General features: G+C 31.0%; 7 protein-coding genes, 1 long non-coding RNA gene and 1 pseudogene across 13 annotated transcripts; 1 reads left to right on the top strand and 8 right to left on the bottom strand.

Moving 5' to 3' along the window:
* Positions 1–8622: 8622 nt before the first annotated feature.
* Positions 8623–9575, bottom strand: LOC114420322 (annotated as a pseudogene).
* A 3190-nt stretch (positions 9576–12765) lies between these two features.
* Positions 12766–17597, bottom strand: LOC114419660 (peptidyl-prolyl cis-trans isomerase CYP40-like). Of its 2 annotated transcripts, none has more exons than XM_028385404.1 (9): positions 17126–17597; positions 15203–15703; positions 14903–14990; positions 14725–14777; positions 14444–14548; positions 14229–14304; positions 13806–13843; positions 13351–13411; positions 12766–13093 (listed from the first exon to the last, which is right to left on the bottom strand). In XM_028385404.1, the coding sequence occupies exons 1-8, from the start codon at positions 17294–17296 to the stop codon at positions 13358–13360; spliced, it is 1086 nt and encodes a 361-aa protein (XP_028241205.1). In that variant the 5' UTR covers positions 17297–17597; the 3' UTR covers positions 12766–13093; positions 13351–13357. The 2 variants fall into 2 exon arrangements, with proteins under 2 accessions (XP_028241205.1, XP_028241204.1); XM_028385403.1 differs by having other exon boundaries at positions 13347–13411; positions 17126–17596.
* A 14587-nt stretch (positions 17598–32184) lies between these two features.
* Positions 32185–32583, bottom strand: LOC114420685. Its single transcript, XM_028386516.1, has one exon. It carries the CDS (start codon positions 32581–32583, stop codon positions 32185–32187), a length of 399 nt encoding a protein of 132 aa, XP_028242317.1.
* Positions 32584–41009: 8426 nt separating this feature from the next.
* Positions 41010–43832, bottom strand: LOC114419659 (peroxidase 10-like). Its single transcript, XM_028385402.1, has 4 exons — positions 43526–43832; positions 42347–42538; positions 42047–42212; positions 41010–41732 (listed from the first exon to the last, which is right to left on the bottom strand). The coding sequence occupies exons 1-4, from the start codon at positions 43769–43771 to the stop codon at positions 41320–41322; spliced, it is 1017 nt and encodes a 338-aa protein (XP_028241203.1). The 5' UTR covers positions 43772–43832; the 3' UTR covers positions 41010–41319.
* Positions 43833–49370: 5538 nt separating this feature from the next.
* Positions 49371–55015, bottom strand: LOC114419658. Of its 2 annotated transcripts, XR_003668273.1 has the most exons (3): positions 54644–55015; positions 52148–52598; positions 49371–49975 (listed from the first exon to the last, which is right to left on the bottom strand). It is a non-coding gene; the product is annotated as an uncharacterized LOC114419658 (long non-coding RNA). The 2 variants fall into 2 exon arrangements; XR_003668272.1 differs by lacking the exon at positions 49371–49975 and having other exon boundaries at positions 52083–52598.
* Positions 55016–60047: 5032 nt separating this feature from the next.
* Positions 60048–65656, bottom strand: LOC114417771 (la-related protein 6C-like). Its single transcript, XM_028382837.1, is given in 9 exon segments — positions 60048–60588; positions 62834–62965; positions 63070–63138; positions 63438–63666; positions 63773–63852; positions 63967–64038; positions 64114–64208; positions 64304–64385; positions 65208–65656. Coding segments are annotated over 9 exon segments (1302 nt in total). The 5' UTR covers positions 65514–65656; the 3' UTR covers positions 60048–60351.
* Positions 65657–84202: 18546 nt separating this feature from the next.
* Positions 84203–87045, bottom strand: LOC114419657 (transcription factor HHO2-like). 2 transcript variants are annotated; one of them, XM_028385399.1, is made up of 5 exons: positions 86639–87045; positions 86219–86499; positions 85472–85868; positions 84956–85032; positions 84203–84803 (listed from the first exon to the last, which is right to left on the bottom strand). In XM_028385399.1, the coding sequence occupies exons 1-5, from the start codon at positions 86844–86846 to the stop codon at positions 84525–84527; spliced, it is 1242 nt and encodes a 413-aa protein (XP_028241200.1). In that variant the 5' UTR covers positions 86847–87045; the 3' UTR covers positions 84203–84524. The 2 variants fall into 2 exon arrangements, with proteins under 2 accessions (XP_028241200.1, XP_028241202.1); XM_028385401.1 differs by having other exon boundaries at positions 84956–85029.
* Positions 87046–104363: 17318 nt separating this feature from the next.
* Positions 104364–108692, top strand: LOC114419656 (serine/threonine-protein kinase SRK2E-like). 2 transcript variants are annotated; one of them, XM_028385397.1, is made up of 9 exons: positions 104364–104895; positions 105611–105688; positions 105769–105870; positions 105951–106004; positions 106115–106207; positions 106439–106531; positions 107633–107737; positions 107819–107917; positions 108190–108692. In XM_028385397.1, exons 1-9 carry the CDS (start codon positions 104734–104736, stop codon positions 108466–108468), a joined length of 1065 nt encoding a protein of 354 aa, XP_028241198.1. In that variant the 5' UTR covers positions 104364–104733; the 3' UTR covers positions 108469–108692. The 2 variants fall into 2 exon arrangements, with proteins under 2 accessions (XP_028241198.1, XP_028241199.1); XM_028385398.1 differs by having other exon boundaries at positions 104367–104895; positions 105614–105688.
* A 3476-nt stretch (positions 108693–112168) lies between these two features.
* On the bottom strand, positions 112169–126738 carry LOC114419655 (kinesin-like protein KIN-12D). Of its 2 annotated transcripts, none has more exons than XM_028385395.1 (38): positions 126341–126738; positions 125623–126247; positions 125358–125513; positions 125187–125270; positions 124496–124615; positions 124298–124411; positions 124125–124217; positions 123832–123992; positions 123653–123727; positions 123470–123557; positions 123329–123387; positions 123171–123234; positions 123014–123079; positions 122742–122936; positions 122151–122255; positions 121829–122064; positions 121680–121749; positions 121527–121589; positions 121203–121247; positions 121041–121120; positions 120880–120928; positions 118962–120617; positions 118405–118848; positions 116074–118206; positions 115424–115531; positions 115221–115342; positions 115000–115087; positions 114833–114907; positions 114431–114688; positions 114246–114344; positions 113909–113983; positions 113782–113834; positions 113530–113641; positions 113320–113430; positions 112969–113139; positions 112810–112875; positions 112583–112702; positions 112169–112494 (listed from the first exon to the last, which is right to left on the bottom strand). In XM_028385395.1, exons 2-38 carry the CDS (start codon positions 126244–126246, stop codon positions 112354–112356), a joined length of 8379 nt encoding a protein of 2792 aa, XP_028241196.1. In that variant the 5' UTR covers position 126247; positions 126341–126738; the 3' UTR covers positions 112169–112353. The 2 variants fall into 2 exon arrangements, with proteins under 2 accessions (XP_028241196.1, XP_028241197.1); XM_028385396.1 differs by having other exon boundaries at positions 118405–118845.
* Positions 126739–144179: the final 17441 nt, after the last annotated feature.

Below are 144179 nucleotides of genomic sequence, written 5' to 3'. Positions count from 1 at the left end.
TATTATTAATTTATTTTTTGTGTTTTTATTCCATATTATTAATATTATAAAATATAAATAAAAAATAATTAACATTACAATAAAAAATTAAAATAATAATTATTTTGACAGAAATTAATTTTTTTATACGAAAATTATTATGTGACGGAGAGAATATACTATGTAAAAAGTTTCATTTGTTAACACTGCAGAAACATTAAAAAGAAACTTCAACATTTAATCATCCTATATATCCCTATAACATTATTTTGTCAAAATGCATCACTCAATTAGTATCTTGATAAAGTATAAATATAACAGAATTAACGATAAAACTTGCTTTATTTGTTGGGGTGTATAATGGGGGGGAAAGTATAATAAATGAAGCAGTAGCTAGCTTGTTTTTGTATACATTAATAGTATTCTCATGGCCATGGCCAGAAGAGACGAAGCATTGGCATCACAGAAAATTTCATCTGTCCATTGTTGCAATGGAAACCATTTCTCTTACCGCAGGCAAAGAAATAAATAAGGCTGCCACTTATTCAACACGAAATGAAAGCCCTCTCTCCACCTTGTGTGGGATTCGCCACCATCTTAGCACTCTTCACATCACAATTCAAAAAACTCCTGAAGTTTGGAAAGATGTGCACGCGTTTGGAGCATCATACTTGAACACTATATACCACAAACAAATAAAGTTGATAAAATGAAGGAAATGAGTAAACTGAAATTTGATGTGCTTTGGTGTGAGCAAGGGTGGTTTATATAGTGTAGAGGCCTTAGGTTGACTATGACTAAGGAGGTGGAACATTGAAAAATGAGGTGACTGGGAGTTGCTATTGGCACTACCCATGTGAGTGGTTTTTCGTGTTATTCCAAAATTACTCTTCCCACATAAACACAATTTTGTTATACATTTCTACAATAGAATTGTGTTTTTGTTACATTAAAGGAGGTGGAAAAAAATAACAAAAATATAATTTTATTGTATGTTGTACAATAACAACTTGGGTGGGTGGCATTGCATGAAGGAGAGGAGAAAATCTGAGGGGAAGGGGAGGAGGTGGGGGGTGGCTCGAGAGAGAAGTCAAAGGAGAAGGAAAGGAGTCGTAGGGATATGGGCAAAAGAGGGATTCCACAGGTGTTAGTAATGCCAATAATAGTATTGGGAGTAGGAATAGTAGTTTAGTGGTGCGAATCTGCCAAATTAATTAACCTTTTGGTCCAAATGAATATGGATTGGTAGGAACTACTGTGAATCTCGATTGTATAATTGAACAGTGTGTTAAAATGTTTTCCCAAGCACCAAGGTATGTCCTCCACTTAACATCATTTCGGATATTTTCCTTCAAAGTCAAGTGGATTTGGGGCGATACCCAGTGATTAAAAGGGTTAATCCATAGGATCAAGGGATTTAGGTACCTTAAGTTTAGTTTACATAACGTAATTTTAGACAGTATAATTATAATTTAATGCAACTAAATTCTATAAAACTTTACTAATTGATCAATCAATATTTTCATTTGTAAATAAATTATTTACGGACAAAACTTTATAAGAATTGAATTAACATGTAAATTTTAGAATTTAAATAAATTCACCCAACAGGCAAACAATTTAATTAATTATAATATTGTACTAATTATTTAAATACAATACTACACAACTCAATCACATACAGGCAGCCAATACAAGAATGCAATTGCAGAGAATTTTATATATATGATCTTGTAAAGTACTCTATTTAATCATTACTAAGAAATAGTCATTTTATCTCTTTTTCATTCTTTTCTTTAATTACTCTATCGATTATGAATCACAGAATCACAATTAATTATTTAAGACACGTCTCTTCTATTTAAGACAAATTAAGCTCAACTAAATTAAAATTAAATCACTCAAATACTTACTTATTGGGTTGTAATTTTTTTGAGTTGTTAGAGTTTGAACCAAATACATTTCATTTTATTTATTAATTATTATAATTTTTTTGGGTTAATTAAGTTTGTAGTCACTAAAATTTTGAGAAATTTGATTTTTAGTCCTTGAATTAAAGTTTGATGGGTCAAGATTTCTCAACTTTTTTCGATTAAGATTTTTAATCCCTAAATTTTTATTTGACGGGTCAAGGTTTTTAAATTTTTAGACATTTTAGTTTTTAGTTTCAAAAAAATTAAACATATTCTTTTTATTTAATGAGATTCCAGGAACTAAAAATCAAATTTTAAAAAAATAGGGACAATTTTTTTTTACATATGGGAGTAACATTTTTTTATCCTACACAATCAAATTTAAGTAAAGAGAGGGTGTTAGGGTTATTTTGAAAAAATATAATAATTTCCTTTGCATCCTTTTGGATTTAGTTTTTTTTTTAAAAAAAAAAAACAATTAGATTATTGAATCCATTGAGAACAAGTATAATTTTAATATCTTCAAGATACATAATTTACAATTCTCCACCCGCACAACGCGTATGTTAATATCTAGTTGTAATAAGTCTTATACCTTTACTTAAAAAATGTATATATCTCACCACTGGAGATAATTTTGAATTAAGGGGAGCAATTTGCACATTTCTATACCAAATCTATCAAAATTAGTAATTTCTAATAAATTTTAATTAATTATCGAAATAGTCTTCAAAAGAAAATGTCAGTAAAAATATCGCTAACGTTTTTTTTAACATTTATAAAATGTTTAGCAAGTTAGTACTCTAAAAATTTTCATTAAAAATATTACTATAATAATGTAGATATAATTCAAGCATTTGTAATTCAAATATCAATTATAATTTAACCATGCAACTTAAAATCCAGAATATCCTAAAGAACATCAAATGTTACTAGCTAGGTGTCTTTTTTTTCTTTTTTTTTAATGCAGTACTAGCTAGCTGTGTGAAATAAATAAAGAAAAATACTTAGCTGAAATATTCAAAAAGTTTATATGTTTTGTACAAAGGATATATCATTAAAAAGAATCACACTCAAGCCTAAAGGGTATATTTATCATAATATCATTTATCAAGTCGCCTTTGCAAACGAGACTCTATATATCAGACACAAATTTCAAGTAAGCATGAAGTTAATTTAAGATGCATGTTTAAAATGCCAAAATTTTAGTATTAATTTGGAGAGGTTAATTTCCTAAAAGTTCACTATTTGACTTTTTTTAAGTGATATGACATGATTAAGAAATAAAAAGAGAAAAAAATAAAGTAATGAAGAGGTGAAGGTACGTGCAAGTGCAACTACGTAAATCATTGTTGTTGTTTATTATGCTTATGCAAGTACTCATTAAGTGGAATGATACGCTTTTATGAACCTCTAAACTAATGACGATGGAGATTGAATTGGCTCACCAATATTTTTCTGGAACGGTACCTTCTCCATTGTCTCACAAGCTAGGAGTAGTGGCACCTGATATCCATACCGATGATCCTTTTTTTACCTCATATATGTTGATTTGTTTTAGGTGCATAACCTGAATTGATAATAGGTTATTTAAGCAGCACTAACTATAACGTATGTAAATTTAATAATAAAGTGTTGGTGACTTGACATAGTACCCCATCCATGAGTTAAGAAAATTGCAAATTTCAACGACAAAATGTTAGAGGCTAGAAAGTGGATTAAGGTTTCCTTATTGAGTAGCCTAGCATTTACACGCTTAATTACCTAATGGGGTGTTATTTGAAATTGATCCAATAAACCAAAATGAGCTTGCAGGAGCCAAACATGAGAGAGAAACTCAGGGCCTCTTCTGAGTTGATGGGCATGCATATCTACTCTACATTGAGCACCAGCATAGCTCATAATCTCAATCCACAACTTTTGAACGAACTCCCACGTTGGAAGTCTATCTTCTGCATCAATGAGTTGTTTTGTGACTGCACAAGCACGAAATAGAACAGATGCACTTTGCATCTGAGTCTTCATCATCATCATCTTCTGATGTAGCTGTGTCTTGTTGAAGCAACTTCCTACAAGTTTCAGCTAAACTATCTTGTTGTGGAACAACTTTGATTTGTTCAAAAAATTTCATGGCTTCAACTACTGTGTAACGAAGAGTTATCAGCCCTGCTCCTACTGGCAACATGTGACTTTTCTTAACCAAGATGTAAACATATAATCAGACATCTCTTTGCACTTCTTCCTTGTTGTATCTAATTCAGAAGAACTCGGTTGGTTCTCACAGTAATAATAAAACAGATCTGTAGCTAGGTGATAAGTAATAATGGTTCTGTGAAATTCTATTTCACTTGTGAAAAATTGATCACCTTTCCTCAATAAAAAGATATCTATATCCAGGGACAACGCCTAAAGGATTTGACATCCCAACTTCCTCTGATTTATCCCGCAAGCATGTTAAGATCGTAGATCTTAAATCATTGGAGGTTAAGCAATGGCTAAACACTTGGGAGTTCTTCTAACTAGTTCAATGGGAAGAAATTACCCTTTATCTTAATTTTTTTGTTGCAAAACAAAATGAACAAGTTGGTCTGTCCCAAAGAAATTGGAATCTCTCCACCCTTTATAAATACTGCCAAACAGTCTACACATTCATGGAGCTTACAAAAAGATCCTAGACCCTTAATTGCAAAGTAGTGCGATGTCCATCTAGAGAAGGAAACCGATACAAATGCATGTATTGGAGCTATCATTGCTCCAACCAACAATTATGAATGTGTTATGACACTTAATGACAAATGACGGAAGAGTGAATGTGCTGCGATCAGGTGCCGGAGTGTGTGATGAAGTTTCATTTCTATCATTCTGTGCAGTACTCAGTTTGTGCCACAAATTGGAAGGAGGCTTATGGACTGACAATATTAGTTGCTGGATCAGTAGCTTTGGTCTTCCGCAGGACTATGACCAAATCACACAAGTGAATCTAACATCACACTTTAATCCAAAATTTTAAGGTTCAAATTTATGGATCTTAATTATCCTCACTAATATAATGCTTAACTTTTTCATTCCTATTTAATGTAAGATTTCACCTCACACTTATATTTTAATACTACTTATACTATATTTTTGTAATATCAAAGGAATAAAAACTAGTCATTTGATGCTTACAATGCCTTTAGTTTTGAGAAGTCAAAATGGTTGAAAATGGTCCAATATTTTAAAGTTTTTCCTCATTTTACCACAAAGAAAAGCAGGAGAGGGTACTTCTTTCAGCTTTTAAACATCTCAATCAAGTATGTACTTACATTTCTCTTTTAAAATATTCGAGCTTCACTTTTTAAATTTGATTTTTTTTTTTTTTTACTTCTGCTGAAATTAGAGTAGGATAAACAAGTCTTGGATCAAATCTCAGCAAATGTATTTGCTTTCCCGGGTAATCTTGGACTAAACTTGCATATTTATATATACTAGTTGAATATCTGTAGCCTTGTTACTGAAGATAATTGATAGGATATATTTACACAGACAAACACCCTGTTAAATTAATAAAACACAAAACTCTAATCATAATCTAAAGAAAAATAAGAAAGAACAAAGAAAACTTCCTTAATCAGAATAATAGAGAATCATTAGCTCAATGCATTCTAAGTAAAGACTGTAATTGGGACTTCCCTTCTCAGACAGACCACAGTCTCCCACCTCTAACCCTTTAACTTCTATTTGATGTTGATTGTTGTGATTTTTGAATCATACAAGTTCCCCATAGATGACAAAATTGATGAAAGGCATGGGAGGAACACTGAAATATAAGATTAAGAAGTAATCAACATTGTCTGATTATTTTGTTCTTTCTTAAATCCTTTTTAATGTTATATTTTGACAATTTTCATAGAGATAGTAGACAGGAATTGAGATTAGATTCGTATTTTTGTTATTTCAAATCATCTGAGGAGTGATTGTTAAGTTGGTTCGTGAATATTTATTTAGTATTAATAGGAAGAGCCTAAATCCTTATAAATTTTAGATAGATCCTCATAGAGGAAGTGACTTCAATGTCTTGGTGAACTTAATACTTATTACCTGTCCCAACCTGCTAGTCGTGGCTTAAGGCCTATATGCCCGGGGACTTGCTGGTCAACTGGTGCTATGCTTCAGCAGTGCCATGGATCTACTATATGAAGCACTCTACCATCTTCAGACCCGCCACCACTTCCTCCTAAATTGATATCGGAAAATCAGCTTTACACACATTGACACGCAATCTTTTGGTGTTTTACTTACAATTTTCTAAACCATAATATTTATTATTTGAGTAAATATGCATCTACTAATGCAATTTTGATTCAATGCTCATGTTTTGAAGCATCTCAAGCATGTGATTGAAACGCTGTGAATTTGTCTCTTCTATTTTTTTTTTAATTTCTTTTGGGTAGCCATATCTTGCTTGAATTAATCTATGAACCCTAGTGATCTGGTGCTTGAATTATTTCTAAAGTATTTCACTGTCATTTGTCAACAGACTAATTGATTCACATTGATATGTACCGCCGCATGAGCCAGATAAAAGAGATTCTTTCATTCCATGTCACAGATATATGGTTTACTTTAAATAATTTGCTTGCATTAGCATATTGTAATAGCATGCCATTGTAGTAATACATATGAAGATAGGAGGGAGTAGTGGCACCTAATACCTGTGCATACTTTTAATTTATACTAACAGGGGATAAAACAATCTTTCTTGAACTTCTTCAACGATGATTTATTTTAGGTGCATAACGTGAATTCAGAAAAGATTATTTAAGCACAAACTCTGACGTATGTAAATAAAGTGTTGTCGACTCGACATAGTACCCAAGTCCAAAACATTCTATTAATATGTTACAAATAACAACAACCACTACTATAAAAGTAGCTTATTACGTCAGCAATTCAACGACGGTTTCAAATAAACGTCGTAGAAGCTCAACCGGTTTCAAAGATTATTTATGCCTAGATGGTGGATTAAGGTTTTGCTTTTTCAGTAGCCCAACATTTACACACTCACCTGTGGAGGTGTTATTTTAAATTGGTCCAACAAACCAAAATGAGCTTTGAAGGAGCCAAACATGAGAGAGAAATGAGTCTCTAAGTTTGTGAGCATTCATACCTGCTCTATATTGAGCACTAGCGTAGGTCAGAATATCAACCCACAATTCTTCAATGAACTCCTACATTTCAAATGGTGGTTGGTTGACTTTAATAAGTTGAGATTGTGATTGTTTCCTTATCTTCATGAAAAAGTTAAATCCCCTAACGACTTTTGATATTTATCTTTTCGCATAAATTGCCCGGTAAGCAATTTCAGTTATTTTCCATTAATTTGTATTTCGTCCCTGACTCTAGAAGAATATGATTTTAATTTATTATCTTTTAATTTATTTGCAGTATTTACCTCTCCGCTTCTATCAAATTTCATTATCAAAGGGTGCTTAAATTATTCAATTATGTGATTTTAAAGGTTAAAATGGATTTGCAAATTTAAGCAATCTATGATGTTTCCTTTGATCTCAACTTTAGAATATTTGATTGTGTTTTTTCCCAAGTTTCCTGTAATCAAAGTTCAAGATTAATTTTTTTTTCTTTATATTACTAAGAGTTTTACAACAGGATGCAATAAGTAATCATACAGGTGTTATAAGCCAGTTTTAGTAACAAACTACAAATGCAGTCCACAAAATTGAGTTACATTTAGAGAGCTTTGGATGCAATGAATCTATAATTTTAAAATATTACAAAAGTGCATACAAATATATTGATTGCATTATACTGTGGGTGTAAAATGAAAAAAATATGCATTTGATATTTTATGTATTTTGGGGGTCATTTTTTTATGGTGTTGATAAGAATAGTGATTGGAAAATAAAATTAAAAAAAAATTGATTTGTTGTTGGGAACATGTACATACACAATTGTGTTTTTTGTAGCCTTTTATGCCTTTTGTATAATATAGTATGTTGACTCTGTTCATATTTTAATTTCACTTAATGATATATTATGTTAAATAATTAATTGTGATTACAAAAGAAATATTAAAAAAAATTAATCCGTGCATCACACAACCTAACTAGTTTACTTAAAAAAAGTTAAGTGTCTACAGTGATTCCAGTATTTTATTTAATATCCATTTTTTGTTTTTAAATCAGTGTGGGACTATCATTAATAAATCTTCTAATTCATAGTGAGATGTATATGACCACACTATGATTTTGTGACTATTTCGTATGTGTGTCCGTAAGATTTACTTAAAATTTTGACTTTAGTTGTATTTAATTAGTAATTTTTGACAGTTTATAATAGTAATAAAATTTATAAAATTACTATAAGAAAATAGGAGCTGAAGATGGAACGTGCTGAAGGTCATAGCAGAGACAAATCTAACCAAAATTGACGATATATATATATATATATATATATATATATCCGATATGATAGTGTTAGGGAACCAATAGTGGCTGAACATTGTAAAACAAAAAAATAGACAATTATTTTAGATGTTTTAGTATAAATATGTGAAAAAACATTTGAAAGAACCTCAGACCAATCAATCACTGAAGTTATTTTCGCAGCCAAAAGACAAGAAAGGAAAACCGTAGCAATCTTTAGCCACCGCATATGCCTTTTCAAGAGCTAGCTACTCCTTATTATTAAACATCTTGTAGTTGTATTGCATGCATATTAATTAATTTTCTCATGGCCATGGCCAGAAGGGACGAAGCATTGGAATAACAGCGAACTTCATCTGTCCATTGTTGCAATGAAATCCATTTCTCTCACCACAAGCAAAGTAGTATGGCTGCCACTTCTTCAACACGAACTTGAAGCCCTCTTCAGCACCTTGCTTAGGGTTCGCCAGCATCTTTGCCTTCTTAACATCACAATTCAAGAAGCTCCAAAAATTCGCTAACAAGTACACACTGTGTGGAAAACTAGTCGCATTTGGAGCATCATACTTGAAAACTACACAAAATTATTTGGAGATAGAGATATATAATATTAATATAAGATGTTTGAAATAAGAGTAATTAAATATAAATAGTACATGCACTGCTACATTATTAATCAATCAGATTTTTTTAACTTTTATAATAATTATTTAGAATGTATTTGAAAACACGTCTAAATCACATTCAACGGAAAAATTTGCTTTCCAAGACAAACACCAAAGCAACGTAGGGGAAGCTTTTCTGTTATCACAAATTAATTGCTTTGGATTTAACTCCTTCGCAAATACAACACAACTTCTAATTGATTCAAAATGTAAATATCAATATTGCACAAAAATTAAATTCTTGAAATTTAGTCTTAAGGAGTGTAGATCAATTAAGTGAGTAAGGTATAAAAGTTATTGTAAATTTATTGACATTAAAATTAAAAATATATATATTATAATTTAGGTTGTTTGAGTGAAGAAGTACAAGGTTACCTAGGGTATCGTTGAAATAGAAAGGGCCATTATTGATGGCCCAATTGGTGTAGTTATAGCCAAAGTGCCAATGCTCAGAACCACCAACTATGATTTCCCTTGGACCACCAATCAGTGTAGTTAAAACCAAAAGACCAGTCCTTGTTGGCCATACTCACTTCAAATATTGAAGCTGTTATAGCCAGTAAGATGAGGCACTGAGCAAAATTGGTGGCCATGGTGTAGTCCCTGTCTCTCATGCAGATTTAGCAAGGGAGTGTGTTAATTGTGATATGGTTGGTGTTGTTGGTCGGAGTTTAAGGGCGTTTATATGGGATTATAGGGTGAGTGAAGGATAACTAAGTGCTAATCATGGAATGTGTGTAGTGGTGCAGAATGACCAAATTAACTTTTGATTCGTTTGATATGCGTGTGTTGAATTCGGAATCAAGTTCAATATGTAGTGTTGCATTTTTTAAATTTTTTCCAATTTCCTGCCATCAACTTCTCCCACAATATTTGGTCTCTTTCACATCTTACGTCCCTTGCATCGATTCATTAATTGGAATTTATAACTTTAATTTTTTGAGGGTAAAAAAAGAGTTCATGAACTTGTGATTTTGATAATCTGAAATTAATAAACTGAATTATGTTGAGAAATGCTCTTGACTTTGCTATAATTGGGATGAAAAACAAATCATACCAGGATCTATCTTCCTAATGGTATCACTAATCGTGAGTTCAAATTTTCATTTTCATTTGATTTCTGAACCAAAGAAGAAATTTATATTACTATCGTGAGTTTAACTCTTTAATATGATTTCTTTATTGCTACACAAAAAAGAAGAAAGAAGTAAGCATATTATCTATTTGCAATTTTATAGGTGTACTCCCTGTCAACTCAATTTTATTTGCAAATATTTATGCCCGAGCCTTCATATGATAGCATTTACCACTGAAATGTAAGTACTTAGGTTTTCATTTTTATTTAAAACCTGAGTTGATTTGTCTTTCGGAATGGGCATCCTAATATAGGGAGTGTCATTTCAAAATTATAAGTAATTGTTTTGGTGTGTATGTCTATATATATATATATATTGGAGAGTAGTGGGTTCAAATATAATAAACTAGAGGGGAGGTCAAACACGAAAATTTAAGATATTTAGAAGTAACTTATCAAATTTAGGAGGTGCATGTGCATACCCTAAATTATATATAAATCCATTAATGACATCTTCATAAATTAACACAAGTGTTTTATTTTCATTCACACGGTTTTTTAAAAAAAAATTATAAGATCATTCATCTCAAATTAATTCAAATCAAATACGTATTGTGAAGTTCTTAAGTGATAGATTATTGAAAAATAAATGCATCTTATCACTATAGGTAATATCAATAATCTTTAATTATATAATGTCTTACATATACAATTCTGGATCTCTCTCATTTTGATATAATTCGCCAGGGGTGTTTCAGGATAGAAAAAATAATTATACAAAAAAAATTGTAGAACATTGTTACTAAAGAATTGTATAATTATTATATTTGAAAAGTCAGTGTTTCTTCTTATTATTGCAGATTTAACCGAGTCTAGTGGGTCGGAAATTTTGTCTACAAATCCATAAATATTTCGTGTTTTGTGATCATGACAACTAGGTGGCGTGGCCTTAGATAGCTTTACCATGATAACATTTTTTTCGTATTAAAAGTTAAAATTATTGTAAGTTACTATGTCACAAAATTTGTCTTCAATATATATTTTTCTACATTACCACAACGCAACGTTTAACATATACAAATCTCCATTCAACTCCAATACTTGGGACTAATTAAGTGGCTTTCTTCTTCACTGTATGTAGATCCGCGCAATAAATTAGTTCAATTTTTTCTTTTGGACCTGTGGTTGGATTAAAGAGCATGACTTTTTCAATTAAATTTGAAGAGGATTCGTATGTAAACTACAAAGAGTTACTCGTTGACACGAAATTTGCATATTAAACATATTGTGAAAATCTGTCTATAAAAGTTATACTGTATTATGCAAAATCTAAGAAGAATATCTATAGAGTACAAAAAAAAACAAATTACAAAGAAGAATTCTCAGTGAATTCTTATCTTTCACAACTCAGTTTTCTAAAACAATTGAATTCCCTTTTTTTTATTTCTTATTGCTTGAACCGGCACCTATTTACATTAGGGTGTTATCTAAATTAATACTGGTAACTGAGAAAGGTTATCAAAAGCCATACATTCCTAAATGGTTTACAGCAACTTACCAAATATTGTAATGCAGTTCAATCTACATCGTAATAAAACATAATAGTGCTTATTATATTTTGTCTTTATGGCAATTATGCAATTTTAATCTTTCAATTTTACAAATTAAGTCCTTCATTTTTCTCTCGTTTACAATTAAGTTTCTCCATGTTAATTTCATCCACTATTTAATAGAATTAAGCTTATGTCACAAACTAGGTTTTTGAAAATTCACCAAAAAAATAACTAGGTATTTCAAAATAATCATTCATAAGATATTTATTAGAAGCATGAACAATATCATATTGACATATTGAAATTAAACAGCACGTGTAAATATTACATTATAAAAATTGATCAAGTTAAACCATAAAAAAAAATGACTACATACACGTGGATTAAAATATAATTAAATACTTTAAAACATAAACATGTCAGTTAAATTTATCTAAAACAAAAATTTAAAGATGATATTATAAATTTTCTTGGTAAAACATTTTCAAGCTAAAGCATGATATAAATGGATAAATTAAATTTTTAGTCCCTCAACTTTTTTTAATTTCAACTTTTTTTTAAAACTTTTAATCATTTATTAATTTTTCGTAAACATTTTTAGTCTCTCTAAATTTGTTTTCTTATTTTTAGTCTTTCATTTATTTTTATTATTCAAAATTAATCTTAAATATAAAATAAACAAGGGACTAAAAATGGATAAAAGAGTGACTGATTTTTGTGCAATATAAAAAATGAGAGATTATAAATGGACAAATTTTTGGAGGGACTAAAATTATTTATAAAAAAATTAATGAAAGATTAAAAATAATAAAAAAAAATTGATGGACTGAAACTTGGAATCTAAAAATTGAGGAAATAAAAACTTAATTAACCCTATATAAAATTCATTCTAAAGCAATCAATAGTTATAAATTTTTTATTAATTTTTTGTTACTAATACTCTTACAATTTAGCTTAATAACTTATGTCCATTTATAAATAAATTATTTTCTCATGACAAACATGATTTTATTTTATATTTATTTTTTATAATAATATTTCTTTAGTAAATTTTAAAAAAATTATGTATTTTATATTTTAATTTAATTTTTCCAGTCGTATACTAGTTTCAGCTCAAAACTGAAAACAGCAAGTAGCTGTATGGTTTGGAAGTTCTAACCAAAAAATGCGCTACATTATACTTTTTGAGTGTAAAAGTTCCCAGCAAGTAACAATATATCAAAATCACATACAGTACTGCCTGGTCCATCATCTAAATTGCATTTCAATGTCACCGCCCAAGAAAATGATCAGAGTTTCACTGTAAAAAAAAAGGTTGACAAAATTGTTGGCTAAAAATTTCATATGTAATGTAACAATACCAATCCTTATCCACTTATTTCATGTGAGCCCCACTTCGAATACTTTTAGTAACAACAATAAGTTCAAGCCTGAACCTTTTACCATATGCATATGCTGCAACAATCTAGTTGTTTACATAAACCTGAAATGACAGGGTATGGGGTTAATAACTGCTCCTTTGAACTAAATGATTAAATAATTGATATATCTATGATTATGCATCAGCAATTGTGACAGCATAACTAAAACATGGAAAACTTTTATTGTTGCACATGAATTTCTATTTAGATCCAAGATGGTGGTCATGCAAATGTGGCTGTTTTCAACTTTTCATGGTGATTGATATACCTACACATTCATTACTTTATCTGTTTAGCAGAGAGATGGAGACATACCCACCAGAGTGTTATTGGAACATCTTGCTATATGCTTTTTTCTCTTGATCACGCCTATCAGCTATCTGCAACAAACATATTTAGATTCCCAACAAGTATATAATGCTTCAATGCTTGTTCAATTTAGATAGATATATGGCAGTTTGTTACAGATTAAAAAAAAAGTGATTTTGATGTAAAACAACTTAGTGATTAATTTTAAGATTTTTTTTATAAAAAAAGGCTAAATTTTTGTTTGTTTATGATCATAAAAATCACTTTTTCAAAAGATGTAGCTGATTTTACAAGAAGCTATTCAAAACAACTTCTGATTTTATTAGATTTCATAGTCTTTTTGGCTTCTGATTATTTTGAAAAGTTGAAACAAACGTATGGAAAATTGAACAAAAAATATTACATTTTAATGAGAAGCGATTCTTTAAAAAAAAAAAAAAACTGTAACAATTGGATCCTACTCACCATCTTCCTAGCAGCAGCAAGTTCCTTTTTTATTCCAGCTGAAAATAGCGAGATATCAATTAAGCCACAGGAAACTTTTTATTACAGAAGTAGCAGAACTGCACTATAAAATTTAGTGAAAATGGCCATATACAAACACATTATTATCAGTTCTTTGCCAAATAGCCCTTAAGTTAATTTTATCTTCAAATTTTCTTCCTCTATATTCCCCATCTTCTCTCATCATCTGGATATTAATTTACAGCTTGTATCATTAAAAAGGTTAAATCCATATTTTAAATTTAAGAAAATGTGAAACTGACTCTCAATAATGCATCAATACCTTAACTAAAATAATGGAGAAATTCAAATATTTCTCGGCAATTATAACACAGAAAAGTACATGACAAAGGCCTGACCCAAAATTGTATGTTCGTAACTAACCATCATTTGGCTCCAAGGTCAGTGCCTTCTTAAAGCTTTCAACTGCAGCATCAATGTCATGGAGTGCCATGTATGCCTGGTAAATTCGAAATAACTTAGTTACCAGAGTTAAAAGCAGGAAGCATTAAATACCATAATAACAGATAGACAGATACAATAAAGGATAACAAAAGCTCCAAACATTTGACAGAAAGGTCTTCAATTCCAATACCAACCTGTCCTTGGCGGAACAAAGCTTTAGCATTGTCATCTCCCTCACGCATTGCAAATTCTGTATCCAGTAATGCTCCTTTAATATCCCCTAATTTCAATTTAGAAGCCTTGAAATAATGACATAACACAAACAATTAGGTGGGAAACAGAAATTTTCAGTTAATAATGAAGATTGGCAACAGAACTCAAATGAATATAATAGTAAAGTACCATAAAGGTAATATAAGTGCAATTTAAAGTTATCTGCAGCTGTGTACATCAAACATAGTAACTTCCTACTTACAGAGCTGTTTGTAAAAATCTGGGACTTCGTTTTTCTCAAACTTGAACTTATCTCTGCAAAGGCATAATATACCATAATACATTATTATGATCATAGTAGGAGTGTACAGTGTGCAGTTGGGGCATAACCACTGCATTGCACAATTAAGTGAAACAAATAGTAGCGAAAGACAGCATACCTTCATCAATGCCTTCCTTCTCCCAACAAATATCCAGGTAGCGTAAAGCCTTCCGATACTTCCTTAGAGCCATTTTATAGTCTTGTTTCTGTCACGCAAAAAAAAAAGATTATTTTCTTGCTACGAAGAGTTACAGGAGAAGAGGGATCAATACCACAAAAATGAGCACTAAACAACTATTAACAGACAACAAAAATATTCATCCATATCTCAGAAAAATCAATATATCTCTATTCAGGTTAGGGTATGAAAATACATCAGAATAATAATCTGAGATGGACCATGGGATAGCACCAATACCCTGTAATACTCATTGCCAAAAGCTTTAATCGAGTCAACAGATTTCATCCACCACTCAAGTTCATTAGGGCTCTCATCAAGGTCTGCTGGCCAATCAGGATAGGTGTCTCCATCTTTGAAAAAGTTAGATATCCCATCATCTTCTCCTTCAGGAATTTCTCCACAGTCCACAACTTTAACATCAAGAGTGGGACGATCATCGTCTCCAGTCGCAACATGCTCAACTGATCGGACCACTCCCATTCCTTTAACTACTTTCCCAAATACAACATGCTTACCATCTAGGTGAGAAGTTCGGGTAGTGCTGATAAAAAACTGAGACCCATTTGTATTAGGACCAGAGTTTGCCATTGATAACATCCCTTTCCTTTCATGCTTCAACTCGAAATTTTCATCTTCAAACTTAAGTCCGTATATAGATTCTCCTCCAGTACCATCTCCAGCAGATATATCACCTCCTTGAATCATGAAGCCTTTAATAACACGATGAAAGCAAGATCCCTGATAATATAACACAAATTTATTAATTGACCTGAAACTAATATCACTGATTTATTTTTTAGGAGACAATATCTTGTGGAAGAAGCATTATAAGACAGTACTTATATGGGGAACAGACTTGGTGTCTAATCTCTATATCGCAATAAATCATCTAAGGAAGTTAATAAGAAGAACTGCTTTGTCCTTTTACTTTATTATAATTTATATTTTATACTGCCTCACCAATATGCCCCAGAAATAAGTAAAGAGATGGGAACTATTTATCACCATATCCTAAATTCCTAACATATATTATCACGAAGCAAAACTCAGGGTGCAAACTAAAACATATATATCTGCAAGCATGAAAATTTTCAATCAGATGATGATATGCTGAACTGTCTTCGGACCAAAGCCAACAGATTCAGACCTGACTACTAAAACATAGGACAAGAGATTCAACTAGGCCATAGATGCTTGAGTAACATTTTTCCCGATTTGAACATATTTTACAGGAAATTCTTGAGCAATGAACTAAGAACAGACCAGAAGAATAATGAATTCCCTGCTGAAGTTTTAATCAATATAAACAAAGAACAAATTTTATACTTCAAGGTCAATGTCACCTTATGGTACGACATCATAACATGAATTACTAGAATTTAAACTATTATATCTTCCGATATATGTTATTATCTTTTTTCTTTCTCTTCTGCATTGCTGATATTAAATTCCAAGATAATTATTATATCATTTTAAAAACCAAAATCTGGAATACCCAGAAGAAGGTTGGCATATCTCTGGGATATTGTATTAGCAATTGTCGTTTATTATACAACGAGTTGAGGAATATTATCAAATAGAAATAATATATGGAATTTCACAAACCACCCTCCCCGGAAAAAAACAAAGCTTTAGAATGAATAAACAGTAACACCCTTAACATTGATACGTGTAAAAGAATCATTTTCCAGGAATATGGTTATAAATTTGAAACACTATACTATAAAGTATCTATAACCAAAAAAAAAGGTCATAACCGTCTTTTCAGAAATACGCGTCCAAAAGCGAAAAATAAAAAGCACCTTCAACCCTTGGATTACTACAAAGTCCAGATCTTAAAGCAGCCAAAATTCTCAAAATAATCGAGACATGGCAATGAAAAGGGAACTATAGCACACAATACTCAATGCCCCAGATCAAAATATCAAGTTTTGAAAGCACACGGTGCATTCCAGTAACAGAAAAAACATCAATCATTCCATTCAAATCGCGTAGGACTAAAAATTCATGAACATTGGCATAAACCATTTCACAAACAAGGTCCAAAGAAACAATCTTTAAGAGGCGAAAATATCGAATTGAATAGATATAGAAAATGGGTATGTGCAAAAAGTAAGAGATAAAAGGTATAGAAAGAAAGGGAAAAAAAAAAAACAAGACCTTGAAATGAAGGGGCACCCCAGTATTTGGACCAATGCCTTTCTCACCAGTGCATAGAGCTCTGAAATTCTCAGCAGTTTTGGGAACAACATCATCATAAAGCTCCACCACTATTCTCCCTTCGAGCTCTTGCCCTATGCTAATGTCCAAGAAGCACCTTCCTCTACCCATCTCTCTCTCTCTCTCTCTCTCTCTCTCTCTCTCACTGTTGTGTTGCTTAGGTTGAAGTAGAACGAATGAATGCTCACAAGACCTTCTAGACTCTTCCTCTGAAATCACTCTTCAAAGTTTTCAATCGGTAACAAACACACCCAGCGTGAAAAAAAAAGGGGTATAAATAATTACTGGGGAGATTAATAGAAGCAAATAATAATTGCAAAAAAAAGAAGAAAAATATTATCATAGGAGGACCCTCACTCACTCACTCACTCACTCACTCACTCGTTCCATGCTATGGCGTTTAGTTTGGTTTGTGTTTACCTTTCTTTCAGTGTATATCAACAACTCAACCCTCACGTCACTAACAGCTTCAACTTTCAAACCCCAACAAATTTAATTTAATAAATTAAACAAATTTACTCCTCTTACGTTCTTGTCAGTATGGTAAGGTAACTAGGTAAGGTGTTTTTGCATTGTTTTTCAGCTGACCAACTTGGTTGCCAAATTTGGATGTAGGTAGGGTCCATTAAGTACAGGGTAAATCGGTTTTTTTTTTTTTTCTCACGTTAGAGAACAAAGTTTTTCTTAACACGTTGAAGTCGAGATTAATTTTACTTTTAATATGATATTGTTGCTCATTCAAAAACATTTTGCACGTGAAAATAGAACATAAGTATTCTCATTAAATAAATTGTTTCTCACATTTAAACATAATAACTCCTATATCACTTCAAAGATTAATTTAACAATAACATATATTTATTGAATATGAATTTTAATTTGTTATTAAATTATCGATAGAAATAATTTATTGTATCTTTTACATATTTAATAATTAAATTTGATTTTTTTATCTTTTAAAATTAATTTATGGGTGTCTCATATTTTTAGGGATGAATTTGATTACTTATCCTAAATTCATAAACATAGAACAATGTATAAGATGCACTGATTTTGAAAATAATTAATATTTGAAATTTTTATAGTTAGTGTGAATTTTTTATTTAGCTAAAAATAACGTGTACAAATATAAATTTGGAATTTGGTCATTGAATTACAAATATGTCCCTACTAACTATGATAATACAACTAGGATGTATGATAAAATCGCTTGGTTTTGGGTTCGAGATCTTAGACTCTTATGGCTATAATAAATTTAAAGTCCTAAAAAGTTTGTATTTACACACTCTGAACAAAACATTGTTTTACGTCATGAAAATTTAAAAAAAATCAATTTTTAATACTAACAAATTTATTCAATTAATGCCTTACTATTTTAATCATATTTTACCAATTGTCAAAGAAAAGAGAAATTGATTTAATCCATGTTTTTAGAGTAACACAGTTGAGTTGAACTTCACCTTGATTTTTGTGAGGATTTTATCATGAATGTAGATTCTTACAGCTAATCGAAACACTATTCAAAATCTGTCACTGCTTTATCACCGCCAAAAAGTACTGCTTACTAGTACTATAAAATCCCTATTAAAGAAATCATGAGATGAAGACGTGTCCCGAAAAAAAAATATTATAATCGTAACATATTTATTTTGAGTATACAATAAATTCAATTCTTAAAAGTAGTTCATTCAACCCGATTTGATTCTTTAAGAAAAAGGTCACTAAAACAACCTTTAAAATTGTATAATTACTTTAAGTAATCGCTCCCAGATCCTTTAAGAATCTCATAATTATAATTTTAAGGAATTGTTTAACAATTTATTTTTTTAAAGACCAATCGAACATTTTGTTTTAGAAATCAAATTGTCTTACTTTTCTTGTTGGCAAAAATTTTAGGTTGAAATCATTCATCTTTGAATATCCATGGAGTACTTATATCTTGTATGATGTTTTCTTTCACATCTTATGATCAAGAGGTTTCATCTCTTGATAGAAAAATCGACTCAGTGACAAAATAAAGCCTTGCATAATTCCTATAGAGATAGGATCAGAAGAAAAAGTTAAAAGTCTTAGTCAAGCGAAAGAAGTCTTATAGTGACGTAATGTCAGAGTCCACAATCATCTCTTGAAAAAAAAAATAGATGAGAAGATTAATAAAATATGTATTTAAGTGAATACAAATAATAAAAAGTTACAATATTTATCTAAAAGATGAAGAAATAATACAATCAGCTTTCTAAAAAAAATTTCAAAAAATAATAAAATATTAAGAGGAAGTCATACAAATATATGCATACAAGAATGTTCATAGTTTGTTGACTTTGTTCTCATCACAGAAAGTAGATGTCGCTGACCTCGTACGTATATACTAAAAGCTTTGCAAGAAATCTTAGATTTAGAGTGATTACGTTCGGAGGCGGAGGCAGGGGTCATGGCCCCCAAGTTTTTTCACAAAGTTTATTTAAAATACTATGTAAAAAATGTTATGGCCCCTCAAAATTTATGAAAAAATTTATTGAAAAATAATACATGTCATGTTAGTTGACACTTAGGGAGAGAAAGAGAAAAAAAAAAAAAAAAGCCAAAGTATAATAAATAATATAATGCAATAGTGTGTTAGTAAAAGTGAGATAACAAAAATTAAAGGTAACATATAATAAAGTATTTATAATGTTGCAGTGTCGACGTATAAATATCCAAAATCACTTTATACCCTTGCTTGTTTTTTCTTTTCTCATATATTACCTTTATTCACTTATAAAAGAAATAAATAAATAATTCATTAAAATCAATAAAAATATCTAATATAATTGTATAGTCAAAATTTAAACTTGAAATTAGTAATTAAGTTAAAATAATTTCATATTGATTTATGCATTCGGTGATATTACTACTTTAATATGTTTATTGTCACTTTTATTTAATTAATTTTTTATATAATTTTCTCTAAATTATTAGTTTTATTAAAAAATAGATAAAAAAAATATATTTAAATAGGAGTCCCAATAGGCACACAAAGACGACTATAGATACTCTCGAATTGTTAACTTGAGGGGTATTTGTTTCACGGATTATATTTATAGTAATAATACTCATGGGAATGCTATTATTCTCATAAAAAATGTTTGGTACATACTTTTAATTCTTGAAAATGTTTTTAAATTTAATTTAATTTAAAAATAAAAATATTAATTAAATAAATAAGGTTGAATAAGAAGAAAATGAGAAATTATTCATAATATTCACATAGGAACGTAAGATTTTCATCCCTTTATATAAGAATATGAAGATAAAGAAACATGAACTATGTCTTAGAATATTTTTTTTATTACTTTCTAACAAACAAACATGTGAATATAGATTCTTATTTTGTTATCTAAGTATTTATGATAATTAATGTTTGTCAAAAAAAATTATTTATTCAGTTCTTAATTTGATCGTTATTTTAAAAAAAATAATTTAGTCATTAAAACATTAACATATTAATTAAATTAATTCTTGAATGATTATTTTTAGTAACTCAACATATATTGCCAATCCAAATACATTTTGCTAGATTGTTTAACATTTGTTTAGCTCTATAAATAGTAGCAATTTTATTATCTTGATGTTTACTACACTTAAATGATATTGACAGTAAAAACTTAAATTAGTGTAATGATTTTGAAAGATGTGTTAGTAGTATAACAAGATTTTATTAACTACTTGTCTTAAGGGTAATGATTAATAAATTAATTATCGTTTTTTATTAAAAATTATTCAATGCATCTTCTTGGTTAAAAACATTACTTTGACACTCCTTGAGTTAACTAATGTTGTTAGTTTTTAGTGAAAGGTTAAAAACACTCTTTTCACTTAACTCCAATCTCAAAGGCTGCTCCACCTAGTCGTCCACCTCCACGACATGCAGATATAAGTTTTGCCTCAGGTGAGTCATTCCACAAAAGAGTGTATTAGTAATATTTTTAATGAACTTCTTTACTTTTGATTTTTAACAAATATTTTAAAGATTTGCGTATTTTATTTTTAATATATTTTTAATACATTCTTTCTTCTTATTTTAAATTTATTAAATATTACGAAATTACAAATAAATTTTGTAACCTTAATCAACTTTAATTAATAATAAAAATACATTTTTTACTGCAATAAAAATTCATTTTAAAAATGTATTAGTAACATTTTTCTACCTCAAAAGCTAATTGGTGTCCAAAAAGTTTTTGAGGGGTAAAAAGAAGTTTTAAGTGTAGGTTTCTTTGCAAATTTATTCAACAGAAACATGTAAACAGAGCTCGTAATATCATTGATTGCTCAAATTCCAAAGTCAACTAGGTTAAAGTGGCTATCACTATTATTGGCTAATGTGTCCCTCATAAAGGTAACACTTTCTTCGAAGTGGGAGGAAATTAAACCTCTCCTAACCATTTACTGTATTAAGTTATGGCACCAGTGTTCATTATCTTTGCTCTGTCTGTTCTATTTGCCTGCGCCTTTGTGGGCCTTTTGGAAAACAGATAGGTCCCATGAAGCAGCACCAATATAAATATAATTGAATGGATAATGCTAACTCTTTTTCTAAAAGAAAAAAAACTTAACTATTAAAGGTTGATTTGATGTTATCTTAGAAAGGAAAGATTTTTGTGATAGATTCTCTTCAAAATGTAAATGTGATTTACAATTGTTTTGGATTTTTGTTAAGAGAAAATATTGATGCGCTGAGAGTGTAAAGGAAAAGAAGTGTTATATTATCATTTAAGTGACACTACACCAAAAAAAAAAAAAAATCACAAAGTGATATGCATAGTAAATTTTATTAAAAGATGAAGCTTTTGTTGTGCGAACGAAAGGTTAATTGTTGTTATTTTATTGGGCAACTATACTTGTTTTCTTTCTTGTATGACTGATTATGTGAATGTTTAATGGTTAAACATCTATTCGTATGTTTTCGTGCATGAATTTTTCGTAAGATAAATCATTACTCTTATAAAAATTATCTTAAAATTTATATTAAGAGATATAAAATGAATTGTATGATTGAGGAAGGAGAAGAGAGAAAAAGATCACGGATTTAATCTCTTCTCTTAACAAAATTAACATTCTAACAAATTAATATTTGTTGATAATTTTTTTTAAAAGTTATATTTTTCATAATTTCAATTAAATTGATACTATATTTTTTTTTACTGATAATACATAAAAATTAAAATCCTTTCTTTTAACAATAACCTTTATTATTTTTATCAGACTAAAAGTTAGATCCACCGATACAAAGGTAAGAAACTTGAACAGAATCTCCTCTGAACGTAGATGAAATGATTTTTTCTCTTTTTGTTTTTCTAGCGAGGAAAATCAATAATTTTATTTTCCAATGTGTCTCTTAGAGTCAAAAATTAATTTTTGGAAATATTCAAACCCATTTAAGAAGTTAAACACTTAATAATTGTTTTTAATATACATGAACCTTAAAATCAAATCTCTAATTGCATATTAGAAGAGTATGATTATCTACTAAATATACTACACCACCATAGGAAGGCAACTAGTAGTTCTATTTTAAGTCACCTGAGAGATGATTCATGACCTGTTCACTTTCCTTTATTTGCAAAGTTTAAAACACACACACAAATATTTATAAATTACTCACTAATAAGATTCTCACATCCATAATAATAATCAATTTTACATTTTTTGTGATATTTTTTTTTATTAACACTAACTTTGTTGGTAAATTAAATCATCTATTAGTGGAAAGTGGGCAGAAGGAGGATATTTGTATTTCTAATTCACCGTCCAACAAAAAATATTCCATTAAAAAGAAAGGAAAGTAGAAACAAACAACCCTTTTTCGGAAAAGAATTGATAATTGAAATGAATGCAATGCAATTCATATTCTAATGCAAAAATGTTTGGAAGATCACGCACTAATCAACAGAAAATTATTACTCTCACAGTCCCTTTATAATTGTGATTCTAGATTATTTAAAATTAAAAAAATTAATAAATAAATGAAAAATAATAATATTATAAAATTAATCTTATCATTAATATTATACAATTAATCTATTTGTTCTTCAGCTTCCATGGAACAAAGCTAGGATTGTCAAAAAGAAAAGCAGTTCTTCTCAAAAGCAATCTCCATGGCAGTAATTAGCCTGGAAAGCACCAACAATCTCAAGTTCGGAGGATGCCCAATAATGTTGAAGGACTTGAGAGTTTGGAACTCCTCAATGGAGATGAAGACCTTAGTGTTTTTGAACTGAAGTTGGTTTCTACAGTGCCAGATACCCCAAACAGCAAAGGTAATACCAACCAGCCTCACCACCTTCAATTTCTCACGATCAAAAGAATTCTGAAGCAAGTTAGAGAGCCAATTCCAAATATACAGAGAGAAAGGACAAAAAAAAAAGGTTCTTCTAAAGTTATGGAGCTTAGTTCTCTGCATGTTTGTCCTGCATATTTGTTACCCATGATAAAAGAAAATCAGTTTGGGCTTTTTTGTCCCTGGTTTACATGTCTATCCGAATTGGCCTTTACCTCTAATAGGATCAATTACTAATTAAGATAGGAGATCAATCAATATTAAAAAATATATATATTTTTTATAAGATTAATGACCAATTTGACTTTGAATTAGGATAGGGTACTAATCAAGAATTCAAGATAATGGAAAACATAAAAAGACTAATTAACTGTAGAATGATTAAGTTGGCCCATTAAACTTCAACTCTTCATTCAACCTTTGAATAAATACCAAGCCCAGCTAATGCATGTTTTCATATGTTTATATAAAATAGTATTTCTGACTTGTGTTTCGTACGGGTTATTATTTTTTTTGTTATTACCTAATCAATGTATAGCAACTAAATATATTTAACTATAATTTATATTATAATAAAAAACATTTTTATATTGAATATTAAAATTTATATATTTTTCTATTTAATTTAGATATTAGTATGATTTTATATAAATATTTTGTTCATATAAAATGTAGATGTTTTATCTTCATGATCATTAATTATTTAAATGTAATTTTTTATTTCTTATGATGCAAATATTTTGTTCATTGATTTATATATTTTTTATTTCTTATGATGTAATTTTTTATGTCAAAATTTAACCTCTGTGATACTAATATTTATCTCAGTGATTTGGATGTTAATATGTTTTTAAGAGTGTTTTATATGAGACAAAAGCTGTGCTTCTCACCTGGACATAGAATTTCCAGAAACAGAGCCTGCATATTTTAGATTTTAGTATAACTAGATTTTAATCCTTAGAATGTTTGTCTAAATATATTTTTATATACAATAATTTAATTGTATAAATTAAAATTATTTTAGTATATATTTTTAACGAATCAAATTATATAAAATAACATATAATTTAAATTTAAAGATAACATAATAATGGTAAAAAATAATAAAGATTGATTTTTAGAACTTAAAATAAAATAAGATTGATTTGAATTTGAAAATAATATATTTATAATAATAATAATAGTAAATATAATTTAATTTTAAGATAATAGTATTATTATAATTTAAAATAGAATATGATTTAATTTAAATCTAAAGATATTAACATGCTGGAAATAAATATAATAATTTAAATTTGTAAGAAATGTAAATCTTAAAAACTAATCTCATTGACATAAGTTATATTTGGAGGTCAGTGTGTAATGAAGAAAGAAACAAAATATTGAAAAAATAATTAATTAAGAGAGTGAGAATGGTGAAGAACTCGCTTTCTTAAGTGAGTATACAAATACAAATTTATAATATAAGAATAAATTACTTTTGATATAATTGAATTTAAGTCGTTACACGACTGAGGAACGCGGTTAAATTAATTTCAATATTTTGCATTAAAACGCGTATTATATGTTAAATTCATTATGGGATTTATCCAAAGAAAAATAATATTTATATACTTGTATAAAAGAGGAACAAAAGATTGGTCCGAGGATGAGTTGATTTCAACAGCAGCTTCTTGGTGGATAATATATAAATAGTTCTTGTGAGTTTTTTTAGCCTTTTAAGATCTACTTTGATCTTAATGAGTTATCAAGATTTAATTTATCTAAATTTTAAGCATGTGTTTAATTTGACGCTAAAGAATGGATTTTGAGTTTTGATTTCGAATGTATTTTTATATATTTGATTTCACGTTATAAAAAAATTCTTACTTGATTCTTGATCGAAGCAGCTTTAAGTAACTTCAGCATTAAATTCAAGATTTGATATTAAATTTTATTTCTAACTTAATTTTACAATAAAAAATTTAAATATAAATCATATGACCTCAAAATTAAATTTACAAAATTAGTTTTGTCAAACATTCATCTAAACACAGACTAATATGTAAAAGTAAAAATAAAAAAGGTGTATAAAGTATAAACGTAAGGCAGAAAGAGGAGTAAAAATAGCCTTGTTAATAATATAGCATCAGAAATTCACGTGGTGTAGCCGTCCTACATGGAAATCAAGGTTAGCTTTAGACATGGACAAACAAACATCACCATGGATTTTCTTTTTGCTTTCTGCTTTTAGCTTTAGGGCCCAAAAGTAAAACAGATTTTGAGTTCTTTGTTATCTCCTGCCATCTCTATACGCTCCATAAGATTTTCAAAATCAAGAGACTTACGACATACGGCAGAACATCGCGGAGATCGAGAGGAGCACGGTGCTGCTTGCTTCTTCTTCTTTTTTTTAAAATTTATTTCAGTGTAAATATATCCACCCTAGACATGCCCCTATTTATAAAGTGCTTGCTTCATGAATCTCACATGTTTTGCCTGCCCCTGCATGTCCTTTTCATAGGGCGGTCGCTAAAAAGTAGAATGAAAGACATTTTTTGTGTCCCGGACATTCTTATAAAATTAATTATATAATTTAAATTATTCTCTACTTATATAACTTAACGTTGTAAATAATATAATAGATGATCTTTTATTGGATTTAAGATAAACATGCTAAAACTTAATTTTTTTAATAGTTAGAACAAGATTTAAACCTACTCAATTTTGTGTAAATTATCTAAACTCCTGTCATTAGAGCGACATCAGTAGGTTACGAAGTTGAATGAAAAACAATCTAATTCTACAAGATCAGCACGGGCAAATGGGCAATAAAAGGTTTTAAATTATTGCTTATTATACTAAATTTGATCTTAGGGGAGTCATATATCATATATCAAGGTGAAGGATGAAAACTGATTGAATTAATTGGTGAATGTATTACAAGAAATGATTTATATACAAAAGATTCAATAAAAATAGAAAAAGAGTAACTAACTAATCGTATAGCTATCATAACAGTTTGACAACTAATTATAATTAACCAAAGCTATATTTACAATAAAATCGTAATACCCCCTTCAAGTTGGTGAATAGTTGTTAATCATTCCCAACTTGACGATGAATTTACCAAAAACTGGTCCTGGAAAAGCTTTTGTAAAGACATCAGCAACTTGGTGTTGGCTCTTGACATGGACAAGCCTGATGACATTGGATTGAACAAACTCCCTAATGAAATGATGGTCTATGTCAATGTGTTTAGATCCTTCGTGGTGCGCAGGGTTGGAGGCAAGGCTTATAGTAGATCTATTATCATAAAACAACATCACAAAGGGAATATCAATTTCAAAGTGAAGAAGTAACCTTCTCAACCAAACAACTTCACTAGTAACAGAAGACAAAGCACGATATTCAGCCTCAGTTGACGATTTAGAAATAGTTGGTTGTTTCTTAGAATGCCAAGAGAGAAGGTTGTTCCCTAAAAACACACAAAAGCCAGAAGTGGACCTTCTGGTATCAACATAGCTGGCCCAATCAGCATCAGCAAAGGAAATGAGTTTGGGAGAGTTCTTAGCAGGGAAAAATAAGCCTTGTCTTGGAGCAGATTTGAGATACTGTAGCAGATGATGGACAACATTTAGGTGAGGAACTCTAGGTTCTTTCATATATTGACTCAAGTGATTCACAACAAATGTTATATCAGAACGTGAAATGGTCAGATAAATCAATCTACCAACTAACCTTTTATACACTAAGGGATCAAGGAGTAAGTCTCCATCATGAAGATTGAGCTTCAGGTTGGGATCCATTGGAAGATTGGAAGGTTTGCATACCAAGAAACTTGTATCTTCCAAAAGGGATAGAGTGTATTTTCTCTGGGAGAGTGAGATACCTTTGCTGGATTTAGCTATTTCTAAGCCAAGAAAATATTTCAAAGTGCCAAGGATCTTCAATTGAAACATAGATTGCAATTGGGTCTAAATAGCTTGCACAGAGGCAGAATTTGGTCCTGACAGGATGATGTCATCTACATACACTAGTAGAATGATTAAGGAATTCCCTGAACCAATGGTGAATAGGGAGTAATCATGCATGGACTGATGGAACCCATGACTAAGAAAGGTAGTGGAGAACTTACAAAACCATTGTTTAGAAGCTTGTCTAAGTCCATATAATGATTTGTTCAATTTGCATACCAAGGAAGAATTTTCTGACTTGTAACCTTTGGGAAGTTCCATATAAACTTCTTTAAACAAATCTCCATTCAAAAAAGCATTATTAACATCTAATTGGAGAAGGCACTAGTTTCTAGCAGCAGTAACATAGAGCAAAACTCTCATAGTGGTAAGCTTCGCCACTGGAGAAAAAGTATCAGAGAAATTGATTTCAGCTTGTTGAGTATATCCTTTGGCAACCAATCGAGCTTTGTATCTATCCACAAAGCCATCCATTTTATATTTAACCTTATACACCCATCTACAACCTATACAATGCTTATCAGGTGGTAAGGGAACAAGTGTTCAGGTGGAATTTGCCTCAAGAGCTTTGATTTCCTCATTCATTGCCTGACGCCATTCATGATAAGGGGTAGCTTGATGATAAAATTAAGGTTCATATACAACTGAAATTTGGTTAATGAGAGCTCTATAAGGGGAGCTAAGAGCTAACAAGGAACAATGATGTTGGATTAGATATGCAGTTTTTGATTTTGGTGTAACATAGTCAAACAAGTATAAGGGAGGCTTAGTGTGGTGTGTACTCCTTCTTAAAGTGACAGAAGGCAAAGGGTCAGGTTGATCTGGGCTAGGGACTAAAGGTGGATCACTTGGATCTTGGATAGAGCTAACAAATGTCTATGTTGGTTGGCTAGTATTTTGGTCAGGGTTAGGTAATGTATTAGTGAGATGGATGGGGATAACCAAATCAAGTAAGGAATTAGGAATGACTGGGTTTTGTGAAATGGTTTGAAAGGGAAAAATTGATTCATGGAAGACAACATCTCTAGACACAAAAAACTTCTTAGTGTCCAAGATATACAATTTGTATCCTTTATAACCTCTTAGATAGCCAACAACTACTGCAGGTACTGCTCTAGTTCAGAACTTGTTTCTTGATGAGGAAGAGTGGAGGCAAAGGCCAAACTACCAAAACTCCTCAAGGCATGATAATCTGGTTCCTTCTTAAATAGAATGTTGAAGGGTGAGTTGTGTTTCAGTAGTGGTGAAGGAGTTCTATTGATGAGAAAGGTTGCAGTGGTAACATAATCTCCCCAAAATGATATAGGGACTTTAGATTGAAAGTACAAAGCTATGGCTATATTGGGCAGGTGTTGATGCTTCCTTTCCACTATTGAATTTTGTTTTGGACTCTCGACACAAGAAAATTGATGAAGAGTGCCTATGGAAGCCAAAAAACTTAGTGAGAACGAGATCTTTAGCATTATCAGATTTAAGGCACTTGATATTATTTCACATAGATTGAAGCTTCAGATTTGTGTTTAAGCATAAATAGTCAAGTGAATCTTGAGCAGTCATCTACCAATGTAAGGAAAAATCTCTTCCCCTCATATGTAGGGTGGGCATAGGGACCCCATATATCACAGTGGAGTAAATCAAAAGTCAGATAAATTGTTAGAGTTAGGAAAGGATAATCTTATAAATTTAGCAAGTGGACAAACAAAACAGTTAGAAGAAAAGAAATTAGGAGATAATTGTAAACCATTTTTATTATTCAAATGATTGAAAACTTTGTTTGATATATGACCAAACCTAGAATGCCAAATATGAGCATTTTTACAAAGAGTGAAATTTACATATGAATTGATAACAACAAAAGTAAATTTGCAATCATGAGTGTCCTTGAGATCTAGGACATAAAGGCCTTGGGTGAGATCCTTTCTACCAATCCTCTTGCAAGCTTGCTTCTCCTGAATATCAAATTCATTTTGGGAAAAAGAAATGGACAAATTAGGAATAGTTAGTACGACACTAACTGAAATTAAATTGAATTTGAATTTAGGAATGTAAGCAACATTATGCAAGACTAAGGTGTTGGTTAAGCAAACTGAACCAATGGCAAGAATGGGTATAATGTCACTATTAGGCAGAGTTACAATTTTATCAGAAACAAACTAATAAGATATAGAATTATGAAGAGAGCAAGTAATATGAATGCTTGCACCAGAATCTAAAAGCCAACAATCATGAAGAAAATTAGAAGTGGAAGTAGAAAGACAACATTGGTAGCATGACTTTGTAAAAGATTCATCAATTGGCAATATTGTTGAACAGTAAGTTGAAACTGTAAACCCAAGTCAACAGAAGAGGGTTGTGATTGAGGCATATCAACAGACACTTGGTGAACAACCTTGTATGATGGTTCAAAGGAGGAAGAAGATTGCTTCTTGACCTCTGAGGAATATCCATTCTTCTTATAATTTGGAGGATAGCCATGCAACTTGAAACAACGATCCTGAGTATGACCCAACATATCTCAATGAGCACACAAGGGATGGTTCTTGGAAGAGCCTTTGGAGCGATTATCAGAATTATTTCTTGCATAAGAAGAATTCTTGAATGCAAAAACATGTGAAACCTCACTAGCAAAAGTTCCATACGTGGATGCACCAACCTCTTTTTGCTTTTCTTCTTGAACAATTAAGGCAAAAACCTTAGTAATTGGGGGAAAGGGATCCATGGAAAGAATTTGACCTTTAATAGTAGAGAAAGATTCGTTTAGCCCCATCAAGAACTGCATAGCATACTCTAGTTGCTCAAAATTGCACCATGGTTTAATTCCTCCACAGGTGCAACTATGTGATGGTTTCAGTTCTGATGGCGACTCCCAGAGAGAACGAAGTTTGGAGTAGAAGGAAGAAACAAACATGGACCCTTGTTGCAAAATGATCAATTCATGCTTAAGTTTAAAAATCAGAGGACCATTACGTTGTTTGAAACGTTCTTTGAGATCATCTCAAATTGCTTTGGCAAAAGAATAGTGTAAGATACTCACTTGCATCTCTTTTGATAACGAATTAAAGAGCCAGGATAAGACAATACTATCATTGCGATGTCACAAAGCATGGGTGGAGTGACCCAAAGCAGGTTCAGGAATTGAACCATCGACAAACCCATATTTGTTCTTCCCGTGAAGAGCCATGCACATTGCTTTCTTCCAAGAATGGTAGTTTTCACCTGTGAGGGGGTGTGAAACTAGAGCAATGTCAGGATTATCGGACGAATGAAGAATTAAGGGGTTAGAATCATCAATGACAACCATGACCAATGAGAGAAGGAAATAAATGATTTAGAAAAAAACAATTGTGAAGAAGAAGGTAATACACAGAGAGAAGCTTCAAGAGAAAGCAATATACGCGAAAGGAGTAATTTCTGATACCATATCAGATATCAAGGTAAAGAATGAAAACATATTAAATTAATTGATGAATGTACTACATAAAATGATTTATATACAAAGGATTCAATAAAAACAGAAAAAGAATAACTAACTATTTGCAAATTTATCATAACTAACTAAAGTTATATTTACAATATAATCGTAATATCATAGATTAAAAAGTGTTAATATTTGGATCCCAAAACAACTTCCCAATTATCTTTTAAATAGACTAATCGTGGAGTTTTTCACTTTTCTAGAATTGCTTTCTTTGATTGTTTACTTAGTTTAGTGGGAGTGTCTCTTATCTCCTAGATGGTCCAGGATAATCATAAGTGGAACATTTATACAAATAGCTTCCACTTATGTCTCACTAGCACGTCGAACAATCCTATCTAGAATGGTAGACCAAATATATATAGACAGTGTTAAGACAAGAGGGGGGGGGTCATTGGTCATAATCAAGAAAGACCTCTTTCCTTGTCTTTTCTGCCTCTCCAAAAGTGATCTTTCATAATTAGTCCACACCTCACCATAGGAGAATCCAACGACGATGTATCACAAAAGCAGCACTCTAATTAGTTGCATTGCCATTTTCATTGAAGCACTGAATAAAGCAATAGAGGAATACTTAACAAACAACCACAAAAACATAAGGGCGGGTTAAACGTCGTCGTTTCTAGCATGGGAGGCCCAATGCTTGAATTTGAATGAAGGAGAAGGACCACCTGAATAAATAACTCCATAAAAACAAAACAAACAAACCACCCAACAAATTGAAAGCCTCAACTGCCTCCTTTAAGAAGCAGCATTCATATAGTAATTCAAAAAAAGAAAAAACAATTATTCACGACAAGGCTTTCCAATGTGCATTAAATGAAAATGCTTCTTGATTTTCTTTTATATGTGAGAATTGAAGACAATGGCAGGTGTCTTACAACGCATATTAATTTAAAAGCCCAATCAATCCCCAACGGGTCATTCATTCAAAGCCCACGATCCAATTTTACCCCGGTGGAGAAAAATGCAGATTACTCGAAAGAACTGAACTGAAGAACAAGAGAATCCATGGAACAAAACTTAGATACACATATGACATAACCAATAGACAACGTTGACATTATCCTCTAATTAAAAACAGATATTTTATCTCGATAATTGTTACTTCAATGATTATTAATATCGAGATAAAATGTCGATTTAAATTGGAAAATAATATCATCACTGGCTTAGCTACATTTATGCATCTAAGTTTTTTTTTTTTTTTTTTTGTACATTTTCTAATATGAACAATAATCACTACCACTTAGCTATCACAATGGGAATGTGAGTGTTGCCTTCGGTGTTGCTCTTGTTGTTGTTCTTCTTCTTTGATCTCTTGAGGGGGTTCCTCCGGCGGCAAGTCCCCGCCAGAGTTGGGTTCCGGCGGCGGCGGAGGACGTGGTCGTGGCGTTGGAGGGGCGATTCTGCCGTCGACGCAGGAGGAGCATTTGGTCTCGACCCAGGTTTCGACGTCGTACTCGCCGTGACCCATGACCCGACGACCCGAACAGAGCCTTCCGATCATGCCGGCGATGACGCCGAGAACAGTGATGACGGCGAGGACCGCGATGACGGGTCCCACCGACCCGTGACCCAAATGGGTCGTGTAGGATTGCTGGGTCACTTCTAGTGGTGGTGGCTGTTGTACAAATGGTGTGGACATTTGATATTAGGGCTTTTGTTTGAATTAGAAAATAAAACACAACTTGAACTAAAGAAGATAAAAATAAAAAAATAAAAAAATAGAGTGTCTAGAGAAAGTTAATGTTTTTGAGGCTCAATTTGTGGGTTTGAGAGAGGAAGGTGGTTGAAGTTAGGAGGAGAAGGAATAGGGATCACCAAAATGGTTGTGCATTTCAACTTGGCATTTTTTAGGGGGTGCCTTTTTGCTGGCTTTGGCTTGCCCCTAGTTATGGCAAAAGTGTAAGCTTCTTTTTGGAAGGGTCTTGTGGGGTGGTGGTGATGATAATGTGTGTGGGTGTTGAGTGTGGAGGAGATTAGAGAAGTGGGTGAAGGAATAATTTTTGGTGGGGAGAGTGGGGTTACAGTAAGAAAACCAGAGAGGTGGGTTTTTTTCTAGGTGCTTTTTCCTGGTACTGCAACGAGTGACTTGGAGAGAAAGTTTTTGGCAGTGAAATCAATTGACAAATCCATCACTCTTTTACCGACAAGGGACGGCTTGTAAGCAAGTTCTCTTACATAAAACTTCAATTGTCATAAAGACCAGGCCCTGTTTAAAGAATATGAGGCTTAAAAATATATATATTGTTTTTTGAGGTAAAAAATAACTTATTAATTAACTTTAGTATTTCATTTTTAATAGATAAGTTTTTAATTTATTTTCCAACATTGTTGACTTTAGATAGATTTTTAATTTTAAATATTATTGACTTTTAATTTTAGATATTTTCTTTCAATAATTATAAGTGTTATATGTAGTGTTTAATAAATTCACTAACTTTTTAAAAAAATTAAGATTAATATAATATTTTTCAATTTATCTTCACCTAAAATTTTAGATTTTTTGATGCAAAATAATAAAAAAATAGTTTTATATTGTAAAAATTGTTCAAATTAAATCCCAATAATAAAATTATTATTAGCTTTAATTAAATTATCTTAAAAAATGATAAACTTATCTTTAAAAGACTATATTTAATTATTAGTTTTGATTATTGTATTATTTAATGCAATAGGTCAATACAAACTGCACAATTATTTTAGTTCTATATTAATTAATGAGTGATATTCTAATAAATATGTTGCATATTAATGTCTGAATTGAAATAGTAAAAAGTTTGAAACACATGTCTTTATATGTTTAAATGAAATTATTAAAAAAAATATAACTAAAGTCTACTCATAAAAGAAAAACAAAATCAGAGGCCTAAGGCACTTGCCTTAATTGCCTCGTGGGTTACACGACCCTGATAAAAAAAAATTTGATAAAAAAATAATTATAATTTTATATATTTCTAGTGTAACAATTTTTTAACACAGTTTAAAATAGTTTTAGATGGTTATTTAACCAAAAGTGACCGTTGATATAATTTTTTCATAGTTAATTATTATAAAAATTAAAAAATTATTATATATTTTAATTTTTTATTAAATAATAGTAAAAAATTGTTTGTGTTTGCCCTATCGGTGTATGACTTATTTTTTTCAATTTTTTTATTATTAATTGATGATTCTGATTTTTAATAGTTAGTTTAAATATATAATTTAGTTCCATATATATATATATATATATATATATATATATATATATAAATCTCAATTTAGTCCTTACGTTATAATTTATTAAATCAGTCTTTATATTGTAAGTATTACTAATTTGATCAATAAATATTGATACTGTTGATAAAGATTGATTCACGTATCATAATAATGTGAGTTTGACTTTAATTATGAATGTGAGAATTTAGTTAATGAGTGATTTGTAAGTATTTTTAGGAATACTCTTTAAGTTTGAGGTATGCTTTAACCTTGATAAGCATTTCATACTTAACTCACCTCAGCTTTTGAATACCAAAAATAATGTTACCAATTTAACTATTGCCCATGTTAACCTATGCATTCTTAATTTGGTCCTTATGTATAGTGTATTCTTAGTTTGTTTGAATCAAATTAAATAAGTGACTAAATTAAGAATGTGCAACAAACTTACTTGTTAACATATGTTGGTAAAGACCAAATTAATCAGATTTACCTATATAAAGATTGATTTAATAATTTTTTTTACTTATAAGCACCAAAATTGAGAATCTATAACACATGTAATAACTAAATTATATGTTTAACCTGAAAGTTATGATAAAATTTAATAAATTTATTATATATCACAAATTTTGATTATATAATTTTATATTATTAATATATTTTAACTAAATGAAAAATATATGTTTGTACTCTACAACAGAAATGTACAAGGCTTGAAAATAAAAGAAAATATAAAGGAATAAAAATAGAAGTATAAAATAAACGTGAGATGAGTTAAAAGTTAAAATATGAAAAAACAAATACCAACCGACAAGCTTAAACATTATTAATAATTTTTAAAAAATTATTTAAGAATGAATACTAAGTGAACCATTCTTTTAAAAAATAAATATTTTTATTGATTACTTTCATTTTATTAACTAATATTTTCAAATCATTTCTTAACACTTTTGTTTTGAAAAAAAAAATTATGTTACGGATATAAGAATATTTTAACTGACATAAATAAATAAAACAAAGGATTTGGATATCTTATTATTTAATAGCAACATGATTTAATTAAAAGGGGTAATATATTTATCAATAAAAAACCTATTATTATGATTGATAATAAAAATACTATATGCATTTCCTTTTCCCAATAAAGCCAATCTTTTTATATAAAGATGCACGTATACTCTATAATATTTGATATTTTAAGAAAAAGAGAAAGAAATATAATATGATAAATAATGTAATAAGATTTTTTTTATATCCGTCGTACAAAATTAAATAAAGTGAATAAAAGATCTATGTTAAGTATTTATAATATATAGGAGATATAAGATTAATTTGATGTGAAAAGGAGAAGATTTAAAGATGAAAGAAGAGGAGATCATGAATTTGAGTCTCTCTCATTAATATTTTTAATAAAATTAACAAATTAATATTTATAAATAAAAAAGTATTTATAATATACACGAGTGTTTATGTGTTATTATTATGGTTCGAGCTAATCTAAAATTCTTATTTCGTACTAATATAATAGGAAAAAAAAAAGCATATTCACAAAATAAATATTCACCCTTCCGAAGTCGGGGTTTGGCATAATAGTACTTGCTGCTGTATTTTAGACTTTAGTTGAATGGTGTCATATGAATATGATACGTGATGTCATTGATGTCAATGGGTCATGCCCTTTCGAGTTGTGACCATACGATTCATGATGATTACTGAGTCCAGAAAACATCAAATCATTAAAGCTATTACAAGTTCACCGGAATATCTGTAGTGGAAAGGATATGCATTTTAATATAGAATATGTAATTTGGATTAAGTAAATGTTTTAATTACATTTAATATTTTAAAATTAATTTTATCAAAGTTAATTTTATGAAATTTTAGATTAGACAGATTTTGGATAGTGAATGTAACTCAATTGATAATAAATTTAGTTTATTTTTATCTATTTTATTATTTGAAAAATTTGTTTAATTATTCTGTAAATAAGTTTTTTTAATAATTTTTAATGTTTTTTAAACACTATTTCAAGTAATTTTTTAAAAATGACTTTTAGTTTTTAACTTTTTATATTTTTTTTTCATTTTTATCTTCAATATATTTATTTAATTTTCTTATTATCTTTTTTAAATAAATTATGATTTTATTATTTTTATGTCATTTTACACTTTTTTTTAATTACTTAAACAACTAATTTTATCAAACAATTATAATTTAATAAATTAATTTTTCAACTTCTAATTATCAGATTCCAACTTTCAACTATTAGCTAACTTCTTAATTTTCCGATAATTTTGTTAAATATAGTCTTTGTGGAAAAAGCCCATGAGTTTGATTTCGGTGTAATACATTCTTAGAGATGGATGAAAAGTTTTAATTATGACTAATTTTGTAAATGAATGATTATGGTTGTTGGTTGTTGTTAATCAAACCAATAAGTTGTTGGTTGATGGGATCCTATCTTTGGTCTCCTTAAGAAATGTCTTTGATTTGAGTTTGTGAATGAAAAAAAATGTAATTAAGAGAGGGAGACTCCACCCAAAATGATTAGTCAGATTCGTTAACAGAAATTAATCATCTACTAAATTTTAGTAAATATTTCATACAATATATCACAGTGTTAAAATTAAATAAAACTTACAGTTACTAAATGGTTAGGGAAGGTACGTGAGGGAATTTTTTTTTAACTTAGTTACGTAATAATATTATTATTTTTAATTAATTTGAATACTATAATCAAAATATGTTACACATTTGTAAAACTTTTCTAAGTAAAGACATTCGACAAAATATGGTAAAAAGTAAAACATTTTGTTTACGCGTCTAGTTTTTTTGGTACATAGTTACGCGTCTAGTGAATTATCTGTTAATATAATTTGAATATTTAATCAGCATTTTATATATGATTATTTTCAAATATAAAATCATTTCATTTATTTTTCTAAATAATTTTATCAATTATTAATTTAAAGCAATTTAACTTAATATATAATTCAAGTTTAAATTTTAATTAAAATACCTCATCGCATGATCCATCCATAATAACAAGAGAGTCAAACTATATTGCATTGCCAAAACTCAGGTTTAATATTTGAAAAAATTAACCTCCTTAATTACTTCTCTTAGGTTATAATCCTCTTATAGTTGAATTTCCTTTTTCCTCGATTCACAAACACAAAATGTAAGATTGATTCCAATAATTCATCACAAAAGAAAGCAAATTAAAGAAGTGTGTAGTGACCGAACTTGCATTAAAAAAAAAAAACCTTGTTTGACCGAACTTATTGTGTTTCATTCCATTTCGTTGTAAGGTACTAATTTTTTAAACTCAGTCCCAGAATGCCCTAATTTTTAACATGTGCAAATTCAACATTATCATGCATGGAAGATGAATAAATGCTGAAAGGGTGAGTGACTCTAAGAAAAGTTGGATGAAAGCAATCACGACAAAATTTGCAGTACTTGCGTAACTTGGAACATCTGCAAGGAAACAGAATAGTTAATACATTTTTTAGCTTTTGGTGGGCCTAATCCCCCTCCCTTTTCTGCAAAGAGCTATTAATTAAGATACAAATGAAGGAAATTAAATTAACCCTACACAAAAAAGAGTTGCTTCCGGCTTCTGTTTAATCTGTGATAGAATTTCTGAATTAATGATAAAAGACAGTCATACCCTGTGCTTTCTTTAATTTCTTGTACATATCTTCTGCACATTTCAATAAAAATTGACTCTAGTTATCCAATATTCTAATGCATTAATTAAACAAATAATAAATAAAGTTTTCATTAACATGTTTAAGGTACATGAAAATTATGATAAAGAGTATAATAATCATACTTTCTTGATTTCTTAATTAGTAACCTAAGGCATAAGGGGCATTTGCCGCGGCAGGCGCTGCTTATCTTTTAATCCTTAATTGGTAAGATAAAACTATTTTTGTTAAACTTTTGCCTCAAAGGTAAAAAAGTTCCACAAAATTATTTTTGATTTTCTCGAAAAGAAACTAAAATATGTCGATATACAAACCAAGTATTGAGAGCCTTTTCTCTTTTTGGGCTGCGGCATTCAAATTGTTGATCCACGTTTGTCTTCTTTTCCCTCCATTCCTCCCACAACAAGCATGCATTATTGAGGTCAGTTATTTCATGCTACATGCAAATTGATGAGATGTTTAACCAAACTGATCAACTTTAAAAAATAAAATAAAAGTAAGAACATGATATCAGGGAATTGCCTCACATTAATTATCAATTATATTTAGAGCATAAGGATTCAATGTGGACTCACGGATTTCTTTGAACTTCAATTTGCAGCTTAACATGAGTATATATAAAGTTATTGTAGAAAGCAGAACAATCGCTAACTGTGACATAATCAGTTCTTACTAATTGAACTTGCTAATTGAAATATTCAGAACAAGAAAGAGAATTTGCTCACTGAAATATTTAAATCCTATACTAAAATTCTTAAAGCTAGAGGTATCACTCTCTTACCCATGCAGAATTGAATAGAATATTATCAGGGCAGAGAATCTAGCTATCATTTTCAGAAAGCATGGTGATTATGATTAGGACAGAAATATTAATTAAATTTATGGGTAGATGACAAAGGTCTCAATTTGTCTCTACCAAAAGGTCTCGTCGGGCATTATCAATTTATCAGTTCTTCTGTGAATATTCTTTTTTTGACTCCAAAGTACCCTTTGTCGGTTTCTCATTTGAATCTACGTGCTAAAGGGCTAATCTTCTTTTTATGATCAGGTACAATTCACATTATCTCCCTGTTGGAATTAGAAGCAAAGGAATTGTATATAGTTGGAGCAGGAAACGTTATATATGTAGATAATTAATGCCATTGATGCTTCTAAAGTTTAGGACAAATTACTCGTGTTTCCAGTTACACTCAATGTTCTCCCTTTTTGACATTATTTTAATAATTGTACAAGGATAAATGGTCTTACCCTGGCTATTATATAAACTGAAAGAAGTCTAATGTAAGAAGAAAAAACGAGAGAATAATTTGTGAAATTTACTCTAAAATTTGTTAGTTTTAAGCTTCTAGCAACACGGCCAAATGTTTAAGAAGGGACTGTGTAAGAGATTTAGAGCCAAATATAAGTTGCACTTTAATTTTTTTAATTAATTTATGAATAAATAATATGTGTACTGCACTTTAATTCAGTGACAATATTGTTATACACATTAAATATTGGTTTTTATAATAATTAGGGTTTTAATAGCCAGTGTTCTAACGATATTGGTCAAAGGATTAAAAAAAATATTTATTATAAAATTATAAAAGAGTAAATTTTTTTTATACAATACAATTTGTTACATTCTAATAAATTTTGTTTTCTTTCTTTTAGTTCTTTTAACTAATGCGCTGGACACTAAGTAGCATTTGGCTAATGATTAACTTAAATTTTATATATCAAAATTTTTAATGTGACATTTTTTTCCTGCATGCCTATTTATTGGATGAGTCATGAAATTTTGGTAAAGGTGGGAAGTTAAGCCCGTGAATAGCCCAGTTCGGTGCCCTGAAAACTAGTAATGTTTTATGGAAAAACGTTTATTTAGAAAATTTGGTCCGTGGAATAAAATGCTGATAGACCTCAAAGTTTTCAAATTTTTTAGACAATTCTGATACAAATCTAGCACAATTCACACATTTAATTTACTCTCACTTTGTATTGGGTCTGTGAATTTCAACATGATATAAGAACCCAAATGAGGTAAAAGCAATCCAAAAAAAAAGATGAGAAATAAATGGTCCGTGAGAGTCAAGAAGCACAACCCTAATGGCAAACAAAAAGAAAAAGAAAGCAGAGACCTGAGATCTCTGAGACTGACTTTAGTACAAGTTCAAGAAAAGGTATAACCATTTTGGACATTTGAAAAAGAGACATGTAACCTACTAGATGATAATACACAAGTCACAACTAGACAAATCTAGTTAGACTTGGAAGGAGTGAACAAATAAAGACAAACAAAAATGCATACAAGCATAGAGAGGTTGAATCTGATTAGTTTGAATCTTTTATTAGATAATACACCTCTTATGCTTGATACACATTCAGCCTAGTCCACACTCATTAATTTGGTATTGGGCAAAAAATCCAACGCTCGTATTCAATTGTATGCACGTTTATACTTTATAACATCTGTGAGAATTAGAACACGGAAAGATCAGCAGAATTACAGTGTTATTTCATTTTTTACAAAAGAGTTCTTTGGTTAAAGATAGACATAGTGAATAATTTGGTTTAGATAGCCTAACACTTACGTCTTACAGAGCAAGAACCAAGAAAAATTAGCATATAAAAAGCGAGGAACCCATGCAATGTAGAGATGCAAACTTTAACAACAAATCAAGGAAGTAATATTATAAATCGTGCATACATTTTTCCGTTACTTAGTCCATAGGTCATGACATGTAAGTGGAGTATCTTAGGTATCATATCCCTTAAATTGAGTTTTACGAGTTATAAAACAGAATATTAGTTTTAACATAAGATATTTCCCATGCTTATATTGCAAATCTGCATCAGACGAAAGAGACCTGTGTAAGATTAAGAGATGTAGATACCCTTCTGTTAGTGCAATACATAATTTAAGTTGAATAAAAGGGATAAGAGCACTTGATCATGGACCGTGTATTATAGTAACCACTAACTACATACTCAAAGGTACACGTAACATGCATCACATCTATATTTATTGTACCTTACAACAGTTGCATTTGCGAGATAGTACCACTGATTAATGTTTAGATGCTCACATCACGACAATTACAATAGACAGAGAGTGGCAGAGTACCCTATTTTGATCTGTGATTAATTTGGTGATGGTTAATAAGAAATTGAATTTGGAGGAATGTTATCACAGATCAATGGTTTAGTAGTCTACAAAATAGGCAAAGTACAAACTTAGCAACACATATATATATACAAAGATTATTTTTTGAGCTTTGACATCAAGTTTTCATATTTCTACATAAAGATCTTGACATAAAATCTAACATGGCTAATCTGCACTCTTCTGGAATACTACCACCACCTACCATGATGATGAACTTCACATAATATATAAAGGATCGCTTTCATACTCCAAGTGACTTATTGGCTTCCTCAATTATATTGTTGAGGTTTTTCTAAGAAGCTGAAAATACAAGCACTTAATAGTTTACAGAGCCACATGTATATCTAATTTGCCCTTCGGTTCCTGTAAGTACTCCTACATTACTAAGCTTCACCATGGATTCGGCAAAATCATTGTAGAAGGAAAATTGGTTGTTGCTGTAATAATAAACCGTAGGAGCAGTCCTTCGATCCTTAATTAGTGCTTGGTCAGATTCTAGAAGTCCTGTGTTGTATACAATATTTCTATAATACTCATTGTCAAACGTCATGGTACTTGTAGCATCAAGAGGTGCTAGATTGCTGTTTGAGGCGTCTTCATTTGGACACATGTTTTGCAATTTTGATAGAAGTGAAAATTCAAGCACGGGATCAGGTCTGCCAGAGCCTTGAAAGTCAAAAAGTCTCCTTTTGAAGGTGAAGCATCGGGCAAAACCAATTGTATGTGCTCCTGATGGAAATAGACACATCAAGTTATTCATGTCATGTACTGAAAAGGCCTCAAATATTTGGTGAAAGTCCAAGTTAGCTTCTTTCACTTCCTAAAATTAGAATGATATATATTCTAAATGGTCATGCTAACCAGTATCCTCAGTGTACAGAATTCACATTTGGAATGCATTGGAAATCATGATAAATGTATATTAATAACAATTTTTATTGAAACTTTATTTTTTATTTCTTAACCAGTGCTCTCAGGACACTAGTTAGTAGTATTTGTGTATTCTAAATCAAGTCAGAGAAGAGTGAGAAAAGAATAAGAACCTGAAAGGGCTACAACATCCTTCATGTCAAGACCCTTGGAGAAAAATTTTGCAGTGATGTTTTCTAGAGGCTCAATTGGTGAGGGAATTTGTTGCTCAGCTGCTTCCTTACTGGTTGTTGTTGCATCTCTTCGGCCTAATTGAACAGGCCAAGAAGGCCCTCCAATCTAAAACCCCCCAAAACGTAGGAGAAGAAACAATAACAACAACGTTGGCTAAATCAAATAGGTTGTTGTTTAATTATGGAACTTTCAGCTGCGACAACTTGTGTCCAATAATTTAAAGGAAGTGTCACTTTTACCTGATCGATTGCTTCCCTAGCTGCTAAGGCCAATATATCAGCACAGGAAACTGTTGATGGACATATCCTTTCAAGGTGTTCTTTTATGTCATCAATGACTTCAAACCCCCTAAGTGAATTGTGATTAGGAAGAGCATTCTTTTCGCCCGTGAAATATGGTGTATCATCAAGAAGCACAGAAGCATCACAGCCCTTTGACAAGTAATTGAACATAATTAGTTTCTTCCCCGTGTATGTTATTATGATTATAGTGGCATGGCATATATATACCAAATGTGATAATTGCATATGTAATGCAAACAATATAAAGAAGAGGGTTACTACTTAATAGACAATACATATAACCTTCACTATATCAGTGTAACTAAGGTTAGGAGAGACAGTGTGAAAGAAGAAAGGCTAATGCACTAACATATGCAATTGTTCGATCACAAACTATCAGAAATAGCAAGTTTACCAATTTTTAACATAATTACCTCAAAAGTCATATCAATGATAATTTGTGATTGAATGAATGTAAAACTAGTTTATCATTCAGTTAAAAAAATGGGTTATCATTATCATACAGCTATTTTTTTCACTCCATTTTTCTTTCCTGCAATATTTTACTATCATCTTTCATTTCTCTTTTTCTCCTGTCTGCCCAGACACAAAGATTTCCACCACAATAAAATTGTAGACATGTTAGAAGTTAGAAGTTAGAAAATCTTAAGTAGTCTGATCTGTTTATGGAATGAGCAGTACGCTGTAACCCATTTCAAATCTATATCTATGCATGCGTATGCGATCCGTTCTTATTAATAGAATTAATAAGGAAAACTAAGGAAGTTTCTAGATTTAATGTGTTGTGTCTACCTAATGTTCATAAAACAAATATAGATATAGGAACTGGGAAGGTAGCCAGTGGCTAAAGTGGCCAAGTAGTGGGAATAAATTTTTGTGGATGAGGACCAATTATAACACATTCAAGTATTCAACTAATACTATATTTCTAGTGTCAATCAATTAACAGCATGCTTCTATCATCAAAATTATGATTTCTATTTATGAAAATTCCGCCAACAACTACTAATTAGTGTGATCTAGTATGATTTAGAGTCTGACAGAAAGACATATAAAGCCATGCAAATTAAGTACGTGCGTTGTTCATTTTGAAGTGTAAGAAGTAACAAAATTTACATTTACTATGCAATCGTGAAAGTGCAACCGAAGGAGGGACGCGGCCATTCTGTTGTCATTTCTTAAGGCTAACCAAACACCATATCCAACAATCTTATGCAAATTGGGGCATGATCTATCATAGAAATTAAGGTCAAGCTGGTAATTTCTACTATAGGGATACGAGGGATACATATGAACAAGAGGAACCGAGGTAAAAAACAAACAGAAGAAGAAAGTGAAGTAGATCACAATTCTACAACTCATGGCTTGAGAATGTAAGAACTAAGAAGTACTTGACAATTTCAATTTCTTATGACATGCTGTGAGCTACGTAGGGTTATTTATACGCAAATAAAAACAAAATTATAATGGATACAAGAGTATTTTTTTCTTCTTTGTATTATGATTTAACTTATGAGTCAGAATTACTAAATCAGAGCTAATCTGTTTCAATGTTCCAAATTTTTGGATTGATGTCAAACCCATAGTAAGACATAAGATAACCATAGGATATCGATAAATTATTAATGTGCTAGCACGATGGAATGTCTGGCAGATTTTATTGGTGAAACGCTAGAAGTGGCACTACCATTATTGATATTAATAAAATTCTATTAGTCACGCGAGGCTGGAATTCTAACAAGCATGGTTCATGGAGTGTTTGAACCTTATCACACATTATTTTTTTCCACGTCCATCTTTGTTGTGCTCGTTGAAAAAGAGCTTTTCTCTATTCTCTTTTTATGTTCTTATTATTAATTAAGTGATTTGATATATAATCTTAATTTTTTATATTTTAATTTTTCACTTTATTAGTTGTCTAATTCTTTACATCTCTTTTCCTGTCCTTATTAGGTATAAGAAAAGGCACACATATATAAGACAAAATTTTTCTTAATGTTTTACTTTTACATGTATGCGAAGCACTCATGTGATATACCTTCCTCTCACTGATTTTTGCTATAGGAATTAAGTATTTAATGTCAAATTTGTAACATCCGTTCCTTTGCTTTTCTTTTAAATAAATAAATGAATTAATAAATAAATAATAAAAATAAGATTAGCTCATTATAACTCTTACTATATAAAGGAGTTTTTAATCCAAAGAAGTTCTACAAATCATTTTGTTTCTTTTTCTCTAACTCTCAAGAACACTAACAGAGCAATCAGAAGAGGAGTTCTAGAGAACACCAGATACGCCACCATTCCTAATAGAGAGCGCTTGAGCAACTACCTCGAGGTAAGGGATGAGTTATTCACGTTTGGGAATTATAATGAACATGTGTAGAGATTCCTAGATGATCAATTTTTGGATTATTTTGGGTTGTTTTATAAAATGTAATTTTGTTCTTATGTTTTAAATCGTGGATTGATTGTGTTTGACTCACCAATTGGTGTTCTAACGCAAAATTATTGTGAAATTGATGTGTTTCTCTGTTGAGTGAAAATCCTTAAAATTGAGTCTTTTTCTAATTGATGAATTAAGCAAGGAGGAATTTACCATAAGGGGAGTAGGTTCTTTTTATTCCTCTATTGTATAATTTCTTTAGATGCTCATAATTTTTTTTGTCATGAATAAATTATATCAAATTGTATTTTACTGCTGAAATAATTCTAAAATAAAAATTGTGATTAATTTCCGTGATGATGGTGCAGTGCTCAAAATCAAGTTGTTGTTTTTCATTATTGGATGTCCATGACTTCGTTAAAATACATTTAAGATATACATATATATATGTATATAAACTTTTGGTAGTTATCTACATATATTTTTTATTTTTATCTAAGAATATATTTATATTTATTGAGATATATATAGATATAAATATATTTAACATGTTGTTATGTTTTTATATTTATATATATATATATATATAATATTTATCTAATGATATGTTTATTATTATTGTTATTATTAATTATATATATATATATATATATATATATATATATATTAATTAGTATTATATATATTTGTATAGTGGTGTGTTATATATATTTGATATATATAAATATATTTATAAGCTTTGAAGTTAGATATATCCTATTATTATAATATATGCTTATTTATTTGCTAAGTATATTTTGTAGTTAGTTAATTTGTGGGATGGTAAATTATGAATATGAGATATGGTTGTGAATAAGTGAGTGGTTAATACTTGACATGATACTACTTATGTTGTGAGTTATGAATTATACAATAATTCAACTGGTGTTTATCTTAAAAAAAATGTTTATGCACGAAGTGTTAAAAGAAAAGTGTAGGGTTCCAAGTTAAGAACCTGAAGTGTTAAATTGTAGCGCAATATGTTAAACGTGTTTGAAACACAAATGTAAGGTCGTGTGTATTGTATAATTCATGAATAGTATCTGCGTGCAAAAGTTATTTTTTAGGGTTGGACCTGGATCAAGAAGGTAAGGCCTTAACGGATTCTTCAGAGTCTAGGCCTTGGGGGTAAAAACACTTAGTTTGAGTGTTCCTTTAAACCTATATTGATCCCATGTGGTTAGAGCATTCTTGCAAAACAGAGTGACTCTGACGGGTCACCTTATGATTTTACTTAGTGAGAGTGACCAGACATACTTATCGTGTGACGTGTCTTGTTATGTACTCTTAAGCACTCCTGTGTGGTACCACATTACATATAGGCTTGAGTCTCAGTATACTTGTTGCATAACGCCCGTGAATTGTTTATTATGAAATTGGTGAGTGTTATTATGTCTTGACTCTAGTGTGTGATTCATGTGTAATGTGATTGGTGATTGAAAGATGAATTATAAATGATAAAGTGGTGAAGTGGCGTGGATTGTATTAAGTTGAATTATGTTATAAATAATTGTATAATGTATTTTGCTTATATTTTTGTTTATCCGTATTTTATTTTAAAATGTGATAAGTCACTTTCGGTGTGTGTTTGTGTTTGAGCTAATTGCCATTTTGTTTCAGGTGAGTCAACATATGATGAGTTCCATGCTAGAGATGGAGAGACTTAGTCTGTGCTGCCAGGGAAATGCTATGATAAATGTGACATCAGGGAATATGGTTTTATTTCATACGCTATAATTTCATAAAGAATGTAGTTGTTTTTTGTTTTCCGCTTTATGATAACTTCTCTTCATTTAGAATGGGCGGCCTTGTTTTGAACCGAGATAATTTTATCATTTATTTGAACAAGTTCTATTATAATTTCACTAAGTGAATATGAACCTTTTATCCTTTTGAAATATTTTTATTTAAATGTGTTTTAAATTTTTTAATTAATTTTATATTCTTATTCCTTTTATTATTAGTATATATATGTGTGGAATAGAGAGTGTCACAAAATTCAATTTCTAATGGGTCGGAATACTCTCATTTACGCTCTATTTTCTTATTTTCATGAGATTTTAGAACCTCATATTATGTATGTGCATGATGGAAAATTGCAAAATAAAACAGAAGTGATCTTATATAAGAGACCGTTCTTCATCTTCTTAATTGATTTGGGTGATTATAGAAATTTAGAATCATGTTAATTAATTCAAAAGGCGAACTGGGGATAACGAGTAAGATTGAAAATAGTCCAAGCTGTCCAACACGGATCTATGGCCTAACTTATGTTAGATCTAGGTTTTGTGAATGTTAAAGCTAGTATAAAAACCCTAGCACTATGATAATCAAAGGCCAACACAAACCCTTCCATAATATATCTATCGATTGCTTGGTACAAATGAAATAGAGGAGAAGAAGGGGGGCGGGGGGAGAATGTTGATTGTTTGGTAGGGTGAAAGAGCAATGAAATATTAAAAACAATAGGTGAGTTCCGAGAATAAAATTTCCTACAAAGACAAACAATTTACACAAAAACAATTGTTATATATAACATAATTGATTATGTTTCACAACATAATCGATGATTATGTTCCATGTTACACAACTTATTATAACATCCCCTCCATTATGTTGCCCCCATAATCTACTATGGTGAGTCCCTCCCCCGTTTTCTTATATAATAATAATAATAATTTTCTTTTTTAAATCAAATAATCTCAGTTATTTTATGTATTATTTTTCTTCCATCAAACAATTTCTTATCCAAAGAGAATGGTCTATTTCCATTCATCATATAAATAGGGATCGATGCTAATTTTTTAGCTCATTGTCTTGCCAGCCATGGGGTTAGACAAATGCAACAGTTTTGTATTGTGGATTCTCCCTCCCCTGCCTGGACTACTCTCCTTTTTAGAGATGGTCTAGGTTAGGCTTTTCTGTTAATTTTTCCATCGAATAAAAAATAACTTATATTTCATTCTATTTCTTACATATATTTTTTTCTTTTCTCACTTGTCTACTTCTTCTACCAAATAGTGTTTTCTGATACCTCATAAAGGTTAAAAACAAGCAAACAAAAAATAGCCCCCCAACTTACAAAAGGAAATAAGCATAACAGAAGCATATGCAAGTAACAAGTTCCGTGGCTCAAAAGGATAATCATTCCATCTCCGGATAGAATGCTTTGAAATTACTTTAGAGTATGTTTGGATGAGGCAATTTAAAATTCTAAAAATTTTGAGAATTTCAAATATTTCAATTTAAATTTTTTTATTTTTAAAATTTTGTATTTGAATACAACCTCTCTCTTCAACAATCACAGAATTAGTCCTAAATTTCAAATCAAAACCAAACCCAAATTCTCCTCTCTCCCCTAAGCTCAACCTCTTCCTCTTCAGAAAAAGCTTCAAATTCAAAGTAAGCTTCAAATTGCACCCTACCGCACCAGAAAACTCTCCATCTCCCTTATCCAGCACACACCACCACAACCACTGTAACCATAATGGCGGAAGAGCTCGAAAACAATCCACCGCCGCCGGAACCTCCAATCCCCTCCGCACCGGATGCCGCGGAGGAAATTGCAGCTCTGGCTTCGGCAACGACGTCACAACCAAGTGCCGAGATCGCCGCTCCTCTGACGCTAGCTCCAAAGCAACAGCGTCCTCCGAGTGTTCGCTTGAGGGAGATCGGCGACCAACGCGCCTTTGCGCACGGCCACGACTCGCACACGCACCGCCCGAGCATGCAGCCATGGAGCTAGCAGACTCCGAAGGAATCTTCCAGAACTTCAAAGGCGCGCTCCATGACGAACCTCGTGAACCAGAGAGAGAAGAGAGAAGAGAGAAGAGAGAAGAGAGAAGAGAGAACTGTTACATAATTTCCAAATTCACTCCCTTTGAAGATAGAATTTGAAATTCTATTCTTTCAACTAATTAAAATCTCTTTTAAAATTCTAAAATTTTGAATTCCTTTTACTAAAATATCCAAACACTTACTTTTGATAAAAAAGAATTTAATTCCTTATGAAAAATACATTACCTAATTAAATTACCCTATTCAAATACACTCTTAACGCCTTTTAGCAAGTAAAGTAAATCTGCACAATAGTTTTCTCCTCTATAAATATGACGAAGAGAGACAAGTGAATCCATACAGAAGTAATATAGTTGTCACATCTATATTTATTGCACCATTAGGACTTACAAAAGTTGCATTTGTTACCTTTTAGATAGTATACGGTTGATTAATATTTTGTAGATGCTCACATCACAACATCACAACAGTTACTACAGACAGAGTAACCTATTTGGATACGTGATTAAACCCTTGGTGATGGTTAATAAGAAATTGATCTTGAAGGAATGTCATTGAAGATCCTATACATAACTCTTTCATAAAATATGCAAAGTTTATTAGTCTGTAATAAATTCATAGTTGTTTAGTAGTCTACAAACAAACTTACGACAAAACATATACTACCTCCTATGCTTTTTATAAGAAACAAGTTTTAATGTAAAATTATTTTTTAGCCTTGACATCAAGATTTCATATTTCGACAGAATGATCTTGACATAAAAGTAAAACATGGCTAATCTGCATTCTTCTGGGATACCGCCAACACCTACAAAGATGATGGACTTGACATAATATACAGCAGGATAGCATTTATGCTCCAAGTAACTTACATTGGCTTCCTCAATTATATTGTTGAGGTTTTGCTAAGAAGTTGAAAATATCAAGCACATAATAGTTTAAAGAGCCACATGTCCTTCTAATTTGCCCTTGTATTCCTCTAAGTACTCCTACATTACTAAGCTTCACCATGGATGCAGCAAAATCATTATATAACGAAGATTGGTCGGTGCTGTAAAAATAAGCCATAGAAGCAGTCCTTGAATCCCGAATTAGTGCTTGGTCAGATTCTAGAAGCCCTGTTTCGCTCAAGAGATTTCTATAATACACACTGTCGAACGTCAAAATAGTTGCAGCATCCAGAGGAGCTAGATTGCTGTTTGAAGCGTCATTATTTGGACGCCTATTTTGCAATCTTAAGAAAAGTGAAAAATCAATCATGGGATCAGGTCTGCCAGAGCCTTGAGAGTCGAAAAGTCTCCTTTTGAAGGTCAAGCATCGGGCATAACCAATTGTATGTGCTCCTGATGGAAATAGACACATCATGTTACTGACATCAAACATGCATCACCATAATAGGTTGTGTATGGAAATAATCCAATATAAAGCAAATTACATGTAAGTTTAATTCTTATCGTTGTTGTGACTATTTTAGACTGTCAAACCAATAAGAAATTGTTGTTATGACTTCTAAAATAATTGATATATAAGTTAATAAATTTATCATATATAATCATTTGTAATTAGATGATGATATAAAATTATTTTATATTATTAGTATATATTCTAAATGTACCCATAACAGCTGCATTCTTTTCCCTAGTTTTTAGGAGTTTAATTTTAAATTTACATTTCAAATATTAGGAGATATTAGGAGTTTATGATTCTATTTTTAAATTTAAAATTATGTTGTTATGCTACAAATAAGAGATGTATCAGTTGTGCTTAATTTGTGCTCTTTATATATAGAGCTGCTTCAATAAAATAGTAAAAACTTCTCTATTCATTATTTTTCTTCCTCTCATAAATTCAAAAACAACAAACTAGTACCCAGAGTTCTCATCCAAGGGATATGTGAGATTAAGTGAGTCTACCCAAAACTCCTAAACACAACCACACATCAACATTACCACCTAAGGGCTGTTAGAATGGAAGCCCATCTTGATGCTTGTGATCTATGGAAAGTCGTTGAAGACTTACGAAGTTCCACCCCTACCATATAATCCAACGATTGTTCAAATAAAAAATCACAATGACAGGAAACAGAGAAAATCAAAGGCAAGAGCAACCTTGTTGGAATCATTATCATCCACTATGTTGATCAGAATAATGATGCTAAAAACACTCAATGAGATTTGGGAGTTTTTGCAGCAAGAGTACAATGAAAATGAAAAGGTGAAAGTGATGCAAGCACTGGACCTGATATGAGAATTTGAGATGCAAAGAATAATTAGAAACAATTGAGGAATACTCTGACAAACTTCTTGACATAGTCAACAACGTAAGACTCCTTGGTACTGATTTTTCACATGATAGAATTGTTTGAAAAATTCTGGTCATAGTACTTGAAAAATTTAATGCCATAATTGCATTTCTGGAGAAATCAAGGGACTTAACAAGCATTACTCCGGTGGAATTAGTGAATGCACTACAAGCACAAGAACAAAGAAGGCTTATGAGACAATAAGGATATGTAGGGGGAGTTTTCCAAGCCAAGAACTACAAAGGTAACAAACACAACCAAAATAGCAACACATGTTTTTATGCCTTGCCCCTATTGTAAAAAAAATAATCTCCACACAACAAATGTTGGTGGAAGCCAGACACAAAATGCCACAAATATTGTCAGTTGGGACATGTAGATCGAATGTGCAACTCTAAACCAAGGAGACAAAGGTGATCGCAAAGGAACAAGAAGATAAGAAACTCTTTGTTGTAATACGCTTTGCTACAAGCAACAGTTCCAATGATACCATATGACCAATGACTAGAAGCTCTTCAAGGAGCTTGAAAAACCATCATTTTCAAAGTAAAAATTCTGATGTCTTATATGTTCCTAAGATTAATCAAAATATGTTAAGTGTTGCTCAGTTGTTTAAGAAAGGCTACAAGGTTTCTTTTGAACACAAAATTTGTGTGATTAAAGATGCAAACAGATCAAAGTTCATGCAAAAGGCAAGAGTGTTTCCTTAGATCTGATGAAGGAGTAGCAAGAAGACAATGAAGATGACAATGCCGACAAGAAACAGGCAGAGAAGAAGCCGCATGAGAAAAATCTTAAGAGTATGTTTGGATGAGACAATTTAAAATTTTAAAGAATTTTAAATTCTATGAATTTTAAATGCTTCAATTGAAATCCTTTCATTTTAAAAATTCATGTTTAGATAAAGAAATTAATTTTTTTCATTTTCAAAATTTTGTGTTTGAATAAAGAAATTAAATTCTTCATTTTCAAAATTTCTTATTTTGATAAAATAGTCAAATACATTCTTTTTTAAAATTTTATATTTGAATAAAATAATTTTTTGAATAAAATAATTATTTTTTCATTAATAAATTCTATGTACTATTTGTCAAGTATGGTATTCCAATAAATATGTACTATTTTAATATCTTTGAATTAAAAATATATTAATTCAACTATTTAAATCATTATTCCATTTATAGTAGACTACAAAGTTCTATATCAAATGTACCTCTAACTTGGCATTGGCATCAAGGCATAAAAGACGAGATGTAATTCCTTCTCATCCAATGAAAGAGCTTTTATAGTTGCAAACATAATGATATTTTTTCTCAACCAAACGATTGTTTTATGTCAAAGTGCACCATTAAAATTAGGTATATTATCTAGCTCATTCACCGCTTTAATGACTCGGCTACTTCTTTCATTGAGGAAATGATCCCTTCTTTCTCTCCACTCTTACTTGGGCGAATGTTTTTCCTTGAGGCAGAACTTGATCCCTCTAAATCAATATTCACATTGTGAATTGCTTCCTCTTCATTTGCTTCTTTGCTCATGATATCATCTACATCTAATGCATTTTCTTTTCCGAGTCCAGTAGCTCTATCCTTTGCACATAGGTCTATAATATCATCCCAATTAGGAATGACTTTGAATCGAAATCGTTTGACCTCTTCATGTGACTTGAAAAAAAAAATATGTTAATAACAACACAAATAATAACTACAATTGAATAATAAATAAAATTAAAAATATGATTGACTACCTTAACATATTCATTCCATGCAATTTCATTTTCAACGGTAATCATGTACTTTGTGTTATCCCAGTCAAATCCGCTTTGACTAAGAATATCACTCACAATTTCATACCATGTTCTCTAAAGCTTAAAACAGTTCTTAACATTATTTGCCATGAGGTGAACTCCAAAACGTTTGGACGAAACTTAAGATGCAGTACTGTATGCTATTGCTTTCCAATTTCATCACCTTTATTACCCAAATTTCTTTGATGTTGAAACACTAATAGGGATGACAACAAGAACATGAAAGACTAATTTGACAATTGAAATTTTTGAAAGACTAATTTTGTGATGCATGTAACTTTGGAAAAAAACCACATTGAAGATTTTCTCTTAATTTTGATGGGTATATTAAACTATTTTCCTCCCTTCAGTTTTAAGGCCTCGTTTGGCTTCCTGTTAGAACACGTTCAGTGATGGTTAAATAAAATTGAATACACGTACTGTTAGAAACTGGATCAGAATTATAGAAAAAAAAGGTTCCATTAACAAGAAATAGTAGAAATGAGTCACAATACTTCAAAGAGGCATCGACTCCCACAATAATTTGAACTCTCTCATATATTAATAAATAACTATCCTATCATAACTTACTGCATAATTAACCTCAGTATGTACCCCTTCAAATAACCATTGGATGACCCATACAGTAACCAACATGGACTCTAATTCTGCTTAATTACCTTGATTCTCCTGAATAAGTAAATAAAACTCCCAAAAATAATTCATATTAAAACTCAGTAAAATCATCACAACCCAAAAATTATTATAAATTTATAATTGCTCCCCAGTGCTGAAACATTAGTGTCATACAAAACTTGATGAAAAGAGGGAATTGGATAATGTTCTGCAATTGGTCATGCATTCCAAACATTAGAACAATTGGTTATTCCATCAACATCAACATTCATAATATACATTCATATTCACTGAAAAGTATAAATTTTAGTTTCTATTGTAATTTTTAATTTTTATAACTTACTATTATTATAGTCCATAATGGAACCAACAACAAGACCTGATATGACAAATAAATTTCAATTTCAAAAATTTATTTTTCTAATTTTAAGAATTACTGTGATAATATCTACATTTTTAAAAACAAATTAGTAAGTGGTTACAAAACACATTATGAGAGCTGGAAATTTCAATACAGTTGATCTACAAAGGTATATGTGCAGGTAAATCATAATAGGAAGTGTTCACTCCCCGAAAATTATCTCGAACGTTACAACTTTTTTTTCTCAGTTTGCTCCATGATTACAAGATAGTGGTTGAGGCACATGCATATTTTCAACAAATGGTATTCCCTTAAACTAGGATGTTTATTTCACACTAAAAAGAGGAGCAAGCAGAAAAGAAAAAGACAAAAAGGGTGTGGTTCTTAAGTCTGGGGTATATTGGGGAAGGTAGATAGAGTAGAGAAACAATTAAAAAGCTCCCTTAGGAAAAAGTCCATCAGAGCAGAGAAAATCAATTGACATTGTAATCATGTTTGAAATATGCATCGCTATAACACACATACACAAATTCAACGAGTAGCTCATAAAATTAGAAGTCAATGGAGAAAACCTTGTTTGGTCGTACAGAGCCGGAGACTATGGATGAATAAAAAGGTCCTTGTAAGCTAAAATCAAATTGAAGACTCGCCAGTGTTATCTTCCTTAACAATAGTTTCAAAAGAAAGAAGTAAAATAATTTTTCTCTTTCTCTTTCATGCATATTCACAAACACATGGTGCTCAACCCCAAACAAAAATAAAAATTTCACACGGTAATAGAACCCAAGTCCTCTCCCACATCTCCAATAGTGGAAGCAAATTTATTTAAAATTCAGATTCAAATAACACAACAATGAGAACAAAGCACAAATCACAAATTAACGAAATAACAAAGAAACCCTAGATAATAGAGATGAGAAACCAACCTTGTATGAAGAGAGTGTGCGATTTGAATCAACAGAAAACGAAGGTCGTAGCCACCATGAGAGTGTGCGATCTGAACGAGGTAATAGCCACCGAGAGTGTGTGATCTAAACGAAGGTTGTCATGACTGAGAGTGAGAATGAGGGTCTCGAAGTCGCAAGGGAGAGTGTGTGGGTGGAGAGGAATGAGTAAGAGCAAGTGAGGTGTAGGTCGAGAGTGATGAACGAGACTGACCGTAGAGAGGAATTACAAAGAAATTGAAAGTCTCTCATTCTTGTAGAGAATTTCAATTCATGGGTTCTCTCTTAAATAAAATTTCTTGTTAAAATGACATAAATTTAATTTTCTTTTCATCATTCAAACCCACTCTTTGTTCTTTGGACATGGCATTTTGTGGGCCAGTATCTTAAACAATATACACTTTCTGTTACTCAAAATGTAAGAGACCTAAATGATAACATAAACAAATGAGATGGACTTTTGGTTGAGAAAATTTCCCTTTTGAGAACTTGAACTAACAAAAATAAAACATTCTAGCAAAAGATCACCCCAACACTTTTTTTATTTTTAATCGTGCAATACACACTTTGTAGTCAAGGAACTAAAACCATTTCAAATTTAGAATTTTAAACGAATTTGTTATTTTTATTGTTGATATGAATATTTAAAATTAATAAACCGAGTACTCAATTCATTAAATGATACCACTTTTCAATATTAGATTGTGTTTCATCGTAATTTTTTTAGTTTTTAAAATTATTTTGTACATTTAATTTTAAAAATTAGCTTTGAGAGAAAAAAGAGAGTAATTGAAAAAAAAAAAGATGGGCCAACACAAATAAAAACAAGTGTAATAAAAAACTAAAATAGAAAATTTAAAAGTTTAAAAGTGTTCTAGATTTATAATCCTAATAACTGAAAGAAGATATTATTTTTAAAAATATTTTTTCAAAAATTGTTCTTATATATCAAACATATTTTTAGCTTTTAAAACAAAAAGTAATTTTCAAAAATAAAAACAATCAAGCCTTTTAATTTTGCTAAACTAAGTCTTAAATTTATGTCTTTTAATTTGAAAATAAAAACCTAGCTAAACTTTAATTTTGGAATAAATTACTCCATCTTCCTTTGTACACTTATACCATTGATATGCTAAACATCTGAATATCTAACTAAATGTATTGTACACTTGAACTATTCAAGACTGTATTACCAATTGTTGTTGTTTTATATATATATATATATAGTAAAAAATTGATGTTATTTTTTTAATATATTAGATTTATCTTTCACTAAAGATAATCCATAAAACCACTGTGAATAACAAAACTTGAGGTGGTCAAGCTAAAACAATATTACATTAGTAAAAAAAAATAGTGTAAACTTAAACTATCTAAATCTAGTTTATATAATAAAAAATAATATATATTCGAGATCATGTGATCGACCTACATATTTTGTGCTGTGTGCAATATAGTTACCTTGATATTCATAGTCAATTTCCAAGAGTATTTAATTGTCAAATCTTATTTTCCATTTCAAGTTAAATAAATAATGTCAGTTTCTAAACACTTCTATTAAATGAAATACAAAATCTAACATCAGCAGAATGAAAATATGCAAATAATTTGAAATCTGAATGAGTATAATTTTTGGATGAATCTTAAAAGGTGAATTTGGATCTAACTTAATTCCAAGAACTAATTCAAGAAGTAAGGATTGTCCCTCATTTATAAAGTCTAATATGATTATATTGTTAACTGATGTGGAACTTGAATTATTTTCATTTCAACAATGAACAGTACGTGAAACATAAACAGTATGTTTCAATTTATGTGAGACACGTTAAAATATCAATTAACATAATTTTAGGTAAATATAAAGTATTTAATTTCAAGTTAAAGAATTGATTTTGAGTCTAGATCATTAAAGTAATTAACTCTCGGTAGTTTCGTATTGAAAATTTTTATATTGAAATCTATAATAACTTGTTTTTAGCTGGAAGTAAAAATAAAAATATTCAAACAGCATTATTACTTTAAAATTAATTTTTGATTCGTTCTTTAAAATCAATTTCATTAACTTCTTATTTGATTTCGAAAAGTGATAAAATAGGACAACAACCTTAATACTATCTAACCATAATACTATCTGGCAAGTTGCATATGTTGGGATTGTCAAAAGAGAGTACTTTCATGCCGAACTACTAGTAATTGCACATCCAATTACAACCTACTCGAAGACTTAATAGTGCTAATAAGCTAAATTATAAGATCTTATCTTTTAATTATTAAGGATAGAACATAATTAATGAGGTTTTTTAGGGTAGGTTTGATTGCTAAGAAAATGAGGAATTAAGGAATTTTTTTTTTATTTAGTATGAGTCTCATACCTCTTTTACTTTACTTAAATTTAAATATGTATTTTCTATTTCATTTCTATCCATTCTCTTTCACTCAATCAAATCTACCCTTAGTTTTTGATAAAATACGGAGAAATTAGTTATTAAAGCAACTCAAAAACTAGAATTAAATTATTTTAAGAAATGCTGGTAGCTTGGGGCAACTAGGATCAAACATTAGAACTATTAGTTAGTTCATCATAAATTAAACTTAGTGCATGTGGTGGCTTCCCAGTCTGCACGGGCAATGTTGGATTGCCAAACACGTATTAAACCATACATAATAAAAAGTAATAAATTACTCTGTTGAATTATCCAAGAGAGGGAAGGGTTTGGCCGGTACCCCAGTTTTGGTACCGTTGGTAGTAACCAACCAGTGACAACAACACAGTAGTCCAATAACATAACATAATTGCATGTTGTTTAATGAAGGGATGAATAGGTCAACTTATGGCAAAAGTAGATATATCAGTCATTGTCTATAAAAGGCCAGTAACTAGTAGTGTTTGGAATATGCACACTTGCTCTTAACTAACTTGAGGATATATATCCACGTCCACCTAATTGAAATTAAAGTTAAGTTACACTTGAAGCAGGCATGACCTCTCTCACTCAGAGTTGCATCATTTAGGCTTAATTTTGTCATTGCAATTTCCTTCTCAAGCATGGACATGGCATTAGCAGCACGCCATCTCTTGCAAACAACAGTGACATCTTGGTCTACATTGCCACCTTGGCCACAATTGCCATCTTGGCCTATATTCCCTACAATCCCAGCATCTTTGCCTAATATCCTATTTTTCCCATCTCCTCCGCCACCTCCAACTTTGCCTAATATCCCATTATTCCCATCTCCACCACCTCCATCTTTTCCACCAATCCGATTCCCCTTTTCATTTTTTCCTTTCGGCACCTTTCTCTCTCCCCAAAACCTTCAATCACCACCAACCCCTGAAGTTCCTATGCAATTCACTCGGAGTAGTTGGATATATAAGCTATGCACCCATCTTTCCTCTCCATTTGGATGGATTCAATTCTACCTTCCTAGCTCCCATTACCTGCTTTCTGTCATGTTTAATTAATAAGTCATATATATAATAATATACACATGCATTATGTTACTTATATGCTGTGTATTTTCCTTGTTGCACTTCTGCATTACTTCATCAAGTGTACGTACCACGAGTGGAGACACCCATTACTATAAATATAATAATGTATTCTATAATGGACATTTCTTTCTTCTCCTCTTTCACGTAATATATATTATACATTGCTAATTTTAATATTGTAACTTCCTTTGTTAATTGCAACCAGATATTAGTAGCGTCGACAAACAAAATTATAATATATTTTGTTTCATCATATTATTTTGCCATTAATTACGAAACTTAAATGATATATAATGATTTTATAAGGAATAATTAGAATCTATTTGGCATTTAAAATATACAACAATAATGAATAGAAAAAATATATTTGTCTACCCTGGTCCGATGCACGTTCTTGAAGTAACAAAATTTTTCCTTTAATAGTGTGAAGGTTGTATCCATATTAAGACTAAGTTATCAACTCTTTGATGAATGGAACTTAAGAATAAACTCTTTTTACTTTTCATATTTCTTGACTTTTTTAGTTTGTCTCTTGTATACTTTCCTCTCTATTTATAATGTTAAAAAGATAATGGATTTGACTTTTTAAGGAGAGATTTTATCTCATATCTTTTAATCTTAGGAAATTTCCTATTATAACAAATATAATTCCCAACTAATCACATAACTAATTATGATAAGTAATTACACATAATTACACGATTTGATCTTGATATGTAGTAATAAAATCTTATTCTTATTTTATTTTATGAACAACTTTCACACTTATAAAATAGTAATATTTGTTTATATTAATTATATTTTTGGGCTAGCAAAGAATATAATAATATTCTACTAAAATATTTATTTGATTAAATTAAATTTTTTAATTTAATTATCAAATAAATTATTTTCTTTTACAAAGATTGGAACACTCGTGTTTGTATGTGATTTCGTAGGTTCAATACTAAACCAGTCGTAACTAATCATAATAAATCTACTATTTAGGCGTCTAACAACACTGCTTAATGTCCGAATAGTCATGAAGTAACATATTTTACCTTCAAGAATCAATAGAAGAATAATGCAACATTTTCTTCCATTATTTACAACTCAAGGTTAACTTTATATTATAGCTAATAAGTTAACACATTATATTTAATCAATAAATGACTTAAAAAATTCTTTTATTCAATTGCCCTGACCAAAAGTCTTGATTCAATCATAGAGCTCAAACTCATTACCTAGAGTTGATAAATTTCTCTTTGATTAATCATTAATTCTACAAATATTTAATCATATACAATATTCATTCAACTAATGTCTTAAAGCATTATGTGTTCAAAATTAAAATATAACAAATAACTTATTAATTACTATGATAATATCATGTGAAAAAAAACTATTATCATGTCAAATATTCAAAAAATAATTAAAAAGCAGAAACTCTACCTCTTCTTTTTTACGAAAGAAACTCTACTTTTCAGAAGCATATAAAAGTATCTAACAAAATAGTTTACCTACACCGGTAGAATAACCATCTCTAACAAAACTGTTTTCATTTGAAAAAAAACGTTAAATTAGTTTCTAATAAGTCAAAAACTTATTAAATAGTCAAATATTCATAACATATTTAAATTAAAACAACTAAAATCAAAATATTTGGAATAAATAATTAATTTTTGGTAAATATAAAAAAAGGTAGATATACTTCCAAATTTAAAAACTCTTGTTTCAATATTCATATTTTAAAGTTTATAAATTTGATTGAATTTTGTCACAATATCACTTTAACTATTATTTTGGAAATTCCAAGCAATAGAAATAGAAAGTACCTTTTATTTAACAGGCAGTTAAAAAAAATATTAACCTTGAAGAGAGTTGAAAAAAACTGTTAGACAAAAGGAGGGGAGAATTTGACTCCTAAGTCTCTTATTCAATTTCAAAAACATTTTAGTGTACAATAAATAATTGAAAGCAAGATTTAGAATCTGTGGCCACTATCATTAGGATGGCCATACCATATCACACTATAAATCATGAATTATTACTAAACTGGTAAAATCTAAAAAAAAATTGGGACTACCCGTGTAGCCAACATAATAGGGTCTTCTAAAACACTTTTGATGCTTTTGAATACTGTGGTGAAGAAATACAAAGAATTCTCCTAATTAAGTTCAGTATGTAGCCAAAGGAAAAACTTGAGAAATACCCATTATTACTCTTTAGGTGAAGTGACTTGAGAAGAAGGACTAATGGGCTTACCACGTCCCATGGTGAAGCCTCTTGTACCATCAGGCATTTTTGGGCCCTTAGTGTTGGGTTTAGTGTGTGCATCGCAAAGGATAGTGCTGCTTGATTGAGATGGTGGAGCAAGTAGGCCACGTCCTTGAGTGCGCCCTCTTCCCTTTCCACGTCCTCTACTAGCCCATCCTTTCTTACAATTTTCATCAACCTTCAAAAGTCATCAAATATAACCAAGATTACTCAACTAAAAATAATTAGACACAATTAATATATTAAAGTTAAGATTAATTCATTTAAATATTATTTGAGTTTGACTCTAAACGAAAATAATTTTTGATCAAATTTATTTATTTTTCGGTCAAATTTCAGATTAATCAAAATTTCTTTCTCCTGATGAACCAAATGATTAAGATAAAAAAATTATCAAACATGGATTTGGATCCTCTCCGGCAAAACTCTCTCCAGCATTTGCAGCAGCACTCTGGGCCGTTGGATGTATTTTGTGGTTGATAATAAAAGTTGACAAAATAAAACAATTTCTTTGCGTAGTTCACTTGCTTTACGTGTGCAGGGGTGACTAGCTATAAATGTGGATAGACATTCTGCTGATAAAATAATAACAATATTTTTTTATATATTTTAGTATGTATGTATATATATATATATATATATATATATATATATATATATATATATATATATATATATAGGTATTAAATTTAATAATAATTACTTTTTAATTAATAATAATATGTTTTTGATATACATAAGTAATAAGTTCATATTAAAAAGTTACACATTTAATAAATATAAACTTTGTTTAAGAATTTTAATAAATATTTCATAAATTATAAAACATAATTATATATTATATTTAATAAATACAATAGTTAAAATTATTTTACCATATTTCATATAATTAAGAAAATAATTCAATACATAGTTAATTAGTATATGTTCTGACTTTTCCAGTTTTCATGTAAGTCTTCGAAAGAAGTTTCATATAATTAAAAATATTTTTTTAATTATTATTATTCATAAAATTCCTTATTTTTAATTATTCTAATTCATAAAATATTTTAAAATAATAATTTTTTAATAAAAAGTAAGTAGACTTGAGAATAAATAGTATTTATATAAATACGTAACTAAACAGATTTTTATTTATTTACTATTAATTTTTGTATTTATTAATAATGATATATGATATATATATAGTTAAATTTAAAATATTATATATATATATATATATATATATATATTAAAAAAATTGTAGTCTATTATTTTATTTATTAGGTTTAATTTAGTCTCACTTTCCTTCCATCAATTCCAAAATATTTTAAATTTTAAAAGGAGACTAAATTGAACACATCTTAAGAAATAAGGAAAAAAATTGAAACTAATAAATAATTAGGGGATTAAAAATTAATTTATTAAAAATTTCTAATTTCTATTCATGCTTAAAAAAATAAGGGATTTTTCCTTATATAATTTTAATTATTTTATTCATTAAATATAATATATAATTAACTTTTATTATATTAACAAATACAATATATTTATTAAAACTCATAAACATGTATTTGTTAAATACTTAAAAGTATGATTTTTTTTGTAGAACTCATGTATATTAAAAACACATTATTAATTAAAAATTAATTATTAATAAATTTAATACCTATATATATTAATATAAATTTTATATTATTATCATTGGAAGAAAGAGAGACATTGTCTATCACACGTAAAGCAAATGAATTGTGTTAAGGAATTGTTTGATTTTGCTAACATCTATTATCAGTGCTGCAAGAGATGAATCCAACGACTCAGGTTGCCGCTGCAGAGATGTTGTAGAGGGATTTACTGGAGAGGATCCGGACGCATCAAATATAAGGTCATTTCAAGATTTGTCATGTTGCTTGAAAAGAAACCAATGCTCAATGCAATCCCTTTTTAAAGGATAAAACTTGAATCCAATTCATTGAGTACTTTTGGTATTTTTCTTAAATCCGAATTAGAGTTTTTATGCTAACGTCTAATAAAACATTTTTTATGCAGACTACTGAAGTGAAATTCTCATTTAGTTGAAAAATAAAACCAAAAGTACTTAAAAAAACTGCACTGAGGTAAAGTTGTAAAGGGTATGTCTTTGAAATTTATATATTGATGATATCTATTGTAATGTAGGAAGCATGCAAAGAAAATAAGTGTGTTTCCAATAAAAGGGCTTAACATCCGAACAAAGAGTCCACGTTTCCATGAAATTTGTTTTGCACAATTCACTTTCATGCATCTATGAATTGTAAGAATGCCATGAATTTATATCTTAGTTGAGATATATGATATGGTTGACTAGCAGTTAAAAAAAATAGATATGGTTGACTAGAAGACTTGAAAGAAATGGCTAACACATCCCAATTTGGCAATTGGCATATACATGCAATGTAACTTACATTTGTGTCAAACAATTCAGCATTGTTTGAGTGATAAGGAGAAGAATCCTCAACAGATTCAGAATTTAGCATCTCGTCATCATCTAGATATCCATCAAATTCTGACTTTCTACTCTTCAAAACAGATTTTGGCTACACAAGTTACATAAAAAAAATCAATTAAAAACAAGTTTATGAAATTCAAGAGATACAATAGATAACAAACTAATATTAATATCAGGTACACAAGTACATACCGAGCATCTAACAAACATCCTTACACGCATCCCTTTCCTCCAATTTCTTTCATCATTTAACTTCTCAGCCTAATCAAGTAAGAAACCTTAATTAATATGATACTGAAAAATGCTATGAACACACCCTCTATCACACTTTTTTTTACACACTGGTCAAAATTTATTAAAAAAATGATGAAATTTTGTGGAATCCATGTCATATTTATCAATTTTTTTTCTTAATTTTATAGTTTTCAACAAATTTTAATTAATTAAAGAAAAAGCGTTTGAAGGAGTATGTTATAAAGAGTGTGTTTGTAGCAGTCCTCTCTGATAATTGATTCAATTGCACATCTCAAAAGCTACAAGTTATTGAAGAATAGACTCACAGCTTTCTCAGCTATATCTGATGTCTCATACTCCACAAGCGCATGGAGCTTGATTGAGAGAACCAAGTAACATGGGGTAAGAAACTCTTGTAAGTATCATTTGAATTGTTAATACAACATAGAAACATGGTATGATGTTGTTTTTTGTACCTTATTACTGACAAAGAAATCAGATTTTGGGCGAGAAGAATTAGGCTCTTGGGGATGGCATATTCTGATCGTTTTCACGCTGTTCACAGACCAGCCATGAATTAAAATGTTTCCAAAATGTAAGGAACCAAAAGAATGTGAAGTTCATATTAGTAAACAAAGGGTTTCGGATAGAAGAAATTCACCTCCCAACCATACCAAATATTTTTTGAAGATTCTGATGGGAATGATCGTCAGGTAAATTCTCTGCCACAACGGTGCGAGACTGCAAGAGAATAGAAAATCACATGCATTATGCTAACAATTAGAACAAATTTTAAGACTATCCATGTGGACAGAAACAAAAAAAAAAAAAAAAAAACCCATATAATCTCTTTACCTGCAAGTCCTCTTTTTCCCTTTCAGTGTAAGGATGTTTGCGCTTAACCTTTTTGCCATCAACGCTCAAAACCTTCAAAAATTGCATTGTCAGAGAGCAAACTGAAAAAGAACAAAAGTAATGCCTCATTGTATCAAAAATACTTACAAGTTTTGAAGATGAACGGATGGCTTGAGTAAGCATATTAATGTTACTAACAAGAGATTTAACCTTTTTAGTAGAAGCAATTACGGTTATTGGAACTGTAAACCAAAGCAACGTCCATCAATGAGATGATACCATTTCAATCCTAAATGCAAGGGAGGGAGAAAACTGAAGAGAAATCCAAAATCCTTACCATAACCTTCAGGATCTTTATTTATCTGTTTATGGAAGGATTCATTTGCTAACAAACTCATGTCACTGAACTGATACTCCACCTATTACATTCACACCATCTTTAACAAAATTCATACGAAAACCTCCATAACCAATTCATCAAAGAATTAAACTAAATAAATCCCTTTATTGAATATTTAAATATTAATTTGTTTCAAGCAATGACACTTATAATCAAAATCTTATTTTACTCACAATTTCACAATGTAAATTATCCACATTTTTTAATGACATTCCTTATTTATTTTGTATATGATGATGACAATGGGATCCTTTTAAATCTAAGGGGCATCTAATTGGAAAGAAATTTTTCATTTCTAGGAATCATAAATCTTAAAAATTATGGTTTTTTTAATGAATAGAATTTATTTGATCGACCATTGAAAATATTAATTTAAGTTACCTAGGAAAAATGTATATTTTATTAATTATTTTAATTATTTACCCTATTATATAATTTAATAAAAAATAATATGATATTTTTATAATAATAAAAGAAAAAATAAATTCAAGAAAGGAAGATTGTCACCTTATCTTTATAAAAAAAAGTTTCATCACAAACTGATTAAAAAATATTCATTTATCCAAGAATTTTTAAAAAAATATCAAACATGAAAAATCAAAAACTTCTCTCATACATACCAGACGTTCCCTGATACTTAATTACACAAAAATTAGTCAAACCTCACAGTCTTAGACCTACCTTAGTTTGGTTTGAGTTTGACATTCATTATTAAAAGAATGATAATTACCATGTTGAATTAATGTAAAATCATAAGTGATTAATGACCATTCAAAATTGTTAAAGAAAAAAAAAAAGCATTTTGATTAGAATTAAAATGAAAGCAAAAGACGGGGCACACCTGTTTGACGATTTTTTGTTGAAGATCAGGGGTAAGAATATTCTTGGAGGAATTGGGTAGCGCAGCATTGGCAGTGGGGATCAAACAAGAAGGGTCTTGGTCCCCAACAAAGAACCAATCAGACTCACCAGACCCACCAAGAATTTGGAAGTAAGGGTAGAAATAACCTGAAACTGGCATCTGGATCTGTGATCTTGGAACAAATTCAGGTGCTTGGGCATTAAATTTGAAGCTAGAGTTCCCTGTTTCTTGGGTTTCTTTTTCTGGGTTTTCATGGATCCTCTCTTCAGGTTGGGCCTGTGCCATTCTCTCTTGAGTTCTCTCTCTGTGATTATGGTATATGTGTGTTGTATTCCCTCAAGCTATAACTACTTTTTTTCTTTGTTTCGATTTTCAATCCACATTTCGCGCTCAAAGACGGGCACCTCTTTCTTCCACACACACAACCGCCACTTGTGGGCTTTTTTGACTAAATCTTTTAAGGTTACTATGCTCCTAAAGTTGTCCCTACGCTATTCTGTTTTGCAAATCCCTCCAACCATGCTCATTCTTCCAATCAAATGCTTCAATCCTTATTGCCACTAAAATATAATAATCATAAGTAATTTCATTTCTAAATAACAACACCTGCCTCCATAATACAATTTAACTATCGGTCATTTTAATTTTATTTAAGAGTATTATTGACAATTTAAATAACTTTACACTATTGTTCAATCATATGTAAACTTTATACATAAACAATAGATAAAAATTAAAATCTTAATTTAAATATAAGGAGAAAGTATATATATATATATATATTGCCATTTAATCATGCGTAACAAGATTATACAAAAGTGTTTCATAGAAAAATTGTAAATAGCAAATAAAACTATTTTCGTAAAAAAAGACTATATATATATATATATATATATATATATATGTAATTTTAACTTTGTTATGATATGAATGGGTAATAAAATATTTTTATAAAAAAAAATTCATTGGAAAGACTATACAAAAGAGTTTTAATACAAATATATATATATATATATATATATATATATATATATATATATATATATATATATATATAAATGTGTGTGTGTGTGTATTTTTAATTTTTGTATGATAAGTGTGTGGTGTGTGTCAAAGAGATATTCATGAGTAATTATTGTCATACTTGTAAAGATTGAGCTTGACTTATTTAAATAATTAAACTCAACTCAAAGATTAATTTTTTTTATTTAATTAAATAACGAGCTTGAACGAGAAAATCGAGCCTAATAATTCAACTCATTAACACTTCTGGGATAAACAATAACAATTATTTTGGACCTTAAATCAGCTCTTAGATAACCATCATTTTTAAAGTTTTAGACCCAAATTTATTAAAACTAATTTCCTTCTTGAACATAAAATAATATAATTACTAATATACAAATCGAGCCTAATAATTCACTTACAACTCAACTCATTTACACTTTTGTAATAAACAATCACAATCATTTTGAACCTCAAATTAACTCTAAGATGGAACATCATATTTAAAGACTCGTAATCAAAATTTGGACAAAATGAATGGTTGTTTCTGCCATGTTCTTTAAAACAAACTATTCCTAGGCACAACAAGAAACTAGATACTGGTCTTGTCAAACCTAAAAACAAAATCAATATGTGCTAGCTAGTAGTTTTACGCTTTTATGGGTTGAAGATATATAGTTTTTATTAGTTTCTGAATTATTATTATTATTATTATTATTATTATTATTATTATTATTATTATTATTATTATTATAACAAACACCAATGAAACACAAGACTTAACTTTAGTTAAATAGTAAAAATATCAAACCAATATCCAATCATTCTTAAATAGGGAATCTCAAAATTGAGGACTCAAACCTATCAAATTCAATAATTGTTGATCTCCATTCGCATTATAAAACTTCCCCTAAATTAGTTCAAGATAGTTTGGCAAAATGAAAAATGTCTGGGTTGGTCAGCATATATATATCCTAAAGGAAAAATTAAAAATGCTAAAATGTGATATAGAAAGGTGGAATCAATAAGTTTCTGGGAAGTTTGGACTACAATATAAAGTAGTTTTAAGAAGAAATCAAAAAATTAGATGCAAAGATAGAATTAAATGGTTTAATAAAGAAGGAAGTCAATGATTATAGAACTCTTTGTGTAAATTTGTGGAAGCACTTAAAAATTAAAATCAAAGGAAAATTGAGCCTTTCAAATTTATAGATCAATATAGCTCAAAGAAGATGCAAACAATAGGTACATTCTAAAGGTCGTTTAGCTAGAAGGTTATGAAAGTGAAAAAACAAAAAGATTAAAAATATTTTCTCTCAGTATTTCTATGACGTTGATGGTTTCAATAGCTAATAAAAAAAGGAGAACTGTATATTAACACAGCTCTTCAACTTAGAAAAATCAAACAAAGTATTGAATTTTTTTTTTCTAGCAATGTATCATTGAAATGTTGTGGAAAAATATAGATTAACGTAACTCTTCATTGAATTGAATTGGAATTTTATTTGATTAAATATTGTGGAGGTTTGGTTTTTTTGTGACAAATGGAGACTTTAATCAAATGTTATATTTATTTTTCTAGCAATGTATTAATCAATCCTGGTTAATGGGAGTAATATGGAAGTGAAACTTCACCATGGGTTAAGAGAAGGAAACCCATTAGCTCATTTTCTTTTCTAAATGGTGGTAATAGTTCTAAGTTGATTACTTTGGAAATATCGTACTATCTGGGAAATTTTTAAGGCCTTGTAGTGGGGGAAATCATCTAGAAATAAGATATCTTCAATGTGCAAATGACAAATAAGTAGTTGAAAAGTAAGTTAGCAAAACATATAAAATATCAAATTAATTTAGCTTAGTTATGAACTTGTCTCTGGCTTGAATATAATTTTTCACAAAGAGCAACTCAGTTAGAGTTGGTATGAAGATTTATATTTCAAAATTAATTTGTTAAAAAAAATCCTTATCGGTGCACACCCAAGGAAATTACAAACTTAGCAACCGAGCATTGATACTATGAGATGTAGACTCTTTTCAGAAGGTATTTCTCTTTTGGTGGAAGAATCCAAGTGTTATGGTGGATTGAGAACTAAAAACCTTAAATTGTCTAACTTAAGCATGTTAAGGAAATGGAAATGAAGGCTTTTGAGATATCCAAGGCTTTATGGTACAAACTAAGTACATATGGATAAGGCGACCAACGTTCTAACCATGCTAATATAAACATATTGTCACGCCCCAAAAATTAATTCCTTCGTGACCGGTGCATTAGAGCAACACCTCTTTGTCTGAAGAGCCTGAACTATATGATTAACTCCAATTAGAAAAGGAAACATAATATAAATTTATAATTTCATATTTCAAAGAAATTTCTATAAAAAATTCGACAAAACCTCACCTAAAATATGGACATCTAAGAAAATACATAAACCTATATAATCATCACAATGCAGTACCAACAACAAAGCACCTCATAAAGGCCATACAGAACAACAATTGTCTACTACCGGTCTCCTAAGCAATATAATAGAGCCACTGCTAAAAATCATAGGTACAAAATAGCCTCCAATGACATATGAGTCCTCTAACACAAAAAAGTCTCACCAAAAAGAAATATAGACCATTATATACAAGCCTGTGGATCTAAAATAGATTTAAGATAGATAATGTGAGTCACTACTCAAATGAGTAAATAATTAAGAACCTAATATAAGCAGGACTTGACAACATTGCATATAAGGTAATTTTTAAGTGTAAAATATCAAATTCACAACATAAGTTATATCAAATCAAAATATAGTGATTCAAAGAGGGGTATAACTCAAACAAAAGTATAATAGGCTCCCCGCCTAAAAATTTCCTCACACCTAAAATATCAATTTCAGGCTTTCCGCCTATAAGTAAACATAATAGGCTCCCCACCTAAAAAATAAGTCATGATGCAGCAAGGCTAACTACATACCGTTGTTAGTTGCAGTGTTCGGAGAAAGTATTTTCCCAAAACCATTCAAAATCTCAATTAAAATTAACGCTTTAACGATGAAACAATAATATCCAAATCATATGATCTTCAAATCCATAAACTAAGAACCACAATATTCTAATTCATTATATCATAACATAATATGCATTTATATATGTGATAAAACAAATTATTATGTCCCTTAAAAATATGAATATTTTAATTAAATAGTTTTATCGCTTTCATTTTATGACTATGCTATAAAGAGATAAAATAGTAGACGAGTCTTATAGATAACAAACTTAGACATATAGTTTAGGACTTGTTACAGTCCTCATTATTTACTCAGAGACTTTCTAAGATGATGGAGTTAAGGCCAAAGACCGAGACTGATGAGGTGGGTGCGCACAATCTAACCTAACATAAAATTAAAAATATAACTATAAATAATTCTTAACTCCTAATAACTAAAAAAGTTGTTAATGTTCCTATTTAAATTTCTTCTAATATTTTTAACTACTCTATAACACCCTCTAATATTTTTAACATTTATAATTTATCTCATTTACTACCCATACCAAATATAGTTAAATAGGTAAAATATACATATAAATTTCTCGATCACCTAAATTTTTAGTGCTTAAAGAGTATATTATACTAGTCTAATGTTTCATAATATTGCCACACATAAAGTCCTGAGTAGAAAATTTAATTTGTTAATATGACAGACTATTAAACATCCTACTCAATAACATTTCGACAACTAAAGAAAACCATTCTTACCTTCAATCTTTCCCTCTTGTTTCTTCTAACCTTTTATAACTTTAAGAGTTTATCAAATTTAGAGCTTAGTGTAGGATATAATCATATAAACTAAGTTACAAAAAACTCTCTCTTTTTTATACTAGTACCTTGATCCAACACCATCTATTTGCAATTTACAGGGTAGTGATCCAAGTATAATCTCCAAATGTATAAATTAGTTGAAGTACCGCCATACTTTAATAAATTATTTTCACATTAACCAAATAAAAAAAAAGGTCGTAGCAACTAGCAATATCATTGTATGGTTCAGGCCATTTTTACCTACCACATACTTTGTATCTTTTGAGGTGTCCATATAATATGTGTAAATATGCAATAGAGTGATTAGATAGGAAGAGGATACATAAACAAAAATTCATTTTTTTCATGTTAATAAGCCTAATAACGTACCTTTCCCATTTAAAAATAATTATCACTTTAAACTTTTAAACTCATTTTCAATTATTTATTACCATAAAAAAATAAAAAATTTCTTCAAACTTTATCATCATCTTTTTTTGGTATTTTCATTAATTGACGTATAAGTACTAATATGATGAAATAGACCTTTTTTAAAAATTAAAATACTGACTATTTATTTGGTCCCTATACTTAACACAACATGAAGTTTTAGTTCTTAGGCAACAAGTTTGTAAGTTTTAAAAGTTGCTTTTGTGCATTTGAAAGTGACTGGTGACAAGTAATGGAGGAAGCCTCCCAACAAGGGTTGGATATTGTACTGATTTTTTTTTTGTTTTAATTTTTCCAAATCATTATTAATGATGTTTCATATGGGTTGTAAGCATCAACAATTATACCAATCACGTAGGTGTACAGATGTCTTCTTTGTTAGGGACTGCGATTAGCACCTTCTTGAATGTTTTCCTTACACCTTTGTCCACGGAAAACCCCAATTCCTTCAATAACCAAGTTCACCCCTAGGTCATGGAATTAATAGCAAGCACATGCACTTTACAATCGTGCCAACTAGCACCACAAGAAGTTACTTCCAACCCCTCCCAAACCAATTAATTTATAGCAACTTTTAGAACAAGACTGACAGTCTAGCCATTGCTAAGATCCTTAGATTATTAGAGTAAAGGAAGAATATAATGACATGGATAATTTTGTATTAATAAAGGAAATATAAGGATTAAAACTTGCAATTTTTTCAAATAGAAACCAATTTGTAAAGTAATGTAATATTACTTATTGAGGCTAATTCGTAAAGTGATATCAATTATAGGAATCAAATCATTAATTTTTAGTTATGCCGTTTTCATGTATTTATATCATGTTAGCATTATCAACCACATCATTATGAGCTTATCAACAAAGACCAAAACTTAACTTTTAGCAAGTGTAGGGACAAAATTTATATTTCTTTTATAAAGAATAAAATTTGAAGTTATGTAAATTTTAAAAGACCAGGCCAAATAAATAATATAACTAAATTAATAATAGAAAATCACTTTCTACATAAGTTGTGGTGAGAACCAATGTAGAAAATAAACTTTCTAGATCATTTATGATTAAAATTGATGTATAAAGTGAACTTTCTAAGTTAGTTCTAGCCTCAATTGAAATAAAAAAAAAATAGACTTTTTTACATTGATTATTGTTACAACCTGTCTAGAAATTGACTAACACGATCGATGGCCACATCTTCCCCCTTCTTTATCATGGTCCATTAGATCCTTGTGCAAATGGGATTCACTTTCTCGTCTCTCTCCCGTTGTTGACCTAATCTTGGACCTCATGACGATTGCAAAATAGTATAGTTGTGGAAGACAACAACGGAGGTGTGGCCATTGGTGGTGGCAACAGTTGACACGAGGTAGGAGATGAGTGTCTCTACGAAAAGCTTGAGGAGTCCACCATGAACAAGAGGCGGACGCTGGTGGTGATAGTGAAGAGGAAAAAGGGAGGGAGGGATGTGCTCTATGGTTTGAGAGTGGGGTGGGTGCCTCATGAGTGAGTAAAATAGGGTATTTTTGTCCGTTTAACTTTTCTATGGATGCAGGAAGCAATTGCTTGCCCAATACAATTTGAACTTTTTAGGCCTAATCTATTGAGGATTTTCTTATCAAGATCGAACCAGTTGATTAGTCATTTGAGGTCCAAATAAAAAATAACGAGTGTTTTTGCCCAATCTAATTGTGGGATTTGTTAGGTGCACCCAACACGATTTCTTATGCACCCACCTTTTAAGTGAAGTGGCGAAATTGTCATCCACTTAAAATTTAAAAAAGTTCTCCTCTTTCTCCCTATTCGTACATGTTGCACATTCCTCTTCTTCATTCTTCGATTCTTCTTCTCCCCGTGCCGCCGCCATTCATGCCGCCAATCACCGCCACCGTCGTTGTCTTCGTCTTCGCCTTTGTCGTAAGTCTCTGTTATCCACTCTATGAGATTATTGTGCAGCCATTACCAGGATTGGGGGAGATTAAGGATCCGTATAAGGCATACGGATTGTCAATCTGTATGGCTCATATGGATTAGTAATCCGTATAATTGTTTTTATTTTTAATTTATTAATTAATAAAATAATAATAGAATAAATTATTATTATTTAAAAATAATCTAATAATTTTGTTGTTATAATATTTATTTAATAAATAAATATTTTTAATATGTATTTATTTATTTATTAATTTTTTTAAGTTGGTTTTTAATAATTAATTAATTCAATAAATAATTAATTTATGATTTTTGTTTAAGCAATTTAATTACATTTGATATTTGAAATATTTATTCATAAAATATTTAAATATCATTGACTCCAAATTTTTATAAGTATATATTGTACAAGTTAGTTTAACAAGAAAATCTAAGTTGTAAATGACAAATTTTTTTATTGATATAGTGAAATAAATATTTTTACACTAATAGTAATAAATATTAATATAAATATTATTTGAAAGTATAAAATTCATATTTTATTTCATCTGTTTATAAAAAAAATACTCAATTATTGGAAATTAAAAAATTTGTAGTTAGATTTTTAGCATATATTTAAGTTTACTAGAATTAGCGGTGTGCAGTCTATAAACATTTAAAAAATTGTATATTGATTTATGAATATATAAAAGTATTAAAAAAGCTAAATAAAAAATTAGTAAATATATATTTATGAATAATTAAATAGTAATTTATTCAATATTTTAAATTAAACTTATTTATTAGTCAATTTGTTAGTTAGTTTATGAAAGTGAACTACTATTTGAATAATGACATTAATTGTTATGACTATTTAAATATGCAGATTATGTATAGAACCAGAGGATTGGGTTGGACTTTAGGCAAGGTTATAGGAAGAACCTTAGGGAGAGAAGTTAGTGGTGATGCAGATGAATCCCCTCGGCGGCGAAGACCCACAACATCTGCACATAGGCAACGGGAAGTTGCATCTTTTGTTGAGGATGTTGAGCATGTGGATCATGTAGTTGACGAGGTCCATAAACAGCTTGAAAAGGCAACTGCTGAAGATGTAGATGCTGATGCCCAGAATTTTCCAGACAGGCTCCACGATACATCAATTTTGATGGACTATATTCATCATGTGGCAGTCACAGTTTGGAATAGAGAGGTATTTATATTTTTAAATAAATAATATTTTCATAACTATTTCTTATTCAAGTTGAAATGATTTAAATTTTTATTTTCAGGAACGTCCTGAGTTGAAGTTGTCATCCCATGGAAGGAAGGAAGAGAAATTTGGTAGACCTGTTTCAGATATTGAAGGCTTAGTGGCTGCCACGGGATTAAGTCCTCTAATTGCATGTTTCTTGGACACTAGTAACAGGGGACTTATATCTGCTTTTGCAAAGAGGTCACTATCACCATGGATGATGTAGCATTGTTGCTACATCTGTCCATTACATGTGTCTTCCATAGCTTTAAGGCTCTTCATGTGGACGAAGTCGTGGACCTGTTAGTTGACTTGCTTGAATTTAGTTTAGAAGAAGCAAGAGATGAGACATTGCAATGCCATGAGGCACATGTTCGGCTATCCTGGTTGCGAGACATTTATCGTAGCAAATGTGACGCAGCACTATGGACTGTAGCAGCTCAAGCATATCTTTTGCATCTGATAGGTTGCACACTCTTTGCTAACAAGAGTGCCACACATGTGCATATGGTATTCTTGGATGCATTTGGTGACCTCAGTCAAACTGGAAGCTATGCATAGGAAGTTGTTGCATTGGTCCATATGTATGAGAATTTGAATGATGTGCCAAAGAGAAGCGTTAGACAACTTGTAAGATATATCACACTTTTACAGATATTTATAATTTATTTTAAATTTAATTTTTAGTTTTATACTTTATATTGAGTATTGTTTTGAATTTTTTGTTTTTTAAATATGTGCAGTATTGGATCTACGAGCATTTTCCTACTGTTTCTTTTTCTATTGCTGTTGAAGATTATCATGAGAGGAAACTATGTGCTTACCATTGGAAGTCTGGGAAGATATTATCAGTGTCAATGTATCGTAAGTAGTTAGATAGATTGACGTCTGATGTTGTGTGTTGGATTCCTTCATGAGTCCGACACAACCTTGGGATCCTCCTAAACATCCACATGTGGTGTACAATGAAACATTTATTGAACTAGATCCTCCTAAGCAGCTGATCGCTATGGCAGAACCACCTGCAACTGCATCCTCTAATGTAGGCATTCCTCGACATGCAGTGGTATAATATATTTTCAATTGCCATTGTTACTCATTTTATGTGTCACACATTAAGTGTTTACTTTTTTCCTTGTTGTCAACGTCATAGGAGGCTTATGAAGCGATAGCTGAAAGGTTAGAATGCTTGTTCAACTTGAGGGTAGTCCCTTAAGGAATAAAAGCATACACTGTGACCAATGAGTGCCTAAGGATCGCTAGAGGTGTGACTGTGCAAGGGAACATATATGTTCGATCAAGACGAAGACGGTGTTTGCCAGACGCATGAAAATTGTTAGGATTTTTTAGGTTTTATATGAATTATGTATGCAATATGACTAAACAATATTTATTATTTAGTGTTAGTAGATAAGATTTTTATTTATTTTCGTTTATGTAGTATGTGAATATTAAATTAATGGCCTAATTACATTATTATGTTAAACCTTAAATAACCCTAATTAGTCAAGTAACCCTAAACCCTTATTAGTCAAGTAACCATAACCTCAAATTAGTCAAACAACCCTAAACCATAATTAGTCAACCAACCCTAAACCCTAATTAGTCATGTAACCCTAAATAAAAACACTAAAACATAAATAATTATATATTGTTTGATGTTTTTTTTTTTTTTCTAATTTGATTTTTTACACAGTCAATACTTAAGTAAAATAAATAATTATATGAACATCCAATGAAGCACGCATTAATTATCAAATTACATTACAACCCTATAAGTATGTCACCCCTATGTACGTTTCAAATATTGGCTTAATAGTAACTAAATGTTCAATTTTCCCCTAAATCAACAAAGTCTATTTTCAACCTCGTCAAAATTTATACTGTTGCATTCTACTGATATATGGTGTAGGCTACTACTTTGCTTGATAATGACAATGTGTAAACCATAACAAAGTTACTGGCAGTAAGGGACAATGGTCTCTTAAAAATACATGTTACATAGGGACATACACATTCAAATTATCAAAACACATTTTATTACATAAACCTTACACAAACAGGATGACCATGCTTTTACCTAAACAAAATGATTGTCATACACATGATCGATACATATAACGCGATGTACAGAACAATCTATTGGTGATTGACTTCTAAGAGGAAAAAATGATATGCTTTGTTGGAGAGAAAGAGAAACAAGGATGACATTATACCTTGATGCAATCACATATCCCATGTCGGTTATATTCATCCACTTATTCATGGTAACCTGCATGTAACAATAATAATTACATTTATTTAAAGCAAAATTAATCCATCAAAACATAACAAAAAACTTATATACCATGGATAATTCATCAACAAGTAGGGATCGCTTTAATTCCTCTAATTTGTCTATGCCACCAAGCAGGTTGATATACTCATCAGACCATTTTGCAAGTTCTTTAAGCAAATGGTTGCGAACCAAAGACCATGAATCTTCACCCATACCTAATAAGACAGCAATTGCAAGATATCCACAACTACCACCAACTTTGACATCGACAATGTTTTCAATGGAATCATGAATGCATGGATGAAATTGATTCAACATCGGCATGGTCCTTCTTGGTTTTGCTTGCTCAGATGATGATGCATTACATTTGACTGAAGAATTACGATTTTGCACAAAATGTAATGCATCAACATACTCTCAATAAGACGGATCACACTTTGTTGATCTTTGATGTTTAATCATTGCTTTCTTTTGAGAACCTTTTGTTTAAACATTTTCTGGAGGAGCATACAGAGTTTTGATCAGGGTAGGAAATTTCTCAAAGTTTACTCTTTAGAGTAACTTTGCCACAAACATCAAGTTCTTCAAACCACTAAGATATGGTTTTCATCTCTTCGATTATGTTGACTTCGGGCTCAGATAACCCTTGGTCTGAAAAACTTAGCCTCCACCAAAACATATGGATTACACCGAGAGGTATGCTACCGACAACATATCTAGCTAACTCGCATGCACAAGGAAGACCATGAATAGTTCTCATTATACATCCACAACGAGAACTGTCAATACCCACATAACTTACACGCTCAAACTCAACAACAATCTAGTTTAAAGCATACCTTGATACCATGCTAAGTAGTTTCTTGTATAAGGTAACTTCAAAAACATGTTCAACCACATGTGTACTTGTCTCAAAAGATGTCTTAGTTTCGGTGTGTTGCAGTGTGATCATGTTGTTCATGGCTTCCCAAATACTACATAGGTCTCCAAGGCTATTCTGTATTAGTCTCTTTAAGATCCAATGAGCAGACTCAACCCTGCATATGAAATACACAAACAAGTAAATAAAGACAATTATTTTTATCCATTAAATCCTAAAACCTAACAACAACATAATTTATAATTTTTATACCTATCAGTTGTTGTATTTCCTAAATGCATCACCTTATTCGTTCAGGCTTTAACAAATTTTTCTTTATAGGGAACCAACCATGTTTCTTGACATAGTCAACAAACATTGACCATGGTAAGCAAACAATTTCAAACTTCATAAGACACTTATCAAACTCTTGCTCAGAAGGACAATCCACTAAATTCCTCCAGGTTTCCATGACATAATCTCATGCATTTTTTTGACCAACCAGGGTTTTACATTTTGCCTTCACACTCTTATCAATGTGAAACCGACGCAACAAATTGGTAGACTTAGGGAATACAATTTTCATTACATTCATCAATGTTAGATCTCTATCAGTAACAATAACTCCAGGGAGTGCAACACGTCTGAGAAAAATACCTCGAAACCGTTCTAGAGCCCAAACAACATTATTTAGACGTTCTCCCTCCAAATAGGAAAAAGTAGCAGAAAAAGTCGTCCCTATTGGTGTCACACCAACAATGCCAAGTAATGGCAACCTGTAGCTATTTGTTTTATAGGTACTATCTATGATAAATACCAAATTACAGGCATTGGATAATTTGATTGCATCGAGATGACTCCAAAATATAGCATGTATAATATCTTCATCCTTCAATCTATGCTAATGAATATATTGGTCATGTTCAAGAAGCTTCATTAGTTGTTGTATTTTAGTATTACTGCCTCTTATGGAAGAACGGTATACATTTCTTGCATTGTATATTTGCTTAATTGTTGTATAATTGTTGACATTATGCTTCTTCAAAGTTAGAAGAATATTTCTTAGTTTCACCATTGACTTTGTCATATCAACAATAATAATTTTCTTATCGTTAGTCAGTCGACCAGCATATGAATGTCTAACTAATGATTTGGCCAATTCATGATTGTGACTCCCATATATTAACTTCACCATCCATCCTTCCCCTCTCACCACTGATTTTGCATGCAGCTTAAAGAGAAACCCACATTTTCTACTGCCAGTAATTGTTCATACTAAATCTTTCTTCTTGACCTTATACTGACCACTCATTTCACAACCAATTAAAACAAATGAGGTTCTTCCTCTAATTTCAGTATCTATGTCTGACCTCATAATCACCGCCACAAAACCAATATCATATGCAACAGATCGAGCCCAATGCAAAACATCATCACGAGTAGCAAACGCCTACAATGCAATTCGTACATGTTTAGTCTTCAACAAACATTCATTTACTTACTTTAACAAAAAAAATCATATTAATATTTGAGAAGTATTGAAGGCATCAAAACAATCAACATGTTCTTCATTCACACCAGGTTCGTCTTCATTTTCTTCATTCATATCAACTTCTTTAGATATTATATTGTTATGCATCCATTAATCTTCCTCCATCTTAACAAAACCTTGAAAAATTTTAATGACAAACAAACGACCCCTAACCACATCATACATATACTATCACACAATTTTTTTATTTGTTTATTGCATTTAACAATATAATACATTAAAATAATAAGGACTGAAAAAACCAAATTTAAAATAAAATGACTAAAATAAATTAAAAGTCTAAATTATTTTAAAATAAATATCACTTTCAAACTATAAAAACTAAAAGTTTTGAATGAATTATGAAACTATACCTATTTAAAAGTATTTTAATTAATAATACTAATTATATTTAATAAACAATAAAATAAATTTTTAATTTTTTTTTAAAAATTAACTTATGGAATGGAAATTCATAAGAAACTTACGGATTGGCAATCCGTAAGTTTCTTACAGATTCATGATTCGTAAGTTTCTTACAGATTGATAATCTGTAAGCTTCTTATGGATTCGTTATCCGTAAGTTATATAAAACTTACGAATTATTAATCCATAAATTTAAATAACTTACGGATTACCAATTCATAAGTTTTACACGGAAAAAAACTAGATCGAAGTTGCAGACCTTACCTCCGCCGTTAATGACCACACCAACCACCACTTACCGATGAACCACCATAACCAATGCACCTCGACCAAAGAGGACACAACAACAAACGAGCACCTCTCACGAGAATGAAGGTGAAGGCAAAGAAAAAAAATGTTGCATGAAGAAGGAAAGCAAAGAAGAAGAAGTTATAAGGGAGGGGTAGTTTCAGAATTTTTAAATGTTACTAGGTGCACAAGAAATTTTACTGGTGCACAAAGCAGCAGCCTCTAATCGTACTTGAAGCCTGAAGTGGGTTAGTTCAAGTCAATCTTAATAGCCCATTTTAAATACCACGAAACACAAATACATTTAAAAAAAAGTCTAAATATACATGTAATGCAATATGCAAAAAGTATAAATGAATGCATGTGGGCCATATGTTGGATAACTCTAGGATTAGTTTGAAATCAATATCATGAGGTCTTTAAATAAAATATTATTGTTTTATTTATTTACAAGATAGAGTTAAATCTACCTCAAAGGGCTCAAGTGTTAAAAGATAGGTTGTAAACATTCCTACTTGTAACGTTGTTAGAAGATTGTTTATTTAACAGTTTTTTTTTTATTTTCTTCTAAAAAAAAGATTTTTTATTAACAGTTATTTCACAACACTTTTTATTCACTATATATGGAAGGTGCAAATGTTAACAAAGTGATCTTCTGTGTTCTTAGAAAGTAACAATATTATGACTCAAATAAACGGTAGAGTCTAGAGACTATTAACATTTTTTCACATAAAGATCAATATGTAAACATTTTTCCATACGAATACCTAATTAAAAAGTTATATTTATGATAGAAATCTTTTTTTTTATTCTAACCTTAACAATATATATGTATATATATATATATATATATATATATATATATATATATATAATAACTTCAATCAAAATTTTAGAGAATATTTAGCAAGATTTAAAAAAAAAGTAAAAGAAGAGACAGATGCAGATGTATTTGATCAAGAAAACATAATAACCTATAATTAGAAGGAATATAATCTCATTAGGAATTTGGAAAGAAGTGTCCAGAATCTCAACAATCAATTTGATATTAAAAAATATATTATATAAATTGAACCTTAGGAACAAATTTGTCTCCTGTTCATGTTCCATCATATTCACAAGATTCTCAACAAATTGCACATAGAGATACAAACAAGACAAGCAACTTCGACGTAGATTTTGAAAAACCAAACCCAAGCAAGTTAGGTCAAAATATCAATAAAAATTTATTGTGGATTGGTGGGTGGTGGTTGGCTTTTTCGCCGAACGCATCTCGACGTGTGGACTCTTAGTGGCATTTCCTTGTTTCATAAATATTCATGCCATGCCATAAATATTATGAAGATTGATGGAAAATTACTAGTTGGCTGGTCTTTGAAAGAATCTTTCTCGAGAAAGGTTTTTCTCATGCGGGACCGGACCAGATAGATGCTTGCATAAATATGGGTACATAGTTTATTTTATTTTATCTTCCATGCGATTGGCAATTCAACATATTAATGTATGTTCATTATATGCTTGTTTATACTATTCATTACTACCTAGCTATAAGAGAATATTGTTAAGATTTTTTTAAATCTAATTAGGTTGACTTTTCATTTGAGTTTTTGAGGCAGAAATTAGAATCATAAGATTTTCACGTGAACAAGAGTAAGATATAGATGATATTAAAAAGATATGATAGTAAAATAATTTAAGAGGTAAAAATTGAAGATGTTATACCACATCTTTCTAAGTTAAGTATTTGAAATCAAAATTATAATAAAAAAAAATTAATAAAGATGTCACACAATGCCCACGTTAGGAAATTAAAATAAAGAAAAACATTAGATTTTATGATACTACTATACTAGGTAACAAACTATATTTTCTGGCAGAGGAAAAAGTATATAAGTATACATAGTCATAAAAAAAAGAAAATATCAAATACAAAATAATTATATACAAAGCTATATTGATGTAACACCTGTCAAAAAAAGATGAAAAAAAATTAAGATGATTTGAACATGTAAAAAAAATGCCATTAGAGGCATCGAAGAAAAGAACGTATTTCATAATTTTTTAAGTTTTCAAATATGTGAAAAGAGACAGGAAAATCAAGAAAGACATTAAGGATATTTTTTATAAAATCATAGAAAATAATTAATTGTGAGGATTTAATTTTAATCAATATAATGATGTACTGGATTTCATCTACTTAGATGAAAACATATTTTTGTTGTTTTTAATGTATCAGATATATTTTAAATTATGGGCAGTTGGTTGGATAAGCTGAACCTGGTTTAGGAGCTGTAAAGATAGTGAGAGAGATTCTATCATTTTCACCTACGCATTTCACCAAACAGACAATGCACACCATAATTATGAATGAATATCACCGTGGGCTCCTTCATTATTTTGTTTGCAAGATTCTCCACTATAATTTTGTTTGTGAAAGTGACTCTTTTGTCATGCATGAACCTTGATCCCGATAATTGATAAACATTAATAGCTGAGGTTTTTTTTTCCCATGTGGGATACTAGGGTTAGGTAAAAGGACAAAATGAGGTTTTAAGTTCAAGCCTTTGACTAACTAAAATAGTGATTGCAATGATATACTCTATATGATCATAATAAACGATTAATTAGAAAAATATAATCTACATTGCAGAAAATAAAAACATTGATTATGTATTAAAATGTTACTTTTTGAACTATCGGATTATATTAATAAACTATTGATAAATACTAAAATAAACAATATCATATTAAAGAAAACTATTACAATTTAGTAATTTAAATAAATAAATTTTTAATTGGTGATATATAAATATATCCATAATCCAGTGATATCTTATTATATTTTGAGTTTATAATTTTTTCACTTAATCAAAGTAAATATTCAACAAATAATATCAAGCACTTTTCAATTTGAACTAAAACTTTTTTTTATGAGCAAACAAATGTTAGTTAATTAGTTTTATTAGAAATGTCAGTTGATCTAAGCGGTATTAGCTCGATTCCCTTTACTAATTGATGGAAAATAATATGCTTAAAAGAAAACATTTCACTGTTAGTCAGATTTTTCGACAGTGGATAGATTTTTTTTTCCTCTTATTTGTTGTTCCATGGACACGCCTAAACACTTAAGTTATGAAGAATTTGGAGACACTATCAACCAAAGTTATAGAGTTGTTATTAAATTAATTTAAATAGGATAAATAATCATTTTTATCTTTAAATATGTAATATATTTTTAAAAGATAAAAATACAAAATTTAATCTCTAAAAATGTAAAAAGTATAATAAATACATCCGGTTAAAGAAAATATTAATATCTTTTTATTAAATGAAAATATCACTAATTTTTTTAATCTATTCATTTGTGTCACTTAAACTATTTCATTAACGATAAATATTTAACTTTTAAGAACATATTTAACTTTTAAGAACATATTTATCAATGAAAAATAATTATTTATGAAGTAAATATAAACAACAAGCCATAATTAATGATGATGGATATAGTATCTTAGAGATAATGACACGAAATAATTTTACAAGATAAGATGACTTTCCTCGTGCCTTGTCATGTTGTTGTATATCGATCCAAAGCAATCGCCGTGACATGCAAGTTGAAGATCAACGGCACAATTGTGATAGCTAATCCAATAAATGAAGGAGGAACACAACAAATTGGTAAACAGTTCCTAAAGTCTGACACGTGTAACATCATTTATTGGGTAGGTTTGACATAAAACATTGAACAACATAAATATATTTCTTTCACGTTTACTCTAATTGTATAAATTATGAAAAGACATGAGTTGAGACTAAACAGCAAACAAAAGCATAAATGAGACTTGGCTATTTATACTAAGTTTTTATTGTGTATGCGTGTGTGTTTGTTCTTGATATATATATATATATATATATATATATATATATATATATATATATATATATATATATATATATATTTATATATAACTCATATCGTCTACTATTTATTATGATTTCATCTTAGAATAAGATAAAATATTGATTTTGACACTTTACCTTGTATAGATTTCATTTTGATACTTTTTTTACATTATCATTTAATTATATTATATATTTTATATAATTTTTAGTAATGTAAGTTGGTATGAGTTGAAATTATTTGAAATATTCAAATATATGACGTTAAGTTTGATTCCAAAATTTATTTGTGTGAAAACAAATTAGTTTTGAGAAGAACCCTCTCTTCAATATTTGACCATAAAATGTTGTAGAAAAATAGTCGCATAATGTAAACAGATTTTACAATATTATCGAATCAAAAATTAACATGTATGACCCTATAAGATGCTTATCGACTTTATAATAATTATTTTTTATAATAATTACTTAAATTTATATTTATTTTAACTTTTGATTAATTAATAGCATAAAATATTCTAGATTATCAAAATATATATATATATATATATATATATATATATATATATATATATAAATTAAACTCAAATTTATTGTTAATTATGAAAGATTGATTTTTATTATAATAAAGCTTTTATATTAATATTATTTGGTATGAATTATTTTTCATAAAAAGCTTTAAGAATATGAAAATCTTTAAGAATAATTTTTAACTGATAAAAAAATACGCTAAGTATATATGTGAAGATTAAAAGAAGTCATTTTCAGATAAAATTACTTTCATGTATTTTACAAAACTATTTTTTATATCTTTTCACAATTTTCTTTTAATAATACGAGGGTCGAGGGTCTTACTTTTTTTGTTTTACAGTTATATTTTATAATAAAATGATTTATAACTTTTACATATAGGTTAACTGCTTATTTATTTTCAGAAAAAATCACATTTTCTGTCATCAAAATCAATTCACATAAACAAGAATTTGCTTTATTTTAAGAGAGGATCCTTCCGCCGCATCAGAAATAAAATTTGCTTTTCAAACTGATTTGACACAACATTGCAATCATAGTCAGAACCCAATGAAATGGCAGAAACACTTCTTGTTCAGTGTTTCATCAGTTTGCGTGCACAGAACAAGGCAAGGTCTAATACAATAGGAAAAAAAAGTACGAGGAAAACAGGAATAATTACGAAAAGATATCTCTAAAATTCGTGAAGTGATTTATTCGTGAAAATAGACAAATCCACCAGCAATTAGAAAAGCCAATGTCCACCCAAACATGCAGAGAGACCATCTAAATATTGGACTAGTAATTAATTTCTTCTGGGGGGATCAGAGAGTTCCCATGACAAAACGAAATAAAAGAATTTTATGATAGAGAAAAAAAAATATCCAGCTTCTTAAAGCGAAGGAAAATGATATTTTAATTCGGAGTCTCATATCAAAACTCACGCAGTATATAAGGCAAAGCTAAACCTTAAAAAAAAACTACAACTGCCTCTTATCGTTGACCCTCTTTTTTATGTATCATGTAGTATTATTCTTATGTAGTGGTAAAACTCCTCCCATGTATACTTTTATCTGCAAAATTCATGGTGGAGAGTAGTATCCTATACATCAACTTTTCCTGGTTTGTTCATATGACTTTTCCAACTATAACTCTCGGATCTTGCATCTTCATCATCTTCTATGCTGTCACCTTCAGTAGGAGATGTCCCTCCCCGGGACCCTGCAGCCAAATGAAGAGGACTTTGAGGAGAACCTGACCCTGAACTGCTAACTTTTGAAGAGTCATTGTACTGATCTTGAGACATCCACAAACCTCCAAGAACCACAACTGGCTGATTAGAACTTGCAGCAGGAACTCTCCGCGTATGAAGTCGGTATTTCTGCAACCATACATGACCGTATCATCAATCTCAATCCAAACTTCATAACATAATTACAACTTGGTGTGATTTTTTTCCTTAAATGCCTCATGAATCATCACAAAAGACAAGCAGTTAAATGGACCAAAAAAAAACAAGTTCCAAGAACTCACTTGTAAATGGCTCTTCACTTCATCGTTAGTTAGGCCATCAACCTGCATAAGCTCTCTAATTTGCTTTGGTGTAGCTGCTGCAATTAACAGAACACAGAAGTTTAATTAGACAAATGAACCAAACAAAGGTGTAATTTTATTATCATGCCCTTCCAAATAAACTTACAGATTGACAGATAATACGACATCTATAACACTCCTGGCTATCTATCTGTCTGTCTTCTGATCTAACTTTAAGCAAGTCACAACTTTACACATGAACTAAACAGAACAAACACTACCTAATTTCAACCAACATCTATAATTTCAACCCAATAACAGCACCAAATTCCTGGAATTCTACTGACCTATTATTTCCTAATTGACCAGAGTTGAGTCTGTTATTATGAAACCCCATATCAGAAATTGTAAAATAACTTGACATTTCTAGTTTAAGATAGTGAAATACACATAGATCACAATTCAATTTCATACCAAGATGGAAAGAACAATTAAAAAAGCATTTGAATTTCTAACCTTGAGAACCTCCAAGCTTCTGCAAGGCATTAACGAATCGTCTGTGCAACTCAGGGGACCAGCACCTCCTCTGTTTCCTAGCAGTCTGCTGAAGCGAAGTCGCACGCAAACCCGGCTGAGCCGTGGGAGGAGAAGAAGAAACAGCCCTGTTAGAACTGCTCCTTGATCCCCTTGAACCACACCCTTCTTTCACAGAAGGCGTCAGAAGAGAAAGCCTATTCCTAACACTCTCTTCCTTCTCTTCTTTGGATGCAGCCCCCAGCCCCACTGTTGTCACCGGCACAGATGATGATGAAGAAGAGTACCTAGAGAAAGGCATAAATGCCCTTCTTCCCCCATTTCTATTACTACAAGTCTGAAAAGGATCCTCAGCCACAGACTGCCCTTCTTCACTTTTCTGCCATCACCAACAAACAAACAAAAACAAAACTGATTAACTAATTGCTTGAGCAACGATAATCAGAAATAATCTTAATGTATCAATGTATTTCTTTTTTCTTTCCATTGTTGTGTTCAAAATCTTAGCATTCTCATAAACAAATAACATTCCATTACAGTTACTAATGTTTTCGGTGATTGCTATGTTTTCCAATCAGAATTAGAGTTTCGCTTTTTCCTTAATTAGAATCTTTTGTTACACGGATTACTGAGGTGAAACTCTAATTTTGATTTGAAAACTAACACTAGAAGTACATAAATATCTAACTGAATCTAGGTTTTGTGTTTTTTAGTTAGTTATTCTTCTACCTTGGTTTGTAATTTATGAAGTAGTTGTTTGCGATCAGAGGCATTGTTGTTGTTATTAGTAGTAGTGGTGGTAGTGTTGTTATTCCAGAGCTGAACGGAACTCATCCAATTCCTCTTATCCCTGCATTCGTTATCGTCCTTGTCATCATCATTCTCCTCCTCCTCCTCCTCGCTCTGATCACCAAGCTCCTTCTTCAACGGAATGAACTCCTCCAGCACCGGCGGCGAATCGCGCGCCACCCTGCAGCATTTCTGCGATTCAACCTTCAGAACGGAAATTGCTGCAACAAAGAGAAAAACGACGACGTTTAGATGGCGTGTGAAGATGTTTGCGAATACAGATAAACAAATCTGTCCTAGGAGTGTTCTAATGTTTAGTTTTGTCTCAGAAAATAAAATAATCGCGGAGGCGAAACGCACCGTCGTTTAAGAGGAGCATGGAGAGGGGGAGTTCGCGTTTGAAGGCGTGGATCTTGCGGAGCTCGTCTTCGAGGCGGGAGAGGAAATCGCGGAGGGTGGCAGGGTGGTTGTTGTTGGCGGAGAGGTGGCGGAGGAAATCGGTGATGGTTTTGGGGACGAAGGAGGATCTTAAATCTAAGTTCAGTTCTTCTGCGGCAACCGAACCCATTGGATCAAAGGTGTTGGTGCCCTAAGATTCAGATTTTGGTTGCAGAGGAAGAAAGGAGAAGGGGGAGAGAGAGAGCGAAATGAATGAATGAATAAATAAATAATAAGAGAGGGAGAGAGAAAAGGAAAGTGGGTTGGATGTGAAGGAAATTTCAGAACGAAAAGATTCTGCGGAAGGGAATGTGAGAGAGAGAAGAAAGCAACGACGACGGAGGTTTTAAAGGTCACTTTCGGGTCCTCGCGTATTTAATCCAACATCTCCCTCCCACTCTCTAAACTCATTCCTATCATTTTTTATTTTCTTCTAGGTAAATAATAATAATAATAATAATAATAATAATAAGATATATCTATCGACATTTCTTCCGCTGTTTTATAAATCTTTATATTTCTTTTGTTTCTCAAACATTCACACAAGAATCCATTTGTTCTTTATAAATGTTATATATTTAAAATCTTTGTTTTTATATTATATTCTTTTGATACATCAAAATGGGCAATATTTTTATATTATATAAAACTGATAAAAATATTTTTTCTGTTATCATTTTTTGTCTCATTACATTTTTTTCCCTCTATTTATATAATATTGTACGAATCTCCTTCAATTTATAGTAAAACTAAATTTCAAACTAATTATATGTATCTGAATTTGTTTGGTTCAAGTTTTTCAAAATCAAATCGACTAAAATCGGGTTGTGATGGAGAGTAAATTATTATATTTTTCAAGTTTTTATTTCTACTTATTATCTATTTTATATAAATATTTAATTTTATATTAATGCAAGGTAAAAATATTTTTTATTTAAAATATTTAATTTTTTCATAGTTATCACTTTATCTATTATTGATTTGTTACCTTAAAATATAATAAAACATTTACATAATGAACCTGACCAAATTAAGATATTTTTTTGTTACATAGAAATGAAAAAAAAAAGTAAAAAAATATTATTTTTTAAAAAAATTGGAGATCATCATGGCTCCACCCAGTCATTCCGCCTTCACCCTTATCTTAAAAAATATTATTTTTTTTATTAATATACTATATCTTTCATATAATATTATTTTGTTGGTTAATATACTAACTTAAATTTTAAATATTTTTAATAATACATCATCGTTTGCTCATTGGACCACTTTTACCTTCTTACTATCATAAGCAGCTTGATAGGTCATCTAAAAAAGAAAAAAAAGTTTGATAGGCTTTTTGATCCACTAAGATGGAAATATTAAAAAACTTTGTAAGAAATCTAAAATATAAATTCAGCAAACATAAAAAAAAAAAATACCCTGACATCCATTATGTCATTACTTAGTTAATTAAATATTCAATTTATTTTTTTTTCCGTAAAAACAAGTAAAGAGGAATTTACAATAATTGAGTTAGATTTCTTCGATAAATATTTAATTTATTTAATACTACCTTGAGTCTTATATATAAAAAATTATTATTTAATTTATCAATACTAATAAAAGTAATTAGATTAGTTAATTTATCATAATTTTAATTTCAAAACTACCTATTACATTAATAATTTAAGTTATGATTATTTTTTAAAAGATAATTTTTTAATTAATGAGTATATTTTTTTTTGTTGATAGTTTAATAATTACATATAATTTTATGAAAAAATGAATAATCATTAATACACCTTACAATAATTAGCATAAAAAGAAAAATTAGTAATAAAGTAATATATTTTTTATAATTAGGAAAAAAATTTCTTATGTACAACCAAAGTTAGTAACTATTAGTCATTAACTAGGAGGTAATAACTACTATTGCAGTAAAAAAAGTAGTCACTACTAAACTTTTTATTTTTAATTACAATTTTTACCACAACTTTTTTGTATTTTAAATGAATTTGATGTTTAATTAATAAAAAATGATGTAGAGTGAGTATGTGAAATTTGGTTTGTGAGAAATTTTTATGATGAATTTAATTTCTAAATTATTTACAATTGAGAGGCGATTTATACAAGTATAACATTAAGTTTTTACACTATATTTATTTTAACTTTTAAGAATATGATTCGATTTTTTTTCAATATTCAATAAATCATTTTGTATTACAGGTGCAAACTTTTCATAATGAATTTAGTTTCTCTATTATTACAATTAAAAAAGTATTGATCTATTTAAATAAAATAAAAAAGAGAAAATATATGATATATTTTATTGTTATATTAAAGAGAAATAAAAATAGAGAAAAAATTACTTTTAAAATAAAAATTCAGAATTTTCTCTCTATTTTTGTTCTTTTCAACTCATAATTTAAAGTCGTTTTTCCTCTTCTCAAACAATAGAACTGTAATCTTTATTTATTTTAGGATTAATTGCATTTTTTATCTTCATTTTTTTAATTTCTGATAAAATTTATCACCAACTTCTTAATTTGGCAAATTCGTTTTTCAACTTTTAATAAACTTATGAATTTTATCCTTAGTCATTTATCCATTAATATTTTGATAAGCGCAAAAGTTAAAAATAATCTTTGCCAAAATAATAAAAATGTTAGGGGTAATATTTTCCAAAAATAAAAAAGTTGGGTGTAAAAATTTTTAAAAAATAAAAAATATAATTATCTTAAGAGTTAAATAAATGTAAAGTGTGATAAATTAATTTGTTGGAGCTAAAATGCGTCAAAAATTAAAAAAAAATAAGGTAAAGAGTTTAATTAAACCTTTATTTGAAGAATACATTCACCCACCTATTTTATTTTTCAATATTTAATATATCATTTTGCATTACAGCGAATCAGCAAGAAAGGTTTGGTCCGGTCAAATGATGATAAGTTATTTTAATATGATATTCTAAACTATTTTGTATCTTTTGTCAAAAACAAAGAAAGAACATCTTTTGTATCTCGGTTTTGATATAAGTCAAGAATCATCTGCTTTTGGAAAGAGAAGGCAACCAAAGGTGGAATAAATGTTCATGGAGATTCCAACACGTGTACTTTATATATATATATATATATATATATATATACTACAATTTAAATTATCATAAAAAAGTGTGATTGAATTATTAATCAAAAGTCTACAAAAATAAAATAAAAAAATATATAAAAGACTTTATTTTTATAAAATCATTATTCTCCTAAATGACTTCATTATTTAGAAGCAAGATAATATTGATCAACTTTCTATGGCACTTTTTTTAAATGCACTCCTTTCTCAAAAAATATTAGAAACAATCTTATTTGAGTGTAGAACAATTTATATCATATCAGTTCATCTACCTATTTGGTAGTTGAATTTTTTTTCTTTTATGAATAAATGTGTGTTTATAGTTTAGTTCTTTAAAATTAATTAATTATTTATTATACTTTAAAGTATTTATAAAAAAATAATTAATAATTTTTTAAAAAAGTACTAAATTTCTTTGTTATTATTTTAAAGTAAATTTTATTAATCTAATTATTGTATTTCAAATTTTTATGAAGTGAACTACGTTTACACAATTTAAAAATTAATAAACATTTTACCAAACCACTTTATTTTAAGTTTAAATAATACATTTTGTCCTTGTTTAAAGTCTTAATTTATACCTTTATCCTTTTTCTTCCTCGATTTGGTCTTTTTATATCTTCATTTAATTTCAGTTTCACGTTCTATTAAATTATTGGTTTCAGTATCAATCAAAAACCACCACAATCTTGTTCAAACAAAAAAACACCACAAGCAAAATAGTATTTTTATCTTGATGAAGAGAGTGAGGATAGAATAATTAGGGGAGGAAGAGGAGAGGAATAAGATGGTGGGGGAGACAATGGATATGGTGAACTGGAGGAAAAAGAAAAGGGAAATGGGGAGGAAGAAGAGGGGAGAGGAAAAGAAGAGGAACAAGTTGTTGAAAGCAATGTCACTATATGAACAATATAATTTTACATATTTTAATACAAATATTGTTCAAAGCAATGTCAATATAATTAGCAAATACCCTATAAAAAATTGTTTTATGGGACAGTTGAGTTGAATCTTATTTAGCAAACTCAACATTTAATAAAAGTGACTCAATAATAAAAACTAACATCGTTACTTGTTGAACTATTAAGGACCAAATCACAACAAAAACAACTTTAAGGACTAAAATTAAATCCTGAAACATTTAACGACTTGTTTAAAATAAACTTACGTATATGATAGTCTTTTTCTCTCTTTAAGTCACACACTTTTGTCCTTTAAATATATTTTTTAAAAAAGTTATAGTTTAGCTTTTGTTGTTTTTTTTTCAGTTTGATCTTTAATCTCTTCTTAATTTTAGCTAACTATGTCTTTTAATTAGTTTTCTTTTCTTAATTATGGGTGTGAAGGCAGGGAAGCAGGCTAAGGAGTCTCAATATTAAATCAGAAAATTCATCCACAATTGTTGAGTTGAGACCACCTGAATGAAGAAAGGCATGCATTTATTTATTTATTGTATCTTGTGTTTGCTTTTTGATCAAATAGGACATTTTGACAAAATTTCCGCATTAATATTTTGATTTTGGATGGAACCTTTCAACTATTAAGTATCCTTTCGACAAGCTACTGTTCCAATTTGACGGCAACACGCCAAAGAGATCGGAAGAATATTGTTGAAACAGTACTACTTTGGAACTAGGCTTCATATTTTCCTTTCTTACGCATATTTTCTATCCAATTTTATCTTATCCCCCGTGAATCTTTACTTTTAGAATCTCATCATCAAATTTTAGTGAAGACTAAGCTAAAGGAGACTTCCAAAGTGCATTAGCCAGGTGGAATAATTTTCCATGGAAGGTTTGATATCCATCGATCCTCTATGATATTTATGGAGTGAACATTATCAATCTTCCAACAAAAACACAACATATTTTGCGATATAGGGGACAAATAGATAAAAATAGGGGCACATGAGATCAAATAGGCAGTGTGATACGAGGATAATTAATAACACTATTTCTAACACTTTCTTTCTAACAATTTTATTATTATTAGCTGAAATTTATTAAAAATAACAAATTTTAGAAATTTTATTTTTAAATTAGGAAAGAAACTTATTGAATAATAAGGAAAATATATTATTGTAATCTTCAATAAATTTTAATCAATAAAGAGTGTTAAAACAAGTATGACTAATATTCCTAATGTGATATATACTTAGAGTGAGAAAAAACATAAGTTGTAAAATGTATTAAAAATTATTTTTAGTTTAGTCTATCTAATGAGTCATAACCCCCATAAGAAGAGACAAAGTATGGTATATTGTTTAACAAATTATATGCAGAAAGTATATATCTTTAATAATAGAAAAACGTGTTACTAAGATCACTTTTATCTTTGCAATAGTTTTCAGTTGCATATTTTCCCTTTCTTGCAAATTGTATACAAAATAGAGGGTATCTCTTTTTCCTATATAATATAATTGTTCCCAGAAGTAACTCTTTAGCACTTCATTGACTTCTAATGATGGAACTTTTTTTTTTTTAGGATCTAATGATGGAACTTATTTAACAATGTTGCTTAACAATTAAACACTCCCGATAAAATTGACCTAAGAGCCTGATGTGGCCAAGTCCTTGAAGTAGGGCTACTGAATAATGATGTATTTTGGTCTCGCAAAAGATTATTGAGTCAATAGCAAATTAATAATATGTGGCTAATTAAGATATAGGGCATTTGGAACCAATTTTGAAGAAATGTAGAATCGCAAAGCATAATCTTTTAAAACGACATTGGAGAACCTTTCACGCAGAGAATAAAGATAAATGGTGACAAGGTGTCTAATCCTTTAGTGGTCCCAAAATAGCCTAATTTAATTTCTCTCCTTTAATCAGAAAAATAAATTAAAAAACCTTGGAGTGTTTTTGACGTATGAAAACAATATTTTATACTATTATAATGTTAAAAAATATTTTAAAAGTAAAAAAAAATAATTCATATAATTGAGATATATATATACTCATTCAAAGTATAAAGCAAAACTTTTTTTGTTCTCTAAAAAAACACATGAGAAACTCTCTCCTCAAACTAGAAGAGACCGGAGACCTCAATAAAGCAATTTTTTTGTTTTTATTCTATTTACACACGAGAGTCCTCTTCATTATGGCATTCGAGAAAAAATTTACACCGTTCTTCCTACCAGAGATTTGACTCTTATCTACTTCGATTCCTCTACCCCATAATTTTGATACTCAGATAATAAGTCATCTCATAAATCACCAAGATATTTTCAGAAATTACTCTGCCGTTGATTGATGACTTTGGCGAGTTGTAGGAGATAACTTTGTCTGTTTACGATTGTAATATTTTTTCATCCTGTAGAAATATAAAAAAAAAACATGTAATAAAAAATTTATAATAACTTATGCATCTTGTATGATTATAATTTACATGTCACTAGTAAATATATACAAAACTTATTGAAAATGCTATTTGACTCATACTAAATGAAATAGAGTAAAATATTATATATTGACATATAATAAATTTTGTATTCTTATTTAATTATAATTCATAATATATGATAAATTTATTAATTTTTATAATAATTATTTTAAAAATCATATAATACTTTATAATTAAATAATAATATAAAAATATTTTTTACTTTAATTAGTGTATAATCATTAAACTCCTACAAATATTAGCCATCATTTCTCTTAGTAGATCCTTAAATAAATAAACAGTTAGGGTCATGTGAAGTAACTAATGGAAAAGGTAAACAAAAAAAAAACGAAATTTTAATAGCAATAAGATTACCATCTGGTATCTTCCTATGCATATGAAATGGAAAGTTTTACAATTTTGAGAACACCCAAAATTGTGTTTAATTTTGTTAAAAAAGAATCTTATACAAGGTAGATGGGCCTAGGGTTTGATCTAATTTCCTTTTCTGCGTGTACAATTCGTACAAAATTATGGGCAAAGTTTGCAACTTTGCATATATTAAAATTAAATTTTTAGAAAGATGGTGCGGAATCCAAATCTATCTCACAGGCTGGCCAGATACCTCTAACAACATTATCAACTACTATTATCATACAGCGCGTGGAATCCACGCGCTGGAGCAATTTTGGTTTGTACCAATCTCAACACGGTTCTAGAGATAAGGAATCCAATTGTGCAGTGGACCCCACTTTCGATATTGCCCCAGATTACGTCTGGAACCTTGCAGAGGAGAAAGATGCTCTTTTTTTTCCTTTTTTATGTGTTTCTCTTTCTGAATTTCTTTTTATTATTATTATTATTATTGTTGTTGAAAAGGACAAACTTTTCCAACCGATTCCAGTTTCTCTTCCACAGAATTAAGAATCTCTCTCGCTCCACAAAATTCCCCTTTTTTTGTTTATTAATTTTATTATGGTTTGGTTTAAGATTCACACCTTTGTTCTTATTTAATGTTTGATTGAATTTTGTAATAATATCTTATTCTTATCTTAAGCATGCAGTTTGAATTGTTCGCTCCCATTTCCCGCATCTCCACTGCTTTTGTCGGATGCTTACAATCAAAGAATCCACACATGTAACTAAGAATCAACCAATGCCAATTTTCATAAATACCCTCATAACATTCTTATATTTTCCATTATATCCCTCTTTAGTCTTTACTCATCTCTCTCGGTGTATTTAATTTAGAGGGTAAAAATAAAATTAAAATTAAAATAACAAAATTTTAAATTAAAATCAAATATAAGAATTATGGAACTCATTTCATACTAAAAAAAGAATCACAAAAAATCATTTGATAACACATATTTTTATTTTTCAATAATAAACAATTAGATTTTCATATGATTTTTTGACTATCTTTTTTCTCCCCTCAATGAAACACATTTTTTCTTTTTTTAATCCTAAACAAATATTTTTTTTACATGTTTATTACCCGTTATGTATTGGAAATTATCCACTACCTATCTTATAATTTCAACCAATTTCACCATCACATATAATTAAGTATTGCTAATTTTTTTATACATTATAAAATCTTAATATGTATCACATAAATAGTAGTCAGAATCATCAACAGATAATGGCTCAAGACTACTTAATAATTTTTTGTTATATACGTATTAAACATTTTATATTTATAGAAAATACTAAATACAAAAATTTAGTGCTCAGTGTCAATTAGTCATGCTTCACGTATCAATTGACAAATTGTCCCATATTGCATAGCCCAAATCATCGAGAAAGTATCCAAATTTTCAAAATTTACATTAACTTAATAGTTATGTCTATCACTTGTGCAAGTCCTTCCTTCAAATACTGTTTTCAGTTATATCGACAACATTGATTAAGTTTGTTGTTTATAAATTCGGAATTTTTGGTTGCGATCTCCACTTCTATCGTGTCTTGTTTGCCCCTATGTTGACTTGTGACTTCAACAGGATGTTTACTAGGATGGGGCAAGTTTAAGCTAGTCTCACGAATTGAGGATTAGTATATATTTATATTTATAAAAAAAAACTATGTTTAGAAACTTTTGAAATATTAACAATGCTTTTTTTTCCTAAAAAATAAATTAAACTTATAAAAATACTCTTCTTTTATAAATTGTAAGGTGAAAATTTTCTCTCTCTATATATATGAAAAACTTTATTTCCTGGGAAAATTTACATGGAGTAAGATAAATTACTTTTTAATATGCAAAAGGTAACTTTTTCTTTTTTTGCAGGGATAAATTTACAACATAAGGTAAGATAAGATGACACTAATTAGTCAATCAGATAGATGTAATACATTTAATTAATATAAGAAATATGGTCAAGATACGCTCAAAGTACTATTGAATTCATTGTGCCTTTGGCCAAGAAAATTTTAGTAAAAATAAAATAAAAGGTATCCTAATTCAGCCGAAAGAGTCTAGTCTAATAAGTGATCTTCCATTTCAGATGTGTGCACAAATTCTGCTTTTTTTTATTTCTACCCATAAAGTAAGTTAACAGTAATCAATTGTCAACTAAAATAATAGTACTAAAAGACGTGACATATTAAATTTTCCAAGAATAGTGAAGAGCATAATGGTAATTTTATTCTTGCCGTAGCTTTCTTCTATTGCTTGGTTATTATTATGTTATGTTATTCCCTGAAGCAGACAAAGGGGAATCCTTCTTCCAATGGAAGTAATGATAGCATGGAATTGAAAACAACCGGGTCTTGGATCATGAGTTGCAAGGATCTTTCAAATTTCAACTCTCAGAACATAAATATTTGATTAGGTCAATTCAAGGAGGAAAAATAAAGGTGGAAACAAAGTGGGAAAATATAGAAATTTGATTCTTTGTGACAAAGACAAGGGGCTGTGGTGGGTGGAGGGTAACTTGACCTAGTGGTTTGTGGAAGGTAGCTAGTTGCCAACCAATCCTCCAAAGTTTGATGGCCAAAGCAAAGCATCATCATCTATTTTCAGGAGATACTCTCAAAACAGGAAGCCAACAAATGGGATCTGTAACAGTTACTTGCCCAATTTTCATACTTCTCTGCCACTGACAAGGTTCCACGTAACAAATCTATATTTTTTTTATTGAAATTTTAAATCCTAGTGATTTACCCATAAGACACAAGAAGTCATTAGATAGTCTAAGATTATTATTTTATTTTATTTGTGATCCTAATTAATAATCATGTTACATGTGAATAATTTAATATTTTAAATTAATTAAGAAAGATTTTAAATTTCATAAGATACCTTAAATTCAGGATAACTTAATTTGGTTAGCAAATCTTTATTAAGTTATCAATAATTTTATTTTTGATTATTCATATATCGCGTGATTAACAGTTGAGATTATAAATAACATGATGATCCTAAACTATCTAATAATTTCTGATGATATATATCAAGAAACTTTATTAAACAAATCACAAATGTAATTTAAATTCTCCAATAAAAATTTGACAGTTATTAAAGCACTAGTCATTAGTCAAATTTTTCCACACCAACAACTTGAAATAAAATCTTCTCGAGTCCTGCCTCCCAATAACCTAGCACGTGCTATGCATTACACCAAAATAACTAATTAATAAAGGGTCACTTTGATTTTTGTTAATTTTTATCAACACCATCAATTTCAGATCAAAATTTTCTTGTTAATTAATTACTAATAATCTAATATAAACTTATCTTGTTACGTTATAATGGAACATAAAATCCTCTCGATCACATTTCAAAATTAAGAGATTCATGATTCCATGAATAGAAGAAAGTGGTTAATATCGAGGGTACCCAATTGATTGAAGGTCAGCTTCAACTTTACAATAGGTTCAGTGAAGAGGGCAATTTGCTTTCACTTTCAACCCCAACTTGTTTTGATTGGATCCAGAGAACATAAGATACCTTATATAAGAGCTTTAGACAAATTCAAATTCCCCCATCCAACTACCAAAATAAGAGCATCTTTCACGTGATGACAAGCTCATATTCATGGCTTAATGGCATTTGTGTCAGCCCTTCATGAAGGCATCTATTTGTCCCCAATCCATGTGATAATAATAACAACGGCCTGGATTTTTTGCCCCTTTGTGATGGAATCTTATAGAATAATGACTCATAGTACCACCTAACAGTTCTTCACTATGTGAGGCTGTTTTTGGCTTTTAGAGTTTTGGTGTCCTTGTCTTCTTTTGGGGATTGTTTTGTTTGTGACATTATTATTGTTGCTCTTGCTTGGCCCTTGCAAGAAATCCACTTATTCTCCTCTGTCACACACACTCAATACATCATGATTCATGATTAGCTCTTATCTCTCTCTCTTTCCCCCTTTTCTAACATGTTAATCACCTCCTAAATTCTTAACGATTCAAACAAAATCTCTCCATATGACCATCCATAAGGCTAAAACTTTCCAAAGGTTCTTTTATTTATTTATTTTACAACTTAAAAAAAAACTCAGTAATCCAATTACATATTATATCAAACAAAAAAGATTATGTACTGATAATTATATATAATTATTTAATAAAAAATTATAATGTATAATAAATCTTTTTTAACTTTTATAATTATTATCTTAAAAATAATATCAACAGTGATTTATAATTTAATGACCGTATAAAATTTTTTATACGATAAATATATAACCATTAAATTCTTCATAATAACTATCTTAAAAAATACAACTAACCATTATACACGGTGCATAATTATTACACTCTTCAACTATAAGGAAATTCTCCAATAAGGTTAATTTCATATATATATATATATATATATATGATGGCTCTTATTTTAATTAAGCTTACAGTTTTGTAGGTGAAAAATAAGGATCTATAGACTATAGTTGTAGATCAGAAACTTTGATGGGCAAGCTAGGAAAATGCAGTCGATAATTATGAGGAATGAATTTTACGTTTGATCTGTTGCTTCATGCGCATAACCAACAGTATAATGATAAGTCTTGTTATTCTCACAAGTGAAGATGACTAACATGGTACACTGAGACTGAGAGAGCAAAGCAAAAGGGTCGCTTTCCAGTGAGAAGAAGAGTATTCCAGACTCCCTCCCATATCTATTTTGCTTGCTTTCGGACAAATATATTTCAACCATGATAGTAATTTACAGAACCAAAGCTTTTTAAGATAACACTAAAATCAATTGCAAGCTGCATGCGTTTGCACACACACATAATAAGGCTGGACATATACTTATTGGTTGCATAAATATACTTTCTAATATATATATATATATATATATATATATATATATATATATATATTATTTTGGTATTGTTTTATCTTTATTGACCCGAGGATGTTAAAAGAGACAAAAAAAAAAAAATTTCAGATGGGTTGAACATCGTTTTTTTTCGTGCAAAAGTTTAGAGAGAATTTTTCCATCTAAAACAATATCATGTAAAAATTCTCAATTAAAAGTTCGTGATATACGAATAAGATCCTAACTCAAAACCTCACAAATCTAATTTAAAGCTATTAATTAAATGTGCAATATATAGTACGTTCCACTCTTTTGTTTTAAGGCACCTATTCCTGTATTCCACTCTCTGAAACAATTGGAAACACGCATGAAAACGCATTAAGCGCAATAGGGGAAAAAATATGCATTACAGAAGTCAGGAAATAAAGTTCCTAAGAGGTACGATATTAAATAAACTGTTGAAATTATTAAAGGTTTGAGTTTTGAAAGCATTGCTTGTGGAGAAAACTTAACAATATTAGAAGGCAAAGTAATGTTATTTAAAATTTTTCTTATTAATATGTAAAAATATTTAAATGCTTTAAAAAAGAAAATATTATCAATTTATTCCCTATAACGAGAAAAACATCTAAAAAGAAAATAATATAATAATACATAATTTGCGACCGTCATGGAACGCCAGAGCACTTCAAAGAAAACAAGAGCATCTTTAATTGTATTTTTCTCTGTTAAAGTAATCCACAACCACGTAGTAATATATAGAAAATAAGAAAATTATGAAAAATCACAACAAATAACAACAATTATTATAAATATTATAAGATAGTTATACTTTTGTAGAATTTTTAATAGTTTTTTGGAAAATTGTTTATGTATTTTTTTGAAACTTTTCGGAGCTATTGCTAAGAAAGTTTTTTTTTTCTGAGATTTTTTTCGGTAATAATTTCTATCTTGACTGAAAAAAAAAAAGTAGAAGAGGAAACGTGGGTGCAATTGAAGGAGCATGGCGTGACGAAGGCAAATGATGAGAGAGAAGAGAAAAGGAGAATCGGTTCGCCGCATATATATGAAACGGAGGTGCTTTTAGCACAACCTAATTGGGACCACTTTCTATTAAGAGATTCTTATTTGGACTAACACTAATGTCTTATTCCTCCCTAATTTTGTGATTTTTTTTAATCCTGCTTTCATTGCACATTACCAACTTTGGGCTTTAATGCAAAATTAACAAGAATGTTTATCAGAAAAAGGTGACACGTATAAAAAGTATTTTGCATTTGTAAAATAATTATTTAAAAATCTTTCAAATGGCAGATCAAAATACTAGTTTCAACTGGAATTAGATCTGAGCTTTGGAATAAATGTACTTTATTTTTATGTAGAACATGCTCATATGTTTTACGCAAAATGATAACAAAAAATAGTTTACAGTTTATATCTATTTTTTTTACTTATACGAATAAAATTATTTATTGAATTTAAAAATATTTGATAAATTGTAAGAAATGTTTTTAATTAATAATTTTAAGATATTTTTTTAACCATATCTATGTTTTACTTACTACAGAAATGAAGCCCACATATTAAATTCTGAATACATAGACAAATAACAAGTGTGCTTTCTTGTACTATGCACGGTATTGTGCACATTTAATTTAAACAAATATTATATATTTTTTTCCTAGAAAGTATTAATTTTAAATAAATGTATTTTATGGTATAAATTAAAACAAAAGTTGAATATATATGTTTATTACGCTAAGAAAATTACCCAAATAAAATAAATAGTATGCTTTAATGTTGTCTTTATTTTCTTAAAAAAAATTAACATAATAGTGCATCTTAATTATAATAAGCGTATTAGCGTATAATATTACTTACATAAAAAATTTATTGATGACCCTAAATCTTAAAGTATATTAAAATAGATCTAAAAGTTTAAAAATGTCAGTAAAATAGAAAAAAAATCAAATAATATATATATATATTATATATATATATATATATATATTATGTATAAAAATATATGTTTAAATGAATACATAAAAGGAATGATCGTAATTGAGATGATGGGATAGAGGACATGGATTTGTGCCACCAACATCCACATTAGCTCTAAATCGAACTTGGTGTTTGACACTTTCATTTTCAAAGCACAGAAAGCATCGCAATCACACTAAACACTTCTTATATTGACTACCAATTTACTTGGGCATCCTACCGTAATATCTGACTTTGCAGCCTTTTAGATAAAGAGCGTTTAAATCAGTCAATTTAACACCTCTAAAGATAGGAAAGTGTGTTACAATTATCGATTAAAAAATAAATGATTGGGATTGGAGCAATCTTAAAGATTATTTTATATTTATTACAGTCCTAACTATTATTTTTCTAAGTTAATTTATACTTTATCTGTAAAGGGCATTCTCACGCTTTAGAAGCATCAAATTCGTATTAGAAATGCTTATACTCAAATAGGATGGTGCACTACATTGATCTCACTACATTTGAAAACAGCAATATTGAATCATGACCCCCCAAAGGAAACAGTTTTCCACGGAAATACTAGACATCAATCTTTAATATCTTAAAGTTTATATTTACCTTAAGCTTTTCCTTTTTTATTTTATATTTTTTTAGTCTTGAGGAGGGCCTAAGGCCGGAAAACAATAAAATTAAGAATGAACAACACAGTCCACAACCAATATGTTTATATTATTTTCATCATTTACATTTTTCCCCTTTAAAATAAGAGTTTAATATCATACACTATCATAGTGTGAAATAGTTTTTATCATAAATTATATGTTATGATTGAATGATATAAATGTATAATTTATTTTTTTCTTAAAATAATACACACCTTTGGGTTTTTTTTTTTCATTTTTGTAAAATGATCCTTAACCATATGCTTGGGGACATGCTAGGTGCACCCAGCAACATTGCTGATGCACCCAGCAATTAGGTGAATGGGCTAAATTGTCCTTATGTTAAAAAAAATAATTTCTTCTTCTGGAAGAAGGTTCTTTCGGTAGAATAATTTATGCTACTAGAAGAATTTGTTCTACCGAAAGAATCTTATTCCGGTAGCTTTCCGGAAGAAGGTTCTTCCGGTAGAATAAATTATTCATCCGGAAGAAGGTTCTTTTGGAAAGTTACCGAAAGAAAGTTCTTTCGGAAAGTTATCAAAAGAAGGTTCTTCCGTTAACTTTCTGGAATAACCTTCTTCCGGAAAAAGAAATTATTAATTTTTAATACAAGAACAATTTTGCCCATTCTGGGTGCACCTAATTCCTATGCTTGCGGGCATGCTTGCAGCCTTATGCAGGTGCTCACGGTCCTGGACCATTATTGGGAAAGATAAATTGGGTCACGGTCTTTTGTTGAAACTCAATCACAATAAAGCCCATTGGATTGGTCCAGGTTTGTTGTACTTTGCCCAATCTTTTATTTGGCATTGTGGCTATTGCACCCTCCACTTTGCATCTTATATCTCTTATTATATTTCGAAAATTTTATTGTAAAATGTAAATTTTAAAATGGATTTTTAAGAATGTAATGAGAAATACAAAATGCAATAATGAGAGAGCAGAAAACAAATGTCTTTCTATTTATTCAGGTTGGGATGTTAAATTTTCAGATGTGATAGTAACCCAAAACCTACATTGTGGAAGCTGACCCGAGAATAAATTAACCAACTCTTATTTTTTTTGTAAATGAAAGAATAAATTTGATCCCAGAATCTAATGACTTCATTCTGAGAATTACTGATAATTAATTAGTATAAAGTTGTTTTAGTTTAATTACTAATATCTAGTTTGAGTTTTGAGTTTTTTTTAGTACGTAGTTACAGTTAATATTTGAAAAAAAAATATTTATAGTGGTCCAACTTTACTTAAGCATATTAGTCTCTCGTGAGGATACATGTGGCCTTGTTAGAAAAAAAGACTAATTTGTGCCTTATGTATAATTGTTATGCATATTTTAAATAGCATAAGTTTTTATATTCTAAAATTAAAAATAAAATTAGATTCGTGTGGTTTGGTCACTTAATTTTTTACTCAATCAAGTTCTTCTATTTTTAAAATCAAATAAATTTATATTGTGACATATTTTTTTAATATGGTTAAGCCTGTCCTTTTTATAAATAGGCTAGAAGCTAGATTAAGCCAAACTTAATAGTTTATGCAAGTCAAGTCGTGAGTTCATGGTAGACATTCTAAGCTATATATGTTGCTATTAACCTTATTATGAGTGTGATTAGTAAAGTTTGTTGTTGTTAAATTAGACTTGTTAACTAAAAAGTTTAGTTCAATAGTTTATATTTTTTTTTAAATGGAGCGCATACTTAAGCAATTTAAATATTTAATTGACACTTTCTATTTCTTTTTCTCTTCTGTCATATACTCATATCATATCACCAATTATATTAATTACTTTTCTTTCTCCCTTCCTATTTCTATTAGAATTTTTCTTACCTTCTTTTTCTTTATTTTACATTTTTTATTTAGAATAACGATTAATTATAGTAAGTATTTTTGTTTTAGGTAATTAATTTATAAGATCTTAGTTTCTAGTTAATTTATCTATTAATTTTATAAATTTTTTTTACATATATATCATTTTCCTAAGCTCTTTTTTATTTTATTTTTAAATAATAATTTACTTTTAAAAAGTCTCTAAATAACAAGAATAAACTATTAAAAATAAATTGATTTATTTATTTCAAACCACAAATAAATTTTTCATAACTTATATATACATTTTAATATAGAATTAACAATTACAATTAATTTGTATCATAAATCTCAATTATATTTAAAGCAATGCTAGGAATACACTAAAAAATATGGTTGATCCCACGTCATAGTTAATATTAATATTTATGTCTTATTTTATACTTTTCAATTTATTTTAACCGTTTAAAAAGTATCAAGAAAGTGTATTTCTAACCCTTCCTATATATATTTAAGCATTCAAACTTAATTTTACTCATCCATAAAAAGACAAAGAGACAAGGAGAGATACTAAACTAAAGTAAACATCCACAAGCAAACGAATCATTGATTTGTCACTTTCTTTGAAGCAAGCAATCACCTTTCCTCATACTTATTTTCGCCACTTCAAAGTTCAAAGCTACCATGCACAACCCTAGTGGAAATAAACCTCAAAAAAGGTGAAAACGAAAACTCCATGCTCACTCACACCCCCGTAACTTCTTTCCCCCTCTCATCGCTTCTTTATTCTCAGTGCCATTAACTCTTCCAACTAAAAGCAAGGGGACACGTGAAACATTTATATCAATTCATATAAAATTATTTTGATTTAATAAAAAATTTCGAATCCAAATCTTGATATACAATTACATTAAATAAAAAAAATATCACCTATAATAATCTTATTTAACTTAATTAGGACGGTGTCCATGTAATTTATGAAAAAAATGAGATTATTTCTATCTTTTTGCAATAAAGTTTCATTGACCCAGAACAACTAATGGAACTGAAGACAACTAATCATTGCTCATTTCCGTCTTAAATATAACAAGAAAAAAACATATGTTTTCTTAATTTTAAATATAAAAATAGTTTAATTAATTTTATTTTATTTAATACTATTATTTTTAAAGTATCCTTCAATTAATTAAGATTTTAATTTTAATAATTTTTTTTATTTTTAATATTAAGTTCTAATGAATTGTAAATTAAAAAAATAATTTTTAATTGAAATTGTTGTGTTTCTTTCGTATGAATGATTTTTGTTTTTCTTGTTATATTTGAGACCGGACTATTACTAAAAATCCGTTCCACCTTTCATGAATCTAAGGTTCTTTTACAGTATCATGCATATATACAAAAGAAGTAAAACCTTCGGAGGACCAAACACAGACAGCACGTAACATTAGCATCTAGATAGGGAGAGAGTTCACGAGTGTAACACCGCCAATTTGCAACTGGAATCGAACTACTACTACTACATGGTACATATCCAAGCTCAGGAAATAATACATAAACCTCATTTGGGTTGGTGACTCTTCACGGGTGGAACCATTTCTGGTCTCTTTCTTCACCCACCAACTCCAAATCCAGTGGTCCATGCCGAACCACGTCAATCTGAACCGGGTTTCGGTTTTGTCTTTCTGCTTTTGCTTTTTCTTTTGGAATGATAATAATGTGAGAGTTCAGCTTGTTGTTGGAGTGCTGCAAAAACGGTTCTTTTTCTTTTCTTTTTCGTTTCTATTAAGCAGAAGGATCGGTCTGCTATGAGTGTTGGGCCGGGAATGGATTTGCCGATCATGCATGACAGTGATCGCTATGAGCTTGTGCGTGACATTGGTTCTGGCAACTTCGGTGTAGCCAGGCTTATGAGGGACAAGCACACCGAGGAACTTGTTGCTGTTAAGTATATTGAGAGAGGTGAAAAGGTTAGTCTTTTGAATTATCGAGCCTTTGTTTGGAAACCATAAAGTGTATATCAATCAACCAACCAATGATTGGGCTTAGCCGAAGAGACTAATCTCTCGAAACATGGCAAACCAATATTTGAATACTTGACCGAAGAGATGTTCATATTTAGTGTCTGACCATATCTCTAACATGATTGTCTTTAAAAGAAGATACTTGTAGAAAATCAAAAAATAAAAGCGCATGTCAATCAGTTTATGATTGTTTGTGAGGATGGTAGTTGGGAACTGAGTGGGTGAGTAGTTTGATTCTCAAGGGTAGTATGTTTTAGGTATTTATGATCAGCTGACTTTCCTACCAATTGTTTTTGATAGAATTTATATTTTAAGTGTATTGATTAAATTAGATTCCATTTCAAGGATCATTTGTTTTGGTTAACTAAGCTTCTTTGTAGTTGCTTTGTAGAATTCATGTTTCTGGTGGTGGTTATGTGACCTTCTCTTGCTAGCATTTCTTTTCCTGCAGTATGTCTTTCTTGTCTTTGGATGGAATTTGTGTCCTTGAGAAAATTGCCTGATGTTTTTGTTACTTTTCTGGTTACTAACACATGATGATTGAAGGGTAACTTTTGTTTGTTATGTTCTCTACTTCTCCTCAATGTAAAATTGTAGACAATGGTTGTGTTGGTAAAATTGCTATGGTAAACCTGACGGGAGAATCATGCTTATTTGTTAGCAGATAGATGAAAATGTACAAAGGGAAATTATAAATCACAGATCACTGAGGCATCCTAACATTGTCAGGTTCAAGGAGGTGTGCAAACCCCTAATGTCTGATCCTATTTCTTTCTATCTTAAAAATATTTTATTAATCGTTTTCTGATGTGACTTTAGGTTATATTGACCCCAACACATTTAGCAATTGTGATGGAATATGCTTCTGGAGGAGAGCTATTTGAGAGAATATGCAATGCAGGAAGGTTCAGTGAGGATGAGGTTCTTATCTTTTGCATTCATTCATTTGTGTAATGCTGCTGTATATGCCTTTTATGTCTGTTTTTTGTTTTATGCTGCAGGCGCGCTTCTTCTTCCAACAACTTATATCAGGGGTTAGCTATTGTCATGCAATGGTATGAATTCAGCACATGTAGTCTTTACTTTTACCAGTTATTTGCTTCCCAGAAGAAAGAAAGCATGAGATGTCTGACTTGAATTTCTATATTTGTCTTCCTTAATGAAGCAAGTATGCCATCGCGACTTGAAGTTGGAAAACACATTGTTGGATGGTAGTCCTGCTCCTCGTTTGAAGATTTGTGATTTTGGCTATTCCAAGGTATAGTTCATTCTATATATTGCTTTTTTATATGTTGAGGCCTTCAGGTATATAGTGTATCTTCAATTCTTCACTCCAGGTTGTGGCACTCAAATTTCAACTGGGCATTGTTTAGAAAGTTTATGAATTTGTAGGTTTCTCCATGTCCAAGATCAAGAAATTTTTTTATCTGTCATTTGTTGATAACGTATTAATTTGCTGATACCTATGCACCTTGATTGTCTTTTTCAGTCCTCAGTGCTACATTCACAACCAAAATCTACAGTTGGTACCCCTGCATATATTGCTCCAGAAGTTTTGCTTAAGAAGGAATATGATGGCAAGGTATGTTATAACTTCTATCACTTGGAATTCATCTAACTTCATACTTTGATAATTTAACATTAAGATGTTCTTTATTTAGCTTATGTGTTTGTATAGATTATGTTTATGTTCATAAGCTTATATAGACCATTGTTTCCATTTTGCTTATAACTTTCGGTTTATAAGTTGGTATATGTGACCGCAATGACATGTAATTGGCTCCACTACTTTTAGACACACTACCAACTTAAGTACCAAGAGAGTTCTAGCTTTTAGGTTTCCCCTGAAAAAGTACTTATAAGGCATGCTCTGCAATGATCTGGGAGTTTTAGCCTCATCCTTCTTGTTTTGTCTAAATATGATGAATCTTAAACTTTGGTTTCCAACTGAGGTTAGCATGTTTGGCTAACTGATGGAGAAAGACCTACAAGAATGGTAAATATAATTCTTTACATGCTCAATCCGATATCAGATCAACTTGACCAAAAAATCAACTTCTCTTTCTCTCAGGATGAAAACCTAAAGAGTGGAAAATGGAAATCTTTCTCCAGTGAGAATAGTTTATTTCCTTCGTGTGTGTGTGTTGGTGGATGGGATCACCTTAAGGAAGAAAGTTAAATAAACGTAATAGACAACCATGCACCATGTTTTTGGTCAGAAATATAGCCATTACTTTACGTTCAGCTAGACTAAAAGGCTACTCCTAGTAGAAGTGGTAAAATTATTCCAAGTATTTCAGCTGGAAATATGTACTTCCTTCGGTTCAAAATAATTGTAATCCTGGGTTATTTTATTCAGATAGATCAAGAAAAAGTAATAAATAAATGAAAGAAAATAATAATTTCACTAAATTAACTTACATCATTCTTAATTCATTTCTAGATTTTATAGTTCATCAATAATATATATAAAATATAAGTAAAAAAAGTAATTAATATTATATTAAAAAATTAAAATAATAATTTTTTTTATACAACAATTATAATAGAATGGAGGAAGTATTATGTTTCATTTATGGGTAGAATGAAAGGTTATGATTACTATTATGCATGCATGGTCTAGAACTCAGCTAGCTTTTTATTTGTTACTTTATACTGATGTTGACACCCAATTATGACTCAGATTGCAGATGTGTGGTCTTGCGGGGTGACCTTATATGTCATGTTGGTGGGTGCATATCCTTTTGAGGATCCAGAGGAACCTAAAAATTTCCGTAAGACAATACATGTAACTAATGACACTTTTTTTCAACCAATGTGGTACTTTTGATTGAATTAGTTTTCCTAAATTGATGAATGTTGGTTGCAGAGGATTTTGAATGTTCAGTACTCAATTCCTGACTACGTTCACATATCTTCCGAGTGCCGTCATCTGATATCAAGGATTTTTGTCGCTGATCCTGCAAGGGTTAGTTTTTATTTCATATAATTATTTTTTGATGAAACTTATATACCTTTCAAAGTATTTATTATAAAAGTTAAAAAATTTACCATACACAACAGTTTGGTTGAATGATCCTGTAAAATACATTTATAATTATATTTGAGTCCATATTTTTTTTTGTTTATAATTATGTCTAGAGGTTATTCATTCTAATCATGTGCAATTATATTACTTGCTTCTCCTTTTATTTGTGTGAAGGATGATTGCATTGACAACTAATATTGCTTTTAAAACAGAGAATAACTATTCCTGAGATCAGAAACCACGAGTGGTTTTTGAAGAACCTTCCAAGTGATCTCATGGATGGGAATACCAACAACCAGTTTGAGGAGCCTGATCAACCAATGCAAAGCATAGAAGAAATAATGCAGATAATTAAAGAGGCTACAATTCCTGCAGCTGGATCTCAGTCTCTCAACCATGATCTTACTGGTAGCTTGGATATTGATGATGACATGGATTCGGATCCTGACCTTGACTTAGATAGCAGTGGAGAAATTGTGTATGCTATGTAAGCTGGTGGAAGACCATTGAGCCCTGGGTTGCTTAGTGTTTGTGGAACATGTACAAATATACTTCACTTTCTACCAGGAAGGACTCTGATCGAATTTTCCTTATGATGGGAGAGAATTCATCCAGCATGTGTTTAAGTTGTATTTATGATCTTAAATGATTAAATGCTTCTTTTGTATAATTAATTGATAGTTATGTTATTTTTATATACCATGTGCATTGGTCTTCTTTGGCTTTCCCCCTTCCCTCATTCATGCAGTTATTTGGATGATTTAAGTATTGTGAATGGAGAAGATTTTGTTGAGAGAAGTAAAATTTTCACTTTAATAATTTTTACATCTCGAAACAAATTAGTCTCTAACTATTAGTTGGAAAGTATCCTTCTATTCTACCCACACATGAAAAAAAGTAATGTTTTTCAATCAAAAGCCTTTATAATCTACATTGACATTTAATGCAAACATTATTATGTAATTTATCAAAGTGAAACTTAAATTTTAATTGAAGAACAACATTAAAGGAATTGTATTTAAGTTTTGCTCTTTGCTTATAGAGTTTCCTTTCCCTTTTTCAAGACATAACAAGTGAGAATGTGTGAAATAAAAACAGTTGATCTTAAACACATGATCTTACATGAAAACTTTGGATAATAAAATGACATTTAGGTATGAGTTTTGAATGTAAAATGCACAAACTCTCCAGTGGCTACCTTTATTCCTTTCTGAAATATGAAGATTAGCTATCTAAATTCTGCATTGATTTACCTTACCTAGATCCAGATAAGTAAAGAATAAAAGGAGCTTGTGCTGGATTTTAAGTCTGATCAATTTAATCAAATGATAAAATCATGTTTGATGTGTGCATTTATATTTTTCTAGATAAAATGTATATTTCTCCCCACGAGAAATATCCAAAGATAATGTTGTGAATTGATGGGAGAGGACAAAGAGAAGTATACCAACCAATTTGTTTTGTGCAGTGCAGCGTGGAATCATTCTCATGGGTAATCCGTGAAACCTGAGTTTCTCTCCCTCTTACCTAGGCCTTTGCCATTTTAGCTGTAGTTGTCCTGGATGAAATTGAGGCATTTATATTCAACACCTTCTATTTAGTATCTTAGCACCTCCCAAAAGACTCTACTGGACAAAAATACTGCTTTACTTGATATCCTCATTCCAGACTAACTATTCTAGAATTGCTATTTGGGAATATGGTTTTTGGTATTCCAAAATACCTATTCCGAAATAAGTTTTTAAAATGTTTATTATATTTCAGAATATAGTTTTTCATATTCCATAATAGTTATCTCAGAAGATCCTATTCCAAAACGATTACTCTAGAATAAGATATGTTTCCAGAATATGATTTTTTTATTCCGGAATAGCTATTCCAGAATGTAGTTTTTTGTATTCCGAAATAGTCATCCCGAAAACATATCCTATGCCAGAATAGTCATTTTGGAATAGGCAGTAGGACCTCCCTTTCTTTCTTCAAACTCAAACTTGTGCCACCAAGCCGTCATCCACCGTGTGCCACATTTGCACCTCCATGCCATTGTGCACCACTTTATCGTGTCAACCTAGGGTCGCCACGTGGAATAGTAGGGAACCTTCAAACAATGACATTTTTGGTGTAGTTGAAGAGAATGGCTCTATTGTTGGCGAAGATGAAGAGGGTGGAATCTACATTGGGGAGGAGGTGGTTCGTGGAGTACCAGTGACGGGCAGAGGGGAGTTTGAGCCAGTCGCAAGTGGTAGTGGTGGTGGAGCAAGGGAAGAAGGTGCAATCTTTCTTTTCGTCGTCGTCAATGGTGGGGCATGGGCGGTGCCACATTCATATTCCAAAAGATAGGGAACTTGGGCAGCATAGGGAAGAGGGAGAGATGTTAGGACTGAGGGTATTTTTGACCATTAAGACTTTTTGGGAGGTGTAGGATTGATATTAGGAGGTACAGGATATAAATGCCTAAAATCAAGTGGATAAGATAGCCTCTCCTTTCTTTTGTTTGCATGTTTGTCTAGAGTCTCTTTTGATATGAGAAAATGTTTTATTTTTGTTTTTTTTTATTTAGATCACATGTATTTTTCACATGAGACAATCATGTTTGAATTGAGTAGGACCGTTCTGGATGACAAAATTCCTCTTTTAAGTTTTATCATAGTTATTTTTATTTTTAATTCTTAGTTTTTTTAAATTAAAAATGTTTTCTTATTTTCTATTAATAAATGTTTGCATAAAGGATGGTGAAATATTTTTTATTGTTTTCACTATTTCGTATAAATATATTTAAAAATAATAAAGGTGGCTTTTCTCAAAAGCAGAAAACGAAAATAAAAACTTTTTGTTTTCAAAACAAACAATTCCTTAAGTGGCAACAACTCATGTCAATAGATGTAGATAATTCGATATAATGATTCCTAAATTGGTATTTGAAAAATGATATATTAGTGAGTTGATGTGTAATGCATTGAATATAATTTAATGTTTCCTATTAACATTTTTTTATTGAGTGTTTTCTTGGCTTTATTTTTTACATTTTTAGCCACCTACAAGAATGTGTAATAATCAATTTCAATGTCATTATACTTATTTATAGTCGATAATCAATTGTATTAATTTACTATTTTAGTCGTGTCAATATTTTAATAAATCCATCATCTTTACCTATCCACGATCATGACAATGAGAATTGAAAGGTATACTTATTTTTAATTTGATTAGTGAATTTTCTATTATTAATTTTCAATTGTTAGTAGAGTCTTCTTGAGAAAGCTTACGGTATATCATGATCCTAGGTGCATTTAGTGTCAGTTAATTTACAGAAACAAATTACACAAATCTAATCCAACTCAATCTGTATAATTTTGATTGGATTGGATAACAGATTTAACCAAACCTGACCCCTGAACACCCATATCTATCACTACATTCATTAAGATTTCTCTCCCAAATTATCCAAGAGAAAACAAAAATGGAAAGAAATGTGATTGAAAATGCATAAGGATGGGACAACAAAGTTTTGATGGAAAAAAAAAATATCTCACAAGGTCATTGCTTGGAATTTCGAATAAAAGGTTTTCTTTGAGGGGATATTAAAATTAGGTAAAGATTGATTTAAAATGATTTTCATGTTCAATCATGTTTAAAGATTGATTTCATGATTAAACTAGTTTGTAAATATTTTTTTATTGATTTAAAATGATGTTGAAAATCATAGCAACTCTAAATTTTTTTTTGTTTGAAATAATCTATTATTCACTCAAAATAATCCGCTGTTTTATTCTAATTTTTTTATATCTTTATGTTCATCAATAATGTTATTCGGGACAAAGAATTTGTTATTTGGCCAAGTGAGAGTACTTTGCTCAAGCGGTATAATATGCCATCTGAAAATAAAAATTGTTCAAAATACTCAATTTTGTGAAAATAATATTTTAATTAATTACATAAAGATATAAAAAAATTAGAATAAAAAGTTGTTGAAGAGAATAACTATTCAAGACTTAAACTATTCAGCAACTTTTATGTATATTTGTGAAAATAATATCATGTAATTCAACAATTGAATTGACATTTTATATTCTATAAAAAGTTGTTGAAGAGAATAACTATTCAAGACTTAATCTAAAAGTAGATTTGCTTAATCTAAATGTTAGTTTAGAGTTTCATTGAATAAATGAAGTATACAAAATTTCGTATAATTTAAAACTATTTAATACATCATCAAATATACTGAATATCTTGATAAATAATTTCTCTTTAAATAGCTTTCCGAAAATTGTGCATAAAGATTATTTACAACGTAGACTACATAAATGTTATTTACAGGTAAATTAAAGAATATAACATGAATGGCTAAACACAACAAAATACAATAACACGCTTCATTATCGATCAAAACTGGAAAGGAATGGAGCCAGGGATGCCCTTGGTGGAGTCATACGATTCTCCTCAGATCTAGGGTTCAAAGGAGAAGAAGCTTGTGGCATGAGCTCGGATAATCGAATCTTTTCCTTAATAATTTTATTCTGAGCAAAAGTGAGCAAAATGTTCTTTAAAATTTGATATAGAAGAAGGCTATGCAAACAAATTAACTCTAAGTGTTTGTGTGGTTACCTTAAACTTCAAATCTTCTTGTTCCATTTCCAGAGTTGTTATCCTATTCTTTAGGTCCTGTAGGGCTTCCTCAGCCATAGAAGGATTTACATCTGATATTGGTCTTACTATTCCAGCCACCTGAAAATAAAGCATAAATGACGTTTTGTTTAACCAAACTCAGACTTTGTTTATTGCATTGGAGAGGTTGGAAGGCAAGAACCATAAATAATATTGTCCTAACTAACCTTTAGAACATTAGTGGACAATCTCAGTAATTGCTGGGCTAATTGTACTTTCTCTTCCTCGATCTCCTGTGGCATTATTCACACATGTATGTAAATTTATGCTATATTTAGCTACTTGAGAGTACCACAACACATCACATTACTTCTTTGGTAACTGACCTTCAGCTTTATCATCAGACGTTGTTCCTCGTCAAAATTAATGCTTGTTTTCACGCCAGCAGAAGCACGAAGACGTGCAAGGTCTTCTTTGACACGCGACTGGAAGATCTCTGACTTCCGGAGCTTTGCGCTGAGTTCTTCGTTCTGTATCTTTAACTTGTTATTCTCCTCCTGTTGCATAATTTCACGATTAGTGAGAAGATTACTAAAAGATATTTTGGAATTATAATTATTATTTGGATTAAATATGCAGTCAATAGTTTGAGATCTAGTGCTGCAAAAATAATGTCGGAACTAGGAAGCAAAAACATCTGCTTGAACCTTGAGTAAAGTAAAATGATGGCATATCACCTTAATTTTAGCATGGTGATGAATACGCTGCTGAAGGTTTTGCTGACCAGACAACTTTTTAATTTCTTCCTCCAGTTCCACAACTTTATTCTTCTTACTTGCATTTTCCATCTGCACAAAATGAGAGCAGCAAGGCTTGCAAATTAGAAATGGAAGAACAATAAAAGAACAGCACAAAAAAGAGAAAGAATAAAAGTTTTAATCATCTACCTTCAGCATTTCATTTTCTGTCTTTAGTAACTGGTCTCGCTGCCGAAGGTTTTCCAATTCAATTTGTACAGCTACCAATTCCGCTTGTTTTCTATCCATTTCTTGCAGCCATCTAACAGCAGGTATGGATTCAGGATCATTAGAATTGTGTGTATAGGAAAAAAAAGCTAAAAACCTCCCTGTTTAGCATCTGACGTTTGATTCTCAAACCCCACCCCACCTCTCAAAAAAAGAAATCTGAAATTTAATTACCCTTGTCTCTCTTCAATGAATTCATTCAGCTGCTTCTTTAGCTTAATAACCTCCTGTGAAATGAACGAGCAATTCAGCTTAAGCTCCAGCATAGTAACAGCGCTATCTAGTCTAAAGTGTAGATTACCTTGTCTTGAGGTTCCAGAGTAAGAAATTTAACTTTCTCTGTAATCTCCTCCGCTTTCTCATCATCAATTAGTGACTACATTAAGGAAATTAAATTAAAGATGAGCGTCAGTGTGCGACTAGAACTCTAAATAATCTTTTGTAAAAAACATTTTTTTACTTCCATTTTTTTCTCTTTCTTTATTTTATGGGAATGATTCCCATGTCTAGCATATTTTAATTGCAAGTGCATAATTTCCTTTCAGAATAATGATAACATGAAAGTTTGATTTTTGTCTATGTATACCAAACATGAAATATGAAAACAAAAAGACATTACAAGAGAAATACGAGTTTACCGCATAAGAGGTCATATCCAACTTTACTCCAAGTAAGTCTCGAATTACATCATGTGTCATGCTCTCAGCAGATGCTAATTTGGCATTCAGTGCAAATATCTGGACAAGGAAAAGGAAGGAACAAATTGAGGCCCATAAAAGCAAAACCAACCACTGTAGAATTTTCAATTTAAGAGAAAGTCAACCTCTCTCTGTCGACATGCTGCCTGGGCTTCTAGTTCTTCAATGTGCAGTCTTGCAGCAGACAGCTCTTCAACCTTCTCATATTTTACCTGTTGCGACAAGCCCAGCCCAATGCATTTGAAAGGAGAACTAGAACCTCGAGACTTGGTGGCATTCTTCTCAGACTTGTTTGACAATGCATTGTGGGAATTAGCACTGGTGGAATGACTAGAAAGGCCCTCAGGTTTGACTTGCTCAGCCATGGCTTCCAATGCTTTGAACTGATTTAAAATAACATAATAATAATAGAACAATAAATAGCCTGTAAAGAAACTACATGCATAGTTGGTACTGCTGAACTACATAAATTATAACTAATAGCAACCAAGATCATTTTATTTTATTTTATCAATACAATTACTAACTTTCTGCTTGTACTCCAAGGCCTGTGCTTCAGAATGCAAATTTAGCTCTGAAATATGAGCTTTCATTCGTTGAATCTGTCAGAGAGCAAAGAAAAAAGATGAATCTTTATCTGTTACGAGAAACTTCAATCCAAGAGACATGATTGGTCATGTTTTAAAAATCCTACCTCTGCATCCTTTCCTGCTAACTCCCTCTTAAGAACCTGTATGTGATTTAGGGCTTCATTGAGGCTTTTCTCTTTTTCATCCAAAAATCTACACGAATTGAAATAGAAACAGAAAAATATCTTATATTTATAGATTAGCACGGTAGATCTGCATATGCCTACGATGAAGAAGCCATATATACATAAAAAAAGGCATATGGTTGGGAATAAATGTCCCAGACCTTCTCATGTCACCATCAACATTTCTGACATTTTGCATCTGATCTTTTAATGCATGTAGCTCCAACTCTAGATCTTCTCTTTGCAGCCGCTGTCGTTCTGCTTCTCCTTTAAGGATGTCAACCTGAACAAAATAATTAAGTGTGATACCTATGAAGGTAGACAAGCTTCTTGTCAAATATCACCATAAAAAAAGACAACTCACTTGGTTTTCTAGTACATTTACAGTACTTTCCAGCTCTTCAACTGATCTTGCTAGAAGTTTCACCTCTTCTTCCCTGTCTTCAGCATAAATTTGTCTTGATTCTGCCACCTGTAATTATTGTAACAAATATCAGCCAGAAACAAGGAAGAAAACAATCATTCAGCTAGTTCACCATTCTTTTCCTTTGACTGCAAGTTTATTTCTAGAGCTGAAGCAAATCAATGAGCAATGGAAAAATTATTTTTCAAAGATCAAAATTTTAATGATAGGTTATCAAAATCATAATTGTACTATATGTTTTGCTTCCTTTGGCACATTAATCTCTATAGAATTCTGATTCTCACAGTTTAACTAAATTGCATTTGAAATTGTATAGATGCCAGAGTTGAGAAATGTGCAAAAAAATTTATCTCTACAAAATTGTACAAAGTTCAAATGTCAAATTGATATGGCTTTCTATGTCATTTGACATTAAAATAAAATTAAAAAAAAAAAGACATGTTAGAACCATTGAAGATACAGCTCCTCAAGACTTATGTCTTATGTTGAAGATACTACATAACAAAGTTTTTCGTGTTGAATCATGGAATATACAATAATAATGTCATGGAAAGAAAACAAGCTGCATTTTTAATAGATAAGCGCATTACCTTCTGAGCTTCTTGAGCAATTGCTTCATTAGCTTCAGCTTGTGCTTCAGCTTTTTCAAGCCTGTTTTTGAGGCAAATTACTTGACCCTGAAGCTGATCCCTCTCGTTAGTGAGTTCATCCAGATCACTGTTCATTTGGCTAATAACACTGTTCATTTCCAGCATTGCATTTTCTAAGCTCTCTGTTAACTTCATTCTTTCTGTTATCTCATTGTCAGCCAGTTGTCTCGCTGCCAAGGCGCCTTCAATATGAGTTGCAAGTTTTTTATTTTCACTGACTTGCAACTTTAGAGCCTCACGCTCTTTTGAGAGATCCAACTCAAGAGCTGTAACTATGACTGTTTTGTCCTGCAACTGAGCTTCAAGCGATTGACAGTTTGCAACAACGTCAGCAAGTTCACCTGATTTAACAGCTAGCTCCGTTTCTAATGCCTCCATTGTAGCCACAATTTTTTCATTTTCATCTTTTTGGTCTTTATTGTTGGATGCAGATTCCTGTAATAAGCTCAGATCATACAACAGTCCTTTTATTACATCATCCTTTCTGGATAACTCGACCTCCAGAAAGCTCTGCATTCTAGTTAACTCTGAATCCTTTAGGTTCAGCTCATTCTTCAGTCCGCAAGATGAATTTTCCAACATATAGTTTACTTTCTTTAACTCTGTTTTTTGATGTTCGAGAAAATAAACCTGTTGGAAAGAAAATTCAGAAGTCACATCCTTCTCTATGACATCACCAAGTAATTTATCACAATCAGCTTCCAGATCAAGAATCCTATCCAGCAGTCTTTTCTTTTCCTTGTTAGCTTCGATAAGTTCACCCTTCAATGCATTATTAGAACAAGTAACATCCTTTAGAAACTCAATATTTTGTTCAAGGACCTTGTTTACTTCACCCATCTCTGTAATCCTTAAGACATTCCGGTTTAATTCTGTTACTAGGTCCTTCCTTTCCACTTTTGCCTGCTGAACTTCTCTTTCTAAAAGGGAAACTTCAACTTCCTTATCTATCAAAATTTGTTCTGCTAACTCGTTTTCTACTTGGGAAAAGATTGTTTCTTTCTTCAGTTGCTCAATTAATAAGGAGTAGTTGACATAATGCTCCTCCATATTAGCTATATTACATGACATATTTTTCAATTCAGAAGCATGGATAAGTGATTCAAAGTCTTTGGCATACCAATCTGCCATAAAAAATTCAGCCTCAGATTCTATGGCCTCTACTTTCTGTTTCACTAGTTTCTCTTGATCTAAAAGGGATGTCACAATATCTGTATTACTCACATCCAATTCCCTCATCAGTTTAGCAAGTTGGGATCCCATTTCATTCGACCTTAGCAGCATTATCTCCTCTTGAAGCTGTAGGTCTGATATGTTTTTAGAAAAAGTATTTAGCTTGATGGTGATCTCTCCAGCTTCAACTTCTTTCTTATTAATGCAATCAAAACTGTTCTTGATGTCAGCCAGCAGTTTCCCTTTCAAGATTCTGCACATATCAAGCTCTTGCTTTGTCCTATAATTATGTTCCTTCAAATCACTTATGACAGAGTTTGATTCACACAAGCCGTGTGAAAGCAAACCATTTTCTGCATGCATCCCCGTTACTGTTTCCAGTAAAATACCCATGTGACAAAGATGTAGCACAGACATAGCACAATCTTTAAAAACTATCTCTGACCATATCTTCTCAAGCCATGGCTGTATCAATTTAGTGGAATATAAACATTGAGACTTCAAGCACTCTAAATCACAAGCTAAAGACTTGAAATTTTCTGTCATCATCAATTGGACGTCTTTAATGACATCATCCAACGTAACAATTAGATCCCTTGTTTCTACTAGACTCGATTCAACAAGGTCCTCTATCTCCTTATGCTTCAAATCAACAACAGTTTGTAAGCTTTCAATATTGCTGACTAATGTAACCTTCTCATTGAGTAAAGTCGTTTCTCTGTCTTTGAGTCTTTCTATATCAATCTTCATTGACTCGTTAGCTATCACCAATCCATTGATCATAATATCTGCTTCTCTCATCATATCTTGTGCTTCTTCGAATTTAGCAAGAATACAAGATGCCTCTTGAGCTTTCTGAGCTTGAATGATCTTTGCCTCTCCAACTTCAAGTTCAAGTGACTGCAAAGCAAAAAGCATTGTCTTAACACTATTCAGTCAAAAAGTGTCAATCAGCATGAAAGGGGAATGGGGAAAGCTAATGACAAGAAAAACAAGTAAATGCACAATCAACCCTAAGAATGACATAAAGCAAACACAAATTTCTCCTTTTAGAGAATGGAAGAGAGGAAAAATGAAAACAGAGGTTCAACGCTGTACCTCTTTCCTTTTATACCAATGGGAGCTAGCTTCCTTCAGAAGTTTCTCCAGGTCTCTAACTCTGTGACAGAGTACATCAATCTTGACTTTAGATTGCTCCTCAAAGTCATTCATAGCTTCTTGCAGGAAAAGTATCTGATTTGTGAGGCACTCTATGCTTTGCTGATTCTTCTTTTCAGACATGGACATCTCTTTTTTTTCTTCATGTAATCTGGCCATCTCATATTGCACTTCTTTTAAGCTTTCAAGAGCACACTCTATTTCTTTTCTCAAAAGCCTAATAGTAGCATCTCTTTCACGCACATCCTTGCCAACATTTTTTGATTTCAGGTCTTTCGTATCATATCCACTTTTGACCAAGTGTAAGTCAGCCAGGTCAACTATGGGTTCTTCAACAGAAAGGGGATCTGAATCACTATTTTGATGTGTTTCAGAACTTGTCTGCTACAATGTCAAAATAGCAAACACTGAATAAAAACCATTCACAGACCACTGACATGAATCAAATAAATGTGACATTACCTAAAGTAATCTATCAAAAAGCAGCATTAGCTTACCCTTGGTTCACCAATATCATCATAGTCTGATGTGCATGCATCCAATGAATTTCTATTATCAAGACTTCCTGAATGGTCTGCAAAAGAAGCCATGCATGATCTGATTGAAGAGACACCATCTTGCAATGTCACTAGCTGCTCCCTTGTCTTTGAAATGGAATTCTTTTCAATATCTTCAAGCTTTTGTTCCAAAGCACAAGAATGCTCTTGCTCCTCAGACAGCTTCTGCCATAATTCATTACATCTTTCCTGCAACTCAGTTATCTGTCTCTCTGCTTGAACAAATGAAGTGGATTGGTCACTGAGAAGGATATCCTTCCTATTACCAGTTTCTGCTAATTCACTAAGCAGAATATCCTTATGCTTTAGATCATCAAGGTAACCAAGATTCACTTCTGACAATCTATTCACAACTACAAAAGCCACAGTTGCACAATTTGATGCTTTTCTGATATGATCTTCTGCCATTATCAAATGCTCCTTCAGCTGTGCCTCACTAGATGTTTTTTCACTCAGCTGTGAGGTCAATAGGAGAATTTCTTTTTCTTTTTCAGCACACTCCCTCTGGTGGGATTTGGTAATGACTAATGCTGCACTTCTTAAGGACTTCAGCATACACTCCATATCACTTCCTTTATTGCTTGCATCTTCCAAACATCTTCTAAGTTCATCAATCAATAATTCCTTCTCAGAAATTTTTCTAACTATCATGCCAACTTGTTCAGAAATCCAGATCCTTTTCTGTGGAAATGAATTCCTTATATTCCCAAGTTCCTCAGAGGCATCAACTATTGCCTCACATCCATCAAGAAGAACCTCTTCAATCTCAGAGGTTAACAGCTCCCATTCTTCAGCCAGTGATATGAGTTCTACATCTTTCTGGCCAAGCTCCTCCCTTAAACTTTGATTATCATCAATAGTAGTAAGCAATTTTTTCTGCAACTCCTTCAATTCAGTTTCCAGATGCAGCATACTCTCTTTCATTTCTGTTTCCTTCAAACGACTATCATTTACTTGATGCTGGAGCAGGGCAAGTTCTTCTTGCATACAGACAATCACCTCAACAGTTTCAGCCTCGGCTTGCCGACGGATTTCATCCCTCTCTTCCTCAGTGGATATCTGGAATGCACGATCACTTTGGTATGACATGTTCAGTTGCTTGGCCTTTTCAAGAGATTCATGCATCCTTCTGAATTTTGCCTGTAAGGGGGACTTGTTTTCAAACTCTGTATAATTTGAAAGCAAATTATCTCTAAACTCTTTAGATGCAAGTTGGTTCTTCAAGGTCATGATTTCATGCTCTTGCTTCCCCATAAGCTCCATATAATGGCTGTTCTTGTTCCTCATCTCTTCTATTTCTTTGATAGATAATATTTGCTGTGATTCTAGAGCTTCAATGATAGATTTTGCATCTTCTAACTGTTTGCTTGTCTGCTCAATCTTGTCTTTTGCCATCAAAAAATCCTGATTTAAGTATGTTTTTTGCTCCTCCAATATGCCACGGAAAGACCTCTCTTCCTTCAGAATGACCTTTATTATATCCAATTCCAACTGCAAATTTAAAATATCATCTGTGTGTTGTAACATATGAGTTTCAAGCTTGACCCCCATCTGTGAAACTGCCTGAGCTTCACAAAATGGTCCTTTGGTAGAAACCTGAAAACATTAATGAAAAAAATAAACATTATTTCACATGACACAGAACTATCATAAATAATAAGGGGTAAATAAATAAATTTGTAGAAGATAAAGACGATAATGTGTAGGAAATAAGGTCCAACTCCAAAAGAATTTATATGATTGAGTTCATCATAAGCCTTTCCACACAAACACCATTGGCGTACTCCTCCTCCTATTGATTTGTACAATATAGTAGAGGACAAAACGAAAAGATGTTAAACCAGAATAACAAGACTACCTTTGTAGCATTTGTGCTGCTTAACATTGAGTGAAGAGAATCTATTTCCCTGTATAAATATGCAATTAAAACATTAGGATTTTTACGGCCAAAATTTGGAGCTCCAATCTGTTAGTGTACAACCCAATGGAAGTACTTCAACAGGAGTACAAAAATTATACCTATTGAGTTTTGCATTCTCCTCTAAGCAATAATTTAAATTACGCCTGCATTCCTCTAACTCATCAAGGGTGTTTATTAGCTGCAACCCATGAACAGAAGTGGTCACACATCACTATTTTGAGAGGAAAAAAAAAGGTTAAATTATTATGAAGGAATAAAACCTCTAGATCAGTAGGGTTATTTTCTTTATTGCAGCACTGAGCTTCCTGCACCAGTAGTAAATGGAAACTGTTAGAAATATATTGGATTTTAGCGTAAGCATGAAAGTCGATTACTGCTTCAATTAAGGGGCTATTTACGCAGTTGATTAAAGATTATTATTCTAACAACGACTGAATTTCATACCATACTAGTACAAATATATCCCTCTGTAAGTCTGGTTTAGAAACACAATTTCAGCATACATTCTATTTTAACTGGAAAAAAGGGAATGAAATGTTCAATGAATGGAAATCATGAACTGCTTCAGGTAATTATGGACTAACCTGAGGTTGAATGTCACAATTTGAATTAGCCTGTATGGAGTTTCTTCCATGATATTGAAGCAACTACAGAACAAAGGTAAATCGTAGAATCTTAAAAAACAAGGAATCTAAGAGGGAAATTACTTCTGTATTAAATTCTAGAAACACAAGTACCTGTTCCCTCAAAGAAGACACTTCAGTCAATAGAATCTCTCTCTCCCCTTCTTCATAAAACTCTTGATATCTGTGCAAGTAATTGTAAGGAACTGCGGAAAAGAGATAATATTTCATTGTCATTGTCTTTATAAGAAAAGATATATCACCTTCTAAGTTGGTCTAGAAGCCTGATATTCTCTACAGCAAACCGGGTGACTTCAGGATTTCGATCAAGTTTGCTCTGAAGTATTCGAATCTCATCAGAAAGTGCTTTATTCTCTTCCTGCAAAAATGTGTCCATAGGAATGGAACCAGCAAGTCGGGACTCCAATCTATGAATTTTGTCATCACGAAACCTAAGCATCATTTTGCAACTCCTAGTGTCCTCCTCTCTTTGACGAACCTGAGTAATAGCAGATTTATGGATAAAGAGTGAAGAGAGTTTAAATATAAAACTCCAATAGCAAGAAGAGCTCATAAGAGAAATACCAAACAGTTTAATTGTTCAATTTCAGCTTCTAGTTGCTTAATAGAAATTTCTGCAATCTGTTCCCTTCTCAAAGCACCGGCAAGAGTTGTCTCCAATGATTTTAACTGAGCCACAAATGATTTTGAATATATAAATATTTGAAGGAAATAAAACTATATGGTCACTTCATGAGATGCTAACAATTATGTAACTTGCTTTTAGGAGACTAGTGGTTGATTATGTTAGTTTAGCCACAAGCAGGCCAGTGCACAAGAATTCCACCATCATGGGATATTGGAAGGTCCAAATTTACATTGTATCGCTATAAGAGGAGAGGTTTTTTCTGCAGCTAAAACTTGAGACAAGTCATAAGGCATTGCATTACCATTGCACTAAGGCTCACCTCCCATAGAAGCTAACAGCATAATCACAACTTATTTTACTTAGGACAGCAATCTCTTATAAAACAAATGATTAATAACACAGGAGAAATCCTTAATTCAATATATCTTGAAGCAACAAGGCATGAAAATAGTACAAACATTGGTTCAACCTTCAAGCATAAATTGTCATTACACTGACCTTCATTAACATAGCCAAGCAGTGTATACCTGTTTGTGGGACATTCTGATGCCCTTGGATTCATAATCAGGCATGTTTTCTTCATGTTGATCAACCACGTCGGTTGCATTTTCTAGGCAACAGTCTTCTAGTTCTAGTGATTGTTTTATATCTCTGATAGATGACAAAGAAAATGACAAAGACCTAGAGACATTCTGCCGTCGTTTGAGGGTAGAAAGCTCTTCCTGGCCCAAAAACTTACCATTTGAGTTAAATTATCAACTCAGACAAAACTTATACTACAAGAAATAACTGATACCACCTTCAAAAGCCGAATTTGATGCTGTAAAGCAATTACATCCCCAGTAGAATCTTCATTCACCACAGCCTACAAGAACAATATACGGAATGTATAGTGATAGGTTGATGAGATTCATTTCTTTGAAAGAAAATCAGACTGATCATAGAATGGCACTCACATTATTTTGAATAAGTTTTGCTCTCTGAGCAAATTTAAGTGTGTTCAATGTTTCAGCAGCACAGCTGAAAAAGTGAAATGGGCAAAGCTCCATCAAGCTTCTATGGTAACCTGTAAAGTTTCGATAAAGGAAATATAGTTCCAGATAAATGAACAAACCAGATAGAAGGGCTGACATTGGCAATGATCATTGTTTTCGAGTTTCCGCCAAGAGAGTCCTGCATTTTATGCCAAAAAATAGTGATGAATAAAAAGAACCCTGAGACTAAAGATTCAAACTAAACCAGCACATAAATCAACCTGAAGAAGAAACGTTAGTCTGGAGTCTCTGTAAGGTACATGCCTCTGCTTCCCATTTGCCACATCCACTAGTATCATAATAACATGACTGCAAGAATGATTAGAGAATACTAGCTACTCAATGAGAAAGCAGAAATAAGACAATTCAAAATCTTAATGTATTAAGGTAAAATGTTAAAATACCCCAAGGTAGATAATGATTTATTGATGTTAGCTGCTTCTTTTAAACGCTCCCCCTCAGCACCAGAAGTCTTCTGTCTGTTACAGATAATGATAACGGTAACTTGGTTAATACATGCATATACATACCTCAATTCCCCAGCTACACTTGGTTCAATCAACTCTAGAAGCTGATGACATACCTTTCTGAGCCAGCTAGATCAACCAGGTTTAACCTTGCAAAACGATAATTAGTTGTAGAATCCTTTTCCCATGTGCTCTCAATTACACATGTAAAAACACTATGGGACCTACTGCTCTCTCTATTCATATTTGTTGCTGCAACTTTTCTATTTGCAGAACCCTACATGTCAGAAACTACAACTTAATGGAAGAAAGTGCATTTCAGAGCAAATATGTGTTCATTTAAATAACATAGAAAGGGAGTTGTTTGGGGATTCCTCAAAATGAAAAGGATGGTCCCATAGGCTAGTACCTGAATTAGAAGCCTTATTATGTCACTCACACTTTGAACCTCGAACTCGGATAAATTTTCAACATAAACACCCTTCTTGACATCCTCACGCAGCTATTTAAAAAAAATTATAGGAGCATTGAGAAATAATTAAAAATGCTTTGACAGACAGCTGATGATTGAACTACACTTACTAGCAAATTAGTAGAGGAGGGATCAAGTAGATCTGTAATTTGTTCATTGTAAATCTCCAAGAAGGAACACTTGCAGTTGTATTTTAAGTTCTCATCTCTTCGGCTTTCCTCTTCCTGGAATTTGGATTAATGATCAATACTGATTATAAAATCCAGCTTATATATAAAAACTGAATTAGCCACAATTGATCAATTTACAGCTTGGATCCTGGCAAACAAAAACTCAAATATACGCGGTGTCATTCCACGATGAGGACTAGGCATCACATCTAAATCTTCAATGTCACCGAGCATTGTATATGTTTTCCCACTTCCTGTCTGCAAAATTATCATCTTACAGTTAAAATATTGTCACTGTCCATTTCAAATTATGTTATACAACACCAGAGCATACAATCTCTCAACAGCTGACATTGATTTTACACCTAACAACATTGTGAGAAATGATCCATATACTGCACAAAGAGCTAAAATGCTGCATAAGAAGACTGAAAAAATGTCTAAACTCTGCTAGGCTGTTTTAATCCCTAATTCATAAAACTGCACATATTCCTACCGACATAAATCGATATGGCAGTGGCAAACACTCCTAATTTATGATGCATGATAACTTATTAGAGTTAATGCAACATCACTATTTGGTAATGGGAAAACTAAAGAGCCAGCCAAGCAAACACTGATGTAGATTACAAATGACATCACGAATTCCGTTTTTTAATTTCAAATCAAAACAATATCCAATCCAATAAGCATTACATTGGAACCAGTGCATAGAATTCTGTTATACATGCTAACAAATGCTTAAATCTTACTTTGTTTATAAGAACAAGGACCAATTAACAGAAAAGATAGACATAATCTCAAAAGGCGGTTAAGTTCAGGATATTACCTGTCCATACGCAAACATACAGCTATTATATCCTGAAAGGCAGTTCTCTACCATTGGAAGACCAGCCAATCTGAAAATCATTTCCTACATAACCATAAACCAGAGACAGAAATCAACAACTCCATCCCATGAAATTAGCACCTCAAAAAAAGATTTTCAATGTAACAACACCTGGTCTATGGTTTCACATGCAACATGGTCAAAGGTGAACCGGTTCTCTGGTTGCCCAATCCAAGTAATGCTCTGAGAGCCTTCTTGCTTCAGGCATCTGTTATACCCTTGTGTGCATCGCTCCATGCTATTGAGAGGACGAACACGAATAATAACCTACACATAACAAAAAATTCACACCACAAATCACAATAAGCACCAGAATTCAATAAACATTCTCATCCAAATCAAATCAGCTCAATTGGAGACAATCTGGACCACTCACCTGTACATTGTGATTAATCCAAAATGAAGAATCTTCCTTGAGATCAAAGTGAGGCACTTCGACCGTGTTAACAACCGTGGGCATGGAGCAAGCCGAACTGGGAACCCCTTTATACAATGCAGCATAATTCCCCAAACGAGCACTGAAGCCTCCCCCATCCGCCTTGCTCCGAACACTCGAGCTCGGGGGTGGCTTAGTCACACTCTTATTCGGAGTGCTCTGAGTGGAGTTGCTCTCGGAACAAGCAGCAACACTCGAAGAAGCTCTCCCCACGGTGCGAGGCACGCGAGGAGTCACATTCCCAACACCAGATGCTCTCCTGTCATCACCGAACGACGAAACTCCTTCGTGCTTGTGATTCCACCCGAACCGGTGCTTCACAAGCATGCTCCCTCCGCCGTGCTTATCCGGCGTGCGAAGCTCAGCTCCTCCTCTTCCTCTCTTCGAAGGAGTCTTCTCAATCTTGCTTTCGCAATGCGCATCAGGCTCTTGAATTGTATTCAACGGATGTCTAGAACCTTCCGCGTGCCTCTGAATTGTGGTGGATGAATCATAAGGATCTACATTCTCCGGCTCTTCGTGTTTGCTAGCGTTTCGGCGTGGGAGCTTGAAATCCCTCAGCATTCTACAGCATACATGGAAAATGAAAAATCACGAATGACGCAAAATTAATTTATGAAAATGAGTTCCGAATCACGCGAAAGTGTGGTTCAGGTACCTGAAGGAGTTGTTGCAGAAGAAGATTCCGAAGCGACGAATTTGAAGAGTGCTGAATTTTGCTTTGGTTTGTGTTAAGTTGCTTCAATCTGAGTTCAGTGAGTTGTTGCTGCTAGGGATTTGAGATTGAACTGGAGCGTTCAATTTCAACATAGATCCAAAGTTATTCATTCACTCACTCTCTCACTCTCGCTCTGTTGTTGCTGTGACGAGTTTTTGATTTGAAAAAATGGATGTAAGGAAAAGGGTGTTCAAAGAATGTATAAAAGTTGACGTAATCGCGGTTTGGAGATTTGAAATGCCGGGGCGTTTGGGTCATTCCACGGGGGTCCTTAATTACAACAAGGATTTAAAATTTCAACGGCTAGATGCTCTGATGCTATCTACTTAGCTAAGTTGAGTCCATTACTATCGACCCACTTATGGTGATTGCATTTGAATCTTGCACCTCTTATTTTATTTGTATGGACAATAATAACCTTTTATTAGGAACTCCCAGAATAGTATCATATTATCAAATAGCTATTTTGAAAAGTAATTTTTACCAAACACTTATTATTATTCCGAAAATAGTTATTTTAGACAGTAATTTTACCTTTAAGAGTGATTATTCTTAAATAGTTTGAAATACTTATTTTTATTCCAACATAGCTATTCCAAAAAATAAAGATTACCTTCTAGAATAGGGTGATACCCCTTGTTCTCTTTTCTTCTTGTTCATCTTTTATGTCATGAGAAATATCCATCTCTAGCTTCTCAGATTTGTTACTCCCTTCAACCACATCTTCATCGTTCTTCTACAAGAGTTTCCAAGGAGTCTTGGATGGTGGGTCTATTGTGGGAAGCTTTGCATAGGTCATGCTTCCACCTACATCGAACATGGTTGTTACTAGATCTATTAGTGTTGCAACACTACTCTACACTTGCATTGGAGGTGGTGAAGGGAGTTGCAAGATAACCCATTTAAGTATATTTTTGTCCATACAAATAAAATAGGAGGTGCAAGATTCAAATGTCATGGTTATTCAATGTTGGGTCCATTACTATTGTTGTTTTCAACATTTTGTTGCATGGACATGGCTCACACAAGTTTGATTAAATATAATGAAATAAATCACTATTATGATCTGTAAAGTGTAACCTGCTAGTTCTTGAAGATAAAAAATATCAATAATTTTTTTAAAAATTTCTAGTTAATCTATTTTAGTCTTTAAATTCAATTACTTGGGATTATTTTGGTCTCTAAACATATATTAATATTATTATTTAGTCACACATTTTTTAAAGCATTGCACTAATGTGATTGACAAATTACTCTTTCAAAGACTTATTTATAATTTTCTTAATATAAAGACTGTGACAAAAACATAAACATTCAAGAATGAAAATGATGAATTTTTTTAGATATGTTTGAAAAATTACCGAGACATTCAACCTAATATATCCAACAACAGAAGAGAACTTAAGCAAAGACAAGGAGAATCCCAAACCAGAAAAGGTTGGGACTAGCATACTCCAACATTCGCTAATAAATGAGCACCTTTATTAGTTTATCTACTAACACATTACCAAGAGAAAGACCACCGACGATTTCTATGCTCTAAAATCATGCTAACCAGCTATGCATGATTATGTAAAGGAGGACAAATCCTAGATTAGAAGATATCATGGATGCAAGAGTTATCCATTTCGCAACTACTATGTTGAAGCAATTTACTTAAGGGTTGGGGCCCTGTGGAAAGAGGAAAATGAGGAACCAGACACTATCTCGCATAACACTGTGGGTGCATTTGATTTGTTAAAAAGACATGAAAGACAAAACAACACTAGATAAATAGTTAAGTCGCATGACAACTTTTTGTATTGGTGGTCGATACACAATACAACTAATTTTGTGTTGTATCTTATTTGATGTGTTTATATATTGAACAAAATAATATAAATTTTATTATAAAATCTAAGGTGCATTAGTAGCACTTTGATGATACGACAAAGGGGAGGCACCTCCACAGAGGAGGCACGACCCCTGATGCCACTGGGTCACGACGATGGTGGCGGCGGCACGGTGGCATGACGCAGCCTCGCTAGAGTTGGCCAAAAGAAAAAAAACATAGTAAAAAAGAGGAAGATAACGATGGAAGCATTTGAATAAATGATCAATAAAAAGAAAGAAATGACGAGCAAAAAAGGAATAGCAACACTCCATATGGGCCTTGCTGGCAGGTACGGCGTTTGGAGAGAAAAATTTAGAAAATGAAACACATATGAAAAAAGAAAAAAAAGGATGAGATAATAAAAAGTCATAAAATAGGAACAATATTGTATTTTTACTTTTGTTAGATATTGGACAGAGAGTGATACTGAGGTTTAGTAAGTTACAAGTTTTTGGATATTTGTCTAACTAATCTTTTTCTATTTTGTATTATCCCTTAATCATTTTTTAAAACGTTAAACAAATATTTTTATATTATCTAATCTTTTATTTTTTAACAAATCTTAAATGCCCATTCAAAATGGACAAGAACATGTATCTGAAGTGCACACTATCCGTTTCACATCATCATGGAACAAAATCCATATCCACGACATGTCATAATTTAACTTTCATGTTTAGGTATAACAACATCCTCTAAAAAAAAAGTTAAGAAGTATTATAAGAAAGCTATATATTATGTATTTGCATTTTGAATTTAGATAAAACTTAAAAACTTTATACAAAGTAATTAAATTATAAAAATATATGCACAATAAATTTAAAAATGATTTCAAATACATATATTAAAATAATAAATTTTAAATATATAAAACATGTTCAATATTATTTAAAAAATTTAAACTCAAAATTGAAAAGAGAAATTAATAATGAAATATATCATATTTTACGAGAGAATGCACTAAAACACAAAATGAGATTCAAACTTAGAATTTTATGTGCGTTACCCCAACTCCCTCCGCTAGCTCAATCCTAATGGATTAAAGTAGCTAATATTAATTAAGAACAACAAATTTTAACATAAATATATAAATTTTGAAATTATTTAATTTAAAATACAATTAGTTAAAATATAGAGATGTAAAAAGTTAAAAGTAACTATTTTAAGAATATAAAAAAGTTAAAATGTTTTATATAAAAACTAGTATTTTAACATGTGTATTTTATTAAGTAAACATTTATTTATATATTTAAAATTTTAAAATAAATGAAATTTTTAAATATATTAAATATATTATAATTAAATTTAATCAATAAATATTTTTCTTATAAATTATATTTTAAATCTATAATAAATAACTTTTATTGTGACACAATACAATTCTTAATTATTGACATTTTTATAAAAAAAATATTGAAATTCAAGTTAGAATTAAAATATAGATTAAAAGACATAAGGGATTAAAATAAATCTTAAAAATGCTATCGTCAGAGAAAAATAGTTAAAATAAAATACTCTAGTTAAAAAAAATAGTCTAATTTATAAAATAAATAAATAAGTTTATATATAGAAAAAGATAAATGATCAAGTTACTCCAAGAGTAATTTTTTATTTTATTTTATTTGAAGTTAATTTTTATTCTCTTTATTCATTCTCTTCAAATTTAATGATTAAAATAAATTACACATTAGAAACATTAAATTCTAAGAAAATGAATGATAAGAATGAAGAGTAACTCTAAATGAGTTGTTCTTGGAATAACTTAATCTTTTCTCTCTTTCTCTTCATCTCACACATATATGGATTGTCAAGATGGTCTAATTTTGGTTGAGTATGATACGTGAGTTGTTGTAAGCATGGTTGTTAAACTCGCGATTCTACATAAAATTATGGAGGTTCCGTAAACTCGACTCGTAGAATCGAATCGTAAACTCGTAAGAGTTTACTCAAAAGGCAGCAATAGAACCCACTACCCAAAAGGCAGCAACAAAACCCACCATCCACCCTTGATGAAGCCAAAATTTCAATTAACAGATAATTTGTCCATGTTTGGGGGACCACCTTAGCGTTGCCAGAATTCAACACTAAGCATCATTTCAAACTTTCAATTAACAGAGATGAATTAACAAATAAGCTTTGAGAAAGAAAACACCTTAGCATCATGGAACAAAGCTTGGAGCTAGGTCAGGAAATGAGGGATTTCGACGAGTGAGGGCTTTCAAGTTTCAAACAATGACAAGGACCACCATGACGTGATTAGCTCAGCAGTCCAGCACGACAGCAATGACGACAACCACCACGACGCGAGTAGCTCAGCGAGAGTCATTTTGGGAGTAGCTTGAACAAGGTAGAGTGAGTGAGTAGAGGGAGTCGCGAGAGTCATTTTCAGGGGTTGTTGTATGACGCCGTTTCGGGTTTTCATAAACTCGTGGACTCGGAGCATACTCGCGAGCCTACCCAAACTCGTCCGAGTCTACGCAAAATCGGATGAGTCTACTCCGGTTTCGATTTTATTTCCGATTTAACTCGTCAACCCTCAGTAGAATCGTAAAATCATTTAAATCGAGAGTTTAACAACCATGGTTGTAAACCCCTGATATTATATTTGATTCTCACCGATGAAAATATATATATGGACTTAAAAAATATTTTAATAAATTTCTAAAATAAAAGTACAATAAATGCATATTTTTAAGGGTAAATTACTCAAACCACCTTTACACAAATTTTGCTCAGTTTTCAAAACATACAAAACCCCTCGAATTGTTCATTATCGGGAATTTAGTAGGGGAGAAATTTTTGGTTTCTCAAGATTCATAGATTGGAAAACATATTTTCCCATGTTTGGTATCAACTAAAAAAGAATAACATTAATGGGAAAAAATGTTTTTCGGGAATGTTTTTTAATCACCCATGGAGAAAGTGAAAATCTTAGGGGGTATTTGGTTTGATTGTTTTCAGTTTTTATTTTCACTGAAAATAGAAAATGGTGATGAAAATGTGTTTGGTTGTATTTTTGAAAATATTTTCAATAAAAATATTTTCTCAAACGAACCAAAAAATAGAAACAATAAAATCTCGTTTTCAGTTGAAAACAGAAACCTCGTTTTGGGTAAAGTGAAAACGCGGTGGCAAGGAATGTAATTTTAAGCAAATCTAAAAATACATTTTCTTTTGAAAACGCATTTTCAGTGTTTTTATTTCCTGAAAGCAGAAAATAAGAAGTCAAACCAAACATGTTTTCAGAATTCTAATCTTTTGAAAATGAAAACAGTTTTCAGAAAATGAAAAATGCAAACAAAACACACCCTTACTTTCCCATATGTAATGCACTAATTCGTGAACAAACCAGAATTAAACCATATGCATCTTAAATTTTATCTCAAATCCAACGAATTGAATTTTAAACTACTCTTTAAGTTAAGTTGATTCATTATCACTCTTATTTTCCTTCATGAAAAAACTTCTCTCATATAAAATATCCTCTCATATAAAATATCCTTTTAAACGTTACACATGGAGTCACCTGCATATCACATGACTTTTAATTAAATTTGTTTACCATCTCCTTCAACCTTGGAACCACTTCCTTCTTCTTCACCAAAATCTGGTTGACTTCAACATTGCTAACTCAACAAATCACGCCACCCTTGACTCACCCCAGATCAACACTTTTTCTCCGAATTCTTTCCTACAACCCATGACATCTCCATAAGCCACAAACTCATGAAAACAATTCATTTTCTCCCTTTGTTAGAACACTCACATGCCTTCCACCCTTATGCCCTTAAACCCAAACTTTTTTTCTCTCATTAGGTCAACAAACCCACACGACACCCTCACCATCCCTCATGGCCATACATCAACCAACACCAACAAGCATCATTTTTGCTTTCTCCTCCAAGAAAACACCACTACTAACAGTATAATAGAACTCAAAACAAGCATTATTCATCCCATCACTCCACCAATGAGTAGATATTAAAAATCCACATCCAGATGAAAAACACGCTAACAAACTAAAAGCCAAACTGAAAAAGGGGCTAAATTAGTTGCAGCAGAAGAGAGGAAAAGGCTAATGGTGTGTTTGGTTAGATGAAAGAAAAAAAAAATTAATCTGGAGAATAATTTCTCTTTTCACTCTCTCCAAATAAAAGAAAATTTTTGTTAATTGTATTGTTTTTCTTTCCACTTTCTTTCCCATCAAATTGTTGGAAAGGATCAAGATTCTTGGTGGTTCTTGGAAAAGGATTAAGCAAGAGAGAAAAGAGAGTGAATAACAAAGAATAACAGCTTTTGAATGAGAATTTTATTAGTGCCTGAAAAATGATTACTCACACTATTGCAGGGGTTTACATGCTATTTAAACACTAAGTAAGGCTTAACCATAGTTAGTTAACAACCAACTGTGATGGCTAACCTCTAATGCATTTCACAATCTTAACAAAATTGAACAATTACATTTGAATTACACTACTTTTAACACACCACCTTAGTTCAAATATGTCAATTTGTGCATCCCAATTTTTTTCTTCATTTCTTCAAGTCTCTTAGGCTTCAAAGTTTTGGTTAACATGTTTGTACACTGCTCCTCAGTTCTGCAATACTCAAGTGCTAGTTTGTTCTTGTTAACTTGGTCACGAAGAAAATGATATTTTACCTCTATATGCTTACCGCGTCCATGAGTTATTGGATGCTTAGCAAGGTCTATGGCTGATTTGTTATCAATCCTGAGCTTCATTACATTACTACACTTGATGTTAAGCTCTTCCAGTAACATTCCTAGCCAGAGGGCTTGGCTTGCACCAAAAGCAGCTGAGATATACTCAGCTTCACAACTAGATAATGCCACCACATCTTATTTCTTTGAATACCATGATATAGAAGCATTTCCAAGCATGAACATGTACCCGGATGTGCTCTTTCTATCACCAACATCTCGACTCCAATCTGCATCTGTGTAGCCAACAATTTATATCTCAAAATTTTATTTTGCTGCAAGAAACAAAATTCCATATTCTAGTGTGCCCTTCACATATCTAAGAATTCTCTTAGCTGCAAGTAGATGATCCTTGCAAGGTTTCTTCATGAATCTACTAACCAAGCCAACTTCATAGGTAATATCTGACCTAGAATTACACAGATATCTTAATGAGCCAATGAGTTGCCTATATAGTGTTGAATCAACCAAATTTGTGTCTTCACCAGTAGACAGCTTTATTCCTAGGAAATAAGTTATTATGCCTATATCAGAAATTTCAAACTCATCCATCATTTCCTTCTTAAACATGTCAATCTCCTGTTTGCTATCTCCAGTGACAAGATGATCATCCACATACAAGCATAGCATCACTACACCAGTTACTCCACAATCTTTCAAGTACACTCCATGTTCAGTGGTGCATTTCAAAAACTTTTGCTTCTGCAGAAATCCATCAATCCTCTTATTCCAGGCTCGTGGAGCTTGCTTTAAGCCATATAGGGCCTTGTTCAACTTCATTACCTTATCTTCCATGCCTATCTTCTCATAGTCAGGTGGCTGCCTTGTGTATACTTCTTCTTCTAATGGACCATTGAGGAAAGCAGACTTCACATCTAGCTGACTTACTGGCCATTTCCTCATGCTAGCAATTGCAACTATGAGTCTCACAGTTTCAATTCTAGCTACAGGGGCATATACTTCATTGAAATCAAGACCAAGCTTTTGCAAGAAACCTTTTGCAACTAGCCTTGCCTTATACTTGGCAATTTCACCAGATGGCTTGACTTTGGTTTTGAAAACCCACTTCACTTCTATGGCTTTCTTATTACTTGGTAAATTCACCATTTCCCAAGTGTTGTTTTTCTGAATTGATCTCAATTCCTCTTCCATGGCCTTTCTCCAATGTGGAATGGCTAGTGCCTCTTCAAGTGAAACTGGTTCTACTTCTGCTAACAGCACTAAGTTCATCAGCTCACCATTAACATTGATAGCAGCATCAGGGAAGACATCATAGTCTTGAAACCTCACTGGTGGAGTTATCTGTCTTAGTGACCTTCTCAAAGGTACAACCCCAACTCATCATTCACATATTGCTCATTGTCAATCTGAACTTCATCCTGTATTTCTTCTCCTTCCAGTTCCACTTCTACTGTTTCATTGGTTTGTCTTTCCATACCAATGTTCCAGTCCCATTCCTTTGTCTCATCCACAATCACATCATTACTTATCACAATTTTCTTGCTCAAGGGATCAAATAGTTTATAGGCCCCAGTACTGTGATATCCTACCAAAATCAAGGTTTGAGCCATTGCGTCCAGTTTTCTTCTATTTTGCTCAGGCACATGTCTGTAACAGAGTGAGCCAAATACCTTGAAGTGTTTCACACTAGGCTTGAGTCCACTCCAAGCTTCTTCTGGTGTCAAACTGTCAAGCCTCTTTGTAGGACATCTATTCAAGATGTGAGTAGTTGTGAATACTGCCTCTGCCCAGAAATCATGTGGAAGATGCTTCTCTCTCAGCATGCATCTCACCATATTCAACACTGTTCTATTCCTTCTCTCAGTAGTTCCATTGTGTTGAGGAGTGTATGGAGCCATTACCTCATGAATTATTCCTTCTTCCTTGCAGAAATTCTCAAATTCAAGTGAAGTGTACTTTCCTCCTCCATCAGTTCTAAGCATCTTAATTGAACAACCAGATTACTTTTCAACTAGTAACTTGAATGATTTAAATGTTACAAATACTTTACCCTTTCTTTGTAACAGATAAACCCACATTTTATTTGTAAAGTCATTTATAAACGAGACAAAATACAAGTTACCTCCATGAGATTTGATTTCAAATGGGTCACACACATTAGAGTGAATCACTGCAAGCTTCTCTTTGGCCCTGGTTGGAATTGTTGCATTGTAAGCCTTCCTTGGTTGTTTTCCTTCACATCATCTACCACACACTTGCCTTGGTACTTCAATTGAAGGTAGTCCCACAACCATGTTCTTCTTCTGCAACTTTTTCAGGTTGTTGAAGTTTAAATGTCCAAGTCTTCTATGCCACTTCCACACACTGTCATTGCTTTGAGCAGTCAAGCACTTCTGCTCAATGGTGCTCACACCCACCTTGAATGTTCTGTTCTTAGACACAACAACTTTCAAGACATATTTCCCATTAGAATCAACTACTTCCATGTGTTCACCTTCCATATGCATTGAGAATCCTTTCTCTAGCAATTGTCTCAAGCTTAGCAAATTGCTTTCCATGTTAGGAACATATAGGACATCACTGATAGTCACCTTGCTCCCATCTACTCTTCTTATGGCCACCTTGCCAATTCCTTTAGCCATTACTGACTTGCCATCACCAAATTTGATGTTTCTTTTCACTGTTTCATCAATTTCACATAACCAATCTTTATGTCCTGTCATATGGTTTGAACAACCAGTGTCCAAATACCACCATTCCTCCTCAATGCTTGTTTCACCGTTAACAGTGGCCATTAACATCACTGCTTCTTCATCATTAGAGTCACAAGCGAGTTTTGCTTCTTCACCCCTCTTCCTAGGCACTTTAGGATTACTGCACTCATCTGCATAATGGCCATACTTTTGATAGTTATAGCACTGAATGTGCTCCTTTGACTTCTTCTTTCCCTTTCCATTGTTTTCTCCTTCTTTCTTTTGATTCTCACTTTTAGAACCACTACTTTCTTGTTTGTTATACTTCCACTTGCCTTTCCCTTTCTTATTCTTCCAAGAATCACCACCACCTTTCTTTTGATTTTTAGCAAATAAGGCTTTCTCGAAAGCCTTCTCCTCTTTCTTGATACCTTCTCTATTCTTCATCTTTAACTCATGTGCTTCCAAAGAACCCAGTAATTGCTCCAATTTCAATGTTTCTAGATCCTTTGATTGTTCAATTGCAGAGACAATATGATCAAAGTTTGGAGTTAAGCCAATGAGTACCTTTTCAACCTTCATCGAATCTGTCACCACCTCACCACAGCTCTTCATCTGGTTAGCAAGAATCACCAACCTGTTTACGAATTCTGCCACTGTTTCATTTGATTCCATCTGAAGCAAACTCAATTGATGCCGGAGTGCCATCAATCTCACCTTCTTGGTTTGCTTGTCACTTGCGTAAGTTGTAGCCAACACATCCCATGCTTCTTTGGTTGTCTCATAGTCAATGATTTTCTCTAGGACATTTGAATCCACACATTGATGAATTAGAAAGATCGCTTTATCATATTTCTTCATCTGTTCACGGTGGGTTGCTCTGTGTGCCTCTGTGGGATTCATCTCTAATGGTGTGATGTCGGTGCTTATGATATCAAGCACGCCTTGATATCTGAACACCACCTTCATCTGCGTCGTCCACCTCTTATAGTTGGTTCCATCAAAGATTGGTAGTTTCGCTGGGATTTGGTCTTTGTTCTTCAACATCACCATTGTTAGTTTCGTTGGGTTTCGCTGTCGTGGATCGTGTAGCTCTGGTGCCAATTGTTGGAAAGGATCAAGATTCTTGGTGGTTCTTGGAAAAGGATTAAGCAAGAGAGAAAAGAGAGTGAATAACAGAGAATAACAGCTTTTGAATGAGAATTTTATTAGTGCCTAAAAAATGATTACTCACACTATTGTAGGGATTTACATGCTATTTATACACTAAGTAAGGCTTAACCATAGTTAGTTAACAACCAACTGTTATGACTAACCTCTAATGCATTTCACAATCTTAACAAAATTGAACAATTACATTTGAATTACACTACTTTTAACAATATGTTGGATTACAAGTGTGAGGTGAAGTCTCACATCGGGTAAAAGTGGAAAGGTTGAGCATCATAAGTGAGGAGAAGACCCATAAACCTGAGTCTTAAGGTTTTGGGTTAGGGTGTGATACCAGATTTTCTTATGTGGTGGCTCGTGGTCCACAGGTGTACCCTTCGAATCTCCCTTCTCCCCAACAATTGAATGGCTAACCGGCAGGGTATAAATCAAACAGATTGAAATTTTTAAAACATACATGTCAATGTCAAGTGTGAAGTGAAGTCTCACATCCTTATTTTAAGCAAATCTAAAAATTCATTTTCTTCATTTCCTTCACATGCTTCCCTAAAAACAGAATATAAAAAAAACAAGAAATGAAATAAATATATTTTCAAAATTTTAATATTTTAAAAATAAAAACAAAAAAATAAAAATATAAACCAAACTGATTGAAATTTTTAAAGCGTACTGTCACTGTCAATTGTCATTGTTGAGGAGCAAAATCATCATCATGAAGTGGCTATGTTATTCGTATTCTGAAAGTGAAATTAAAATCTTCATGATAAATATCGAGACGCAATATTAATGACATCTGTCATCATATCTTAATAAACTACGCAGCAACGATGGACATCCCTTCAAAAAAAAAAAACATTGCGGCCTTTTACCGAAGATTTTTACTAATTCTATTAATTTTCTTTTTCTGTTTTTAAGTTATCTTCTATCAATTTATTTTTACTTTTATTTTGACACTTCCACACTTAGCATCTTATATTAATTCTCTTAAAAATACCAAGTACGAAAGTACCAAAATAGACATAAAACTAAATTGATTTAATATTCATTTCCAGTGATTGTAAGTTTTTTATATTTTATTTTAAAATAAGGTATGATTGATTAGATTGAAGATGAAATTATTTTAACTCAATTTTAAAACCAAAAAATACATTCCTTTCTTTTAGAAGAAAAAAAGTACATTCCGGTGATATTTGACTAGTGGAAAGAGACATTTCGTACCTCTTTACTTATTTTAACTAAAAACAAATTAGAATTAAAAAAAATAATATGAGAGTAATGGATAGTTATTTGAAGAGAAGAAATAAAAATTTAAAAATTAATAAAGAATAAAATGATTTAGTGAAATGTGTATGCTAAATAAGAATATTTCATTTATTATTAGTATAGATATTAGACTTTTATGTTATCAATACCACCTACACTGTCACTTTTATTTCCGTCACATAAGTATATTTTTAAATTAATTTTAATAGATTAGATAAATTTTAAAGAAAATTTATTTTGAAATTAAAAAATAAAAACAATTTTTTACAGAAAAAACTAATTTTTAAAAACTAAAAGCATTATAGTTTATTGTAGGATTAAGTTGTATATTTACCGTAATTATTTTTATTTATTTGTAATACTATGTGTATGTTTAGTAACTCATTTGAGTTAAATTTTATCTTTTTATTAGCTAAAAAATTAGATTGATTGTTAGATAAATAAATTTCTTTAGTTGTTTATAACATTTTTGAAATGGGGTGTTTCTGAAAATGTTAGTTTCTAGATTTTAGTTTATTTATTTTTATTTCCTTTTTTTTTTGTAATTATTATATTCCCCTTTGAATCTTATACAGGTAAGGTTTTATTATATTTTTTTTGTTCTCTTCTTCCACTCATAACGTAGAATTTTACTAATATTTTTAACCATCACACTAGTTAATTTAATGAAAAAATGGTGATGTCTACTTAAAAGTATGTTATTTTTATTTTATTTTAAATTTGATTGAAACTATTTTACAATATAGTATAAGATGAATAGTAAAGAACACATATTTTATAAATATAATAATTAAAAGTAAATAATATAATTAAAATATTTATCTATAAGTAAAAATTGCATAGAGTTTAAAATTAATTAAAAAACTAAAATTACAACACCTCAAAATATATTTTTATTCATAAAATAAAATTAAAATTTATATAAAAAATATTATATATATATATATATATATATATATATATATCCATTTTTGTCATTATGATTTAACAAGCTAGGTTAACAACTTATTATTTATCAAATACTTATTATTTAATAAATTAGCTTTATAACTTGCAACCATAATATTAGTATGAAGTACTTATCGTCGGAAGCTGCAACTAATCTTCGTTGAGAAACGTGAACACACGCAAGGTGAATATTTTCCTCATAACATGATTTATTTCATACTCTATCAGAATTCGAGCCATCAACCACTTGATCAAGGGACACAAATTGTTATCACCTGTCCTAATATTTTTTGGCTAATTTTGTCAAACATAGTTTTATGTTTTTTTTCTCATGTTATGTTCTTTGGTAAGAAATTTTCCTCTTAAAAGAGTATATAAGACGAATAAAACAAGGTATTTCAAATGGAGGGAATAGTGAGAGGGGGGAGCATGTGTCGATTAGATATGGTCACTATTTAGAAACACTTGACCCTTGGTAGATGTAATGGACATTTTGAGCTTACTAAATGATAACATGATAGGTGATGGGTCTTGAGTACTACCCCACCACCATGAATGAATCTTTCAACCCCACCATGAATGAATGGATCTTCAACCCTGATCATCCTCATGAGTTCCTCTATTTAACTTCTTTATCGTGTGCCAATATTAAAAAAATGAAAGAATAGGTAAAGATAGAGATAATGATAACAGGTTTATATTTAAAATTTCAAAGGAGAACTAACCTTTAGATCTGACCCTCAAAAAAAGAAGAAAAAAAAGTATATACTCTTGTATTAGTTAAATATTAAATAATAATAGTATGATAGTAAATTTAACTATGTAATCAACTTTCCGCAAGAAAACCACAAATTTGATATCAACCATGGAAGAGAGATGCAAGCTTGGGAGACTTGCAGAGAAAGCAAAAAAGAAAAGAAGAAGAATAAACTTGATATGTTGTTGAAATGTAAAATTGGTTAGTTATATTTTGTTATTGTAATTATATATACACAAGTTAGTTGAAATAACTAACTTTCAACTAACTAACTAACTAACTAGAATTCCAACCATTAACCATGATCAAGCTAAACTAAGCATCTATCTATGCTAAGATCCCCCCTTAAGCTAGGAATGAATATTGAACATTCCTAGCTTGGAGTATAGGAACTAAAAAGCACCACGCATGAGTGCTTTGGTGTATATATCTGCAAGCTAATTGGAAAAATATATTGGAAGCAATTTGACAAGCCCTACAAGGATCTTCTCTCGAGCGATATGGCAATCAATTTTGATATGCTTGGTCCTTTCATGAAACACAGGATTTGCAACAATATGTAAAGTTGACTTGTTGTCACAATATAGAACAACATGTTGATGGAAAGCAACTTTGCATTCTTCTAACAAAAAGCTTACAATTGGCACTAGCTAGAGCTCTGTACCAAGCTTTTGAGGAGCTTCTAGAAACAATAGTTTGCTTCTTAGATTTTCATGAAATTAAAGAAGAACCAAGATAAACAACAAATCATGTAATAGATCTTTTAGTGTCAATGTAGTCAGCCCAGTTTGAATCACTAAAGCCTTTCAATTGGATAGAACTATTTGTCGGAAAGAAAATGCCTGCACCTAGAGACCCTTTGATGTATCTTAGAATTTGGGAAGCAGCTTGTTGATGAGCTAAAGTTGGCTAAGCCACAAATTGACTTAAGTGTTGAACAACAAATGTGATATCAAGCCTTGTGTTTGTTAAGTAGATTAATATACCTATCAATCTCCTGTAAGAAGAGGCATCTTCAGCTGAGAGAGGAAAACCATAATGTTGATACAACCCAGTAGTGTAATCAAATGAAGTGGATACTGGTTTAGAACCCAACATGCCAGTATTAGTAAGAACATCTAATGCATACTTTCTCTGGCAAAGATTGATACCGGTAGATGTACGAGCCACTTCAAAGCCTAGAAAGAACCTTAGATCACCTAAACCCTTAATTTTGAAAGAATTATCCAATAGGTGTGTATGTTTTGAATCTTAGTAAGATTATTTCCAGATAAGACTATATCATCCACATAAACCAGCAAAGCAGTGATAGAATTGTGTTGATGTTTGAGAAATAAAGAATAGTTAGAAGCACATTGTTTGTAACCATGAAATATCATAAAAGAGAATAACCTGGCATACCATTGCATACTAGCCTGTTTCAACCTATACAAAGACCTTTAAAGTCTGCACACCAAACCTGGATTTTTTGGATTCATACCTAGAGGAATCACCATGTAAACTTCTTCATTTAAATCTCCATGTAAGAAAACATTATTTACATCAAGTTGCTTTAAGTTCCATTTGTTAATAGCAGCTAGAGCAAGTAACAATTTGATTGTAGTCAGTTTAGCCACTGGAGAAAAAGTATCTAGATAATCCTAGCCCTTCACTTGAGTGTATCCCTTGGCAACTAATCTTGCCTTGTATCTTTCTATTGAACCATCTTATTTATGTTTGATTTTGTAGACCCACTTACAACCAATGGCAGTCTAATGTGGAGGAAGATCAGTTAGAGTCCATGTATGATTAGCTTCTAATGCCTGAATCTCAACATTTATGGCTTGAATCCAATTAGGATCTTTAGATGCCTTAGTGTATGACTTAGGTTCAATTTGTTGTGTGATAAAATTGCACTATGATAAGATGGAGATAATCTGCTATAAGAAAGTACAAAGCTTAAAGGATAAAGACTACCTGTAGAGTGACTGCAATAGTTTATGGTAAATAGCTAACATGAAAATCTTTATATTTTCCTGGTCTTTGAATCTGTCTTTCTAATCTTCTAAGAGTCTGTGGTATTTTTGTGGGTGTAGAAGCAACAAAAGAAGAATTGGGTGGAATATATGGTAATATGGAAGAATTGGAGACAGGAAATACAATGTCATCATGAAAAGAAGAGGTTGGTATCGGCAAAACAATAATGGGATCATGAGAATCCTGAGCAGTGAAAGGAAAATAATCTTCATAAAAGATAACATTCCTGGATACATTGATGGACATTGTTTTGAGATCAAGAGTGACATAACCTTTTTTGTGTGACTTGAAGCCTAAAAAAATAGAGGTAGCAGCTCTAGGGTCAAGTTTCTTCCTGTTTGTAGAGAGTGTGCTAGGGAAACAAAGACAACGAAAGACTCTTAGAGTGGTAATGTCATAGGAATGTCCATAGAGTTTCTCATAAGGAACTTTGTTATCAAGAAAGGGAGTAGGCATACAATTTATAAGAGTAGCAGAATGAATAAGAGCATAGGACCAAAAGACAAGAGGCAAATTAGATTGAAAAAGTAAAAATCTAATGGCATTAAGTAAATGTTGATGTTTTCGTTCAACAATCTCATTCTTTTGGGAGTTTCAACACAAGAAGTTTGATGTAGGATACCAGATTCATCATAAAATTGTTTCGTGATGAACTCCGAACCATTATCTAAGCGAATCATTTTTAATTTTGTATCAAATTGCCTTTCAACAAATGCAACAAAAGAATTTAAATGAGATTGAGTTTCGGCTTTAGATTTCATAAGAAATATGCAGACAAATATTGAGTGATCATCCACTATGGTAAGAAAATATTTATGATCATTTAAAGAAGTAATATGACATGGACTCCAAATATCAACATGTATAAGAGAAAAGGGGGAAGAAGAATGTGAATCACTACAAGGAAAAAGGAATTTTTCTTTTGTTTTGCATGATGGCAAGTTAGACATACAAATTGTTTATCAACTGAAACTAAAGGATGTGATTGCTTTAACAATTGCAATCTTCCAAATGAGGGGTGTCCTAATTGAAAGTGTCAAAGATCAATAGGTACTTTATTACATGAGAAAGCATGACTATTAGAAGAAACAAAAGTTGTGACAGAAGCAAAATCAAATTTCCTCATGTTGAGCTTATAAAGACCTTCCACCAAGTCAACTTTACCAATCCTCTATAGGGTTTGTACATCTTGAATGAAGTGTTAGCCACAAAGGTTAGCTTACATGGCAAGGAAGACAATAAACTTTGATATAGAAATCACATTAAACTGAAAACTTGGTATGTATAATACATCCTCAAGGTATAAGGAATGAGAAAATCTAACAGTGCATGCATATGTTGTAGTAACTATATGACCAGTGGGAAGTTTAACAATAATGTGACTTGTTTGTCTACATGAAGAATACAAGTGAGAATTGGATATAACATGCTCTATGGCACCTGAATTCAATATCCATTCACTCTCATTTGCCTTGCTCATACTATAACTTATTGATGACATTACTTGTAAGTGCATGACCAGAACCAGTCATCGTGCCAATCTGATTCACATGTGAACTATTGTGAGTTGAAGATCCTTGTTGTTGCAGCAATGTCATTAAGGCTTTGTATTGTTGAGTAGTCACTTTAACATCTAAACCTTGTGCCTCTTGATTCTGTTCTACATTTGAATTTGCATTTTCCTCATTTATAGCATTTTCATTATTGATTGATGGACCTTGGGGCTTATGATATTTACGACCATGAGGGTATCCATGCTTTCTATAACATTCATCAACAGTGTGGTTAATAAAACCACAACGAGTACAAATCTTATTGTCTCTTCTAGTTGAATTTCCTCGACCAAAACCATTTGAACCACTTCTTCCTACTCTAGAAAATGAATTATGATGAAAGCCATTTTTCTGTAACATCTATCAACAATATGCCAATTCTTACCACAATATGTACATGAAAAAGGTGAGTTTGGTGAGCTAGTGTTTGTTGCATTAATCAAACTAGTGCTTCCTAACGCATCATTGTTGTTAATTTGCCTTTCTTGTTGTATTGCATATGAGAAAACCTTAGCTATGCTAGGTAGTGGATCCATCATCAAGACATTAGATCTAATAGTACTAAATTGATCATTCAATCCTCTAAGGAATCACATCATATGATCTTGTTTCTTTCTCTCTAAAACACTACTAAGTGCATCACATGAACATTTTGGATTACAAACATAGATAGGATCAGGTCTATAACTCCCTAACTCGTCCAAAATCACACACAATCTTGTAAAATACTCGGCTATAGACTTGTCACCTTGTTTAATTTACGTCATGTCTTGCCGTAATTCTGAAATTCTCAAAAGGTCTCTTTGTGAATATCGTGATTTTAAG

The sequence above is a fragment of the Glycine soja genome, chromosome 7, assembly GCF_004193775.1.
Source record: "Glycine soja cultivar W05 chromosome 7, ASM419377v2, whole genome shotgun sequence".
Taxonomy (NCBI): domain Eukaryota; kingdom Viridiplantae; phylum Streptophyta; class Magnoliopsida; order Fabales; family Fabaceae; genus Glycine; species Glycine soja.
This window is presented reverse-complemented; position numbering and strand designations above follow the sequence as displayed.

Coding starts and splice junctions, on each gene's coding strand:
- LOC114419655 (XM_028385395.1), bottom strand. CDS start 126,246: ATGCTGAGGGATTTCAAGCTCCCACGCCGAAACGCTAGCAAACACGAA. Junction 123,728..123,831: donor GATCTAGCTGGCTCAGAAAG/GTATGTCATCAG, acceptor TATCTGTAACAG/ACAGAAGACTTCTGGTGCTG. Junction 118,849..118,961: donor ATGATATTGGTGAACCAAGG/GTAAGCTAATGC, acceptor TTGACATTGTAG/CAGACAAGTTCTGAAACACA.
- LOC114420685 (XM_028386516.1), bottom strand. CDS start 32,583: ATGTCCACACCATTTGTACAACAGCCACCACCACTAGAAGTGACCCAG.
- LOC114419659 (XM_028385402.1), bottom strand. CDS start 43,771: ATGAGTTGTAGAATTGTGATCTACTTCACTTTCTTCTTCTGTTTGTTT. Junction 42,539..43,525: donor TTCACGATTGCATAGTAAAT/GTAAATTTTGTT, acceptor TACTTGTCAAAG/GGCTGTGATGCTTCTGTGCT. Junction 41,733..42,046: donor GGATGTTGTAGCCCTTTCAG/GTTCTTATTCTT, acceptor TATTTCCATCAG/GAGCACATACAATTGGTTTT.
- LOC114419656 (XM_028385397.1), top strand. CDS start 104,734: ATGAGTGTTGGGCCGGGAATGGATTTGCCGATCATGCATGACAGTGAT. Junction 104,896..105,610: donor ATATTGAGAGAGGTGAAAAG/GTTAGTCTTTTG, acceptor CTTATTTGTTAG/CAGATAGATGAAAATGTACA. Junction 107,918..108,189: donor TTGTCGCTGATCCTGCAAGG/GTTAGTTTTTAT, acceptor CTTTTAAAACAG/AGAATAACTATTCCTGAGAT.
- LOC114419660 (XM_028385404.1), bottom strand. CDS start 17,296: ATGGGTAGAGGAAGGTGCTTCTTGGACATTAGCATAGGGCAAGAGCTC. Junction 13,844..14,228: donor GACCTTGGAGCCAAATGATG/GTTAGTTACGAA, acceptor CGCTATTTTCAG/CTGGAATAAAAAAGGAACTT. Junction 13,412..13,805: donor TTGCTGCTGCTAGGAAGATG/GTGAGTAGGATC, acceptor TGTTTGTTGCAG/ATAGCTGATAGGCGTGATCA.
- LOC114419657 (XM_028385399.1), bottom strand. CDS start 86,846: ATGGGTTCGGTTGCCGCAGAAGAACTGAACTTAGATTTAAGATCCTCC. Junction 86,500..86,638: donor CATGCTCCTCTTAAACGACG/GTGCGTTTCGCC, acceptor TCTTTGTTGCAG/CAATTTCCGTTCTGAAGGTT. Junction 85,869..86,218: donor TTCATAAATTACAAACCAAG/GTAGAAGAATAA, acceptor TGGTGATGGCAG/AAAAGTGAAGAAGGGCAGTC.